General features: G+C 54.0%; 31 protein-coding genes across 31 annotated transcripts; 13 read left to right on the top strand and 18 right to left on the bottom strand.

Annotated features, from left to right (window-relative positions):
• Positions 1-5,438: 5,438 nt before the first annotated feature.
• On the bottom strand, positions 5,439-5,776 carry PHACADRAFT_264265 (uncharacterized protein). Its single transcript, XM_007400979.1, has one exon. The coding sequence runs from the start codon at positions 5,765-5,767 to the stop codon at positions 5,567-5,569; it is 201 nt and encodes a 66-aa protein (XP_007401041.1). The 5' UTR covers positions 5,768-5,776; the 3' UTR covers positions 5,439-5,566.
• Positions 5,777-6,346: 570 nt separating this feature from the next.
• On the bottom strand, positions 6,347-9,088 carry PHACADRAFT_213657 (uncharacterized protein; the record flags this gene model as incomplete). Its single annotated transcript, XM_007400978.1, has 14 exons — positions 6,347-6,662; positions 6,709-6,873; positions 6,937-7,098; positions 7,148-7,325; positions 7,384-7,415; positions 7,469-7,575; positions 7,635-7,880; positions 7,936-7,989; positions 8,045-8,215; positions 8,281-8,304; positions 8,362-8,376; positions 8,438-8,549; positions 8,633-8,917; positions 8,973-9,088. 14 exons carry the CDS (start codon positions 9,086-9,088, stop codon positions 6,479-6,481), a joined length of 1,851 nt encoding a protein of 616 aa, XP_007401040.1. The 3' UTR covers positions 6,347-6,478.
• Positions 9,089-9,860: 772 nt separating this feature from the next.
• Positions 9,861-11,261, bottom strand: PHACADRAFT_264260 (uncharacterized protein). The gene is made up of 5 exons (XM_007400977.1): positions 11,047-11,261; positions 10,421-10,987; positions 10,302-10,366; positions 10,145-10,228; positions 9,861-10,087 (listed from the first exon to the last, which is right to left on the bottom strand). The coding sequence occupies exons 1-2, from the start codon at positions 11,239-11,241 to the stop codon at positions 10,433-10,435; spliced, it is 750 nt and encodes a 249-aa protein (XP_007401039.1). The 5' UTR covers positions 11,242-11,261; the 3' UTR covers positions 9,861-10,087; positions 10,145-10,228; positions 10,302-10,366; positions 10,421-10,432.
• A 1,833-nt stretch (positions 11,262-13,094) lies between these two features.
• Positions 13,095-14,859, bottom strand: PHACADRAFT_264258 (uncharacterized protein). The gene has a single exon (XM_007400976.1). It carries the CDS (start codon positions 14,157-14,159, stop codon positions 13,215-13,217), a length of 945 nt encoding a protein of 314 aa, XP_007401038.1. The 5' UTR covers positions 14,160-14,859; the 3' UTR covers positions 13,095-13,214.
• A 13-nt stretch (positions 14,860-14,872) lies between these two features.
• On the bottom strand, positions 14,873-15,748 carry PHACADRAFT_104579 (uncharacterized protein; the record flags this gene model as incomplete). Its single annotated transcript, XM_007400975.1, has 1 exon — positions 14,873-15,748. One exon carries the CDS (start codon positions 15,746-15,748, stop codon positions 14,873-14,875), a length of 876 nt encoding a protein of 291 aa, XP_007401037.1.
• A 5,055-nt stretch (positions 15,749-20,803) lies between these two features.
• PHACADRAFT_188274 (uncharacterized protein) lies at positions 20,804-22,307 on the top strand. The gene has a single exon (XM_007400974.1). It carries the CDS (start codon positions 21,142-21,144, stop codon positions 22,003-22,005), a length of 864 nt encoding a protein of 287 aa, XP_007401036.1. The 5' UTR covers positions 20,804-21,141; the 3' UTR covers positions 22,006-22,307.
• A 29-nt stretch (positions 22,308-22,336) lies between these two features.
• PHACADRAFT_264255 (uncharacterized protein) lies at positions 22,337-24,150 on the bottom strand. Its single transcript, XM_007400973.1, has one exon. It carries the CDS (start codon positions 23,937-23,939, stop codon positions 22,665-22,667), a length of 1,275 nt encoding a protein of 424 aa, XP_007401035.1. The 5' UTR covers positions 23,940-24,150; the 3' UTR covers positions 22,337-22,664.
• Positions 24,151-37,724: 13,574 nt separating this feature from the next.
• On the top strand, positions 37,725-39,132 carry PHACADRAFT_32747 (uncharacterized protein; the record flags this gene model as incomplete). The annotated part of the gene is made up of 10 exons (XM_007400561.1): positions 37,725-37,768; positions 37,820-37,854; positions 37,906-38,072; positions 38,137-38,138; positions 38,188-38,249; positions 38,290-38,399; positions 38,463-38,566; positions 38,690-38,843; positions 38,896-38,967; positions 39,022-39,132. The coding sequence occupies 10 exons, from the start codon at positions 37,725-37,727 to the stop codon at positions 39,130-39,132; spliced, it is 861 nt and encodes a 286-aa protein (XP_007400623.1).
• A 1,558-nt stretch (positions 39,133-40,690) lies between these two features.
• PHACADRAFT_213651 (uncharacterized protein) lies at positions 40,691-44,804 on the top strand. Its single transcript, XM_007400972.1, has 7 exons — positions 40,691-40,853; positions 40,913-41,062; positions 41,151-41,194; positions 41,244-41,514; positions 43,835-43,923; positions 43,981-44,052; positions 44,101-44,804. The coding sequence occupies exons 1-7, from the start codon at positions 40,809-40,811 to the stop codon at positions 44,246-44,248; spliced, it is 819 nt and encodes a 272-aa protein (XP_007401034.1). The 5' UTR covers positions 40,691-40,808; the 3' UTR covers positions 44,249-44,804.
• Positions 44,805-45,406: 602 nt separating this feature from the next.
• Positions 45,407-45,706, bottom strand: PHACADRAFT_105136 (uncharacterized protein; the record flags this gene model as incomplete). Its single annotated transcript, XM_007400971.1, has 1 exon — positions 45,407-45,706. A coding segment is annotated over one exon (300 nt), but the record flags the coding sequence as incomplete, so codon positions are not given.
• A 471-nt stretch (positions 45,707-46,177) lies between these two features.
• PHACADRAFT_264249 (uncharacterized protein) lies at positions 46,178-47,281 on the bottom strand. Its single transcript, XM_007400970.1, has one exon. It carries the CDS (start codon positions 46,884-46,886, stop codon positions 46,458-46,460), a length of 429 nt encoding a protein of 142 aa, XP_007401032.1. The 5' UTR covers positions 46,887-47,281; the 3' UTR covers positions 46,178-46,457.
• A 7,697-nt stretch (positions 47,282-54,978) lies between these two features.
• PHACADRAFT_200704 (uncharacterized protein) lies at positions 54,979-56,206 on the top strand (the record flags this gene model as incomplete). Its single annotated transcript, XM_007400969.1, has 2 exons — positions 54,979-55,303; positions 56,121-56,206. The coding sequence occupies 2 exons, from the start codon at positions 54,979-54,981 to the stop codon at positions 56,204-56,206; spliced, it is 411 nt and encodes a 136-aa protein (XP_007401031.1).
• Positions 56,207-62,517: 6,311 nt separating this feature from the next.
• PHACADRAFT_104685 (uncharacterized protein) lies at positions 62,518-67,807 on the top strand (the record flags this gene model as incomplete). Its single annotated transcript, XM_007400968.1, has 3 exons — positions 62,518-63,960; positions 64,011-64,247; positions 65,675-67,807. 3 exons carry the CDS (start codon positions 62,518-62,520, stop codon positions 67,805-67,807), a joined length of 3,813 nt encoding a protein of 1,270 aa, XP_007401030.1.
• A 305-nt stretch (positions 67,808-68,112) lies between these two features.
• Positions 68,113-71,184, top strand: PHACADRAFT_264246 (uncharacterized protein). The gene has a single exon (XM_007400967.1). The coding sequence runs from the start codon at positions 69,620-69,622 to the stop codon at positions 71,078-71,080; it is 1,461 nt and encodes a 486-aa protein (XP_007401029.1). The 5' UTR covers positions 68,113-69,619; the 3' UTR covers positions 71,081-71,184.
• A 468-nt stretch (positions 71,185-71,652) lies between these two features.
• PHACADRAFT_153017 (uncharacterized protein) lies at positions 71,653-73,206 on the top strand. Its single transcript, XM_007400966.1, has 2 exons — positions 71,653-72,496; positions 72,550-73,206. The coding sequence occupies exons 1-2, from the start codon at positions 72,308-72,310 to the stop codon at positions 73,102-73,104; spliced, it is 744 nt and encodes a 247-aa protein (XP_007401028.1). The 5' UTR covers positions 71,653-72,307; the 3' UTR covers positions 73,105-73,206.
• A 2,945-nt stretch (positions 73,207-76,151) lies between these two features.
• PHACADRAFT_57225 (uncharacterized protein) lies at positions 76,152-76,763 on the bottom strand (the record flags this gene model as incomplete). The annotated part of the gene is made up of 1 exon (XM_007400965.1): positions 76,152-76,763. A coding segment is annotated over one exon (612 nt), but the record flags the coding sequence as incomplete, so codon positions are not given.
• A 14-nt stretch (positions 76,764-76,777) lies between these two features.
• On the bottom strand, positions 76,778-82,512 carry PHACADRAFT_104936 (uncharacterized protein; the record flags this gene model as incomplete). The annotated part of the gene is made up of 4 exons (XM_007400964.1): positions 76,778-78,079; positions 78,868-80,601; positions 81,959-82,246; positions 82,306-82,512. The coding sequence occupies 4 exons, from the start codon at positions 82,510-82,512 to the stop codon at positions 76,778-76,780; spliced, it is 3,531 nt and encodes a 1,176-aa protein (XP_007401026.1).
• A 66-nt stretch (positions 82,513-82,578) lies between these two features.
• PHACADRAFT_47990 (uncharacterized protein) lies at positions 82,579-83,010 on the bottom strand (the record flags this gene model as incomplete). Its single annotated transcript, XM_007400564.1, has 1 exon — positions 82,579-83,010. A coding segment is annotated over one exon (432 nt), but the record flags the coding sequence as incomplete, so codon positions are not given.
• Positions 83,011-83,304: 294 nt separating this feature from the next.
• PHACADRAFT_104861 (uncharacterized protein) lies at positions 83,305-83,730 on the bottom strand (the record flags this gene model as incomplete). Its single annotated transcript, XM_007400963.1, has 1 exon — positions 83,305-83,730. A coding segment is annotated over one exon (426 nt), but the record flags the coding sequence as incomplete, so codon positions are not given.
• A 3,289-nt stretch (positions 83,731-87,019) lies between these two features.
• Positions 87,020-89,895, top strand: PHACADRAFT_153015 (uncharacterized protein). The gene is made up of 13 exons (XM_007400962.1): positions 87,020-87,915; positions 87,963-87,987; positions 88,041-88,080; positions 88,133-88,339; positions 88,400-88,496; positions 88,556-88,594; positions 88,647-88,718; positions 88,772-88,889; positions 88,951-89,057; positions 89,128-89,266; positions 89,322-89,470; positions 89,532-89,576; positions 89,635-89,895. The coding sequence occupies exons 1-13, from the start codon at positions 87,195-87,197 to the stop codon at positions 89,691-89,693; spliced, it is 1,818 nt and encodes a 605-aa protein (XP_007401024.1). The 5' UTR covers positions 87,020-87,194; the 3' UTR covers positions 89,694-89,895.
• A 1,337-nt stretch (positions 89,896-91,232) lies between these two features.
• On the top strand, positions 91,233-91,868 carry PHACADRAFT_104647 (uncharacterized protein; the record flags this gene model as incomplete). Its single annotated transcript, XM_007400961.1, has 2 exons — positions 91,233-91,407; positions 91,468-91,868. Coding segments are annotated over 2 exons (576 nt in total), but the record flags the coding sequence as incomplete, so codon positions are not given.
• Positions 91,869-92,626: 758 nt separating this feature from the next.
• On the bottom strand, positions 92,627-95,681 carry PHACADRAFT_213646 (uncharacterized protein). The gene is made up of 5 exons (XM_007400960.1): positions 95,178-95,681; positions 94,920-95,119; positions 94,568-94,864; positions 93,955-94,497; positions 92,627-93,897 (listed from the first exon to the last, which is right to left on the bottom strand). Exons 1-5 carry the CDS (start codon positions 95,363-95,365, stop codon positions 92,879-92,881), a joined length of 2,247 nt encoding a protein of 748 aa, XP_007401022.1. The 5' UTR covers positions 95,366-95,681; the 3' UTR covers positions 92,627-92,878.
• Positions 95,682-96,883: 1,202 nt separating this feature from the next.
• On the bottom strand, positions 96,884-99,522 carry PHACADRAFT_153008 (uncharacterized protein; the record flags this gene model as incomplete). The annotated part of the gene is made up of 11 exons (XM_007400959.1): positions 96,884-97,149; positions 97,196-97,360; positions 97,421-97,582; positions 97,632-97,809; positions 97,861-97,898; positions 97,952-98,058; positions 98,107-98,352; positions 98,407-98,460; positions 98,515-98,750; positions 98,819-99,170; positions 99,226-99,522. 11 exons carry the CDS (start codon positions 99,520-99,522, stop codon positions 96,969-96,971), a joined length of 2,016 nt encoding a protein of 671 aa, XP_007401021.1. The 3' UTR covers positions 96,884-96,968.
• A 1,462-nt stretch (positions 99,523-100,984) lies between these two features.
• PHACADRAFT_213644 (uncharacterized protein) lies at positions 100,985-101,763 on the bottom strand (the record flags this gene model as incomplete). Its single annotated transcript, XM_007400958.1, has 2 exons — positions 101,155-101,763; positions 100,985-101,101 (listed from the first exon to the last, which is right to left on the bottom strand). Exons 1-2 carry the CDS (start codon positions 101,584-101,586, stop codon positions 100,985-100,987), a joined length of 549 nt encoding a protein of 182 aa, XP_007401020.1. The 5' UTR covers positions 101,587-101,763.
• Positions 101,764-105,021: 3,258 nt separating this feature from the next.
• Positions 105,022-105,387, top strand: PHACADRAFT_264229 (uncharacterized protein). Its single transcript, XM_007400957.1, has one exon. The coding sequence runs from the start codon at positions 105,085-105,087 to the stop codon at positions 105,376-105,378; it is 294 nt and encodes a 97-aa protein (XP_007401019.1). The 5' UTR covers positions 105,022-105,084; the 3' UTR covers positions 105,379-105,387.
• Positions 105,388-106,216: 829 nt separating this feature from the next.
• Positions 106,217-112,183, top strand: PHACADRAFT_264225 (uncharacterized protein). The gene is made up of 4 exons (XM_007400956.1): positions 106,217-108,795; positions 108,849-109,086; positions 109,140-110,532; positions 110,583-112,183. The coding sequence occupies exons 1-4, from the start codon at positions 106,443-106,445 to the stop codon at positions 112,092-112,094; spliced, it is 5,496 nt and encodes a 1,831-aa protein (XP_007401018.1). The 5' UTR covers positions 106,217-106,442; the 3' UTR covers positions 112,095-112,183.
• A 1,142-nt stretch (positions 112,184-113,325) lies between these two features.
• PHACADRAFT_264220 (uncharacterized protein) lies at positions 113,326-117,070 on the bottom strand. The gene is made up of 4 exons (XM_007400955.1): positions 116,658-117,070; positions 116,353-116,605; positions 114,907-116,299; positions 113,326-114,854 (listed from the first exon to the last, which is right to left on the bottom strand). Exons 3-4 carry the CDS (start codon positions 116,008-116,010, stop codon positions 114,771-114,773), a joined length of 1,188 nt encoding a protein of 395 aa, XP_007401017.1. The 5' UTR covers positions 116,011-116,299; positions 116,353-116,605; positions 116,658-117,070; the 3' UTR covers positions 113,326-114,770.
• A 1,249-nt stretch (positions 117,071-118,319) lies between these two features.
• On the bottom strand, positions 118,320-120,339 carry PHACADRAFT_55862 (uncharacterized protein; the record flags this gene model as incomplete). Its single annotated transcript, XM_007400954.1, has 2 exons — positions 118,320-118,682; positions 120,115-120,339. Coding segments are annotated over 2 exons (588 nt in total), but the record flags the coding sequence as incomplete, so codon positions are not given.
• A 97-nt stretch (positions 120,340-120,436) lies between these two features.
• On the top strand, positions 120,437-121,155 carry PHACADRAFT_200690 (uncharacterized protein; the record flags this gene model as incomplete). Its single annotated transcript, XM_007400953.1, has 2 exons — positions 120,437-120,795; positions 120,945-121,155. The coding sequence occupies 2 exons, from the start codon at positions 120,437-120,439 to the stop codon at positions 121,153-121,155; spliced, it is 570 nt and encodes a 189-aa protein (XP_007401015.1).
• Positions 121,156-122,647: 1,492 nt separating this feature from the next.
• Positions 122,648-126,773, top strand: PHACADRAFT_213640 (uncharacterized protein; the record flags this gene model as incomplete). Its single annotated transcript, XM_007400952.1, has 8 exons — positions 122,648-122,762; positions 123,074-123,096; positions 123,151-123,240; positions 124,026-124,354; positions 124,407-124,582; positions 124,640-124,960; positions 125,165-125,551; positions 125,603-126,773. The coding sequence occupies 8 exons, from the start codon at positions 122,648-122,650 to the stop codon at positions 126,616-126,618; spliced, it is 2,457 nt and encodes an 818-aa protein (XP_007401014.1). The 3' UTR covers positions 126,619-126,773.
• A 776-nt stretch (positions 126,774-127,549) lies between these two features.
• On the bottom strand, positions 127,550-130,181 carry PHACADRAFT_153004 (uncharacterized protein; the record flags this gene model as incomplete). Its single annotated transcript, XM_007400951.1, has 11 exons — positions 127,550-127,808; positions 127,856-127,984; positions 128,080-128,241; positions 128,291-128,468; positions 128,521-128,558; positions 128,612-128,718; positions 128,767-129,012; positions 129,068-129,121; positions 129,175-129,410; positions 129,469-129,820; positions 129,885-130,181. 11 exons carry the CDS (start codon positions 130,179-130,181, stop codon positions 127,625-127,627), a joined length of 1,983 nt encoding a protein of 660 aa, XP_007401013.1. The 3' UTR covers positions 127,550-127,624.
• Between the last annotated feature and the right edge of the window lie 3,672 nt (positions 130,182-133,853).

Genomic DNA, 133,853 nt, shown 5'->3' with positions numbered 1-133,853 from the left:
CGGCGAGTCCTATTTCTATACCACTGCCCACCGCGATTTCATATGTTTGGGGTACTCTGATACCACAAGGGTTCTAGTATATGTTCACACGCGGTGGCGCGGGGCAAGCCCGCAGCTAAGACTATCCGCAGTTCGCCACGATGACGCCCTGTGCGTCACTATGCGCGTGGAAGGGAAGGACATGACATTTCTGAACATCTACAACGACTGCAGAACATTTGCTGCAGTAGATTACTTGCTTGACCGAGCGGACGTGCTGCCTACCATTGCTTTTATGGCGGGGGACTTCAATCTGCGCGACCCGCAGTGGGACTCTGGCCAGCGCCGTCCGGGTGCCGCCTCACGCCATCTTGCCCAACGGGAGCGCCTGCAGGAGCTTGCACAGGAACAGCTTGGTCTCACCCTTGTGAATGACCCAGAGGGGCCTCCAACGTGGCTCACCAGGAAGCTGTCTGAGAGCGACGGCGTCCTGGACCTGGTGTGGGTTGATCCACAGCTGGGAACTGTGGATGGGCTCTGTGTTGACGATCTGGGCCGCGGGGCTAGTGATCACGCAGTGCTGCGATGGACCCTCCCGGTGCAGGGCGAGCCGACTGTTACTGCCAATGTCAAACGCGGCTCGGCTGAAGGGGCGGCGTATGTGAGGCGGTGCCGCTCGCTTGTCAATGCGCTGCCGCTTGAGTACAACTCACGCGACCAGGTCGAGACTATTGGCAACTGGCTCGGACACCGGCTTGATGATGCCTGGGCTGAGTTTGCGACCACGCCCAATGTCACTCGGCGATCCAAATCCTGGTGGAGCGCGGAATGCAGCGCGATCGTTAATGAGGTGCGAACACTGCGGACGATGCGCAAGGAGCTTGTCGTGCAGCGCAAGCGGTGGCAGGCTCGGGTGGTGCATGCTGGGCAGAACTTTGACATGGATTGGCATCGCGAGGTGCTGCAACTCACCAGAGAGGTTGCTGCTGTCACAAGGCGCATCGACGAGGCAAATAAGCGCATGCGGGGGGCTGTGCGGCGTGCAAAGAGGGCCCACTTCAATGGCCTGATTGCCAAGACTGACCCATCGAGGATCTGGGACTTAGTTGGCTGGACCAAGCCCCGCCGAATGCCCACAACCACAGGGCTTGTAGACCAAGCGGGCGTACCGGTCGAAGAGCCAGAGCGACTTGCTGGGGTGTTCCAGGAGCAATTCACGCCTGCGAGCCCCTGCCCGGTGGATCCGTCAATCCTGGATGAGATGCCGCAGCGTGAAGAACGCACCTTTCCCCCGTTCTCCACGTACGAGCTACGTGAGGCCATTCGCGACACCAGCAACTTTTCTGCACCTGGGCCCGATCATGTTAGCTGGTTCTGGCTGAAGCGCATTGTGAAGGACCAGTCCGCGTGTACCTGCACTGAGAATGGCCATGATCACCTTGACACCGAAGTGTGGGTCCTGGCTTTCTATAATGCCTGCATCCAGTACGGGATTCACCCCACCATATTCAAGCGTTCACGCACAGTCGTTCTCCCCAAGCCTAACAAACCTGACTACTCCAAGGCCAAGGCGTACCGCCCAATTGTGCTGCTCAACTGCTTGGGAAAGCTCCTTGAGAAGATGATCGCGTGCAGAATGCAGTTCGACTCACAAAAGTTTGGCATCATGCACCCGTGCCAGTTCGGCGGGGCCATGCAGCACAGTACGCAGGATGCCGGGATCCAGCTGGTTCACAACATTCAGCAGGCCTGGAAGCGGGGCGTGGACTCGACTGCCCTGCTGCTCGATGTCTCGCAGTTCTTCCCATCCATCCACCATGGCATGATGGCTGCGATCCTGCGGAAGCAAGGCTTCCACAGCAGTCTGTGCACGTACTTCGAGGATTATCTCATTGCTCGCCAGACTGAGTTTGTCTTCAATGGTCATCAGTCCGACCCGACAGACTTCTCGATAGGTGTGGGCCAGGGGTCTGCGCTCTCCCCGGTCTTGACAGGCCTCTATGTTTCCCCGGTGCTGCACTTGGTCATGCCCGTTGACACTGTGCTCGAGGGCAATGCTACGGTGGAGTTCTATGTGGACGACGGCCTGATCCACGTTGCAGGGAAGCTTGCCCCGCAGCACGACCGCTACGACGGCCTGATCTACAATAACTGGCTGATCAAGGGCGTCTTCGGGTCGATTGTGACGCACCTTGGGCGGCTGGGCCTGGGGGTCGAGCTTGACAAGCTAGAGCTTATGCACTTTCGGAGGGCACGGGAGCAGGACTGGAGTGAGAGCGAGCTGCTCGGGCCGAAGCTGAGGCTCCACATTGATGGGCAGCTGCACACTGTTCAGCCTAAGCGTATTATGAGGTACCTTGGTTTCTACCTGGATCCGAAGCTCTCCTTTCGGGAGCACGTTCGGCTCTACACCACGAGGGCGTCCAGCACCATCAGCGCATTGCAGATGCTGGGGAACTCGAACCGTGGACTTACCCCGGTGGACAAGCGTCGCCTGTACATCTCGAATGTTCTCCCGATCCTCACATACGGCGCCCAGCTATGGTGGCACCCGGAGTGGAAGGGCAAAGTCTGGATTCAGAAGTCGCTGCAACGCGCGCAGAACCGTGCTGCCCGGTGGATCACTGGCGGCTTCCGCACGACTCCAGCCGGGGCCCTCGAGATGGCCGCCGGGTTGTTCCCTGTGCGACAGCATGTGGACAAACTTGTGAAGAAGGCGTGCCTGCGTGCCCGCACCCTCCATGATGGCCATCCCACGCGGGCGCAGCTCCTCCACCCATCGTGGCGGAAGGGGCCGCAGAACATTCTGGCCCCGATGCCTCTGTGTGGCCAGCCCTCGCGGGATGGGGTCACTCCCATGTCTCACGTCGATCGGCTGGGCCGGGCTTGTACCGAGGAGTTCGCGGTCCTCGACGACGAATGTCGCCCCGGCACCCGTGTTAAAGATGTATTTGACGACCAGGTGACATTTCACATGGATGTCGTGGACGGCGAAGCGGCCCCTGTAAAGGCGAAGGGCGACGAGCTCAAGCGATGGCTTCGCGAGCGGTTCGTCCCCATGGTCGATCGCGTTGAGCGTGACCCGGCGTGTGCGCTAGTCTTCACGGATGGCTCCCAGAAGAGGGGAGAGCACATACCGGGTGGCGTTGCTGCGGGCGCGGGCTGGGTCGTTAAGCACTCGGGTGGCGTCCGGCGGGGGCATTTTGGGTGTGGAAAGGCCACTCCCTACGACGCCGAAATGGCTGCGTTAGCGCGGGGCCTGAACGAGGTCGTACGGGACTTGCCCGGTAGCGTGACTGACATCCACGTATTCGCAGATAACCGGGCGGCGCTCTTGTCCATCCTGGCTGCGGGGCGAGGGCCTGCACAAGGGCTGTCCGTTGCGGCCTGCCAGTCGGTCCGTCCCTGGCTGACTGCGTCGCCCGCGCATCACGTCCATGTGTGGTGGTGCCCTGGTCACAGGGGGGTGTATTGGAATGGTGTGGTCGACAAGGCCGCCGGTCTTGGGGCGGCTGAGCCGTCGGACGAGGTGTCCTTCGCCTATGCGCGGCAGTGCATCACTGCCGATGCCTATAAGGCGTGGCGGGCAGATATGCACCGCCTGCCCTACCGTGGGCGCAACAACTTGATGCAGGTGTCTGACTTCGAGCGCTGTAAGCACACTTCGGCCAACTGGTTCCTGCGGACGGCAGGACGCAGCACCACGTACATGGCGCGGCTGATTCGGTTCGCGAGCGGGCACTTTCCGCACGGTGCGTTCCGCGAACGTTTCAACTTCGAGGGGAACCGGCGGTGCTGGTGCGGGGCGGATGTCGAAACTCGCGACCACATTTGGTTTGACTGCGACTTGTGGATCAAGAAGCACAAGCCCCCGGACGCCGAGATCGAGCGTATGCGTCGGGGCGAGCGCGGTGTCCATGCGGCCTTGGATCTCCTCCCCCCTACGCCGCCAGGCATGAGTCTGCTGGAGCACTTCCTGCAGGACTGGCGAGAGACACCGATCGCTCTCGACGACGTCGCGGAATTCCTGCGCCTCAACCCGATCGTGGGCACCTTCACCTGGCTGGAGCTGGTCGACCAGGCCTTGGGGGATCGGGCGCGCGGCGAGGACGACTCCCTGGCGCTCCTCAAGGTCGACCTGCACACGGTGCGGCGCAAGGCCGCGTATGAGGCATGGTATGCTGACCACCCTAAGGGGGACCTCACCGAGTTTGTTCAGTCGTACGCCCTAGTGGCGACTCACGCCGTGACTGATGCGTTCGAATTTGACGATGCGGGTGTCGCAGCGCTGCAGGCTGAGTTCGGGCTCGCGGCGGCTAAGGCAAAGAATCGTTGACTTCCCGGAGGCGCCAGGCGGGCAGCTTCACGCCGTCTACCTCGTGCTGGCTCGCGTTCTCTCCCACTTTCCCCTCTCTCTTCTTTTCCTGCTCTGTTTATTCGATTGTGTGTGTCTGTCTCCCCTGGTATGTAATTATTAGGTGCTCATGTGCCCCGTTGTACGCACTCTAAACTCGCGGATTTAAAAAAAAAAAAAAAAAAAAAAAAAAAAAAAAAAGAAGCGGAGGAAAATCTGAGTCACGCTCAGGACATGCTCTATGTTGCACCATCGCAGATTGTAAATTGTGATACCGTATTTGTTTCTGCTATTAATTCTGGCACCGTCAAGTATTGTGCTTGTACTACTCGTGTGTGCGTCGACGGAGCGCTGGAGGAAATCCAAATAGGACCAAACATTTAAATAAGGCGACAGACTTTGAGCTGGACCGTAACCAATATCCCCATGCCGGTACACGCATCTGCACTTGAAGCTTTGAAGTTTGACCCTACCTATGCTTCGGTTATCAGAGTCGAGGATGGTCCATTTGTCAAGATGAGGAGTACAGCGAATTCCCGACCACGGCTGTGCGCTCCCGGTCCCAGGTAGTACCAAGCATAAGTACTAAGTGCGAGTAAGCCTACATATGTACGCGCGTCGAGGTGCTCATCTCTCTGCTAGAGCTTTGACGATCACGCATCGCAAAGTGCGTACGCCATGGGCGAGCAGCGCATATCTTCTGGTATGCTCGCATCCGTCCTTGGCCCGGGGATATCTCGACAGTGTCTGTTCGGGGAGGACGGGCCGCGTTTCTCGGCATGCCGTCCTTGGAGTTGTTTGAGGCCATCGCGGTCGAGTTGGAGAAGGCGTGGTTTGACTCAGTGAGTTCTCTCAAGCTTTGCATAAATTTCATGTCCCCAATGGTTTAATTTTCCTAGTGTGATCTACCCCTGAAGGAGTGCTGTGCTTGGGAAGGTGACGATGCGTGCGTGTAGTTCATAGCAGAAGTACGGTCATTAACGCTTCGTAGACTTGTTTGAAGAATTGCTCGCCTCTGTGCCATCGACGCAGGTCTGAAATCGTGCGACCGTGTATCCGAACATGCAATTGTAAGCTGTCGTGTTTATACCATGCGTAGGCTTGGTTTGCTGACGGGTAGTGTTGGACCAGCAAAACAGACGATGGCTTCCACAATGAATGTTTTGCCCACCGCCACTGCATGAGGGCTTCTACCAAACGCGATGGCCATGTCATGTAATTTGGGGTGTTGCTTCACGCTACTAATGCATGCGTTATCCTGAGCGTCTCCCCTAAGCCTACCTGTGGCACCCACTCCACAAGTGGCAGCTGCCACAATCGGGGGGATGTCTCGGGCTTATGATGCTTGACTGCTCTGTCTAGTCTAGCAAGTACAGCACTATTTTCAATACGCGGAAGGCAACAGTCTGCCAACGCTGCGAACTCGCGTCTCATGCATCACGCCGCAACTTCCCTGCTCACTTGCGAGCCGAGTATGGCAGGTGCCGAGGCACTGTACGGTGAGATCGGCCATGACGCTGCCGACGTAGCTCGGGAAACGCGCGATGGTATAGGGCCCGTGCGTGACGAAGAAGTGCCCCTTTTTCCGTGGTGGGCTCTCGCAGAAAGCGTGTCTGCGCTAGAACTAGACTTATCTCCGCCAGGGCCAACTCTCGACCTCTACAGCGATCAGTCTCGGCGGACTCCGTGCTTCCTCGGGCCCTGTTGGAAAGCTGCACAGTCCATGATCAAACGGCTACCCTGCCGATCCGAGGTAAGGGAGTCTTGCCAAGGGTCTGTGAGTATCGCGAACGACGGGGATGATGACACCTGCCAACGATTCAGGGAATCGCTCGCAAAGCTCAGGAGTGTCTCCACGCCGGTATTTTCCCAGCTTTGCTGCGGGGCTGTTCAGGTCAACCTACTAGGAGCCTGAGCCTCGGCCAAGTGCTCGTTTGCAGCTGTTGGCAATCGGCCCAGCTCGAAAGGAGAACAGTCTCTTTCATCTCACATTTCCGCGAGTCTCTGCACGATGCCCAGCACTCCAACAGCACCAGCAGCCTGACCAACTCGAACTGTCATGTTCGAGACATGTTCGCAATTATATATCTTATTCTTCACTAGCTACCCAGAGATCCGCGGACAGTCTACATCGCTTGACTGAAACTAGTGGTTCTGCACATCTTCGTGAATGTCCTCTCCTATGAGAACACTGATGGCAATGGCGAGTCCATGCAGCGTCGGATGCTCGAACACAAAGTTCTGCGATACGTGAAGGGCGAATATATTGGTCTGAGGGTCAGCACGGAGAGCGTTGATAATGCGGGTCCGGAGGAACGTGGCATGCAAGCTGGTGGAATTTCAGCACGATATCCTGTGTGACAGACAGGACTGACCTGTCGAATCCCTGGTCAAACAGCTCTTTAGACGGCGAGATTACATCTCGGCCATTGGATATAACGGAAATGTGTTCTAGGAGCCAGGCTTGTATGTCGGGCACAGTCCACGAGGACGGTGGGCGGATACTTTCAGAGATTCCGCTGTCCTCCAACATCGCATATCTGAATGAGGTGGTTGTGTCAGCCGTGAAGAGTAAGTGCAAGTAAGAAGTTAGGCCCACTCACAAGTTATTTATCTCTTTCTCATAAGTTTTGAGTGCTTGCTTCCGGATAATCGTCCCCTTGGCGGTACGAGGTAAGGGCCTGGCGCGCTCTGTGACAATAATCATTTCCTTGAAGATTCTCGCGAATGCCGGAGCCGTGCGATTCGCCTCCTCAACAATCGGCCTTGAGAGTCTTGAGCGACAATGTTCTGAAGCGTAGCAAAATGGCATACCAAAGCTTGTTCCTGAATTCTGGCAGCGCGTTCACGTCGTTCGGGTTGACAGCATGACCTTTCTTCGGTTCGACGAGAATACCGCATTGGCTCTTGCCCCGACCAAACATGACAACTCCTTGGACCATACGCGACGAACCTATCACCCCTTCCTGAGGGATCGGCACGACTTTCTCTCCTGTTGGAGATCGTCAGAGGAGGTCTACGTGAAGGGATGCAAAATCACTTGCCCAAACCGAGGACGATAACATCGTCCTTGCGACCAATTCTGGGTCACTATGGTAACTATCTCTTCCTCGCGCAACAGCTCAGCAAACTTACATGCGCCACAATCCTTTCTTTGATGGATGCGACTCCCACAAATCGCTTGTCGCGTACCCCTTCGTGTCCTCCAGATTCTCCAGATTAGGGCGATGCGTTGCACATGTCTATCGCGTGTCAACCATCGATGGTCCGGCCACATATTGTTTAATGTCAACCAACTCACCAGATACTGTAGCTCAAAGGTGTTGTTTCCCTCAGGAACCCATCTGCACGTCACGCGGTCGGAGAATGACATCCATTCCCAATCTGCCTTCGTCTTGGCGCCCGAGGCGGGATTGGAAGATTCGTCCATGTCGAAGACCTTCGTATGGGGTCCAAACTCGGTGCCCCCGTAGCATGGGTACAGGTTGACGCCTTCTGCTATGAGCTCGCCGCCAACCTTGGATGACAGCGGCCCTCCGCCGAAGGCCTTCGAATCGACAAGTAAGCGACAAACAGCTGCAAATTCTGCCAGTTGTACTCACGACTATTTTCAAAGTCTTCAGGTATTCGATGTCATCCTTCAATTTCACCCACGCCTGCCCTTACGAACCTTGTCCAAGCCCAAATAGGGATGCTGTTGCCCAAATAAACCAGCGGTTTCCCAGAACGGAAGACGTCTGCTGCATCGCAGACAGTGGCTGTGGCACTATCCTTTGGAAATTCATTCTTCACAATCTTGCTGAAAACTTCAGTCAGCTCACGAAAGAGCTGTAGGCCACCTTCGTGAGGTTGTCGCACGCCTTGTTTGACCACGGAGTACTCCTGGTGGCTGCAGTTAGCAAGGGTACAGGATTGAAATGGTGATTCTGTTAGCAAGCATTACGCACATATCCGTCAATTTTGACACCAGTCTGAGCATTGCCAATAAGATCATTGATCAGGAACAGCATGTAAATGCAACAACTTACCGACACAGCGGTCCTCTTGAAGAGGACGAGAGTAACTTCCTTGGTTCCTCCCCACAGAATGTTATCTGAGCGGTACAATGGGCTCGAGGGCACCATATGCAGTGTAGCCTGCCATCATGAATGCGTCATTCAGGTGCTGGTCGATTTCGTCAGGAAAGCCCATGATGCTAGGCCGCTTGGAGTACTTCCTGAAAATCATCCCTATAGTCATCATGGCAGAGACTACGAGGCCCCTCGGAGACCTTGAGGGCGAGTGCAGCATAGTAAGTACAGTGAGGCTTGCGGAGCCAGCTTCTTCTCGACATGTAGCAATGACTCGCCAACAGCAACTTCATGGACGATGAGACCATTGGTCTTGGAGCCTGAGAGTACACCGTCAAATATAAAATCGCGTCCATCCAGGATTTCACTCCGAGAGTAGCACATAAGCATGGTGTGGGAGGCTTCATCGAATTTGATCATATCTGTGAAGCAGTAGTTGAGGAAGGCCACAAGTGCTTGGTGAGGGTCACGAGGTGCCAGCATGACCACGAAGGAGTCGATTGAGTAGTCTATCCTGGTATAATTGTATGTCAGACAATGATAGTCGAGTACAGATAACCTTATTATACTTTCGAAGCGCTACATTGGCTTTGTCTAGGACAGCATCCCAGAGCTCAGGGCACTGCTCTAAGGCGGCATCCCACTCAATTTCAAGCTGGAGGAGTAGGAATGTAAGCTGATTCATGTACAAGCACAACTGAGAGGCGCACGTATCACTCAGACTCGCCCTCCAAGGGATCTTCAAGCTCGCCTGCCCATGTATTGATCGCCTCGGCAACAATGCCAGTGGAGTCCTTGCAAAGTACCACAATAGGTGCAGTGGTCTGATCATGTGTTGCCATAGAAAGTAGGTTGGAGTGCGTTGCGCAGAAGGCACAAGAAAGAGAGATAAGAGAAGTTGAAGCAACCTGTCGGCCCCTAGAGTCTTAGACGTAATAGGTCAGCCGCCAATCGGAGGCTCCTTCCGACTGCGCGGTACAGTCCGATGTTGCAATAGAAATTGCTGCGTTTAGGCGCTTGCAACGAGGAAGAGGTATTGTGGCCGTCTGAATATTTGGACAGGTCGACGGCTCAATGTTCGAGCTGCGACTGAACGGGGTCGGCCCCTCTTTCAACGCCACGAAGCCGGATGTCACGTGCTATAAAGACGCCCAATTACCACAGGCCGCAACTAGTTTTCGTGCTTGAAGGTCCTACCGAACAAGACTAAAGCTTTTGCTTTTATATCATCTCTTTTCCACGGTATTTATATCGTTGTAGGCGTTCTTTCGCGAGCTTTTGTGGAGATAGACGCGTGCTCGCCCGCCAGCGTGTATAAACGTGCATTATCATGAAGTTTGAAAGACCACTGTGCGTGAGGGCGGATGTCCTAGGCAATCTTACTCTCGTTAGGCATCCGTCGTCGTGCAATTTCGGGCACCGCATATCGTCGTGCACGATTATGCATCCACGGGTTACAAAACTTATCTTGGGTTTATTGACCATGCGGCGACGACGAAGGCTGCGCGCGCGTACTTGCGGCAGCGACGAAACGTGAAGTACATAAAGCACAAAAACGTTCACGAACTCGCACGCCGGCATGCCATCGTGTTCGATCGTATGCCTTTGCGCATTTACGTGCGGTTCCGCGCATGCTCGTGCGCGTCCAGCACTCCTGCCAGCCAGAACGTGAGTAACATCGTTCCTCCTATCCTAATCAATAATCATTTCTTCCTAACTATATTACTATTTCTCCACGCACGTTTCAACTGTCACTTGGAACAATTGCTCAGCTGCTGACGAGGTGCTGCGATAGTAATAGCAGCCTTGCTATAGTACATTGCACCTACTCCCGGGAGCCCCCGGGGGGGGGGGCATAAGCTCTTTCTTCAAGTCTCTGAACCGGAAGCAGCAAGCACCTCAAATTAAGCTGCTTAGTGAGCGGCTCGACTCAGACTTTGGTGCGATCAAAACACGTCACTCTCTGGTATCGATTATTGTGGTACGTTGATAGCTGTCGCATCGAAAACGAACATACCTCTTCAAGTTGCTAATAGATGTACGGAAAGATCCTATACGGTGTCCTCTTCGCCCATCGGTCCCACTGCTCCCCAAACTCTTTCCTCAGCACCTCGTCTTCCTTCCCCACCCGCCCTACTAGCATCGCCGGAATGTACAGCGACCACGTGGACCACACGACGGTGAACACCTTGCTCCACAGCGAGTCCCACCCGACACACTCGTGGAACCAGCCACCCGGGCTGACGTGGACCAGGATCGCACCGGCGGCGATCATTATGTTCCCGAGGTAGCCCGGGTGCCGGACGAACGCGTACGGCCCGCTCGTGACGAGCTCATGGTCCCGCCTGATGGCGAGCCTCCACGTGAAGAACTTGCCAAGCGTGCGGTAGCAGAGGAGGCGTAGTGCGGCGCCAGCGCCCAGGAGCAGGCACCCTGCGAGCCACGTCGGCGTGATGCGTATGTCGTGTGAGTGTTGGTGCGAGTCGCGGACGACATACGGCGCGAGCTGTGCGAGCAGCGTCGACGGGGAGTGCTCCGAGAGGATGACGGCGGACTCGCACAGGAGGTTGACGCAGTAGAGCGTCTTGGGGCGTCCGGCGCGTAAGTGCGTCGTAAAACTCGGATGGATTACTACCAGCTGACCTTGAGAGCGAGCACAGGTTTCCCCCCGATCCACTCCTTGCGGTCGCTGCCCTCGTACTTCTCACGCTCTTCCGCAGTAGGGGGCGGCACCTTGGGCGGTGTCTGGGCGCGCACGACGAGAGTCGTCGAGAGGAGCAGTAATGGTATCTTCAGCAAGTTGTTGCTCGCTCCATGAGGGCCAGGAAACCAGATCATCGCTGTGCAGAGTGATAAGCAAGAGACAGTGTGCGGGAAGAGAAGCCCGACGCTCCTTTATGTAGTGCAGCTATACAGCGTCCTCTCTACTTGCGGGAACTTCACATATTGACTTCTTGACATCCCAGTCGGGTTTAGGCCTAGGACGTCCCGCGGCTTCACGGCACCATTGCCTGCCGCGGCGGCGCGACAAACGGCCTGGGTGGGACCTAGAAATCCAGCTGAGGCATTCCTATCTCATGGCCCATGTTCACGTGCATATTGGCGTCACTGGAAAACAAACAACTCAAATTCTTATCGCCTCCATGTCCGGCCTCAGATACGTCTCGCTCACCTGTCTGTGTCAGTTGCGGCTTTCTCTCTGTGCCGAGGCGGCGCATCAGCCATACTGTCTCGACCGAAAGAGGCCTTGCTGTCTTCGAATACCATCAGCCCCGTGATACTCTAGAAACCATGGCTCCACGAAGAAGTTCCGAAGCAGCAAGTTCCCAGGCGACGCGCTCTCAACAGCGCCCTCGGGAGCCCTGGCCCTCAGGATCTGCCTATTATAATCTGCACTCAGTTCAACGCCAGAGTCAGCCGTCCGTCCTACAATCACTTCTAACATCCCACGTACAGGCACCAAATCGTCGAACAAGCAGCTCTTACGGTCTCCCCTGCGAGGACCAGCACCGTGGAAGGCTTCCGAAGCAAGGCCCGGTCCGCCGTATCACATGCGTGCAGCGTCAAAAATGATCACACATCCCCAATCCGCACACACATCAACAAGAATGTCCAGCAGCTCATCAATTATGGCTACAACAGATGGCGTTTCTACAATGAGGGGGCGGGTGGGGGGTGAGTGGGTGAGGGGGAGACGTCGGGGGGCGGTGGGTTGGGGGATCGTAAGTAGCGTGGGGGCGTTACAGTAGTAGCAAGAAGAAAACAGACACACAAAACAGAGTTCCGGCGCGTCCGTTCCAATTAGCAACGCACCCGGGCCCGTCCGCGGCCCGGGTGCGAGAAAGCGTATGATACACGCGTCTGCGTGCGCGTGCCTGTACACGTACGTGTACACATGTAGAGGGCCAGGGCCGCGAGGCCGCGGGCGGAGGCACTGGGGCACGGCAGAGACAGCGGCGATGGGAGCCTCAGCGGACAATGGCGGAGACGGCGTTTGCGGTGCGAGATGGCGGCAGGCTGTGGGTATTGCGGGTGTGCAAAAGACGATGAGATGAGAGAGGAGAACCGAGAGTGGGAGACCATTCATGTACAGTGGGCCAAAAATAATGATATGCGTGAGATGCGAAAACGAGATGCGCCGTGGGAACCCGAGGAGAGACGAGAGTGAGAGGAGAGACAGCGAGGAAAGCAGATAGGACGGGAGCGTGCGTGAGATCGTCGTGCGTGATGAGAGGTCGTGGAGGGGAGATGGCGTCAGCTTTCGTCCATGCGCACGTCGCGGTCGTCCTTGCGGATGTCGACGATCATCGCCTGGTTGCAGCTGCCATCGACTGGGCCGAAGCCGTCGTGGCTAAAGGAAAGTGTCCGCCGTTTCATGCCAGCGGTGAACATGAACGACGGAGACGCTTCGATGGTGCATGTTGGTGCCGCCGTGGGGAGGCTCTTGGGACCAATTTTGTGGACCGGCGGCGGTGCCGAGAAAACCGGTGATTTGGCTGTCGCAGCGATGGAGCTTATCGCTGCGGGTAGAGCCGTGGAGGGCGGATCGAGCTCGAGGTGAACGACGTCGCCGCCCTCGCTCTGTGCACGTGCATACAGCTTCTCACGGACGTCTTCGTCAGCTGTAAGGTTCGCAAGGGTTAGGAGAGCCTCCGCGAGCTATCGGGCGAATCAGCCTGTGACCTAAGGCGCGCTCTGATCGATAACTTACGAGAGGGGACAGATCCTCCTGGTCTGGATCCGATCTAGTCGTGGCGGAGCCTTTAGCGCGCTCGAGGAATGCGACCGCTGCAACAAACACATTGTGCACATCAACACGGCCGTAACGTCATACGTAAAAGGAGATGCATACCAGTAGCAAGACCTTCTCGAGCTTCCTCGGCTTCGGCGGTTTGGAGCACCGATGTGTCGCCGCGCTCGAGGGCATTCTCCATCTCCTCTGCACGTGCCTCGCCGACTACCAGCCAGCAGCGACCACGGGCGGCGTTCACAGCCATCCGCCACTCGCCAATGTCCGCCTCCATCTTCATTTGATTGAAAACAGAGTCGGCCTGGGATGCCCAATACTCGCGCTGGGACGATTGACTCAGGCGCTCGGCGACACCTAGTAGCTCAGAGGCGATGGTGAACAGCTCCTTTGGCCGCGAGAAAATCTGTGTGGATAGACTTGACGACACCGAGGATGGTGAGGTGTACCTGCGCGAATGGAAGGCGTGCGAGAAGCCCGTGCCTTCGAGGTAAGGGAGCTCCAGCTGGAGCGCGGAGGGGTTGTGCGTCGCCGGGTACTGGCGGTGCGGCATGTGGAAGATCCCGCGCGAGAACTGGTCCATAGCAAGCACCATGACATCGTGTGCACTGGCAGAGTACAAGCTCATCCGTCGCGTCACTGGTGGTCGTACAGCGGCGATAGCATGGAAAGGGGAGTTTGGCGGCCAGCGGGGCTCAACTGCGGAGAAGGGCCCAGGCAGCGGCTGGTACAGCAGATAGCCGTTCCTGAGGTCGGCCTGCGTAGGCATAGGAGGGGTCTTTTCTGACCGTAGACTATGCTCGAGCTTTTCGTCCGCGAGGCAAACAAGAGTCCGACCCCACGATACACACATGCGCCAGTCATCTGGTACAGACGTGCCGTGTGCGAGGACGCTGGGCAGATTCTCGCCGGTCTCAAAGATGTCGAGAGCGGCTAGCCAGTACGTCGATGCTGTTGATGGCTCATCGGGGAGCGCGAGACTCGCGTCGTGCGCGAGGATTGTGCCCATGTAGAACAGAGCAGTGCCGAAGAGCGCATGAAACGCAGTTGGAGGGTCCACTGCGCGAGATGGTATCTGAGATCGGTTGTGATGTGGCCGGTGACCTCGGAGACACGAGTTGAGTGTTTCGGGCGCCCAGTCTCGCCGTAAGCGTTCATCGGTCGGTGTGAGGATGTCGGGGGAACGAGGATTACTTGTTGGTGGTTCCCGTCCGGAGTAGACGATCGACGGGTCGGGATGCGCGACGAGAAAGCGATGGCATTCTCGGATGACCGCGCGCAGGAGCGGGAGAGCGTCTGCGATATCGTCTGCTGTAGGAACGATGGAATGTCAACGAGATGCGTCTCACGGAGAGTTGCCAAAAGGAAGCGTATATGTCAAATCAAGGGAGGGCTGTTCTCGAATCTGTCCGTGACGCGGCACGACAACCGCCCACAATACAAATTCGCATTGCCGCGCCGGAAGCCGCCAAGACCAGTGCGAGAACTGCAGCAGCGACACCTGCATCACGAGCGTGTTCACAAGTGCATGCGGGCATGGAAGAGCCTGCATGCACTTCGAACCACAAGTCCTGGACGCAAAAACGAAGGGGGGAAACAGGGAGAGCACCCCACGAGAAGGTTAACATGTTGGCAGGTTGCCCAGACGCATGCCGAGACCGGCCCAGCCGGCATCTCGACAGTGCCAGACGACACTCGACCACCACCGGTGATTAAGGGCAGCTACCGGGGGATTACGCAGTCTGCCTGTCTGCGGATGTTGGGAACGCCTCGCGCGCGACTTCCGCCGACTGCTCGCTGAGGCAAGCTGCAGACACCGTCGGCGGAGCGAAGCGCTTCGAGGCCGTTGACCTCACGAAGGTGTCGCAATTGCTGGGATGAGAATGCCGAGGAACGTACAGAAAGCGAGCTGACGCGGCAGCTCGCACTGCGTACACCCCAGGTCGCACCCCCCGCGCTCCTGCACGAGCAGCGGAGGCAGATTTTCCCAAAAACGGTTCCCGAACAATGATAGGATTGCAGTGATAAAACCGAAGCGCAGCACAAGGGAGAGCAATCAAGCGAAAGCGTACCTTCGTACGATTCAGATGCGCGCGCAAACAGCTCCTTCAGGTTCACCCAATCCTCGAGATCGCTGCCGCTGGGCTGCTTGCCCTTGGCCTTGCTGTTGATGCTGGCGTACTTGTTGTCCTTGTCCTGCATGCGGGGAAAGACAGAGCAGAAGGGGTGCGACGAGAGGCAGCTCAGAGATTGTGTCGGAAAGAGAGATGCATGATAGCAGAGATCAGGGGTGAGAGCGCGAGAAGACGGGCTGAGTTGGCAGAGGGTCTCAGAGTCGCTGAGCGCGCCGGAGAGCCGCCTGCGCTTGCTGCTGGAGGACGAGCTGCGGACGTCGTCGTCGTCGTCGTCAAAAGCAGTCTCGACGCTGCTCCTGCTCGAGGACGAAGCAAAGTCGCTCGAGACGTCGCTGAGGGCATCGTGAGAACGAGTTCCCGATTTGGTGCTGTCGGTGTCTCGGCAGCGGGCGCGCCAGAGTCCGCGTGGTCGTTTGGTGGGCAGCGGCGGGGACTGCGTGCGCGGGGGCAGAGGCAGAGGCATAGGCATCGGGGGCACGGGGAACAGGGCACAGGACGTGCTCGCTGTCGTGCGTGGCGGCGGGGAGTGTGCAAAAGCTGGGCACGGGTGGGCCCCGCACTGGTTTTATTCCCTGCATCGACTGGACGCTGGGCAAAGGAAGCCTAGCTTTGCGCGTGCCGGCATCCAAGCCGAGCGCGATCCAGACTCCAGGAGACTTGGGAGAGACCCTTGCATCAGCTATCCCCGTCGCGGTCCAATCGCACGGCGCCTCCAGCCCCGCGATAATTGGGAACCGACAGCTTCAAACACCGCCCCCATCGACCAGTCCAGATTCGTCGCCCCCTCTTTACCCACGACGCATCATTACCCCCTCCCACTGCACCCTCGAAGCTATTCCACTCCGTTTCGATTTTCTCTCGGCTGCCAAACGCCTTGCTGGCACTCTCCCAGCACAGCTGCTCGCCTCAAAGGGCAGAATATCCCAAATGAAGGAGCGTGTCCAGGTCGGAGCGACGACCTCCTCCTCCGGTCCCTCGCTTTGCTGCGCCACGCTGATCTCGATTCCTGGTCTGGACCGGAGAATTCCAGCCAATCCCCTCTCGATTTAGTACCGCGTCCAGACTCCCGATAGACTTCCCCTGATCGCAACGCGATAAGCGCTTTGGGACCCCGAACGTCTCTCGTCACGTAGTCCCGCAACTCTACCATTTCGTCGACGATTGCCACCGACCTCAAAGGTATGTGATCCTCGATGTCGTCTGTGCTAGACTGACCAACCTTGGCTATGCCATGTACGCTCAAGGTGCAGCAGTCCTGCGATTTTTCTCAGCCTCGAAACCAGACGATCGCCCGCCCTGGATTTACTCCCGCCCTGTCGTCACAGACGTGTAAATCGACTGCATTTATAATCCCTGCCGCTCGCCTTGACAAATCCCCTCGATGTAGAATGCCGTTATGAAACCTGTAGTGCTCTTCAGCTGGCGTTTTATTATGCGAAAACGATCCACATCCCTTTTCGAGGCCGTATCCCGAGCCGTCCGACGATCTGGTCAGGCGGGCGCACTCGATGTCGTCAAGGCCGCATGCCATCTTGCGCATTTGGGACCCAAACCTCGCGGTGCGTCTGCTACACCACCATTCTTGTCTTGCTCAGCCGCTCATCGGCGTCCGGCTCACTTCGGGTACAGGCCCCTGCACCAGTTACGGGCGCTGCCTTGATGCGCTCTGCATCGCCTGCGGCCCACAGTGCCGTCTTAGGAATATCAACATCACGCTCTGGGCTGGCCGTAGACCGTATCGCTGCGCGCAAGCACCGTCAGATCTCGCCTCGGAACACCAGTACAGGTAGCGATCAGTCTTATTTCTCATTGAGCGGCGCGACAAACCGAACAGTGCCCAGCCAGAGCTGGACCGTTCACACCAGTAATCCACGCGTTTTGGCCGCCTATCGATGCAAGAATGTCAGGTAAACCGCATGGTCCGTCTTACACGTAATGGGGCAGGACCGAGATCTGACTGTCCAGGTTTGTCCAGCATGGCACCTCCGGTGTCGCCTATGGTTGCCTCTTGGCGACACGCTCCCATATCCGAAACTAGGGACGCGTTTCTCCGTTGTCTATCGTGCCGCGGCAGACACGACGTCGGTAAGTTACGTCGACGCTTGTCCGAACCGGCTCGGTTCGGGCACTATTTGCGGTCTCTTTCTGGTCTCACCGCGCCAGCTCGACTGGGACGCTCCAGACCAGAATTGTAACAGAGTTTTGCGTCATATGGCTGCAGCACACGCAAGGCACTGACAAGACCATGGGCTGGAACGTCGCGTCTCTTGTTCTCTGCGGCCAGTGCCAGGGGTCTCGCGCGACCCAGCGCTCTGAGCCAAGACGTACAGCACGCTGCGCTGCCAGCTGATTGGCCACAGAACAATGGCCTGCTCCCAACCTGTCTCCGGCTGTGCAGGCTCCCAAGCTAGCCTGACGCTCTCTGCGTCCCACGAAGACGCGCTCGTGCGGCGCTGCTCAGCTGGACGGCCCCTAAGTCTGCCGACGACGGCTCGCTCGCAGGCGAGCTGTAATCCCCCAAAGTAAGTGCGTGCGAGCATGGCGTCCGTCAGCCGTCACGCGTCTGAGATCACGACGCCTGATGCCCAATGCGCGCGCCATGCGGCCCCTGCTGGAGCGGTGCGAAAGGTAACCAGGGTTCGAAGATGGCACGTCGGTGTGGGGGCAGCAGGCCAGCTCAGGTCGCGCGTGCGTATGTCTCATTTTTTTTTCCCATTCGCGCCGCGCGAACGCTGACAGGGCCCGCGGCGAGCGCGGTGCCCCGGCCTAAACCGTGTATGGGCTGTTCGTACGCTCGTCCAGACCCTGAAGGCCTGATTCCCCGCGCTGAGCGTGACCCTCCTGTGTTCCTCCCTTCAGCTTCCGGCGGCTGTCGCGCCGCGCGCGTGCCCAGCGTTGGTCCATGGGCCGTACCAACTGGGAGCCCTGCGACCGCGGCGTCCGGCACGTGTCGGAGAGGCCGCAGGCACGGCGCGGAGATATCGTGCGAGCTCGCCAGGCGACGATCTTCCGTGTCCAGCAAGACGTCACTGGCGGCCGCCCCGTTCTCATTGGCCGCAAAAGTCTGTTTGGAGGTGCGATGCGGGCTCTGACAGGCCGATCGGTTCATGTTCGCAGAAAAAGCAGAAGAGGGGCGTGCGCCAGTAAGCGGCGCGCGTGGGCACGACAGGCACCCATCTATCACCCAGCAGTGGCCACGCAGCAGCCGTGCACCCCATCGAAGCTGCTTGCTGTTCGCGCTGCGTGTCCGGGAACGAGCGGACTTAGGCTTCGGTATGACGTTGCGCACCGCCGCTCTATCGACCGTAGAAGACTGCCCCCTGGCTGTCGACGTAATGTTCGACTCTTATCTCTGTGTTTATTATGTCGATGAACCTATAGAAGGCGCAGAAAACTCGGCCTGGTGGAGCAGTGACGCTGCCACTTCCCCCAATCCTTGCCACACTCATGGCTCGCTAACACGCGCCAGCCGGTCTCTCTCTGAAGCTGAGAAAACCTCGTCTCAGGTACTCTCGAACCTTCGAAACCTCTCGACGAAGTCTCTGCTCCTTGCTCTGCCAGCTGTCGGGGCTGCGCACTTTCCCCCATCCCAGAGAAGCTCGACAGTCCCAAGCCGATCTCAGGTCCTCACCGCCTGCGCGCATAGATAGGCTGTTTTATCTCTCGCACGTGTATACTCGAGCTTGATCTTGTGATCGATTTAAATCTGCATTTGTGTTCATTACAGAGCGAGCCAAGATCATCAATGTGAGCCACAGCTCTCTGTTCGAGCACGAACCTACGACACTTACGGCAGCACTCCGTTGTGGCGTTGCGCGCGGGACTTTTGATGCGTCCGTAGGCGCATCAATTCGTCTCGGAGAAAGCCGCGCGCGACTATGCTTTAAGTTTTGGGGCAGTGCAGCCTTTGTCGCTGCGCCTCTCCATGTGAGCCATTAATCGAAATCCTTTATTCCAATGGCATCTTTCAGTTGCAGTCATCCTCTTTGAAGGCGTGGATCACAGTGGCCACGGTCATCCCCGGGCGGCTTCGGGTGTATAACCCCGATTCTAGGCAGCGGCAGTCCTCAGGCCTCAGGCTTGAAGCTGCGACTCGCATCCGCGAAATACTAGGTCAGTCGTCGCGGCGTCGATTTCGTCGATTTCGCCACGCTTCTGCCGGTCAACCCCCGCCAGTCGGTCTTGAGAGTACTTCCGGACGAGCCCGTGCTCATGATCTTTTGCTACTGCTACCACTTCGACTGCGGCTCGTTCCGCACGAGTCGGTCTGCCCCCTCTATGTCTGCCATCGCTGGTACTCGGTTTGTGTGCGTTACCACATGCTCTGGCAGGCTATGTCCTCTTCTCTGGGAAAAGACTGCTCATGCAACGTTAACTATCGCCCATGAAACCTGCCTCTTCGCGATTTCATTCCCTGCATAAGCTGCGCGTCTCATGGTACACCTGGGTTCTCGTTCGCAGTCAGATGGGCCTCAAGCCTGCCCTCTTGGTGTTCATAATGATTGTTGCTTGCCGACGGCGATAATGCCTCTATGCTACTCAGCGACTACTTCTCGTACGACCCGCCCCGCATCGCGAACATGCACATTGTAGATGATAGTTACTACGTTGGCGGGATGTCCGTCGCCGCCGACTTGGAGAAGCTCTGTCAAGAAACGGCTCCTGAGGCATGCGAACGCGAGGGTTGGACCGTCGATCTCATGGGCCTCTTGGCCGCTTTCCGCAACTTGTCGCGCCTGGCGTACTTTAGCGCGCCAGACCTTGCTCCCTGCTATCTCGACCAACGTTAGTCTGGCCAATGCAGAGAGAAACTGGCCTGTCGTCGCCGCTCTCCCTCAGTGTGTACGGCTCGGCCCTCGCGTACACCTGGTCTTCCGATCTCCTTGTGGTTCCGTAAATGCTTGTGGTGCACCTGACTGCGATATTGAGGAGCAATAAGACGTAGACATTACAGATGAAATGGTTCGTAACCCTGGCGCGCTCAGCATTGAGCTTCCGCCTAGCTGCTCGGATGCGAAGGAGTGAAAGGGCATACTGCCAAACTCCCGAGAGATTCGTACTGATCCTTTTGTTGAATGATATTAGAATCTCTGTTGTAGTTGGCGATATGCCACGTAGTAGCGTGTAGACCTCTCCCTCTGCGTTATCCGCGTATCCCCGGGGGGTTGATGCGCTAATTGATGCGCCTTAAGCTTAAGGGCGCATCAAACTCAAAGCTTCGACGCTCATAGCCAAAGCTCGACGCCAAAACGCCACCACTTCTGAAGTCAATCCTCACTGTTCCACATCGCAAAATCAGACGTCTGCTGTACCCCGCTTTCTGAACCTCCCTGCCTTTGTCATTGCTCATACGAGAGCTGTCAGTCTATATGCCAAGCAGCGTACTAGGAAAAACGCTCCCGTGGATCCTAGGATCCCTTTACTTGCACAAGACTTGGTGTGCCGGGCTTGGCTGAGCGTTTTCCACCGTAGGTCTGTTTTGCACACAACAGATTTCTGCGCAACCTTTTCTCCCGAACACCTCACGGAATAGTTGAACAGGTACTAGGTTGTGATCCGTGGCCTCAGATGTATGAATGTCCATGTCCAGAAAACGGTGATGATGGCACACGAAATCCGTAGGAACCACATAGCCTCTTTGAAGCATTGTAAGCCTTGCAAGCCGGACCGCCGACTGACACGGTAATAGTGCGATGTATGAAACGGTGTCGCAATGAACAATACGCATAGTCCTACGGTTTTCGACTGTTTGCCGCCTTGTACAATGCACGAACCCCATCTGAGTCTGAGCTTATAGTCCCTTGGCGTAAGGCAAGATTTTTCGGCATCGGGCACCCACTTTGTCCTTCCTATAAGATGTCGACCTATCTCCCGGCATCTACCCCGACCTCCACTTCCACCTTGTCTGGGATTGTGCGCTGCGTGGATGCCTTCGGCATTTCCGCAGAGACAACAGAACCACTCTCTGGTGCCCTTTTCTCCGTTGAGGGGAGTACCTCTTCCATGAAAGCAGCTATCATAGCCGCGGTTATTGGCGCAGGGACCTCTGCTCTCCTTGTCGTACTATTGGTACTCGTGGTGGTCTTGCTGCGACGAACGAAGGCAAAGAAGGTCGCACTCGGTAAGCAGAACGACATATCATACGCGTATCTCTCTGATAATTCGTTAGATGTGGAGAAGGGCGCGACACAAGACGATAAGGATGACAGCGTCATAGACATATCTGCGCACTCATCTCCCGTCGAGCCCGAGGAAAGCGGCACCCGCTGGCTCCACGCTCTTCCAAGTCCACGCACCTCCGTTCGCCACTCCCAACCACCGCCCTACCGGTCGCGACAAGGCTCTGCGGCCACAACGAACGGACACACCACCGTCACACCGTCCCCTCTCACGCACACGGACGTGCCGCCCGCCGAACTCACGCGCCGTCCGTCCCAAATGGGTATTGACGTACGGTTCCACCGGCCCTTCAATGTCCGCTCACATGTACCTCCCTCAAAGGTCTCTCTGTCGCCTCTGGAGGTCGCGGTCACGCCGGAGCCAGCGGACCGTCTGCCAGACGACACCCCCGACCCGCGCTCGCCGCTCGACCCCTCGCTCCTCGACCCCTCGCTCGAATTCACAGAGCTCTGGCTTGGGTACGAGCAGGATATCGCGGACCACAGCAGAGGGCACAGAAGCTATTCGTCGACCGCAGTCACGTCGTATTTTTCGCATTGAGTGCGGCACCTGACGGAAGGGCCCGCTGGTTCGGCGTCCTCACGCTGCTTGCCCCGCCGCGCACTGGCTGTCCTGTCTCCAGACAGTGCGTCCATCCACGCATATACCCTGGGCTGCTCGCGCCATGCGCAATGGACTGTTATGCCGAAACGTCAAGCACGTGCAGCCTACGATCAGTTCTAGAGGAACTTTGGCGGTAGGACACGATTTACTATGGTGCCATGGCGGCTAGATTAGTCAACGTGTAAGAATGCGTCGAGCAACAGAGATGTGTGCTACTTGATTTCGGGAACTTGCCTGCGTCCGCTCAAACTTACTTGGTCTACTCTTCTAAGATCCGTTATAAGCATGCGGCGCACCCACAGGACGGAACGTAGGTGAAATAACGGATTCAGCTACTAGGTACCAAGGAAGGGTCCAAGACAGGGCCAGGTACATACAGTATGTACGATATGATTGTATGATACAAAATTAGAGTAATACAAAGTGTACGTGTCATAACAAACCCCGAATAAGAATGTGGATCAAGAGATTGCATAGTTCAATAATATGAGAATGGTCGGATGTGTCGAGTTTCTGAATTGAGATACGGACGATGAGGTAGCGAAGTCAAGAAAATGCTGGTTGCGGAATGCGGTAACAGGTAGGAATGTGCAGGACTACATCTCCATGCTGAGCCTGTACTCGCATAAGTTGTGCAAAAATTCGCGCGAGAGTGAGTCCGCAGTGACACCGTACGCAGGCTGGGTAACCATGACGCCATAGTCGTCGTCTTCCCCGTCGCTATCGCACCCGAAAAACTCGTCTTCTTCCTCGGGGATGAAGAACTTGGCAGGCTTTGGCGGGCTGAACGCCGCCCAGAACGCCTTTTCGTCGACAGGACTCGGCAAGGGGCTGGTTGAGGGCAGGAGAGGATCTTCTTTGACACGAGCGAGGAGTACCTTCCAGCGTGCGACCCAGTCGATTTCCCATGAGCGGTCGCACGAAGCAGTCTCGTGTTTGCCGCCGCAATCAGTGCCGTCGCATCCGTACTGCTGGCAGCTCGTCTGCTCGTCTGCAACAAACGTCGACTCGCAGCTATTCTCAGAGCTGATAGTGTTGAGGGAGATGTCGACGAACGAGCTGCTGTCGTCGGTAGATAGGGCCTCGTCTGATGCGGACAGTGAGTTCGCAGTCGGCGAGTGGTTCGCGCGCTGGAGCATGTCGTGGAGGAATAGGATTTTGTTGATGCTGTTGAGCGTGAGATTGCAGAAGGCGCGGTCAAGGACTGCGGAACGCGCGTCGCGGAGAGTTGTCAGGTCCCCCGTGCGCGGATAGATGGGCGCGTTAACGTTCGGTGACGAAGTGGGAGGTGCTCTGGCGCTATGGGCCAAACGAAGTCCTGGCCGCGATAGTCGGGAAACGAGGGCAGCGCGAAGTCCGTCTCGGGAGCGTGGCAGTTCTAGGATACCGCCGTAGGGGCTGGCCTCAGCGAGCGCTAGCTGAGCCTCGAGCTTTGCGTACTCGCCCTGTCGCGCACTCCAGAAGCCCTTGAGATGCGACAGCGCGCTGCGCGAGAGGCCGTGGTCTGCAGGCGTTAATAGAGTGTACGAAGCGGAAGTCGCGATGGGGGTAGCAACATGGTAGTAAGAATCCACCTCGGCAGGTTCGTGGACTACTGGGAGCTGCATGGGGATATTGGAGAGCGAAATGGTCCTGGAGGGAAGAGCAGGCTTGTGGCCTGGGGTAGAGGCATCCGACGGCTCAAAGTCGTCGAAAGAGTCGCTGCCTTCGCTGCTGGTGGATGAAGAGGGAACAAGGAGCGCACCGGCAAACTCCCACTTTTCATCGTCGTCTTCGCCTGATGCGCTCTCGAGCCCAAAGTCACTTGATTTGCACATCAGCGGTCGCGTGAACCCCATGCGGCTGGGCGACCGCTCAAGTTCTTCCGTCATGATTATGTCCGTACTCATGGCGCGGGTCCGCAGCGTCCAGGGCAACGATTGTCGTAGCAGGGTGTGAACGAATGGAGCATAAAAAGAGCGTGAGGTCCAAGTTAAGAAGGAATGGAAAGGTCAAAGGCGTCCAGCCTTGTCGACGTCGGGCTCAGGAGCAAAGGCAAAGGTCAGAAACAACATCCAAAGCAAACAACCAGCGGCATTGGGCGTCTATAGTATGATCCGGGCTCCGGGGGTCCCGCGATGCATGCATTCATAACTGGGATTTCCGTCGGCGAGGCCGCCGGGGTCCTCATCCTCCGAGATCCTGCCTTTACCGCCACCTGGCTGACAGGTATCGTTTTTCTAGACCTGAATGAAGTCGTGTCGCTCAAAAGGTTGTGTGTCAGGGGTTTGTCAGACCAACACTGGATTGAGCATCACCCCTGCGCCACAATGCGTGGCCGCTCCTTGATATCCAGCTGCCAGACATTGATGCGACACAGCTCGGAGGGTAAGAGACAACTGCACGCTGTGGCTGCGCAGGCCCCGCGACCTGAACAGACTTTGGGACCGGCTCAATCCTGTGTACGCAGTTTTATGAGACCTCTTGCTGTCATGGAAGTTTCGTATTTTGCCGATTTTTGCCCCGGATCTACGCGAAAACGGTCTTTCTCTTCCCGAGCACTCTTTAATTTCAATGCGTCATCGCGGAAGTACTACTTTGACTCGCTCAGCATATTAAGTTACCTGTGAGTGCGGTGGACACTCTCCGGTCCTCTGCCAGTGCTAACCATGCTTCAGATTGATCGCAGACTAGATATCACCTTACTAATGCTCGACTAGGAAGTGCAAGTTATCCGATGCAGGAAGCGTAAGGTGTCGGTCATATTGTCTGTTGGCAGTCGTTCCAGTCTCCTATGCTGTGCGATGAATGTATTGCTGATGCGTACGGGCTCTAGTCCCCAGATTCGCAAGTGTAAGTTCCCGAACCATTCGCCAGGCCCACTTTGCTAACAAGGCTCTATGCCAGCCGTCGGTGCAGAAATTTCCCACTCGGCAAGTCTTTGGTACTGATTCTGCCCCGATTAAAGACCTTTGGTCAGTTACGAGCGCCGGGGAGACTACATATCATCGCATCGCTGAGCGCCATGCTGCTCAGAGACGACGCGCCTCATTTTGTGTACGTAGCTCTTTGTCCTTCTAATAAAATGGAGACCTTTGCCGCGCAGCGTGTTCGTCATCCTTTCTCAGTCCATATTTGTGTGTGCCACCCACCACATGCTCCTCGCTCTATCGTACTGAACGTTAACTTAGCATGACATCTATCCTCGCATTTCGTTTTCTGAACCTACGTCGGTCAGGCAAAGGTCCGACGACGGCACGTGTGCTCCAATGCGGTTTAAGTGCAGGCTAAGATAGCGTTCGCGCGATCACCGAGGTATTTGGCGAGCCTGCACGTCCACTACCCAAATACACGTGCGTCTTCTGGAAGCGCTATGCTGCGAAGTCTACTACAAGCATGTTCGAAACGGTAGGCAAGTGGAAAACTCTTCTGCGAATGTAGAGTATCTGAATGAGCTTATGCACAGTCCTTGTTTTTCTACAGGTTCGTTGGTGGGCAGTGAAGTGTAGTGTTGTGCGTCGACCAGCGAAAAATCTTGTCCATCTACACCCTCTTCATACTCCAGCTGGCGTGTTCCCATGCCGTAGACCCCCTCCAGCTGCCCATGTCCGGCATCTCGCGCAGATCGGACGGGCCTCTGACAGAGCCGACAGAGCCACCGTCCTCCGAGGATCCACTCTACTCATGACTCATCAAAGTCTGACCGTTCGTTGGTGTATGTGTCCTTCTGCGCTGGTCACGTTTCTCACATATCATGCCAGGGATTGGTCGGCACGTATGTCGTATCTTGGCGGAGACCGATATCGCAACCCATGCCGAATCATTCCCAGATATCCTACTGCCAGGCACTGATATCCCTGCAGGGCACGATGCCCGCCGCGCCACGGCCGGAAGATAGGCGACCGCTTGTCATCCAATTGCAAGCCGCCCTCCTAAAATGCGTTCGTATAGCTTTGTTCTGGTTGAGCTGGGCGAAACTTGGTATTGACTCACTCTCGCGTTATGGTCTGCTAAGACTTCCGACTGTCATGAAATCGCTGTTCATACCATGAAGCCGTACTCGATGAACCGAATTGCTTCCAAAAAGATTGTCTTCTATAAGGGCATCGTCGCAGATGCTGGAGCCTTGTGCATCCAAGATGACGAACTGTGACTTCGTACCACTCACCAAAACCCATGAAACGTGAGTTCTCCGACACGATATCTGTCTGAGCTTTCCTTACACTTCCTCAGACTCTTTGCCAATAATTTGAACGTCGTTATGAGCGGTATATGCTTTTCCATATCGCATTTTTTGCACCGTTTAACTTAGGCCAACATCAGCACTTGCGCTATACGAACACTCGATCACATTCGATGAGGAAATCAAAGTCATCTGGCAAAGGAAAAAGAATCTAACCACAGTGCTGTTTCTCTGCAACCGCTACAACGTTCTGTGCAGTGCGGTGATGTTCCTATTGATGTCCATGCACGTAACTCAGAACTCCGCGGTATGTTTCTCCGTCATCGATAACGGCCACACTGACAGTAGTGAGTCATAACAGACGTGAATGAATTATATTATCATGTCCGACAAAGCTGTGTCATATCTGCAATATGTTCTTTGTCTTGAAAAACTTCATCGACGTCTCAATAATTCTTGCATACTGCTTGACAGCAGGTGTGTTTGGGATTCTAGCTGACCGCCAACAGTTCCAAAGAATATTTTTATAGTGTTCACCGCGCTTTGAATATACGTGCTTTGGGATAGAAGCACAAAATTGTTCTTTCCCATATTGATGCTTGCTCTTGCGCCTGCTGTAACTTCTGTGGTACGTTCCATCATATTCACTCATTCAGTACCATATACACTTGGCAACATGTTGGCATTGTAGATATGTTTCGCTGTGGCCAGTTCGGGTCCAAATGTAGTACTTCAATTGGACGAATCGTTTCGGTGCATTATAGGGCTCGCGATGGTCCCCGAACGTCACCTGCAGTAAGTCCAGCTTTTTCCTGATACTTCAAGATTCTGGCTAATGAGTTTGTAGACGCAAGTCTCGTTTTTTGCCACTTTCTTCGTCTTTACTCAATGACGCCTTGGTTTTATGCAGTTGTCTGGGCGGGACAGTTTCCGAGTCTACTCGCAGACGCTTTAGTCTTAATCCTTACGTGGAAAAAGACTTTTGGCCAATTCCAAAACGCAAGAAAGTTACATATCAGGACGCTGAGCTCCCTAATACTGCGAGACGGGACACTTTATTTTGTGTGCATGGCCGCTCGTCCCTTCTAGCCGTAGTTGAACTAAGAGCTCCTACAGCGTGCTTGCGGTTCTGAATATTGGCCAGCTGATCGTCGCGCGGTCCTTGTGCCTCTCTGATTTCATATGCATGTACGCCACTGACAGCACCTCGTGTCCTATGTCCTACTCCTCACACTAAAGTAGCCTATCGTCCCTGCTTGTATCTCGTTTCCTCTTGAATCTGCGTCAGGCAGACGAGGGTTTGGCGGCAGAGGGAACAGCAGAACAACCGTCGAGCCTACGCTCCTTCGACATTGTGGGTCGCGAAGGCAATATTGGGGAGCCTCTGATGCTATGCAATGACGAGGATGTCTGGGAACATGACACTGACTTTCGTGCAGTGTTCAATCATGGCGATGCGCGGTACAGCGGCTACGAACATGATCGAGATAATGTTGTGGCTATTCAGGAGGTTCGAGCTTCATTCATGTCATGGCCGCGTAATTCATGACGCTAGAAATTTTGTCTCTGGTCACTTGCCGTGGTTCAGTTAGTACAATATGATTGCAAACGAGGATCTCGACACTTACCATTCTGCAGAGATCTGAGGAGGCAGTTCTTGGTGGATAGATGTAAATACTGCATATGTCTCACATGGTTATCTCGTAGAAATGCGATGTGGGATAATAAGTTAAGCTAAATATCAGTACAATCCTTGCTACGGACGCTCAGCATCTTACCCCAATTAAACGAGGTGTCCGTGCTGAGCGCTAAGCGCCGAGGACGAGGAGCGTTCAACACGGCCTTCCGCTTTAGGAGGATACACTTGTGTTACATAATCTAGCGCCCCCGGATCTCCCGGTCGCTCGTTCTCTAACGACCACTTCTACGCGACTCACATGTATCGCATACCGCGTCCGTATTTTCTCACAGAATATGTCTAAGCGCGTAATATAGCCAAGTTACCTTTTGGTACCTCAGGAGTTCTGTCCCCCTTTCAGCTCATGTCTGCGTATGCTACCCGCCACATGCTCCTCACTCCACTGCGCTGGCGCCAACTCGGCCTGTCAGACGTCTATCCTTGTGTATTGCTTTCTCCAGGACCTACGTCAGGTATGCGAGCACCCGTTGACAGAATGGACGGTACGAGGATTATCAAGCATGACGCTGCCGAATGTTTATAGCGGGCCTCAAGGGTGTCATGAATATTACATATTCCAGATGGTTCTCCCGGATTCCACAGTATTCTTTTACTTTCTATACACCTCCGTATATTTGTAGGATAATCTAGGCATTGAGTCTGACATGTATATAAGGAGCTCGTACTGCTCAATAACAAGCCAGACTCGAGCTGGTCTTTCCTCACCTATTCTCCTCTCGTCTGTCTCCTCAGCTTTGTCGTAGCCCAGTCCAGTTGGATTGTAGGTTGCTGACATTAGCTCGAGTCTCCACCAACTGCCCTACGATGATCCTCATCACTCCCACTCCAACCATCACCCATCTCCACACGACGATCCACCCAATACACACATTCGACTCTCACCCTAACTCCTAACCCTACCAAATTCTATCGCATCAAGACCCGGACCCCTGGAACCCTTTTCCGTGCACTTGCACAATTTTTACCACATCACATCCCCGAAGTCACCTCTGTAATCACTAGCCCTTAGGCGGCTGGACAGAGCTCCATCTTATTAGAATTGTACCCTGCCCTACCATAGGCGGCGTTACATGCTTTGCAGCAGGCAAGCGGATATTCCTGAGTACGACGTGGCAACTGGTTGCGGCCAGGCGTCGGAAAAGCGATAGCAGTTAGATCGACGATCCCTTTCCGGGCGTCGGACCGAAGAGACATAATCGCTCTTTGGGCTGCTATAGTATCTCTAAATCTGTATTACAATTAGCATTTTGGTTCTTATTCACAAATTCCCATCTCTGGCAAATTCTACCCCTGATCTGGTCATTACAACACAATTAGTCCCAGGGTTTGCTGCAAACAGCTTCACGGACTCGATAGCACATGCTCGCGCTCTCTTGCAATTGCAGAGGATATCTACATCAGTTACTAGAAGAGAGGTTCATCTATAGACGCGATGATTGCACACGGTACTGTGTGCAACAGCCGTGTCCGCATTCCCCACAAAATAGTACTCGCTGTCCACAGTGTCAAGAAGGACTACGTGGAGAACTAGTAACCAGAGTAACCACAGGAGCACCGTCGGAATCCCTTGCAGTCCCCGAACCCATCCCATCTAGCTCAGAACCCCGAGGTAGACGAGACACTCTCAAATCAGTCACTGACCATCTCCGGTCAATCACCCTTGGAGAATCTGAAGCACCACCAGAGGGCCCACCAAACCCCGTGGAAGAAGCGGTAGAAGATTCTGAAGCCTCGAACCCACCTTCCTGACATTCTCCCACCCCACCTTCATCTCCATCCAATCCCAGCGCGATGGCCAAGAATCAGGACAGTGCCGCGTTCCTAAATGGAAGCGCGATGAAACCCGACGCCTTTGATGGCACAAAATCCAAGTACATTGCTTGGAAGACGCAGATGAAATTGTATGTAGTCACGCAAAGGAAGCAACTACCAGAACAATTTGACAGGGTTCTCATAATCTTGTCTTACATGAAAGGAGGACATGCGGGCGAATACGTCGCCACATTCATGAAGAAATATGACACTGATGAAAATGCCGTGATACAGACCACGAAGACACTGTGGGAAGACCTAGATAGGCACTTCCTAATTGACGAGCAGGCCGAAGCATATGATCAGCTCCAAGCAATGCAGATGGGAATGCTATCGGCACAAGAGTGTTTCTCAAAGTTCGAGTTATGTGCCTTCCAGGCAAATATTCACGACTTCGAAGCACACTTCCAAGAACTTAAGTTGCTTCTAGAAAAAGCACTCCGGGCCAATATCATCCGGCTTTTGTACAACTCCTCAGAAGAACTCCCAACCACCTACGCGCTCTACAAGTTGCAGGTCGCGCGCATCGACCTTAACCAGCAACAATACCGCTGAAGGAACCCACAGTTCTAACAACAAGGACAGTTCCAGCCGAGACAGCAGTAGGCACAGAACGCACCGCGAGCGCAAACTAATGCATCTGTGCTAGCAGCTGCTGCAGCGCCAGTTCAGACACGGCGCAACAGAACCGGTGTCACCTTCAGAGGCAGGAGACAACCGATGGAGTTATATCAGGCGCGGCGCCAGGGTCTCTGTTTCCGATGTGGTCAACAAGGCCACATATCACGAAATTGCCCTAATCAGCAACAAGCTCAACAAGTATGAGCCGCAGAAACCCCGATAGTTCCCACCACCAATACATTCATGCCACTCGCATCATTCAACAAAGCTCCTGCCGCGACGGCAGAACCATTTGACTGGAAGACGGCAATTTGCAAAGAAATTCGCGCGGCCATGAAGGGTTTTGCAAACGGTCAGCCGGGCGCATAGCCGAGTTGACTGAATGTAACTTTACGAACTATCTGTGTTCTTGGTTTGGAGTAGCTATGTATATATCAGAAAAAGGGGCGTCCGCAGAGCGGCGCGGAGAGGCTCAACCCTCTTGCTTAATTCCTCCGAATAAAAATTATCTTCTACCTTGAATCAGACTGAACCTACGCAGTGGCAGTGCCACACTCCATGGATAGCGGCATGGATCCGCCAATGGATAATCAGCCAAGACAAAGCAGCGCTTAGATTGCTGACTGAATGGGTACACTCAAAGAAGAGTGTTGATGCCTCAGAAGCCTGCATGAATCAAATCAGGCAAATGAAAGAAGAAGAAGCGATTGACTTCCTGAACAAACTACGGAAACAACCTCGCTACGTTCGAGGGAGAAAAAGGACACAGATGGACGTCCTCATGATTGTTACAACGTTAGACAATCAGCAACGCTTGTCCGTCAAAGCGTTACTTGACACAGGATGTACAGGATCATCCATTGATGCGCAGTTTGTCCGCGATAACAACATCGTTACAAAGAAACTGCCATCACTGATCCCAGTCTATAATGCTGATGGAACGCACAATGCCGGCGGCGCAATCACAGATTTCGTGGAATTAAGGGTTGAAATTCAGGATCATGTGGAAAGACTTCCATTTGCCATTACCAACCTGGGAAAGACACCCATATTCCTCGGGTATGAATGGCTTCAGATCCACAATCCTTCTATCGATTGGCAGGAACAAGTTATTAAGTTTAATGGTTGCCCGATGTCATGCACCATAACTATAAGTATAGGAAAACTAAAGGAATAATAGGTATTCAAATCAAAAAGAAACTGCTTACTCAGAGCTGCAAAGTAAGCATAAACGCTTAAGCTTACTAAAAGTGAATCAATGACTAATAATATGACTCAGCTTCTTAGTAATCTAGAAACTATGCTTAGTAAAGGTCTATGCTCAACAGCTATGAATTACCAAAATATAGTAATACTCTAACAAACATTAGTAATAGCTTACCAATACATTAGTAATAGCTTACCAATACATTAGTAATAGCTTACCAATACATTAGTAATAGCTTACCAATACATTGGTAAAACAGACAGAAGGCTGACTAATACAGACAAAATGCTTATTAATAAAAGTAGAAGTAGCTTAGTAATTACAGTAGAATAGAAGAGCCAGTTTTGCTATTGGCTAAGGAACAACAGGCTGAAAGGTATAAATAGGAGAGGTTCTCTGAGAGCAAAAAAACACAAACACACCAACCCACCAAGCACCACACACACTCTCAAGGATTTAGCTAGCAGCAAACCTGCAGTTAATCCCCTGAGCTCTTTAGCTCTCAGAGAATAAACTCCTTTCTTTAAAGCCTAGGAAATTCCTTAAGCACAGTAGAGCCTCTGACTTTCAAATAACCTGAAGGGAAATGCCCTTGGTATAGTGCACGAGTTCACTATTTGACTAACCCTAGACTGCGAGAGCTAGTGGCGTCATTATTTGAGACTGTGGTATGTCTCCTGTAAAGCTTACAGTAATTAGACTAGCAGTAAAGAGATTAATTCTATTCTTGATCTTCAACTCTAAATTGGAAGCTTCAGACTGCTTCAAGTTATACAAATCCTCTAAGGACATTAAATTGTCCTTACTAGCCAAAGCTTACTAAGTTAACCAAGACATTAACTTGTCTTTGTTACCCTCTTATCCTACTTATCTAAAAACCCTATGCTACTAACCCAAGTAGCTAGTCCTTAAGCTACTAACCAAACCTTTTTACAGCCCATCTTCTAAGATTCCTTAAAAAAGTCCCTTGTAACAGGCAAGTGAGGCGTTAGAGTACTTAAGCAGATTAGTAGGTGGTCTTTAAATTAGTCCCCCACGAACACCAGGATAGCTTGGTTGAAAGGCTAACCCAGTGAACCCTGGAAAGAAAAGATTGGGAAAACCAAATCTAAGTATTCCATGCTATACCCTTTTTGCTTTTAGTTTAGAACAGACCAAACTCCATTCTCTTTTATTAAAAAGTAGCCTTCTAGGATTTCTCCTAGAATCTTCTTTATACCAAACCTCATTTTTATTTTTTACTTACTTTTCTTATCCTAACCTTTTCTTTACAACACCGATTGCCTGCCAATACACCGCAGGAATGATAGATATTGAAGACGAGGAAGAACCCAGCAATCCGGAGGCTCGCCTTAAAGAGAGAGATAGAATCTTCGTTTTAGACTACGAGACATACTTCGCTACAGGAGCGGCGCGTATACGCACCACGGCCACAGACCTAGCAATAAAAGAAAGTCTGAAACACAAGGCTAAAACATTTGAGAATACAGTCCCAAGTCATTACCACGACTACTCAGATGTGTTCAGCAAAGAAGATTTTGATTCCCTGCCACAAAGGAGACCATGGGACCACACTATTGAACTAACGCCAGGTTCGCAACCAATCAGCTGCAAAGTTTATCCCATATCGGTTAGCAAACAGAAGGAACTTGACAAATTCATAGAAGAGAACCTAAGAACTGGACGAATTTGGCCTTCTAAATCCCCTTGGGCTTCACCTTTCTTCTTCGTCAAAAAGAAGGATGGACGTCTCTGGCCTGTACAAGATTATCAAAAGCTAAATGAGCTGACAATCAAGAACCGGTATCCACTTCCCCTGATACAGGAACTAGTCGATAAGCTAAAACAAGCACGGTACTTCACCAAGTTGGACGTCTGGTGGGGGTATAATAACATCCGCATCAAAGAAGGCGATGAAGAAAAAGCCGCCTTTCTTACGAATTGAGAACTATTCAAACCGCTAGTTATGTTCTTTGGTCTCACGAACTTCCCTGCTACGTTCCAAACCATGATGAACGACATATTCCGAGATCTCATTAGTCAAGGACACGTAGTAGTCTACCTGGACGATATCATGATCTTCACCCAAGATCTGAAAGAACACCGTCGAATCATGCGACAAGTTTTACAGATCCTGAGGGAACACAAACTCTACCTAAAACCAGAGAAGTGTGAGTTCGAGAAGACAGAAGTCGAATACCTGGGGATGATAGTAGGAAAGGGCGTTGTTCGCATGGACCCAGTCAAAATAGAAGGAGTCGTCAATTGGCCTCGGCCCGAGTGCAAACGAGACATTCAAGCATTTCTCGGCTTCACCAACTTCTACCAAAGATTTATCCGAGATTACGGCAAAATAGCAAAGCCGCTTAGTCTATTGACAGGCAACGATACTTTTGAATGGACCGTCGAACAAGAAGTGGCATTTACGAGCCTAAAAGACGCACTCTGTTCTGCACCAGTACTGGCTATACCCAATGATGATGATCTCTACCGCATAGAATGTGACGCTTCGGACTTTGCCGTAAAAGCAGAATTAGCCCAGAAGCAAGATGGAAAATGGAAGCCTGTCGCTTACCTATCCAAAGCCATGACAGCAGCTGAAAGGAACTACGAGATTTACAATAAGGAACTTCTCGCAATCATGACTAGTCTTAACAAGTGGCGCCAGTACCTCATGGGCACCCAGCATCCATTTGAAATATGGACGGATCACAAGAACCTAGAATACTTCCGGAAGCCACAGAAGCTTAATCGCCGACAAGCCCGATGGATAACCGAACTTGCTGAATATCACTACTCGCTACATCATAAGCCCGGAAAGTCTAATGGCAAGGCAGACGGATTATCCTGTCAAAAGCGACACAATGCAGGGAAAGAGGACAATTCAGATATTGTACTATTAAAACCAGAACATTTCCGTGCCCTGATTTGTAGCACAGTATTTAGTTTAGAAGGAATCGACCAGAACTGGATTGCAGAAATTAAAAAATACAAAAAGAACCAAGATTTGTTAGTCACTATAGCATTACAGAACAAGGACAAGGACTGGAACGAAGATAGTACTGGACTCGTGACATGGAAGAATTGTATCTACATACTGGTAAATAGGAAACTCCGGGAACAGATCATTGTTCACCACCATAATACCCCGTTGGCCGGACATCCTAGCCAATACAAAACACACGAAATGGTCACGCGTAATTACTGGTGGCCCAGAATTTGAGAAGACATCCGGAAGTACGTGGCTGGGTGCGAAAAGTGTCAAAAGACCAAGGTTCACACAACACGACCCATGGGATTGCTCTTCCCCAACAAAATTCCTACACGACCATGGGAAGTAATTTCCATAGACAAAATAGGAGTATTACCGGAATCCTTTGAATACAACACCATTCTCGTTGTTGTCTGCATGTACTCGAAACAGATAATTGCGATCTCAAGTAACATCGAACTCAATGCAGAAGGATGGGGGAAAGCGCTTTGCAATCATGTGGTTGCACATCATGGATTACCCCGAAAGATTATCGGCAACAGAGGCACCGAGTTTAAGAATAAATTCATTTCTGAACTATACCGATCACTTGGAATCGAAGCCAATCCCTCAACCGCCTATCACCCTCAGACAGATGGGCAAGCAGAACGCATCAATCGAGAGATAGAACAATATCTCCGATTATTCATCAATTACCAACAAGCGGATTGAGCCGAATGGCTGCCACTCGCAGCATTCTCATACAATAACAAAGTCCATTCGTCGACCGGATATACCCCTTTCTTTGTCAACAAAGGGTATCACCCTAATGAAGAAACCCAACCGGTGCGAGAAGGACTAAGTGAGAACGTACAACAATTCGTCGATCGAATGAGTCGAGTACGTGAGGATACCAGTGCAGCCATCGGACTAGCGCAAGAATCCATGAAGCGTTTCTATGATAGGAAAAGGAAGAACGAACCAGAGTACAAGGTCGGGGATAAAGTTTGGCTGGAAGGAGTCAATATTCGAACCGATAGACCAATGAAGAAGCTCGATGATAAACGATACGGGCCGTTCAAAGTCAAACGAAAAGTCGGCATTTTGGCCTATGAGTTAGAGCTTCTCTGTCAATGGAAACAGCACCCCGTCTTCAATGAAAGTCTTCTAAGTCCATTCAGAGAACCCACATATCCCTCTCAACGACACGAACCGGCAGTCCCTGACCTCGTAAATGGCGAGGAAGAATGGGAAGTCAAAGAAATTCTTGACTCACGTCGTGATCAAAACGGAAATCTGGAATATCAAGTTCTCTGGAAGAACAGCCCCCACGGCGATCACCATTCTTGGGAATCATGGGCGAACCTGACCAATTGTCAGGAACTCCTTCAGGAATTCCATGCGAGACGTCCCGACAAACCCGCGCCAATGACGATTAGAATTCCCCCCTTGTTGACACAATCCGTACACATGCTCAAGAGAGATACCACTCTTCTGGTACAACGGATGGGTGGAATTCTCCCGAAACAAGGGTCGGAAGAAGCTGCTGGACTCGATCTCTACTCGGCTGAAAGTGCTAAGATACCGGCACGAGACCGTAAAATTATCAGTACCGGCATAGCAATGCGTGCCCCTCATGGAACCTATGCACGAATTGCGCCACGAAGCGGGTTAGCAGTCAAAGGGATTGATATTGGTGCCGGGGTCGTAGACCGAGACTACACAGGAGAAGTACGCATGGTAATGATCAATACTACCAATCAACCATTTCAAGTACACACTGGCGATTGGATCACTCAAGTCATTCTGGAACGTATTGCGTCATGCGATATCGAGGAGGTTTCAAATCTATCCAAAACTCAGCGAGGAGGAGGAGGTTTTGGTTCTACTGGTAAATAATCGTGAGGACACGATTCTAGACGGGGGGGGGAGGTAATGTCATGAATATTACATATTCCGGATGGTTCTCCCAGATTCCACAGTATTCTTTTACTTTCTATACACCTCCGTATTTTTGTAGGATAATCTAGACATTGAGTCTGACATGTATATAAGGAGCTCATACTGCTCAATAACAAGCCAGACTCGAGCTGGTCTTTCCTCACCTATTCTCCTCTTGTCTGTCTCCTCAGCTTTGTCGTAGCCCAGTCCAGTTGGATTGTAGGTTGCTGACAAAGGGCAAAGGGCAAAGCACAGAGGCCTTAATGCTCAGAGATGGCAAGAGTGGTACGCAGGACAATGATAATGCTTAGGCTCCTTCATACCAAATTGGTGTATGGTTCACCGACACACAAGAAGTGGTAGAAGTGGCAGATACCCAGAAGGTAGACATTTTTTCGTTCTATGGGAAGTATGATTTTGACAGTGCGGATCCCAGGCTCCTCGTGCACCTTGGAGCGGCAGTTTGAGAGTGGACTAAGATGCTATTCGTGCAGCTGTCAAGGGATTTGGTGAGCCTGCATGTCCAAAACCTAATACACGTGCGGCTTCCTGTAGCGCCAAACTGCAAATGCAATCACGTTTGAAATACCCGACAGTCCATGAACGTCGAGTCTCTGAAGGAGCCTATGGACATGTTTGTTTTACAACTTTGTTTGCGGGTGGAATGTTGCGTGATGGTCACTGAACGAGCACACCCCTTTTTTTCTCTAGCTCATGCATTCGCACGCTGTAGACCCTTTCCAGGAGTCCATGTCCAGCATCTTGTGCTGATTGGACGTGCAGGCGATGTGGCGTTCATCAGCGCCTCACCGTTCGTTGGTGGGTGTGTCCTCCTGGATTGGCAGAAGCTTTTTTTTTTTTACGTGTCATGTTAGACTTTTGCCGACACATGTCGCTGAGACCCAGATCGCAATCTTCGATCATTTCCGGATATCCTATCTACAGGCACTTGTGTTCTTGTGGAAGAGGGTGCGATGCCCGGGGCATCATCCCTTGGAGGATAGACGACTACTCTTCGCTTAATCGCAAGCCGCTTCTCCTAACGCGTGCTCGCATAGCTTTACTGCGGTCAGCCTGCGGTTTGATAGTGTTGGCTCACTCTTGTTCTGTGCTTTACTAGGATTTCCAATTGCCATGAAACCACAGTTCTCCGCACAACACCGTAATCTATGGACTAAATTATTCTCAAAAAGACTGTATTCATAAAGGTTTCATCGCAGATGCCGATAGCTACGCACCCAAGATGACAACCTGTGACTTCGTACCCCTTGCTGGAAACCGTGAAACGTGAGTCCCCTGGCATGCTATCTTGTTGAGCTTTTCCTCAGTCTGCTTCAGACAATTTGTTAACAATTTTAACGTCCTTCTGAGCGGTATACACCTTTTCTTGCTGTGCCTTTTGCATGTCTGACTGGGGCTATTAGCGCTTGCGCTATACGAACACTCGATCACGTTTGGCGAGGAAGTTAGGGTCATCTGGCAAAGGAAACAGACCCTGACTACTGTGCTGTTTCTCTGCAACCGCTACAATGTCCTGTTCAGTGCGACTATATTGCTATCGATGTGCATGCGCGTGACTGGGAACTCTCTGGTACGTCTCTCCACCATCGAAGATGAACAAAAACAGTCGCACTGAAAGTAATGGGCTGTAATAGACGTGAGTGGCATCATCTCATAATATTCAAGCTACGTCATATCAGCATTAGGTTCTATGTTTTAAAGAACCTTCTCGAGGTCTCCACAGTCATTGCATACTGCTTGACAGCAGGTGTTTTTGAGATCCCAGTTGATTGCTAACATTTCTTGAGACTCTGCCATAGCATTCACCGCGCTCCGAGTATATGCGCTTTGGGACAGGAGTATGAAACTATTCTATCTCATATTGGTGCTTTCTCTTGCGCCCACGATAGCTTCCTTGGTACGTTCTATAATGCCCAATGACTTATCTCCGTGCACACTTAGCAACGTTGTGACATTGTAGATATGTTTTGTGGTCGCTCGTTCAGAGCCAAGAGTAGCGCTCCAGTTGGATGGATCGTTTAAGTGCACGCTAGGGCTTGCGATGGTCCCCGAACTTCACCTGCAGTAAGTCTAGTCCTCCCTTAATGACTCATGTTTCAAGGCTCAAGCTGATAGACTCATAGGCGCAAGTTTTTCTTCCGCTACATTCTTCATAATTTCTTTCAATGACGCTTTGGCTTGCTGCAGTTGTCTGGGCTGGGCAGTTTCCGAGTCTAGTGGCCGATGCTTTGGTATTGGTCCTTACATGGAAGAAGACCTTTGGCCAGTTCCAAAATGCAAGAAAGTTACATATAAAGACATTGAGCTCTCTACTCCTGCGAGATGGGACACTGTACTTTTTGTGCGTGACTATTTCTTTTATTCGGTCTTAGCTAAGCTGAGAGCTCCTATAGCGTGCTTGCGGTCTTGAACATCGGTCAGCTGATCGTCGCGCGGGCACTGTGCCTCTCGGATCTCATATACATGTACGTAACTTGCAGCATATTCTACTCTATGTACTATTCCTAACATTAAGCTAGCCTGTCGTCCCTGCTTGTATCTCGTTTCCTCTTGAATCTGCGTCAGATGGACGAGCACCCGGCGACAGTGCGGACTGCAGGACAACTGTCGAGCGTACGATTCCTCGATAGTGTAGATCGTAGAGGGAACATTGGAGAGCCTCTGATGCTCTTCGACGGCGACGATATCCGAGAATAATATCGCACCAATCTTCGTGCAGCGTTCAGCCAAGGTGACGGGTAGTGCGGTTATGTGGCACGAGAGCCGGATGATGTTGCAGCTTTTCAGAAAGTCCGAGGTCGCGTGGTTATCTTGTACAATGACGATATGTGATCTGAAGGTACTGGGTCAGCTGTAGTCAGCGGTATAAATGCCAGCATCTTACTCCGATCAAACGATGTAAGCGTTCAGCACCTTCCGCCTTAGGTAGATGCACCTTGTTACGTAATGGTCGTCCTCCTATTTCCCAACGATAACATCTACACGACCCAGACATGCACATCTGCTGCGTGGTGTGCTTGGAAGCTTCCGAAGAGTGCGTCCAAGTGCGTAGTGTAGTCTCTCTGACTGGAACTGTTCTGGTGGGCGCTGACAGAGCTGTGGGAACAACTATCTTTCAGGAGTTTGTGTGCGGAGTCAGCCTGTCGACTAGCTTCGAAATTTCGAGGCAAAAACAGTGGGTATTTACACTTCACGCCGCACCATACGCACTTCCCACCATTGGCACACCTAAATCTCGCTGCCCGTGGCGTGGAACCATCGCTTTTATGAAGTACACAATGCATCAGACCACTCATGAACCGATCATAGTAATCCATCTAGTAACGTTTCCATCATTCCATCCGCTCTGAAGCTTTGATCGGCTCCTTTTTATGTCTGCTATCTATGCGAGCTGTTGAAGAACTTCTTTTCAGCTCACTTTCCGCCCAAGTATCCTCCCTCCTACCGCCTTTATAAAGTCGCTATCTTTACGAACGGCACACACAGCATGACGGCCTGCAACTTTGTTCGTGTTGCTAAAGTCCGTGACATGTGAGCCCCGTATGCTATGTCTCTTGAAATTCTCCTTACCTCTATCTAGATTATTCTCCAACTACATCGATTTTGCCGTATGCGGTATGTTTGATCGTATCTCCATGCACTTGGCATGTCTGGCTTATGCCGCCCTCAGCTCTCGTGCTCTACGAGCATTTGATCACCTTCAACACGGAAATAAAGGTTGTCTGGCGAAGAGAACGTACTCAGCAACCGCTACAACCTTCTAATCAGCGTGTTAATTACATTGCTGGTGCATATGCGTCTGAGTGTCGCGGTGCGTATGCGTCTTAACTTTACTAAGAATCGGTGCACCTGACAACAAATAACTGCAACAGGTGTAGGTTGTATTTTGCTTATCGAATACAACACGTCACGTTGAGCTCATCTTAGGCTCACCATTCTGCAAGGCTTGCTCGATGTGTCAATAATCCTGTCGTATTGCATGACAGCCGGTATGATTGAGACCCACGCTGGCTGCGAGCGGTCTTGCTCAAAGTTGATACTGCAGCTTTTGTTGCATTCCGTGTATATGCGCTTTGGGACAAGAACAGCAAGCTGTTCCTTCCGATCTTTGCACTTGCTATCATGCCTGCGATAACCTCTGTGGTATGTTGCTTCCGCATTCATTACGCCTGTAACCCTGTGTTAACTCTCCTAGATATGCTCCATCATCTCCCGTACAAACCCGCACCCAGCCACGGCGCGGGATGGGCCATTGCAGTGCCAACTTGAGCTGTCTATGACGCCCGAGGTTCATATGCAGTAAGTCATGTCTTCTCTGGAATACTCTGGCTGTGATACAGAATTGGCAGACGTAGGTACCCCAGCTGCCGCCGAAACACTTTTTGCTGACCAAGAACACGCGACAGTTAGCTGGGCAGCGAGAATACCGACTATCGTCAGCGACTCGGTGGTCCTGGCCCTTACTTGGATGAAGATTTTTTACCAGTTCCGAGCCGCGAGGATGCTACACATCAGGTCAATAAGCACCCCATTTCTCAGAGATGGGGCGCTCTACTTCACGTGCGTAGATCATGCCAATCCGAATATCGGCTGTAGCCTCGTAAACTGAGTGGCGAGTAGTGTGCTTGTCATCCTGAACGTCAGCTAGATTGTCGTCGCGAGATCCCTGTGTCTCTCGCAGTTCATATATGCGTACGTCGCCCGCTACACACATTGTGCCCTTACCCTAACGCCAGCCTAGCTTGACGTCGATTCTGTTATCGCGCTTCTTCTTGAACCTACGCTACTGGTTGGACGACAGCCATCCGACAACGGGGAAGATGTTGGACGACATGTCGAGCTTGCGCTTTCAGGAAGCCACCAACCTCGAGAGCGAACTCGGGAGCCCTTTGATGCGCGCCGACGGGGACTGCGATGGAACAAACGACGCTAACACTCGCGTAGCCTGTGTTCAGGATGACGGATGGCTCGATGATGGGCAACGACCAGAAGGCGTCTGTAATATCTGGGAGGTACGAACCTCGCGCTAGATTCAACCCTGAACGCAGCTCTAATGTGAGAGATCCTAGGTTCCTCGAGGTGAGGCTTCCGGTGTTGTGTAATCATTGTGGAGTACGACATGCCAATTGCACGCTTCCATCGCGTGAATCATCCGCATGGGATCTCGGCACTTTTGACATGTCCTCCGACTTTGATCGGAGACACTGCTGCCAGCACGAGCCTGACATCACGAATGTAAGCATGTGGAAGGCATTCGGCACAAAAACTGTCTTCGGGTGCCGCCATGAACATGTTCGTCCAGATAACGCCGATGATAGTAGGGCCAATCGGGTCACGGGTGCACGACGTGATACGCAAAAATTTGAATCTACGTGGAAGACCGGACGATATCAAGGCACAGACAGGCAGCACGGTGGAGAATCTACGACACTCAGCACACCGAAGAGCTCTGTAGGAAATGAAACGATGCGTCAGCAGGAAACAAGGTCAAAATGAAGCAGACATGCCGCGTTCCTCGAGTCACGTTGCGCCACGAATAGGTCCTGTGTAACATAATAAATGACGTAAGGTTTTCAATAAGTATATGCGCAAATTGCTGTTTATTGCGCTTGCTGCAGGCGAAATTCGTCACCAGACTTTGATCCCGGAAGAGGTGGCACCATCACTCCTGCATATAGGTATTTAACGTAAAGGGAGGAGAGCTGTCCAGACCTCCCGGAACTCGAGCTGACTCGGCATCCCTGTAACCCAGATGGAAATGATTCCGGCAATACGCTATGTGACTATCGGGAAATCTCCGAGCCCATGCCGTCCAGCTGGCTCCACTCGTTATCAGCCCTAGATGGACGTCGTGTCCGGTGCGCCACGCCGACCAGACAAGCCGTCGGTAAGGCAAATAGTGGAGCTTTCACCTTATTCGTGGACAATCTGCCAAGACCGCTATGCTCATGCCTTTGTTGAGGGATATACTTTGGTTAACATTACTATGCCACAGCTTGCGATAGGTTACCGATATCCCGTTGCCGAGAGATAACAGCGTTACAATACAAGGCATGTTGTTTTTGGAGCCATTCTATTACTAGAGTATCCAGCCCACTTTCGGCCGACCAGAGGCCGTTCTCTTGACATTATACTCTCCAAGCTGTACTTCTCCCAATATGATTTAAGCTTGGCATCGATTCACTCTTACGCCCGCGGACGTCCAAGAATTCCAGCCATGGTAAAGTCAATATCCTCACCCCGGGTACAATCGGGTATAATGAACCAGAAGAAATGCCTTAATAAAGGCCTCGTCGCGGAAGTCATATGCATAGCAACATGACGGCCTGCCACTTCGTAGCCGTCTCTCTTATTCGTGACATGTGAGTGCAGCAGCCTCTCTAGTCACAAATCCTACTGATCTTGTTTTAGATTGATTGCCAACTACTGCGAATTTGCCATGTGCAGTGAATGCCTTTCTTCATGCTTAAGTATTACTGCGCGTCTGACTTTGTCTACTTCAAGCTCTTGCGCTATATGAGCACTTAATCACCTTTGACAAGGAAATCAAGGTCATCTGGCGGAGGAAGTGTACCCTACCCACAGTGTTATTCCTCTGCAACCGCTACAATCTCCTTTTCAGTGTTCTGGTTACACTGTCAACGCATGTGCCCTCGGAGAAAATGGTGCGTCCCATCGCCATTTAAGATGGGGCTCACATACTTAATAGCATTAAATTGTAACAGACGTGGGTGTTGTGGTGGCGGCCAGACTCAAATTGTGCTTATTATATCTTAGGTTCACCGTTCTGGAATATTTGCTTGATGGCTCTGTGAGCGTACTGTACTGCTTGACAGCTGGTATGTTTTTTTTTTGCCCTTAAAATCTGCAAGCGACGCACATCTATAATTGCATTCCGTAGTATTCATCGCACTCCGAACGTACGTATTCTGCGGCAGAAGTATCAAGCTCTGCCTTCCCATCCTCGTGCTTTCCATCGTGCCTGCGGTGACCTCTGTGGTATGTTTCTTCCCCATCTCTTACGTTCGCAGCTAATGTTTTATCATGTCAGCTGTGCTCTGCAATTTCCCGCATGGGCCCGGGCGGAACCGCTGAGCGCGGTGGTCCATCACCATGCTACCTGGAGCTGTTTATGACACCAGAGTCTCATTTGAAGTAGGTGCTGTCCGTAATTTCCGTGCTCAGGCTTTGATACAAGTTTGACAGGCGTAAGTCCTTCGCGTATCGTAGAAGACACCGTTGGTTGATCAAAGGCGCGCGGTAGTCACTTGGGCATCAAGACTTCCGGCTATCGTTAGTGACTCTATAGTCTTGATCCTTACGTGGATAAAGACCTTTGACCACATTCGAGCTGCGAGGAAGCTGTCCATCAAGACGCCGCTTAGCACTCTGTTCCTTAGAGACGGAACACTCTATTTCATGTGCGCAGTCATCCCTGTCCGTCGAATGCAGCCTGGCTGAGCTTGGATGCCGCGTAGTGTGCTCATCGTCCTCAATATCGGCCAGGTGGTCGTCGCGCCATCACTATGTGTCTCGCAGCTCATATACACGTACGTCGCCCCATACATCTCTTGCGGCCTGCCCTCATGTCGGCCTAGTCTGTCGTCAATCCTCATGTCCCGCTTCTTTCTGAACCTGCGGCAGACTGGCGAACACCCAGCAACGGAGCGGACGGCGGACGGCCCGTCGACCATAAGGTTCCTGGAGCTTGATAGTTTCGAAGGCGAACTTGGCCATCCCCAGTGATCATCGACGAAGATGGAATGCAGGTCATGGTCAAGGTGGTACAAGGTAGAGCAACAGTGGAGTATTAGAAGATGTCCGGATATTCCGGAGGCGCGAGTCCTAGCTAAGCCAAAGCAAAACTCTGACGCTCGACGGGCCAGGTTCTTTACAGAGTGGCTTCTACTTTGGCTGAAATATCGTAGACAAGCCGCGGAACGCCATGAACCTGAATTGGTATTGCACGGACAGAATAAACGTATCGTATGGAAATACACCTGGCTCTGCACTCCGGGGGGGGGGGGGGACGCCATGCTGAACAAGCCGGCGCCCATCGCCAACAGGAGCCAGTCATTGAATCGGAACTATGTGAAGATAATCGTCTCAAAGGCGGCGGACAGGCGGACAAGCGCCAGATTGAGCGGGAGCACGCTGTACACAATGGGGCTATACACCGGCGAGCCTTTGGGATCTGCCGGAGGTGCCGACGAGGGATTTAGGGAAGCCAGCGGCCAAGTTACCACTGACACCGCTGTCGGGCTTCTTCGAAGCGTGAGACCTAAACAATATACAATCCTGTCAGCAAACCATGCCGAGGAGCTGTCGAACGAGGCGGCAAAGCTAACCCGTGGTGAAGTAGTCCTGCCACTTGTGTGATCTCCTCAAGCGTCGTCAGGCTTGTCTCTCCCAGGAGTAACATGGCCAGGAAGCCCGTTGCCGTTGCCAGCACAAAGATTCGAGGCCTGGCGTTCGCAGAGCTCATATCAGGAATCGCAGAATATTCTGACAAGAATAGACTTACGTTTTCGCGATAGTCAAGTGTCCGGTTCAAGAACTGGCTCATCATTGCGCCTAATAGGCCGGACGCGTCGAGAGTACCGCGTCAAGAACGGCCCCACTAACCAAATGCCTTGGCGACGATTGCTCGCCTAATCTCGTCCGTCATTGCCTTGACCACTTGGCTACGGGCATGTTGAATGCGTTCATCAGAGTGAACGGGACAGCGAAATCATCTTGTATCTTGAATACTAAACGGGACGCAAGGAGCGAATGGCCGCCTGCGTCGAAGAAGATCGAAGCTCGGCGGATTGGCGTGCGACCGAACAGCTTCTATGATCCTACAGAGGCGTTCCTCGACCTCATCCGTCTTCGTCCGCGTTATCATTCAGCGTAGTATCGGTGTCAGTGGCAGCACAGACTCGAAGCTGGGAGCGATCCACTTTGCCGTTGGGCGTGAGAGAAAGGGTTAGAATTCAGCATACAAGGTGGGGGGTCATGAACGATAGAAGGATTTCGCGCAGCGCCGTGACGAGGTGGTATGAGACTCTGAGGGTGAATTGGCGCGGCAGCGACAGCACTAGCCAAGTCGGCTCGGTGAATGGCTGGAAGTTCCAGTCGCTGCCCGCGGATCTTGGCTCGACCCGCGTTCATCCTCCCGATGAAATACAACTGTCCATCTGGGCTCCATCTCACAGTGTCGCCCTATTGATGAAGAATTAGACGTGGAAGGGAAGAATATGCGGAAGCGACGTACTGTGTGGCAATACCAAGACACCCTGATCGAGTTCGCCGGAAGCCTTGGCAGTCTCCTTTGGCCTTCTCAGATACCCTGGACTGACACTGACACCGCCAACGATCAGCTCGTCCATGGATTACCTAAAAGCGACGACGACGGAGGACGTCAGCGAAGGTGGAAGTGGGCCGAGCGGGACACTGAATCCTTTCAGGTATTTTGCCGAGCTCCGGAATAGAATCTCCTCGACGACTATGTCAGGACACAAATGGAGGTCCTCAATAATATCCACGAAATTATTGCAGAAGGCATCGCCAGTATTTGACCGAAAAAGGAATTTGTCATAGATGAGTTCGCAACGAGGCCCGTTGAAAATGTTGTAGCGGAGCTCGAGGTCGAGTCGTCGACCAGCAAGCTGATAGAACGGATTAATTATAGGCATGAAGTGTAGCGGCGGAATGACGAACTCTAGCTCCCTTGCCATTGGAATTTCAGTTCCGCTCAAGTGGTGGAAAATTGCGACGTGAGTGACAGAGGACGACGACTTCTGTCGTCTCTGTACGGCGGTGGATACATAGATCCGGCGGAGAACTCGGACGCTTTCTTGATCAAGGCTGGTACGTCGTCAAGAACATCCGCCAGTACAGTATGGCGTTGAACGGCAAGGCGATCAGGAATGATATCCAGCGATTGGCTAGTCCCAAGCCCTGAAAACAGAAGTTAGCCCGTGATGTGTGCGAAAAAAACGGAGCCGAATGCATCGATCGTGGTGTCCTCTTGACAAGTGTAGCGATGGTCGAACAAGTGAGTGCAGTGAGGTACAACGCGAGAAGTCCCCCACCCTTGACGAGACCCGAAGCGCATCGCAGACGGTTGGTGGCAGGACGAAGGAATGCAACTCTCGTTGCAGAGACGAGACGCGCCGTCCGGACATCTTGGGAAGTCGAGAGGGAAATGGCAGGAGACGTAATCTCGCAAGTACACCGCCACATCAGATGGAGTGAATTGGCGAAGCGACGAAGATCGCGGCAGGTCTACAGAGTAGACGTTGTCGGCAACTTGGTCCAAAACCTTGTGTATCCGGTCCGACAGGTCGACAAGCGTCTCTTCCTTGTGAAAGTGAGTGCTGTACCCAAACTCGCCAAGCATGTGGCTGTTGTTCTCCGTGAAGAAATGGATTTTCAAGTCGAGCCTCGTCACGTCGATATCAGCTCGTGAGGCGGAAGCCCGGATGTTCCCTATGGCGAACGGCGCAATCCCCGAGAGGCATCATCTCTACTGTCGGAATGGGAACCCGCCTGCGGCAGTCCGAATCGCCGCGGCTCGTCCTTTTCGCGTGCGGTGACCATTGCCATCGGAGGTGTAGGAGCCAGGGTCAACGTTGAAGAACAACACGGCGACTCGCTCTCGACGCGTCGAAGTAAAAAGTAAAATCTTGAGCGGGCGAAATGGAACGAATGCAAAGATGGAGCAAAAGCCAGGTGAAAGGCATTGGGAAACGGATGGTGCGTTGAATACCTGGTGGTGGTCGCACTGCGCAAAATGGCAAGTTATGCCGAAGCGTAACCTCGGCGTAGTCTGAGATAACGCCCAGATTCCGCGCCTGTTATGATTAGATTACGCTAACAGCAAAATCTTGTAGGCTATGCTCAGATTCCACTCAGACTACGCTGGCGAGCGTTCATGTAGAGCTGAACTCTCTTGTTCTCCTTAAATATATTTCTGGATAAGTCCTCCATTCGTCAGTAATCGTTCGTGCCCAACATAAATACCGACAATGCTCTCTGCGTGCGCCTAATCGCTTAATCCCACGCCCTCATTATCCTACCTTTCCTTTCTCTAAGTGCCCGCTGCACTGGGTGGTAAGCGCGCTTTTTTCCGGCGTAAAATTGGCCAAAAACTGATTGAACAAGGCCCCAACATTCTCCGGTTTTCACTTGAAAAAAACCGAAGGCAAAACTCATTTTTCCGCCAGTTTGACTGTGTTTTAGACCATTTTGGCTGGTTTTGCACCAGTTTCTCCTCAGTTTGCATCGGCGTAGAATCGAGGAATAACGGGGCCTTGTTTAGCTGCTTTTGCCTGAGTTTTCTCAAGAAAAAAACTGCGCTTACCACCCTGTGAGCTGTTGCTTGAAGGACGCATCGGAATCTGGAGCGCCAGAGATGACACAAATAAGACCAAGTATTCAAGCAAGGCGACACGACGAGACTCTGGACCGGACCTCATGCCACTGCACACGTCGACACTCGCTCCCGCCTAAGCTGCGTTAATAGGAGCCAAACACGACGCGTTTTTCGAGATTAGTAGCGTGGCAGACTCCCGGGCACGGTCATGCAGCACACTAAGCGCGAGCAAGCGTTGCTTCCGAACGTGTAAACGACGATGGTAGCCTTTGTAAGCTTCTAGAACGGTATATCTATCACGTCAGTACGTGTCTACATGTATACACGCGTCAAGACGCTCATCTCTTTGCTAGAGCCCTGGTGATTTAGTGACGCAAGTCGAACGCGACGCGCGACGAGCAGCACATCTCTTCTAGCATACTCGCATTCGTCCATAGCTCAAGAGTGACTCGATAGTGCCGGTGCGGGAAGATCGTGCTTTATGATGGACTAAATTGCTGTGCTTGTGAGGGTGGCGGTGCGTGCGTGTAGTTTCTACTAGAAGTATGGTCGCTAACGTCTCATAGACTTGTTCGAGGAATCGCTCGCCTCGAGGCCATCGACGCAGGTCTGCAATCATGCAACTGTACTTCTAGACATGCAATCGTAAGCTGTTGTCTCCATGTCGTGTGCACGCTTAGTTGGCTGACAAGTAGTGTTGGACCGGCAAAACAGACGATGGACACCACAAGGACTGTTTTGCTCGCCGACTTCTCATGATATCTTTGACCAAACACGGTGATCTTACCATGGGAATTTGCTGTGTTGCTACGTGCTACTAATGCATGTGCTACTCTGTATGCGCTTCTCCTGTACTGTACTTGTCCGACCTAGTACAGTAGGCCGGGGGTGTAACCTACGATGCCCATTTCACAATAGCTGTTTTTGTGTCGTGCGCAAAGCGGCCGCCACTATCTAGAGGATGTATCGGGCTTGTGACGCGTGACTGGCCTACTTGGTCGGACAGGTACAACACCAAAAGGACCTGTGCGATCGCGAACCATGGTAACAAAATTGCGAAAACGCCTTTGAGAGCGCCCTAGGAGACTCTCTGAGGCTGTCCAGGAACCTAAAATTACTATATCGGATCGCCGAGGTCCCTTGACAGTGCCGCTCTTGATAAACGGAAGACAGCAGTCCGCCAAGGGTCCTCCGCGCATGCACTCCAAACTCGCGTCTCATGCATCTTCCCTGCTCACCCGCGAGCCGAGCATGGCAAGAATCGAAAGTGTTCGCGCCGCCACGGGCCCGTGACAACCTTGCCAGCATGTCCCAGCAGGTGTACTTATGATGCCGGCCGCTAGGGTGGCTCTGCCAATGGGCCAGCTCTCGCCTTCTGTACGGCGAAGCGATCAGTCTCGGCAGACTCCATGCTTCCTCGAACACCGTTGAGAAGCTGCACAGCCCATCATCAGACGGCTATCCTTCTGACTCAAGGCGAGGGAGTCTGCCAAGGGTCCGTGAGGATCGCGAACCACGGGGCAGGCGACATCCGCCAATGATTCAGGGAATCGCTTACAAAGCCTGGTAGTGTTTCCAAGCCGCTGTCTTCCCAGCCTTTCACGTCGACGATTCCCAAGCCCTCCGCATGGCACATATCCCGGAACACAAGTTGAGATGATCTGAAGAGGAAGCCGACTTCTGCGCAGAGATTCGAGTTACTTTCGAGGATTAAATTGACCAGTCTTGCTATTGGGCTCTTCAGGTCAGGCTGTGAAGTGGTATAGGAACAAGAGACAACCCGAGCCTCAGCTGCCATCAGACGCCACCAAGTTCAATGTATATCATGTGCTTCTAGACGCCCAATTGTTTTTCGCGTATTTCAAGATCGCAGCCTTCAAATGTTCGTATCCAGTTAATATAGCAATCAGCCCGGCTAAAAAGGAGTATATACTCTCTCATCTCACATTGACATTAGTTTCTGAAGCGGGAACTATACACGCCTTAATTAAGTCACTCTACAGTACGCACACGACGCCGAGAATCGCAGGGCCGATCATGTACAAGCTGCGGATCGCCATGAGCATGAGCCAATACTGAGATGCATTATCCAGGCGGGGAAATTCCGTGCTATGGGGCCTGCACGAGTCCCAGCGCTCCAACAACCGGCCTGATCAGCCCTGAACTGTCATAGTCGACATGTATTCAATAGTGTCACGTTCAGCTTTTGAATAGATCGTGCAGCGTCTGGTGCTCGAGCACAAAGTTCTGCGATACATGAAGGGCGAATATCTTGGTCTGAAGATTGGTACGGAGAGTGTTGATAATGCGTCAGAGCAAGTCTACATAAAGGTATCGAGATTGGTCACCTAAACTGAGGACAATAACGTCGTCCTTGCGACAGATTCTGGCCCGGTATGATAAGTATATTTTTATCGCGCAGCAGCTCAGCGTACCTACATGCTCCACGTCCACAGTTATTTCCTCGAAGAATGTGTTTCCAACAGATCGTGTGTCGCACACCTACTCCGAGTCGTGTCCTCCATGTTCTCCACATTATGGCGGTGCGTTGCACACATCTGTCGTGTGTCAGTCATTGATGGCCAAACTATGCGTTGTCGACTCACCAGATACTGCAGCTCAAATGTGCCGTTTCACTCAGGAACGCATCTGCACCTCACACGGTCCTGCTCCTCCGAATTTTGTTTTTTCTTGACTGTGTAGTCTTGTATGCCCATTATCATAATTTCACATATGCTGAGGAAACACAGACCCTACAGGATATGTCAGTTTGTAGCATGTTAAAAACTACGCCCGCAAAGGTCGAAATGTTTCACGGCATATAATTGGTGTCGAGCAAAGGTGGTAAGCGCGGTTTTTTTTCTCAAGAAACCCCGGACAAAGCGGTTAAATAAGGCCTAATTTTTTCTCGAGGCAAATCAGGAAGAAAACTGTGCAAAACTGGCCAATAACAGTCCAAAATGTAGTAAAATAGGTGGAAAGCTGAGATTTGCTTTCGATTCTCTCAAGTGAAAAGCGGAGAAACGCAGGTCCTTGTTGAATCAGTTTTTGACCGATCTTGAGAGGGAAAAAATTACACTTACCATCCAGTGCCGGTGAAAAGAGGGGCCGTCACAATATTGCTTACGGTCGCCGGATAGACATCTTCTCTGCAAAGGTAGAGTAGAAGAAGCCACGATAGGCAGCCGGGACCATTCTTATGCACCCTGCATTCACACCGCAGGTGGAACAGTTGTAGCGTGGGAGGAGGGTCCGTGCCTGACCGCGTGCATTGTTGGGCACGACTGCCTGTGGTATGCTAACCAGCCGATTTGGAGGCCCAGGTCTCACGCCTGCTTTATCCAAGCTTGCTAAACTGAATTTGAGCTGTCAACTTAAGCCCATATTTTCGCTCAGAGTTACAGAAGGCTATGTCTTTGGAGCTATGGCTGTAAGTGGAACTCGAATTCGTACAACGCCACAGATTGCCATAGCTATCAGAGTTCGCAATGGTATACATGGCTGATTGAGAGGCTTTGGCCACGTCAGGTGGAGGCTTCTGTAAGCTATCCGTTGATGTGTTGCGCCTCGGCGTTTGGAAGAAAAGGCACACACGAGCGTTGCATGTGTGGAGCATATCAGACTGGCGTTGAGGAATCAGCTTCAAAAATCCAGTCGAGCCAGACGAGTGAAGATAAAAGACGATGGCATCTATCGAGAAAGGCTTATTGCTGCCGGGGTAAAATTCACACAGATCTGTGGGGCTTCCTCTGTGTAAGGTTGGGAAGATCTCCTCGAGCTCGGGAAGGAAGCCGACCCGGAGCGCGTGCTTCTCGCTCTCGAGCTCGGATTAGACATCGATGAATGCATCCTGGCCTGACCGACAATTCAGCGGCAGGACGTGCACTTGAGCATGTTGGCTATCGCCGGTGCGGAGTCCCTGGGAGACATGGGGAACGGCTAGACATGATGCTCAGCATTTCTAGCCACGAGAATTAAGTTGAGGTCAAACACACTAGTATGCCTGCTCGCATCATTCCTGCTAACAAGGCAAGGTACAACACGGTGTTGCAGCTGGTGAAAATTGTGGCCTCAGATTGTGGGCGACTCCGTCGGCGGCATGAGCAAACTCTACAAACGAGACGGCCCCAACTGGTACGCCAGGTACAGCAGACAGGAGGGCCCACGGCCGTTCAGGATTGTGCTGGGCATGAAAGTCGATGAATCCCGGTAGGATGGGGATTGAACCGTTGAGTGGGGGCCGAGCAGGTTTAGAGCACATTTCTGTGTGGGCAGGTCGATACGTCCGGCATAATATTCGTCATTCAGAGCAGCATTTAACTGACGAAGTGATTGCCGGTAAATGATGAGTAATGACCATTTAACACGGGTGAATTCAGGTCAGCACAAATTTTAATCAATAGACCACTTGCATAAAAAGTAAGAAACCATGCTCATATGGCCTGCCCCGCTAAGGCTACCACTACCTATGCAGCTCACTCGAAGAATTGGGGTGCCGCTGGTCGGGGATTGGGATAACTCTCCAGGCTCGTCCTCGCGCCTGTCTCCTGCGAAACCCTGAGGCGCGAGACGCTCCTGGCTTCCATAGAGCGCCGCGACCGGACATGGCCGGCGAGCTTCTGGTCCTGAGAAAGAGAGACCCATCGTCTGGCGAGTCCAATATGTCCGCTCCGCCGGCATTTTGGCATCTCACAAGAATAGCACGTGATGAATCTAGATTTCTCCGATGTCACTCCGGGGTGATGTTGCGCCGTCGCGCCGCATCTGCTCCAGCTTTTCGCTTTGTGCAAGGCTATGTCATATGTTTTGACATACAGACTTTACATTCGAAAGAAGACGAGAAGGCCATTGATGGTGAGTTGGAACGCTACAACTGCATACTGCCTCGTCTGGCAGTGGGACATCAGGTGAGCTCTGTCGTACGCTGAGAAGTATGTTACAACTATTCTCCGACTGACATTTTGATGATGGTACCAGTAAGAGGATAATGCGAGCATGCTGCAACAGCTGAACCTGTCTCCCACCCTAATAGAGATCTTGTATATCCTCAAGTATAGCAAGCGCTAAGATCACCTGGGCTTCATAAGTAGTTGGCTGGCTCCTAACGCCATGCTCGCGTCGTTTGACGTTACTCAGGTACAGATTGATCATTGCAAGGGGCATCACCATTGCGAACTTCAACCATGGATTACGGCATTCAACTTAAGAGTGGCTTGCCAATCATGCAAAATCGTAACCCATGTGCATGATCTCGCGCCAGATTTCCATCGACGGCTGAGACGAGGCGGTTGTCGAACACCGTCTCGACCTTTGTCGTGGTCATAGCGGGTGCGGAGATTCCAATCATCCACAGATCAACGAGCACAGACGAGGAGACCGCGGGGATCGCGGTCGTCGATATGAGCAGCAAGGCCACTGACCCCCATGGCGTGCAATGTGCCGGGGTTCTCAGGCGGCTCGGCGGGGCTGGCAAAGGCAGACAGCGAAGGTAGGGTGGGGACTGGATTGGATTGGATTTGAAAGGGGATCGGTCATGGTGGGGCAGTGCGCTCGGAGGCCATCGTACGTTGACACTTCCGACGACCCAGAAGAGGCCCGACTGGCTTGCAAATTGCCACACACCCTGGGGCTGCCTAATTTTTGGTTTGGTGTCTTGGAGGGTAAGGTTAGAAATGTTTCCGACCATTCTGACATGCTTCATCACGGCGACTTGGTCATCTGCTACCGCAACCTTCAAGGCCTTAGTCATGTCTCAAGTCAATTGGATACGCCTTATAGCAGCAATACTGGCCATTGGCAAGGTTAGAGTTGTGTGGTAAGTGGCTCGGAACATTTGGCGAAGAGATGCCCGAGGTCTACAGAAATACTCACATGAAAGATCCGTGGCCTCTAGTTCACGAGACAATAGAGAAAAATAGGCCATACAGAACGTGTCAGTCTTGGTACATGTGAGACTGTGCCTATAGGGCTGACATCCATTGTAAGTCTGCATATTGAGCACCGAGAAGGACTTAGGAGGCATCCTCACATCGCTTACGCAGATATTCTCTATGGAAATAGAACAGAAGAAACCGCGATACAGTCTCAAGCGCTTACGAGACCATTCTTACTATGCACTTCCCTGCAGCCACGCTGTGGACGGGAAAGTGGCATGGAAGGAGTGTGCCCTCGGTTTTGTACGTTTTGCTGAAAGATTACGGCTGCTGTCCATGCCTGACAGCACGCATTATTGAACATGAATGCTTGTAATATGCAAAACATAAATTTGGCGGCCCAATTCTCACGCTCGCTTTATGGAAACTTGAACTCACCAAACCGAATTCGATCTGCCGACTTCGGCTCAAAATACCTCTCAGAATTACAGAAGGCCATGTGTCTTGGAGCTACGGCTTCATATGAGTAAGTTAGTTTGGCACACGGGTCGCCATGAGGTATATGGCTGATTGAGAAATTTGTTCGCGTTAGGAATAGGCCTTTTAGGTAAGGTATTAGGCTGTCGCCTGGCTAGGATCCCCACAACGTGTGAGCAAGATTTCTACAATACTGTAGTCGTATGACCAGTCCACTGAGTCACGCATCATATTAATCCGGACGGCTGCTCTTCGAGAGCGGTGGTCACGTCGGTACAAGGGGTGCCACCAGTTTAACTCTTCTTTCTGATAAAACCAATATTTACAAAAAAGACGAGAAACCATATGCGTGCCTTCCAGAGCGCTACTAGTATACACGAATAAGGGCAAATGCAGACACTTGTCGCTGATTGCCTGGTCCTGCAGTAAGGCCGATTATAAGGCTAATAAGAAGAATATATCGCCGAGTGGAACCTGACATTTTTTTCCAGCCACCGACACGCTTTGGGCTTCTAATCTTTCCCCAACCAGATGTTACACTTTCGATGGAAGCTGCTAACTCATGGATGCATGGATTTTTGTAGTATGATGTGCGGCTGAAGGTAAAGATTGTTGCGCTGAACTGAGGTTCCAGGACAGTACAAAGGACGGCACCCAATGCACTTGTACCTAAGCTTAGATACTGGCACAAATCCACTCAGACTCAGAGCCTTCTAAGCTATCCTATACGACTCCTCTCGACATCGTTCTTGCGCATCTCTAAGACAATGGGAGACACTATCAATTCTACCACTTTGCCCGATGTCGCCTCCGAAGCTCTCCGTGACTGCGTGCCCATAGAGTTTTCTGCCGACAGCCTTGTCGCCCACGCAGACTTCATCACTGACTCGGTCACATCCACGACCATCATCGGTGGTTTGTATACAGAACTAGTCACCTTTGCTGAGCAAGCCTCTGCTTCTCTCCACGAGGTTGTGCTCGCTGCCATTCGCATCTTGCATCTGCGCTACTCTGCCCCAGTCCTGTCAGCAACTAACAATCCAACTGGACTGAGCTATGACAATGCTGAGGAGACAGACGAGAGGAGTGTGAGTGAGGAAAGACCAGCTCGAGTCTGGCTTGTTATTGAGCAGTATGAGCTCCTTATATACATGTCAGACTGAATATCTAGAATATCCTACGAATATACGGAGGTGTATAGAAAGTGAAAGAATACCATGGAATCTGGGAGAACCATCTGGAATGTGTAATATTCATAACATTACCCCCCCGTCTAGAATCGTGTCCTCACGATTATTTACCAGTCGACCCAAAGCCTCCTGATCCTCATTGAGTCTCTGTTAAACTTGACACCTCCTCGATATCGCATGACGCAATGCGTTCCAAAATAACTTGTGCGATTCAATCTCCGGCGCGTACCTGAAAGGGTTGATTGGTGGAATTAATCAACACCACGTGCACTTCTCCGGTGTAATCCCGGTCTACGACTCCAGCACCAACATCTATTCCTTTGACTGCTAATCTGCTCCGTGGTGCAATTCGCGCATAGGTTCCATGAGGGGCATGCATCGCTATGCTGGTGCCAACAATCTTGTGATTTTGTGCTGGTACCTTAACGCTTTCAGCCAAATAAAAATCAAACCCAGCAGATTCTTCAGATCCTTGCTTTGGGAGAATCCCACCCATCCGTTGTACCAAAAGAGTGGTATCACGCGTGAGCATGTGGACGGGTCGTGTTAATAGAGGGGGGATTCGAATCGTCATAGGCGCGGGTTTGTCGGGACGTCTGGCATGGAATTCCTGAAGAAGTTCCTGAAAATTAGTCAGGTTCGCTCGTGATTCCCAGAAACGGCGATCGCCGTGGGGGCTGTTCTTCCAGAGCACCTGATACTCTAAGTTTCCATTTCAGTCACGACAGGAGTCAAGAATTTCTTCGACTTCCCATTCTTCCTCGCCATTTACAAGGTCAGGGACTACCGATTTACGTCGCTGTGAGGGATACGTGGGTTCTTGGAAGGGACTGAGAAGGCTTTCATTGAAAACAGGGTGTTGTTTCCATTGGCGTGGGAGTTCCAATTCATAGGCGGAAACGCCGACTTTGCGTTTGACCTTGAAAGGTCCATACCGCTTATCGTCGAGCTTTTTCATCGGCCTATCGGTTCGGATGTTTATCCCTTCTAGCCAGGCCTTATCTCCAGCTTTGTATTCTGGCCCGCTCTTTCTCTTTCAGTCGTAGAAGCGCTTCATGGATTTTTGCGCTAGACTGATAGCCGCGCTAGTATCTTCACGTACTCGATCTATTCTTTCGACAAATTGTTGGACGTTTTCACTTAGTCCTTCTCGTACTGGTTGGGTTCCTTCATAAGGGTGGTACCCTTTATTGACGAAGAATGGAGTATACCCGGTGAATGAATGGACTTTATTGTTGTACAAAAAGGCCGCGAGTGGCAACCATTCGGCCCAATCTGCTTGTCGGTAGTTAATGAATAATCGGAGATATTGTTCTATTTCCCGATTGATATGTTCCATTTGTCCATCCGTCTGAGAGTGATATGCGGTGGAAGGGTTGGCTTCGATTCCAAGCGATCAGTATAGTTTGGAGGTGAACTTGTTCTTGAATTCAGTGCCCCTATCACTGATGATCTTTCGGGGTAGTCCGTGGTGTGCCACCACATGGTCGCAAAATGCTTTTCCCCATCCTTCTGCATTGAGTTCAATGTTACTCGGTATCGTGATTATCTGCTTGGAGTACATGCAGACGACTACAAGAATAGCATTGTATCCAAAGGACTCCGGTAATACTCCTATCTTATCTACAGAGATTATTTCCCAGGGTCGCGTAGGGATTTCATTGGAGAAGAGAAGTCTGGTAGGTCGTGTTGTGTGAACCTTGGTCTTCTGGCATTTTTTGCATCCAGCCACATACTTTCGGATGTCTTCTCGAATTCTAGGCCACCAGTAGTTACGCGTGACCATTTCGTGTGTTTTGTATTGACCGGGATGTCCTGCCAATGGGGTATCATGGTGATGAACAATGATCTGTTCATGGAGTTTCCTATTTATCGGTACGTAGATACGGTTCTTCCACATCACGAGTCCTGTGCTATCTTCGTTCCAATCTTTGTCCTTGTTCTGTAAGGCTACGGTAACTAGCGAGTCTCGGTTCTTTTTGTATTTTTTAATCTCTGCGATCCAGTCCTGGTCGATTCCTTCTAAACTAAATACAGTACTATGGATTAGGGCATGGAAATGTTCTGGTTTTAATAGCACGATATCTGAATTGTCCTCTTTCCCTGCATTGTGTCTTTTCTGTCGAAACAGTCCATCGGCCTTGCCATTCGTCTTTCCAGGTTTATGATGTAGCAAGTAGTGATACTCAGCTAATTTGGTTACCCATCGAGCTTGTCGTCGATTGAGTTTTTGTGGCTTCCGGAAGTATTCTAAGTTCTTGTGGTCTGTCCATATTTCAAATGGATGCCGGGCGCCCATGAAATACTGGCGCCACTCGTTAAGACTAGTCATGATTGCGAGAAGTTCCTTATCATAAATCTTGTAATTTCTTTCGGCTGCTGTCATGGCTTTGGATAGATAAGCGACGGGCTTCCATTTGCCATCTTGCTTCTGGGCTAATTCAGCTCCTATGGCAAAGTCCGATGCGTCACATTCTACGCGATAGGGGCCGTCGTCATTGGATATGGCCAATACTGGTGCGGAGCAGAGTGTGTTTTTTAGGCTCGTGAACGCCACTTCTTGTTCGATGGTCCATTCGAAGGTAGCATTTCCTGTTAATGAACTGAGTGGCTTTGCTATCTTGCTGTAATCTTGGATAAATCTTTGGTAGAAGTTGGTGAAGCCGAGGAATGCTTGGATATCTCGTTTGCACTCGGGTCGAGGCCAATTGACGACTCCTTCTATTTTGACTGAATCCATGTGGACTACGTCCTTTCCCACTATTATGCCCAGGTATTCGACTTCTGTCTTCTCGAACTCGCACTTTTCCGGTTTTAGGTAAAGTTTGTGTTCTCTTAAGATTTGTAGAACTTGCCGTGTGATCTGACGGTGTTCTTTCAGATCTTGAGTGAAGATCATGATATCGTCCAAGTAAACTACTACGTGTCCTTGACTAATGAGGTCTCAAAATATATCGTTCATCATGGTTTGGAACATAGCTGGAGAGTTTGTGAGACCGAAAAACATGACTAGTGGTTCGAACAGTCCTCGATTGGTGAGAAAGGCAGCTTTTCCTTCATCACTTTCTTTGATGCGGATATTGTTATACCCCCATCGAACGTCTAATTTCGTAAAGTACTGTGCCTGCTTCAACTTGTCTACTAGTTCCTGTATCAAGGGAAGCGGGTAGCGATTCTTAATCGTCAGCTCGTTCAGCTTTCGATAATCTTGCACGGGTCGAAGACGTCTGTCTTTCTTTTTGACGAAGAAGAAGGGAGAAGCCCACAGGGACTTTGAAGGTCGGATTCTTCCGGTTCTGAGGTTCTCTTCTATGAACTTGTCAAGTTCTTTTTGTTCGTTCATCGAGATTGGGTAAACCTTGCAGCTGATTGGTTGCGCGCCTGGTGTGAGTTTGATTGCATGGTCCCATGGTCTTCTTTGAGGTAGAGAATCAAAGTCTTCTTTGCTAAACACATCGGAGTAATCGTGATAGTGACTTGGGACAGTGTTTTCAAATGTCTTAGTCTCGTGTTTCAGACTCTCCTTGATGGCTAGATCAGTGGCTGTGGTGCGAATGTGCGCTGCTCCCGTAGCAAAGTAGGTTTCGTGGTCAAGAATAAAGATTCTATCCCCTTCTTCTAGGCGAGCCTCCAGATCGCTGGGCTCGTCCTGATCGGCATCAATATCAATTAATCGGGCAGCGTATTTGCAGGTAACCGGGCACTGATCAAACTGAATGACGTGTTCTTGCCAATCAATGGATGGATTATGAATCTGCAACCACTTATATCCAAGGAAGATTGGAGTCTTCCCTAGATTGGTAACTGCAAACGGGAGTCGTTCTACATGGTCCTGAATCTCTACCCTTAATTCAACAAAGTCGGTGATAGCGCCGCCAGCGTTGTGCGTGCCGTCTGCATTATAGACAGGGATCGGTGATGGCAGTTTCTTTGTAGCGATGTTGTTATCGCGGACAAACTGTGCATCAATGGAAGATTCAGTACAACCTGTGTCTAGTAGCGCTTTGACTGATAAGCGTTGCTGCGTGTCGAGGGTGGTGATGATCATGGGGACGTCCATCTGTGTCCCCTTCCTTCCTCGGATAAATTGAGGTTGCTTTCGTAATTCATTCAAGAAGTCTATAGCTTCTTCTTCTTTCATTTGCCTGATTTGGTTCACACAGGCTTCGGAGGCGTGAACACTCTTCTTTGAGTGTACCCATTCAGTCAACAATCTAAGCACTGCAGCTTCTTTGCTGACTATCCATTGGCGGATCCATGCCGCCGTCCAGGGTGTGTGGCGCTGCCACTGTGTAGGTTCAGTCTGATGTTCTGGTGTAGGTAATAATTTTTTATCCAGGGGAATTAAGCAAGAGGGTTGAATCTCTCCGCGCCGTTCTACGGATGCCCCTTTCTTCTGTATATATATGGGAACCCCAAACCAAGAACACAGATAGTTCGTGAAATTCTCTTTAGTCAACTCGGCTACATACCCGGCTGACCGCTTGCAAAACCCTTCATGGCCACGCGAATTTCTTCGCAAATTGCCGTTTTTCAGTCAAATGGTTCTGCTGTCGCGGCAGGAGCTTCATTGAGTGATGCAAGCGGTGTGAATGTATTGGTAGTGGAAACTGCCGGGGTTTCCACAGCTCGTACTTGTTGAGCTTGTTGCCAATTAGGGCAATTGCACGAAAGATGTCCTTTTTCCCCACATTGGAAGCAAAGGCCCAAGCGTCGTGCCTGGTCTAGCTCCGTTGGTTGGCCTCTGCCACCGAATGTAACGCCTGTTCCGTCGCGCCGTGTCTGAACTGGCACCGTAGCAGCTGCTGGCGTGGGTGCACTAGTTTGTGCTCGCGGTGTGTTCTGCGCCTGCTGCTGCCTTGGTTGAAACTGTCCCTGTCTTTGGGACTGTGGGTTTCTTCGGCGGTACTGTTGCTGGTTAAGGTCGATACGCACGACCCGTAACTTGTAGAGCGCGTAGGTGGTTGGAAGTTCCTCCGAGGAGTTGTACAAAAGCCGAATGATGTCAGCCCGGAGTGCTTTTTCTAGAAGCGACTTGAGTTCCTGGAAGTGCGCTTCAAAATCGTGAATGTTCGCCTGGAAAGCGCACAACTCGAACTTCGAGAAAAACTCCTGCGCCAATAGCGTCCCCATCTGCATTGCTTGCAGTGGGTCGTAGGCTTTGGCCTGCTCGTCGATCAGGAAATGCTTATCCAAATCCGTCCACAGTTCATTCATCGTCTGGATCACCGTGTTTTTGTCGGTGTCGTATTTTTTCATGTATGTGGCGACGTATTTGCCAGCATGGCCTCCTTTCATGTAGGACAAGATTATTAAGACCCTGTCAAATTGCTCGGGTAGCCGCTTCCTTTGCGTGACTACGTAGAGTTTCATTTGTGTCTTTCAAGCGATATACTTGGACTTCGTGCCATCGAAGGCATCAGGCTTCATCGCGCTTCCATTTATGAGCGCGGCATTGTCTTGGTTCTCGGCCATCGCACCGGGATCAGATGGGGATGAAGGTGGGGTGGGAGAACGTCGGGAAGGTGGGTCCGCGGCTTCAGAATCTTCTAAGGCTTCTTCCACAAAGTCTGGTGGACCTTCTGGTGGTACTTCGGTTTCTCCGAGAGCGATTGAACGGAGGTGTTCAGTGACTGAATCGAGTGTGTCGCATCTTCCTCTGGGTTCTGAGCTAGACACTATAGATTCGGGGTTGGCGAGGGACTCGCTAGGTTCTCCAGTGTTTACTCTGGTTACTAGTTCTTCGCGTAGTCCTTCTTCACACCGTGGGCAGCGAGTACTATTGTGTGGGGAGTGTGGGCACGGTTGTTGTACGCAATATTGTACGGAATCTCCGCGCTTATAGATAGTTCTATCTCCTAGTACTCGATGTTGATATCCTCGACAGTCACAAGAGAGCGTTGTCATGAGCTATCAGGTCCGTGAAGCTGATTGCAGCAAACCCTGGGACTAATTGTGTTGTAACGACCAGATCAGGGGTAGAATTTGCCAGAGATGGGAATTTCCGAATAAGAACCGAAACGCTAATTGTAATACAGTTCTAGACATACTGTAGCAGCCTAAAGAGCAATTGTGTCTCTTCGGTCCGACACCTTCAATGGGATCGTCGATCTAACTGCTACCGCTTTTCCGACGCCCGGTCGCAACTGATTGCCACATCGTACTCAGGAATATCCGCTTGCGCTGCGCAAAGCGTTTAACACCACCTATGGTAGGGCAGCGTACGATTCTAATTGGATGGAGCTCTGTCTAGCTGCCTAAGGGCTAGTGATTACAGAGGTGACTTCGGGGGTATGGTATGGTAAAAGTTTGTGCAAATGCACGGAGAAGGGTTCCAGGGGTCCGGGTCTTGATGTGATAGAGTTCGATAGGGTTAGGAGTTAGGGTGAGAGTCGGATGTGCGTATGGGGTGGATCGTCGTGTGGAGATGGATGATGGTTGGTGTGGAATTGACGAGAATTGTCGTAGGGCAGTTGGTGGAGACTTGAGCTAATGTCAGCAACTAACAATCTAACTGGACTGAGCTACGACAACGCTGAGGAGACAGACGAGAGGAGTGTGAGTGAGGAAAGACCAGCTCGAGTCTGGCTTGTTATTGAGCAGTATGAGCTCCTTATATACATGTCAGACTGAATATCTAGAATATCCTACGAATATACAGAGGTGTATAGAAAGTGAAGGAATACCATGGAATCTGGGAGAACCATCCGGAATGTGTAATATTCATGACAAGTCCACGCCGCTATCGGTAGGAGTCTTTGTTGCCTTTGCTCTGCGGTACACCGAACTGAACGAGGTTCTCAGGTGTCGACGCCTGTGGGAAGGCCGAAGGGCCTCTAGCTGTCTGCCTGCAGGTCGAGGACGGAGACAAGTTTGCAGACGTCATCTGTGCCACACATGAGCTTGTTTCGACCCTAGAGCGTCACACACTTCCGTTCGAGTCTGTTCTGCCGCAGCTCGCCACAAACAGGAACAACCCCCGCGGCGTCGCTCTCCCTGTACTCGTGTACCTCGGTGATGTCCCTGTCGGTGGCACAGCAGACGGGTAAGTTCTTTAGGTTACACCTGCTTCAACAATAACGTCACTGAGTGATCGTCGACATTAGTTTATTCGCCATGGTCTGGAGCGCCTGTCCCTCCGCGGACAATCTGCGCTTGAACATAAGCTTTGACCCGACTCGCTTCGAACCAGACACTATCCAAGCCATCCTCGACAATACTGTTGACGTGCTCGCAGCTATAGTCTCTACCCCCGACCACACAGTAGACAACATTCCGTTCTCTCATGCACTCGACCAGCTCGTCGCGGCCGGCATTCCTGTCGACCCCGTACCAATCTCCTCAGAGCCTCGTCCTACGCTCATCCAGGCCTTCTCAGACGCCGTTGTCGCCCATCATGACCTCCCAGCGCTCATTGACGGAGACCTCACCTTGACATACCATGAAGTCGATATCCTCTCTTCCATTCTCTCTCGGAGGATCCTAGAGGCCACGAAGCAGCAAGAAACACATGCTTTTGTGTCTTTCTGTATCCCCTCGGGAGCCACTGCCATCTTGACCATCCTTGCTATCGTGAAGAGCGGCGCTGCATACGTGCCTCTCGATATACGCTTCCCCGCAGAACGCCTTGAGTCGCTGGTTGAAGACTCTGGCGCATCTCTCGTTATTACCACCTCAGCATCGCCTTCGTTCGGTTTCGATCGCGAGCGTGTGGCACATCTGGACGTCACCAGCTTCCTTGATGACCGAAAGTCGCTCGTTGCTTCATCTGTCCACGAGGAGCGCGACGGATCTGTTTCGCCCGCCTCGCCCGCGGAGTCCTCAAACGATGCCGCCTACGTGCTTTACACCAGTGGCAGCACCGGCAAGCCGAAAGGCGTTGTCATCAAGCAGTCGTCCGTCGTAGCCTTCGCCACCAATCGCGACATCTTCACATGGGGCCCGGGATACCGTATCGCCCAGATCAACAATCTGGCCTGGGACGCGAGCGTGGCCGATATCTGGTGCACGCTCCTGCTGGGCGCGACACTCGTGTGTTTCGACCGCGTCGACGTGCTCAACGCGCCTGCTCTCGCGCGACGTTTTCAGACTGCGCGCATCGATGGCTACCTGCTGCCCACATCGCTTTTCCGCCAGTTCGCCGCCGTCTGCCCTGACGCCTTCCACAGGCTCACGGAGATCGTGACCGGCGGCGAGGCACTCGACTATGCGAGCGTCTGCCGAGCGCGGGCGGCAGCCCCGAGCGCCGTGATCCGGAATGCGTATGGCCCGACCGAGGCGTGCGTGATGGCAACGATCTTCAACGTTTTCCCTGGCGACGACGATGTACCGCATACCGGGCCCGTGCACATTGGTCGCCCGCTCGAGACTAGCCAAGTGCTCGTCGTCGACCGCTACAGGCGGCTCGTGCCGCCGGGCGTCATTGGCGAGCTGATCATCGGTGGCGAGGGCATCGCCGAGGGGTATCTCAACCGTCCTGCAGAGACCGCGGACGCGTTCGTCGAGCTGCACATTGACGATCTGCCTGGGAACACAAGGTTCTACCGCACGGTGAGCAGTGTCTGCTTCAAATTCGGCAAGTGAGCTGACTTATCCTCGGGCGTTTGTAGGGTGATGCTGTGCGCTGGTGTGATGAGCGATTGCAGTTCGTGGGCAGGATGGATGTTGGGCAAATCAAGATATCTGGACAGAGGCTCGAGCTCGGCGAAGTCGAGGCAAATATCCTGCGCACCGGACTCGTCGCCGACGCCGGCGTCAGCTACCACAAGCCGACCGATGCTGGCGACTCCGGCCTTGTCGCATATGTTATCCTCGGCTACGAGCAGACGCTCGAGGTTGACGATCATGTTAGTACCCAGGATACACCTGCAGCAGCGTCAAAAGGCGATTCTGCGATTGTGGACACATGGAGGGATGTGTATGATGATATGTACGCTGCGTATGATCTGTGAGTTCCCTTCATCTCATGAGCATGTCCATCTTCGTTAATCTTTGCTCGAACACAGGGCAAAAGCACGCGCAGACTTTTCAGGTTGGGACAGCATGATCACTGGAGGGCCCATCCCGAAGCTCGAGATGACCGGTTAGTCGACCACTTTCTTGGTATTTCGAGCACCCAAGGGACCTGACAAAATTCGCTTCTTCGTCAGCGTGGCTCCACGACACCCTCCGGCCGTTCCATCAGCAGCGCCCACGGTCCGCCTTCGAGGTTGGCTGTGGCATCGGCATCTTTGTCCACCAGATCCTTCCCTCCGTCGACCGCATGTGGGCCATTGAACCCTCAGCAGAGGCTACGAAGCGTTTGGAGGATGAGTTGAAGGCACTCGGGCTGGGCGACAAGACATCGATCTGGCATGCCGCCGCCGATGAGATCTCCGAACTTCCTGCGTTTGATGCGGACTTTGCATTCATGAACTCTGTCGTCCAGTACTTCCCGTCGGAGGCATACCTGCACCAGGCCATCGAAGATATTGTCGGCAAGTGCGCTCCTGGAGGCCGTATCCTCATTGGAGATGTGCGAAGTCTTCCCTTCGGCAGTCTGCTGGCTCTCGACATCGCGGCCCACCGGTGGCAGGACGAGCTCGAATCGCGAACGCTCCAGGATTTGCGGGACGAGATTCTCGATCGCGAGAAGTATCGGTCTGAGCTGTTGGTTGACCCCTCGTTCTTCACCAGTCTTCGCCTCACTATCCCTACCGTGGCACATGTCGAGATTATCCCGAAGGCGATCGAGTACTGCAACGAGCTCAGTCAGTTTCGCTACCAAGTCATCGTTCACGTCAACCAAAAGCTACCCTTGATCGTTCCTCCTGCCTGGCATGACTACGAAGCGCTACGCTGGAAGGATTCAGACCTCGAGGACGCAGTGCGCGACTTCGCCGCCGGCAACGAGAACGTTCTGGCAGTGGAACACATTCCGAATCGATTCCTGTCTTGGGAGCTCGTGGCAGCGACGGCCGTCTTCTCATCTTCGTCAGATCGCTTTGCTGACCTCGCCTCGGTACTTCCACCACGCATAGAGGCCGCAGCCGCGCAAGGCTGGTCTGCATGGGGCCTGGAGCGTCTCGCGGAGCAGTGCGGGGTGACAGTCAAGCTGAGCGTCGCGCGTCAGAAAGAAACGACGACTCTGGATGCGGTGTTCGTCAAGGGATTCCTCGATGGCGCCAACGGTGGCACCTGTGTCGCATTCAAGACTGTCGACTATGATGATGCATCTATCTCTTCGTTTGCTACTTCGAGACTACAAGAGCTAGTGTTCAGGACGCACGTGGAGAACAGCCTTCGCGAACGTCTGAGGGCGGCGCTGCCGTCCTACATGGTCCCCGACCGACTCTTGTCCGTGGATGCTCTTCCGCTCCTGACGAGTGGGAAGCTGGATCGGCGCCAACTGGCAGCGATGGCAGCGAAGGACGCTAGCCGTGATGTTCACAGAGCCGCCGAGGAAGACCAGGATATTTTGCCCGCGAACGACATGGAAGCCCGGCTATGTGCAATCTTCGGCCGCCTGCTATCGAGTCGAGCAGTTTCACCCCTAGCGAATTTCTTTCAAATCGGAGGGCACTCCTTGCTTGCGACGCGACTGAAGTCTGCGCTCGAATCGGAGTTCCACGTCGTTATCCCGCTCAGGACAATATTTGCCCGCTCCACCCCTAGACAGCTTGCAGCTAGCATCCGCGAGGGTCTCACCTCCGCGCCACCTGACCAGCACGCCAGTTTCCCGACGAAGACCATCCTCTCCCATTCCGGTCCTTCCGACCCATCTGACGAACTTTCCATGGATATGACGATACCATTTGACGGGACGCATTACCCATTGTCTTTTGCCCAACAACGACTCTGGTTCCTCTCGAAACTCGCATACTACGGATCGCAGAACATTTGTTATAACACTCCCTACGTCTTGAGGCTGGAAGGATCTCTGAATATCGACGCTCTCGAGCGCACCGTCCAGGAGGTCGTCTCTCGTCACGAAATTCTCCGCACCATTTTTGTCGAGGTGAACTATGCGCCGGCTACTCGAGTGGTCGATTTCTGTCCTCGTCTTGAGGTCGTATCCGTGGACCCTGATACTGACGAACAATCCCTGCGCACACTCATCGGAGAGTATGTCAGGCGTCCGTTCTCCCTCGACCGCGAGCCATCGGTCCGTGCAACCTTGTTCCGACTCTCACGGGACCACTTTCATCTGCTCCTATGCATGCACCATATCATAGTTGACGGCTTTTCTTTTGACGTCATTCGTCAGGAGCTAGCGGAGATCTACGTCGCTTTCCAAGCCGGTAAAGACCACGAGGTCCCTCCGCTGCCCAATCAGTACAAGGAATTCGCGCAATGGCAGCGGTCGGAAGACTTCGAGCGTATGGTGCAGCCTCAGCTCGAGTATTGGACGAAGCAGCTCAAAGGCAACCAGGCGGCGGGACTGCCGACGGACTTCCCACGGCCTCAACATCTCAGCTATGAGGGGAAGGCATACATCGCTCAATTTCCCCAGGAGCTGTTCACTCGACTGGGGCAAATATGCAAGCAGGAGCGCGTGACGATGTTCATGCTCCTGTCGGCCGCCTTCCGCATGGTTCAGTTCCAGCTCACCGGTCAGACAGACGCCTCCTTCGCCTTCCCCATCGCCAATCGCAATCGAGCCGAGACCGAGAGGCTCGTCGGGTTCTTCGTCAACACGCAAATTCTCCGGCTGAAAGTGCGTCCTGGGATGACGTTTCTGGAGCTGATTCAACAAGTGCGAGACCTGTCGATGGCGGCGTTCGAATATCAGGACCTGCCCTTCGAGCGGATCGTCTCGATTCTCAACCCGACTCGTGACCTCAATCGCAACCCGTTGGCGCAGATTATCCTCGCTTACCAGACTGTGAAGACTGCACCGTTCAACATAGGAGACGTCCGTGCTTCCAACCCGCGAATTAATATGGATCTGACGAGGTTTGATATGGAAGTCCATTTCTTCCCCGGGAGTGACGGCCAGCTGGCCGGCCAGTTTGTGTACAGCACCGACTTATTCAAGGAGGAGACCGTCATCGACTTGACGGAACGGTTACAAAAGGTTCTGGAGCAGGTCGTTGACAACGTACACTTTGCCATCAGTCCACCGCGATCCTCTTCGACGCTTCGCCAGCCGACTCCATCTGACGTGGCAGCGTACTTGCACGACTATGTCCCCTGCGAATTCCCTCTCGACATGCCCAGATGTTCGGGCAGTGTGTCTCCGCAGCGAGGGACGCACTCCTTCATCTTGCCGCCAACTATCTGCGATGTACTTCGGGCCTCGTCGCTGGGCGAGGAGGAGCTTCCTGCGCTGTACCTCACTGCACTCTCTGTGCTCAACCATCGGTACACCCGCCAAGGGGATATCACTATCGGTGCGTTCCCTTGTGTTTCTGCGTACGGAAGATGAGCTGACCTCCACGCTCAGGGCTTGCGACGAACAAGTCGCTGGATATCGTTCCCGCTCGGCTTGCCGTTTATCGTGATGCTGCACTTTCAGCTGTTCGTGACAATGCACAGACCTCGGTCAAGAAGGCATCCGAGTTCTCGGCCGTGTCTATCAAGGATGTATCCACCGCTGTACGGAGACGACAGAAGTCGTCGGCTTCTGCCATTCATGTCGTGCTTTCCCGCAAGTCAAGCAGATCTGATGTTGCGCCGCCGAGGGAGCTAGAGTTCGTACTCTTGTTACCATACTGCGTGTCCGTTAATTAACCTGCTCTATCAGTTTGCTGGTCGACCTTGAGCTCCGTTACAGCGACCCAAATGAGCCTTGTTGCCAGCTCATCTACGACCAGTCCCTCTTCCGTCCCAATACCATCGAAGCGTTCTGCGACAGCTTCGTGGACGTTCTCGAGAACTGCCTTCTCCGTCCTGACCTGGTGGTCGAGGAGATTCCATTTCAGCACTCCGTGAAACACCTGAAACGGTTTGGCGTCCCACTCGCCCCGCCTCCACCTCCACCGACATCCCCCCTCGTCGATGCTCTCAAGAAGTCTGTGGACGCACACCCCGACATGTTGGCCTTACAGGAGAGAGAATTCTTGCTGACGTATAAGCAGCTGAACACGGCCTCGTCCTTGCTGGCACGGAAGATCGTACAGGCATTGGGAGACGCGTGCGAGTTCGTCGCAATGTGTATCCCTCCGTCAACTCTCGCTGTCGTATCTATCTTCGCCATCGTCAAAGCCGGAGCTGCATATGTGCCCTTGGACGTCCGCTACCCTCCAGAGCGTCTCGAGATGCTCTTGCGCGAGAGTGGTGCAGGACTGCTTATCACGACTTCGCAGTCGCCAGAGTTCGCCGGCGACGCGGAGGGTATCACCCACCTCGACATCTCCAATTTCCTTGCTGAGATCGACCTCGCCTCCCCCGCCGACTTCGTCTGCGCTCCTCGCACGGATGCCGCCTACGTCATGTACACATCTGGCAGCACTGGTGTGCCGAAGGGAGTGGTCGTCATGCAGTCCGCGGTGGTCGCACTGGTCTCGAACACGGACGTCTTCCCATTCCAAGCTGGCGACAGGATCGGGATGATCAACAACCTCGCATGGGACGCCAGTATCATCGATATCTGGTGCACGCTCCTTTCCGGCGCCACTGTCGTCTGCTTCAACCAGTACGACATCCTGGACCTTGTCGTTCTTGCAGGGCAATTCCAGCTCTTTGATGTCACAGGCTGCTTCATGTCTGTTGCACTGTTCAGTCAAGCCCTCGACCTCGCACCCCAGCTTTTCCGCAAGCTCCGCATTCTGCAGGTCGGCGGAGAGGCCTCTTACTATGAGAATCTACAAAGAGTGAAATCAGTCAATCCGCTGATCCGTATTCTTAACGGTTACGGCCCGACGGAGACTTGTGTCTTCGCCGCCACGTTCTGGGCTGACGCTCCCAACATGCCCACGTCTGGACCAGTTCCCATTGGCCGACCGATGTCAACCGCTCAGGGTCTCGTTGTCGATACACAGGGTCGTCTAGTGCCCCCGGGCGTGGTCGGAGAGCTGATCATCAGTGGTGCTGGTGTCGGCCCAGGGTACCTGAGGAGGCCGAAGGAGACGGCCGAGGCCTTTGTTGAGCTTGGGTTTGACGAACTCGACCAAGGTGTCACTCGGTATTACCGTACGGTATGTCGCTTCCGTATACCCTTCCCTTGCGCGTTTAATAATTCGTACAGGGTGATGCTACGAGATGGGGCTCGGATGGACTGTTGCATCTTATCGGGAGGATGAATACCGGCCAGATCAAGATTCGTGGACAGCGACTGGAGCTCTCGGAGATCGAGGTGGCCATTCGCCAAAATGGCTTGGCCAACGACGCTGCGGTCGTATATCTCAAGTCTCATAAAGGCAAGGACGATCTGCTTATTGCGTACGCTGTTGCTGCTGCGCCAACATCGGCCTCGCAGCCCCACTCCCTCTCACTACGGCTCCTCGAGACGCTGCGCAAGACTCTTCCATCGTATATGATCCCTCACCTCGTGCGCTGGATTCCGACCCTCCCTCTGACGCCTAATGGTAAACTGGACCGCTCCCAGCTCCGAGCGCGTGCGGCTGCCGACGCCGATAGCATGTTGAATGTTGACGCAGAGGAGGACGATTCGGGCGAGCCCGAGGACGAGGTCGAGGAGCGCCTCTGTAGGATCATAGAGGTCCTCCTTGGTCGTACATCTATTCGTCGATCTTCGAACTTCTTCGACGCAGGTGGCCATTCGCTCCTCGCCTCCCGTTTGGTCTTCCGGATACAAGAAGCTTTCGATGTTCCGTTTGCTCTAATGGACGTGTTCCACACACCCGTAGTCAAGGCAATGGCGGGCAAGATCAGGCAAGCGATCGCTGCCAAGCCAGTTGATCAGACATCGATGACAGCTTCGACGACTGCCTCGGCGTACCAGGAGTTCCACATACCCCAAGTGCTCGTCTTTTTTGAGGAACCTCACAAGCCGTTCTTATTCTGTGTCCCCATGGTCACTGGTCTCGGTCATATGTTTGCCGCGCTGTCTCGCTCCACCGACATGTTCAACGTCGTGGCCCTCAACGACCCTGGGTATGTCGCACTCGATGACTTCTCCCAAGACCAGGTGTCAACAGGTCACGCCAGCACTCTGCGCGATTCAGACATGCACACTGTCGAGAACCAAGCAAAGTACTACTACGCGCGCATCGTCGAAGAGCTGGGCCGCATAGGCAACGCCACGCCCGGTATCGCGCCGTTCAACATCCTAGGTTTTTCCTACGGCGGGCACGTCGCGGTCGAGGTGGCGCGCCTCGCTCAGCGCGAGGGCTGGAATGTCAATCTCTTCGTGCTTGACTCGTCGGCGCATCCTGTGGATGACGCCGCGCTGACGCAGGCGAAGATCGATGAGACCGTGCTCACGGTTCTTCCGATGGCAATGGGTGCCATTGGGTTGCAGTTGGGAGACATGGGTGGGCAAGGCGTGCGCCTGGAGCACGATATCGAAGCCTGCGCCCTCGCTAACTTCCGCGCTCTCTACGTGCATGCGATGCCGCGGTACGAGGGGCACGTCACGCTGTTCCGCACGGAGTCGAACACGGACCACGGACTAGTTCCGCTCGTTAGCTCGTTGGACGAGGTCGTCTTGCACGGTAATCACTACCGCTTGCTCGAAGAAGAATCTGGGAATTTGTCTGTGATTGGTGCCAAAGTTTCTGCTGTCATCAGCGCATAGATCTCGTCGTTTTTGCTCAGCTTTTGTACATCTTGCAATTGTCATGTCACATCGTTCTTCGTATAATTCAACATCGAGGTCATCCTCGTCGAGACCCAGTTAGTTAATCCTGGGAGAGACCGGAGGAACGTGGGAGAGTGAACGATGAAATATATGGCCCGGCGGCTCAGCACCCGTCTGCCGGCATTGAGGAGCACGACTTTGTTCTCTTTTGTTCCTTGATTCGAAGTGCTACCAACGTAGGGTATTAATGTACAGACCCCCTTAGTTGGGTTTCACAAGAAACCGGCATGGGACGAGCCTACGGGATGGGAGCCGATCTATTTCAAGTTATAAGACATGTTTCATGGCCAATCTGCGTCATCAGCAGAAAAGCCGTCCACCCCTACAGCCACCGTGAACTAGCTCGAATCCATCCCACTAGTCCAAAGCAATTCTCAGATTATTTCGCCAGCTTATTTCTCAGGTGCCGGCTGAGCGCTGAGCGCTGAACAGTGGCACAGCGTGATGGGAGATAACCAATATTCCGCGTGCATTCTCAAGGCTACCTGCCAGATTGAGAGGCTTTCATGCGACTTCGAGTGCGCTAGCTGCTGAGGCCAGGGAGCTGGCACCCCTCCTCCCGTGCACATCGACATTGTGGCGTTAGCCAAATGAAGGGAACGTCCAACCCTTCCTTGCCATAGCTCTTTCTTTGCTCGCCTGGTTGGCCGAGGATGCAGTCACGGAAACCGCGGCGCTGCTCACTGGGGATGGGCGAAGAGGCTCCTACAATGCGAAGACCCTCACATTCGGTCTCCTTCTGACCACTGCGCCGGAACGAGGTAATGTTACCCGCTGTAGTGCTTGTTAGCCCACGTACTGGTGACTCAGATGTATAGCTGTACTGTGCTCGTCAGTTTGCTGACTGCCCGCTGATCTGCTCTTAACCCTACACGCGTGTTCAGATTGTTCGAACCCTAGGCTGTCTCAGTCTACCCCTAGCCAAGCCATCATGCCATCACGCTGTGCCGCAGTTCGGCCGGCGCCATGCTGGCGAAATAATCTGAGAATTGCTTAGGGCTACTATCCGGGCGATTTGGGCAAAGTTTTGGAGGGCTTGTACGGCCATCTGATACAAATGTCGGGGATCCCTGTTTCCACAAGTAGATGTGTAACCATACTACATAAAGGAACGTTGGACTTCTCCTCTAACGCACCGCCTCTTGCTCACCCCCCTACAGAGCGATGATTTGGTTTCCTGGCCCACATGGAGCGAGCAACAACATGCTGAAAATACCGCTATTGCTCATCTCGACATCTCTTGTAGTGTACGCTCAGACACCGCCCAAGGGGCCGCCCCCGACTGCGGAGGAGCATGAGAGGTATGGAGGCAGCGACTGGGTCGGGGAGAGTTCTGTGCCACTTGGTATTAAGGTCAGCCGGTAACACATGTGGGTACCACGACGTACTTATGCGGACACCATTAGGCGGGCTACTGTATCAATGCCCTATGCGAGTCCGCCGTCATCCTCTCGGAACACTTCCCCTCAACGCTGGTCGCACAGCGCGCGCCGTATGTCATCCGCGACTCGCGCCAGCTCTCACACAACATACGCATCACACCGGCGTGGCTCGCAGGGTGTCTACTCCTGGGCGCTGGCGGCGCACTACGCCTCCTCTGCTACCGCACGCTTGGCAAGTTCTTCACGTGGAGGCTCGCCGTCAGGCGGGACCATGAGCTCGTTACGAGCGGGCCGTACGCGTTCGTCCGGCACCCGAGCTACCTCGGGAATGTGTTGATCAGCGTCGGTGCGATCCTGGTCTACGTCAGCCCGGGCGGCTGGTTCCATGAGTGTATCGGATGGGACTCGCTGTGGAGCAAGGTGTTCACCGTCGTGTGGTCGGCAGTATCGCTTTCCATTCCGACGATGCTAGTACAGCGGGTGGAGAAGGAAGACGAGGTGCTGAGGAAGGAGTTTGGGGAGCAGTGGGACAGATGGGCGGAGAGGACACCGTATAAGATCTTTCCATACATCTACTAATAACTTGAAGCCGTATGCTCGTGTTCGATGCGACAGCTACCAACGTATCACGATAATCGATACCAGAGAACGACGCGTTTTGATCGCACCAGAGTCTGAGTCGAGGGGCTAAGCAGCTCAAAGGAGGTGCCTGCTGCGCACACTATGACGATCTACTCACAGATGTTCAAAAGCTGGTCTGCGACCTATCGTGTCCAGCACAGAAAGCCGCAGAGACCCAAGGGACATGTCTCCACTACCAGTGTTTGATTAGGAATTCGCCTGCGGCAGCCTAAATTCCCGCAACTCGTCATTTGATGTGCGGTGACTGCTGACGTCGGAGGCCATCCCTTGCAGGAGTCAAAGACATGGCTCCCCAGAGTCGATGCTCGCCGACATGCGTCTTCAGGTGCCGCCAAGGGACATCGAGTCAGCACTATGAACAACACGGCGGCTCGCTCTCGACGCGTCGACGCAGTAGCATCCTGTTATCAGCTCAGGCTGTTGATGAAGGCACGGCCTCGGCTCTGAAAGCTTGCGCGGGCAAAACGCGACGAATGCAAAGACGAGAAACACTGTGGTGATCGAGAACGTGCGGGCTTTGCGTCAACTCGGAGCGCCAGATGAAACATAAATAAGACTAAATATCTTACCAAGGCGGGCCAGACTCTGAACAAGAGTAATGCAAATTAAGATTTAAGATGCTTGACATACGACCAGGTGCCGTCGGCCCCGTTGTCATCGATGTTCTCTGGCATCACAGTCTCGAGCAAGAACGTCATGGCGCCAGGTGGAGCAGATCGACCCGCCGGTGAACCGATTTGCCAGAGCAGGAATCCGAGAAGTTCGCTTCAGGAGCCAAGTAGGCGACGAACAGGATAGAAACAGCGGAGAGTAGCTTTGTGAAGGTATGCATGGCCGCTGTGGGGAGGTTAATGTGGAGAGACTACTGTGTATAGAAAGCCCAGAGCACTGGAAGACTCCGAGGACATTGCCCGTGTTTTGGACTCTAGAGATGTGCTTTAAGCATGCTACAGCCCACTAATATTTGCTAACTTTGATATCGAACCCGCGAGGATACGTTCATTCGGCCCATTGTTGCATTGCGCTAATGGAGGGACAGAGACGGGCGGGCGCAGCCACGCAGGGATACAACGGCGAGGGGACTGCATTCTGCGATGTACGCCACAACACCCTGGTACCCTATCCGCGGACCCAGTCACCGACTAGTCAAATAACATGGATTTTCTGAGGATATCCTGGCAAATTTATAGACTCACGGCGTCATATTCAAGTTCCTGACTCGAATACACCGTCACGGATACGCGTACCTAGGCACAACGAGCTCCTGCGGAGACGACGACGAGAGCACCTTGCGTGACGATACGCCCTAACATGCACGGTGCACTCCCATCATCCATGGGTAAAGAAAGCTATCCATGAAGGAGCACCACCTGCTGGAGATCGCATAGGAGATGTGCTTCCCATACGGCGTGTGCCGGCAGTGCCGGAGCGCTGGAGAGAACACAAATAGGACCAAATATTCATACGAGACTCCGAACTATGCCAATGCATACTTCCACAGTCGACCGTGCCTACGCTGTGTTTGCCAGGGTCAAGCTTAAGATGACCCATTTGTCAAGATGAAAAGTGTGGTGGACGATCTTCAGGGCGCGGCTGCGTGCCCCCGGCTCCGGATAGCTCACTAAGTGCGGACAAGTGTTGCGTCCGAGCGTGCAAACGACTGGCGGTCTTCGCCAGCTTCTAAGATGCTATGCATTGCTATGTGAAGGCGTGTCTACAGGTGTATACGTGTCGAGATGTCCATTTGTTTTTGCTAGAGTTTGGCGATTTTACGGCGCAAGTCAAGCGCGACACGGGCGAGCAACGCATATCTTCTGGCTTGCCCGCATTCGTCCATAGTCCAGGAATGTCTCAATAGCGTCAGTGCCAAAGACGAGCTGCAATCCTCACCATGTCGTCATCGGAGATGTTCGAGGTCGTCATGGTCAGGCTGGAGAAGGCGCGACTTGACTTAGTGAGTTCCCGTAAACTTTGCGTTACGCTTCTTGTCCGCGGGCATGTCCCAGCCGACGCATGAAGACAAAATCGATGTTGAATTATTATGCAGCAAGATGTACAAAAATGAGTGGAGACGACGAAGCCTATGCGTTAAGGACTACGGAAACTTTGGCACCAATCACGGACAAATTCTCAGATCCTTCTTCGAGTAGACGGAAGTGATCCCCGCGCAACATGACCTCGTCCAACGAGCCAACCAACGGGGCGAACCCGTGGTTTTCATTCGACTCCGCGCGGAACAGCGTGACGTGCCCCTCGAACCGTGGCATCGCATGCGCGTAGAGCGCACGGAAGTTGGCGAGGACGCGGGTCTCAATGTCTTGCTTCAGGCGCACGCCATGCTCGCCCATGTCGCCGAACGGCAGCCCGATGACACTCATCACCGTCGGAAGGATGATGAGCGAGGCCTCGTCCACCTTCGCCTGCGTCTGCTCGATCTCGCGCGCGGGGTGCGCCCACGAGTCGACCACGAAGAGGTTGACGATCCAGCCGGCGCCCTGCGCGAGGCACGCCACCTCGAACGCGACATGCCCGCCGTAGGAGTAGCCTAGGATGTTGAACGGCGCGCTGCCAGGCGTGGCACTGCCGACACGGCCCAGCTCCTCGACGATCCGTGCGTAGTAATACTTGGCCTGGTCCTCGACGGTTTGCATGACAGAAGCGCGAAGATCGTTGGCGTAGCCTGTCGACGGTCGGTCCTTGGGTAAGTTGTCGAGAGCGAGATATCCAGGATCGTTGAGAGCGACGATGTTGAATAGTTCGGTAGAGCGCGAGAGGGCGGAGAATGTGAAGCTGAGACCGGTGACCATGGGAATGCAGAACAAGAATGGCCTGTGAGGTTCCTCAGAGAAAACGAGCACCGGGGGTATCTCGAACTTGGCCGATGCTGGGGTAGTCGTTGTTGTCGTTATCGACGGCTGAGGAGACGTTTTGTCAGAAATCAGTTTCCTGATCTTCTCTGCCATTTTCTGGGGCGTGGGCATGTTGAAGACATCCATCAGAGCGAACGGAATAGCGAAAGCTTCTTGTATCCGGAACGCCAAACGGGAGGCAAGGAGTGAATGACCGCCCGCGTCGAAGAAGTTCGAGGTCCGGCGGATTGGTGCACGATGGAGAAGAGCCTCTATGATCCTACAGAGGCGTTCCTCGACCTCATCCTCGGGTTCGTCAGAAGCATTCTCCTCTTCTGTGATGTTGTTGAGCATGCTGTCGGCATCAACAGCGGCGCGGGCTCGGAGCTGGGGACGATCCACCTTGCCGTTGGGCGAGAGAGGAAGGGTCAGGATCCAGCACACGAGGTGGGGGATCATGAACGATGGAAGGACTTCGCGCAGCGTCTCGAGTAGCCGCGATGAGAGAGCGAGGGACTCCGTAGGCGATACTGGCGTGGTGGCGACAGCATATGCGACAAGCAAATCGCTCTTGTCCTTGTTAGATTTGAGATGAACGACCGCAGCGTCGTTGGCCAAGCCGGATCGGAGAATGGCTGCCTCGATCTCTGAGAGCTCCAGACGCTGCCCGCGGATCTTGATTTGTCCAGCGTTCATCCTCCCAGCGAAATGTAGCTGTCCGCCTGGGCCCCATCTCACAGCATCTCCCTGTAGACGAAGAATTAGGCGAGCGTAAGAAGAGCGTGGAAACAATGGCGTACCGTACGGTAATACCGAGTAACACCCTGATTGAGTTCGTCGAATCCGAACTCGACGAAGGCCTCGGCAGTCTCTTTGGGCCTCTTCAGGTACCCTGGACCGACGCCAGCACCGCCAATGATCAGCTCACCGATGACACCGGGTGGCACCAGGCGGCCGTTTGTGTCGACGACGAGAACTTGAACAGTTGACATCGGTCGGCCTATGGGCACCGGTCCAGATATGGGCATGTTGGGAACATCAATCCAGAACCCGGTGGCGAAAACACAAGTCTCCGTCGTGCCGTAGGCACTGAAGAGGCGGATGGACGGGTTGACAGATTTCACCCTTTGCAAATCCTCGTAGTAGAAGGCTTCTCCGCCAACTTGGAAAAGGCGAAGACTGCTGAAAAGCTGGGGTGCAAGATCGAGAGCTTGGCGGAAGAGCGCGACAGACATGAAGCAGCCGGTGATACTCCAAAGCTGGAACTGCTCGGCCAAAGCGACCAGGTCCAGGACGTCGTACCGATTGAAACAGACGACTGTAGCACCTGTTAAGAGCGTGCACCAGATGTCAATGATGCTAGCGTCCCATGCGAGGTTGTTGATCATCGCAATCTTGTCGCCAGCCTGGAACGGGTAAACGTTCGTGTCCGAGACGAGTGCAATCACCGAGGACTGCATGACGACCACCCCCTTCGGCACACCCGTGCTCCCAGATGTGTACATGACGTAGGCGGCATCCGAGCGAGGGGCGCAGTCGAAGTCGACGGGAGAGGTGAGATCGATGTCCGTAAGGAAGTCGGAGACGTCGAGACGAGTGACACCTTCAGCGTTGTTGGCGAACTCCGGCGAGTCTGAGGTCGTGATCAGCAGTCGCGCACCGCTCTCACGCAAGAGCATCTCAAGTCGTTCAGGAGGGTATCGAACGTCCAAGGGAACGTATGCGGCTCCAGACTTGACGATGGCGAGGATGGATATGACAGCGAGCGCTGACGGGGGGACACACACTGCTACAAATTCGCACGCGTCTCTTGAAGCCTGCACGATCTTCTGTGCCAGCAAGGACGAGGCCGTGTTCAGCTGCCTATACGACAGCAGAACTTCTCTGTCCTGTAGGGCAAGCAAGTCGGGGTGCGCGTTCACAGACTTCTTGAGAGCGTCAACGAGGGAAGATGACGGTGGAGGTGGGGGCGGGGCAAGTGGGACACCAAATCGTTCCAGGTGTTTCGCCGAGTGCTGGAACGGAATCTCCTCGACCACCAGGTCAGGACGGAGAAGGAGGTTCTCGAGAATGTCCACGAGGTTGTCGCAGAATGCTTCAATGGTGCCGAACCGGAAGAGGGATTGGTCGTAGATTAGCTCGCAATCAGGCTTCTTGAGATCGCCGTAGCGGAGCTCAAGATCGACTAATAAGCTAAAAGAACAGAGTTAGTCGATAAGCATGAGTCATAGTGACTGAATGACGAACTCTAGCTCCTTTGACATCGAGATGTTGGTACTACTTGAGCCATGAGAAAGCGCGACGTGAATGACCGACGATGACGAGGACTTCTGTTGTCTCTGCATGGCAGCGGATACATCCTTGATAGACACGCCGGAGAACCTGCATGCTCTCTTCACCGAGGTCCGCGCATCGTCAAGAACAGCCGAGAGTGCGGCATCGCGGTGAACGGCAAGCCGAGCCGGAACGATATCCACCGACTCGCTCGTCACAAGCCCTGAGCACGGAGGTCAGCTTATTATCGGCACGCCAAGATATAAATGAATGCACCGATTGTGATGTCTTCTTGACGAGTGTATCGGTGGTTGAGCACAGAGAGTGCAGTGAAGTGCAGCGCGAGAAGCTCCTTCTCGCCCATTGACGAGGCCTGAAGCGCATCGCAGGCGCTTGGCGGCAGAACGAAAGAATGCGTCTCTCGTCGCGGGGACGCACTGTCCGGGCATCTGGGCAAGTCGGGAGGGAATTCGCAGGGGACATAATCGCGCAAGTACGCTGTCACGTCAGATGGAGTAGGTTGGCGAAGCCTCGAAGACTGCGATGGATCGATAGAGAAGTGTACGTCCTCGACGACTTGGTATAGAACCTCGTTGATCCGATCCGTCAGATCGACAATGGTCTCTTCCTTGAACAAATCGGTGCTGTATACAAACTCGGCGTGCAGGGTGTCGTCCTTAGGGAAGAAATGGATTTCCATGTCGAACCTCGTCAGCTTCATATCGACCCGCGCAACAGAAGCATGTATGTCCCCCACGGTAAACGGAGCAGTCTTCACAGTCTGGTACGCGAGGACGATGTGTGCCAGTGGGTTACGAGTGAGCTCACGATTTGGATTGTGAATCGAGACGATCCGCTCGAAGGGCATGTCCTGATATTCGAACGCCGCCAACGATAGATTGCGCGCTTGCTGAAGGAGCTCCAGGAACGTCATGGAGGGACGTGCTTTCAGTCGGAGGATCTGCGTGTTGACGAAGAAACCGATAAGCCTCTCTGTCTCGGGTCGATTGCGATTGGCTATCGGGAAGGCGAAGGAGGCGTCTGTTTGGCTCGTGAGCTGGAACTGGACAACGCGGAAGACGGCCGAGAGGAGCATGAACATCGTCACACGTTCCTTTTTGCAGATTTGTTCCAGCCCGGTGAGCAGCTCTGCGGAGAAGTGAGCGTAATACGTCTTCCCCTCGTGGCTAAGGTGCTGGGGCCGTGGGAAATCCATCGGCAGTTCTGCGGGCTGACTGCCTCTGAGCTGCTTCGTCCAGTACTCGGCCTGAGGCTTCAGCAGATGCTCAAAGTCTTCCGATCGTTGCCATTGTGCGAACTCCTTGTACTGGATACCCAGCGGGGCAAGAGGATGGTCTTTACCGGCCTCGAAGGCGGCGTAGATCTCGGACAGCTCATGATGAAGAACGTCAAGGGAGAAACCATCGACCACGATGTGATGCATGCACACAAGCAGGTAGAAGGACTCCTCCGAGAGCTTAAACAAAGTTGCGCGAAGCGAGGGTTCGGTGTCGAGCGAGAAGGGGCGCCTGGCATCATCCCTCATCAACGCCTTGATGGTCTGCTCGTCGGTATCCGCGGCCAGGGACACGATCTCGAGACGGGGACAAAAGTCGACCACATGAGTAGCTGGCACGTGGTCAACCTCGACGAAGATGGTGCGAAGAACCTCGTGGCGAGAGACGATTTCTTGTATGGTACGCTCGAGGGCATTGACGTTGAGACGGCCTTCCAGCTTGAGGGTGTAAGGACTATTGTAGCAAATGTCCTGCGAACCGAAATAGGCCAGCTGCGAGAGGAACCAGAGTCGGTCTTGAGCAAAAGATAGGGGGTAGTACGTTCCGTCAGATGGCGCCGCGATTCGCATGGAGAGCTTGTGCGCTGAGCCGGACGCGACGAGTTCTCGGATACTGGCCGCGAGTCCCCTGGGGCTGGAGTGGGCGAAGATCGTCCTCAGTGGGATAGCGACGAGGAACTGTGATTCGAGCGAGGACTTGAGGCGCGTCGCAAGCAACGAGTGGCCTCCGATGTTGAAGAAGCTCGCGAGAGGCGAAACTGCTTGGAGTGACAGGAGGTCGCCGAAGATCTTGCACAGTTGAGCTTCCATCTCGTCCGCAGGCGCAACATCTTGTGCGTTCCCAGCAGCCCTACGAACACCACGGCTGGCATCCTTCTCTGCCATAGCCGCCAGCTGCCGGCGATCAAGTTTCCCGCTGGTCTGGAGCGGAAGATGGAGGACCGAGAAGACCAGGTCAGGGACCATGTAGGACGGCAGCGCGGCCCTCAGTCGTTCGAGGACATCGTCCTCCAGCTGCATTCTGAAGACCAGCTCTTGCAGCTTAGAAGCGGCAAACGGAGAGACGAGCGCGTCGTCATACTCGATGGTCTTGAACGCAACAGGGGTACAGGTGTCGAGGGGTCCCTTGACGAAGACCGCATCAAGACTCGTCGTCTCCTTCTGGCGGGCGACGCTCAGTTTGACCGTCACTCCGTACTGCTCTGCGAGTTGCTCCAGGTCCCATGCAGACCAGCCTCTCGCGGCTGCGGCCCCCATATATGGAGGAAGTACCGACGCAAGATTGGAGAAGCGGTCTGGCGAAGAGGAGAAGATGACAGTCGCCGCTGCGAGCTCCCAAGACAGGAACCGATTCGGGATGCATTCCACCGCCAAAATGTTCTCGTCGCCGGCGACAAAGTCCCGCAGGGCATCTTCGAGGTCCGAGTCCTTCCATCGCAGCGCTCCGTAGTCGTGCCAGGTAGATGGAACAATCATGGGCAGCTCCTGGTTGACGTGGAGGATGACTTGGTACCGGAACTGGCTGAGCTCGTTGCAGTACTCGATCGCCTTCGGCACAATCTCGACATGCGCTATGGCGGGGATGGTACGGCGGAGGCTCGTGAAGAACGAAGGGTCAACCAGCAGCTCCGACCGATACTTTGCGCGGCCGAGGATCTCGTCACGAAGATCCTGGAGCGTCCGTGATCCAAGCTCGTTCCGCCAGCGGTGGATGGCAATGTCAAGATCCAGCAGACTGCCAAAGGGAAGGCTGCGCACGTCTCCGATGAGAACACGAGCCCCAGGGGCACACTTGCTGACGATGTCGACGATGGCCTGGTGCAGGTAGGCTTCTGACGGGAAGTACTGGACGACGGAGTTCACGAGCACGAAGTCCGCCTCGAAGGCGGGCAGCCCGGAGATCTGATCGGCAGTGGCATGCCAGACCGAGGTCTTCTCGTCCAACTTGAGACCTTTCAGCTCGTCCTCGAGACGCTTGACAGCATCTGCTGAGGGCTCGATAGCCCACATGCGGTCGACAGAGGGAAGGATCTGGTGGAGGAAGATGCCGATGCCACAGCCGACTTCGAAGGCAGTCCGTGGGCGTTGCTGGTGGAACGGCCGAAGGGTGTCATCGAGCCATGCTGGTAGGTAAGCGAGTTTCGTCAGATTCCTCAGATGCTCAAAGTGCTGTGCCAAAAGGAGCCGACTGACCGGTCATCTCAAGCTTGGGGATGGGTTCTTCGGTGATCATGCTGTCCCATCCTGAAAAATCTGCGCGTGCTTTCGCTCTGAGTTCGAACTAGGATTAGCGAAGAAGATATGCTTAAGAGGTGGAGAAAGCTCACAGATCATACGCGGCATACATGCCGTCATACACATCTCTCCATACCTCCACAATCTCAGAAGCGTCGTTTGACGCTGCAGCCGCTGTATCATGATCTCTGACTTGATCTTCGGGCTTCTGCTCATCCTTGAAAACGATATATGCGATCAGGCTAGGGTTGTTGCCATCGGTCGGTTTGTGATAGCTGACGCCGGCAGCGGTGACAAGCTCAGTGCGGAGAATGGCCGCCTCAATCTCGCCCAGCTCCAGCCTCTGCCCACGTATCTTGATCTGCCCGGCATTCATCCTGCCCGTGAACTGCAGCTGTCCGTCGCACCAGCGCACGGCATCGCCCTGCAAATATGCGAGTATAAGTCAGCCCATGCAACGAATTCACAAAAGTTGCTGCGCACCGTGCGATAGAATCTCGTGTTCCCGGAGAGGCCATCGAAGTGCAGCTCGACGAACGCGCCCGCAGTCTCGGCGGGACGGTTGAGGTAACCCTTGGCAACGCCCTCGCCGCCGACGACCAGCTCGCCGATGACGCCCGGCGGCACGAGACGCCCATAGCGATCAATGACGAGCGTCTGACATGTCTTGAGGGGACGGCCGATGGGCATGGGCCCCGCGACCGGCACGTCGTCGTCGCCGGGCAGAACATCGAAAGTCGACGCCATGACGCACGCCTCGGTCGGACCGTACGCGTTCGTGAACGCGACGTGCGGGGCCGCCGCGCGCGCCTGGCGAAGCGTCGCGTAGTCGAGCGCCTCGCCGCCGGTCAAGATCTGCATGAGCTCGCAGAAGACGTCCGGGCATGTGGCCGCGAACTGGCGGAAGAGCGGGGTGGGCACGAGACAGCCGTCGATGTGCGCCGCACGGAAGCGCCGCGCGAGTGCTGGCGGGTCGAGCACGTCGAAGCGGTCGAAGCACACGAGTGTCGCGCCGAGCAGGAACGAGGCCCACACGTCGATGACGCTCGCGTCCCAGGCGAGATTGTTGACCTGCGCGACGCGGTGTCCTGGGCCCCACTTGAAAACGTCGGTATTGGTGGCGAAGGCTACGACGGAGGACTGCTTGATGAGGACGCCCTTCGGCTTGCCAGTGCTGCCACTCGTGTAGAGCACGTAGGCGATGTCATTTGAAGATTCCGCTGGCGAGACAGATCCGTCGCGGTCCTCGGGGACAGACGCGGCAACGAGAGACTTCCAGCCATCGAGGACGTTGGTGACGTCCAGGTGTGCGATGCGCTCACGATCGAAGCCGAACGAAGGCGATGCTGAGGTAGTGATGACCAGAGATGCGCCAGAGTCTTGAATCAACGACTCGAGACGTTCTGCGGGGAAGCGTACATCAAGGGGCACATATGCCGCGCCGCTCTTGACGATAGCGAGGATGGTCAGGATGGCGATGGCTCCAGGAGGGATACACAAAGATACGAAAGCATGCATTTCTTGTTGCTTCGTGGCCTCTAAGATCCGCCGGGAGAGGTCAGAGGTCAGGATGTCGACTTCGCGGTATGTGAGAGTGAGATTTCCATCAATGAGTGCCGGGAGGTCATGATGAGCGGCTACCACGTCTGAGAAGGCCTGGGTGAGCGTGGGGCGTGGCTGTGGGGGGACTGGCGCCGGGTCCACAGGAATGTTTGCCGCGACGAGTTGGTCAAGAGCATGAGAGAACGAAATGTTGTCGACTGTGTGGTCGGGGGTGGTGACGATAGCCGTAAGCACGTCAATGAGGTTGTCGAGGAGGGCTCGGATGGTGCACGGTCTAAAGCGAGTCGAGTCAAAGCTCACGTCCACCCGCACACTGTTTGCAGTAGAACAGGCGTTCCAGACCATGGCGAACAGGCTGCCGACGATTGGTTAGTGATATTGACGTCGGTATATTCTGCGGAGCTCACCTGTCTGCGGTACCGATGACGGGAGCATCGCTGAGATGCACGAGTACAGGAAGGACAGCACCGCGAAGGCTGTTCCTGTTGGCGATAAGCTGGGGTAGAGCAGACTCGAACGGCTGCGCGTGGAGCTTTAGGGACGACACAAGCTGATGGGTAGTGCGAACGACGTCCGCAAACCTGTCTTCGTCTTCAACCTGCAGGCACATGGCCAGAGGCTCTCCGAGACCGTCACAGGTGCTGACACCTAAGAACTTGTTCAACTAGACGAACGGCAGATTGTAAGCTATACAAACTCGTACCGATGGCGGCGCGGACTACGCCAGAGCAGCGGAGATGCAGGATGCGAATGGCCGCGAGCAGAATCTCGTGCAAAGAAGCGGAGACTTGGTCGCCGAAGGCGACTAGCTGGGCATGCAGAACGGAGGCGATGGTCGTGGATTCGACCGCGCCGGTGAGGAAGTTCGCATGGGAAAGGTGGTTGTCGGCAGAAAACTCGACGGGCACGCAACCGTCAAGAGCTCCGAAGGCAGTATCAGGCTGAACACCAAGAACGGGCTTTCCGGGTCGATCTCCCATGGTCGTAGGGAAGCGCGAGTGCGACGTCGAGAGAGAACCTGGTAGGTAGGATAGTTCAAGTCTGGGGATCTCAGTGGCGCGTAGTTTGGCACTAGGGCACCCGAGCTAAGGTAAGAGTACACTAAGCACGATCCTTATGTACTGTCCTGGAGCCCCAACCATCATCCAAAGCTGCCTACTGGGTATTTGCGGCGGCAGGGATGGAATAGCAGCCGTCGGTGTCGAGGAGCGCTGCCAGTGGCTCGGGAATCAAAGGCATCCGAAGTAACAGAAGCCACATGCATGAACCCTGAACAGTTGGAATTATTGCGAGTACCGACGTCAGCAGGCTGTAGCGAATACAAGACCGTGACAGCGGGACGAGTCAATGTGCGAAAATGATACTCACTGACGCTCGTACCCTTGTCGGACTGCACGTGAGCAGGGTCCGTAACGCGTCTGTCGATCTTCCACAACGGCGCCGTTGACATGCTGGACATGTCGGGCATGCTTGTACGGGAAATATATTCTGCGAATCTCTGCAAACCCATACAAAGACGCACTCACTTTAGGGCTTTATGTAAACTAACGAGCCGCTGTCGTGCACGTTTCCACAGCACAATGCAATGCAGTACCCCATGTGCTGTCATCTTCCATTAGAGGCGTTCAGAGTGCTAGACTCTGAGGCAAATCCTGATGCGATTTCGCCAGCTTGCTTATGCGATTTCAGAGCTTAGACCGTACACCAAATTCCTGCTTAATATCGCGAACACCTAACGCGCTCCCCGCAGAGATTCCGACCGTATCCTAGCATTGCACGTGCTGGATTGACCGCCCCCAGGCTTACGATTTTTTCAATCTCTTTTACGAGAATTGAATGCTGAAGGTGAGTCAAGGTGTGTGCACGTTCGTGCCGCACGCATAGCTTTTGTCTGTTTCCCCACGCTTTAGAGTATGTAATAATTACACTCGCATGTACTAACTACTCCTTACTCGTTTGTGTTAAAATAAATTGGGGAGTCGGCGCGTGGGGCGTGTAATGCACCTATTCCCGTCGTTGTACGCCCCCACGCCCCGGTTCGCCAAGTCATTTCAACAGCGGCATGCTCCCACAATGCTATATTCCCTTGTAGTGTTACTGTGCCGATTTTTTTTAACTGCCATGACCTTGTATAACCCCAGCAGGACAGTGGCGGTGGCATTGATGACAGGTGACCTCTGGCAGTCACCGCAAAGCCGCAGCAACCGACACAAGTTAACCGACCTCTGAGGGTGTGCCGTAGGCTCCAATTTGTTGAGTTCCGTCCGTAGCATGCCCGTAAGAAAGCGGCGAGCTGGGGTCCCTGCACCCTCATGACTGCCGCTCAGTGAAGGATCAATTACGTGTCAAAAATTTCATCATAATGCATGCGACGTCCAATCGTACCATTCTCAACTTCCTCAGCTCCACAGTACGCTCGTGGCTTACTGCTGGCCCGGGCCAATTATCGATGGAAGGCGCTTGTGTTTGTGGCCTCGTTGAGATTTCCCTCTTCGGCTTACTACCCAGCAGCTTCCAAAGTGTGGCAAGGCTCCGTGACAGCTTCTGATAGACCTCTAAACCTGCTCTTAGAATGTGACAGGAGCTCCCACGCAAAAGATCTAGATGTAGATAGAGCGTGTGGCGCATTGAGCAATGATTTCCTCGGAGCTAATGGACGTCCAGCTCACAGACGTTTCCGGAGCTAGCTTGTGCGGACGACAGCGTTGGTCGTTGTGGCGTTGGCGTGGTGTTGGTGTGCCGATGGCGCTGCTGACTGCTACTCCGTTCCTCAAGCGTCGCCTGCGGTGGGATTTCTAAGGGAGGCCAAAGCTCCGGGAAGCGACTAAGCCGCTGGACTAAATTAGCGCTTCATCAAAAGATGGTTGGAGTATAGTTTATGAGTCGTCGATCGCTCATGCAGAAATGCAAGCGAGAATCGGAAGACTTGCACACAATAGACTTCAGGAATAAACCTATTCCGCATCTCCTCAATGTCAGCAGTGTCGGCCAATTGGTGGTTTGAGCGTTTTGCAATAAGCTTGACGGTAGGCGGGAAGGGGGAGAGCAGAAGCCTTGGACATGTGAGCGCGTTCGACCTCTCTTCATTTCTCTTCCCCGCCTAAGTGCTGCCAGCTCACCGTCATGGATGAGGCCACAAAGCCGTGCATGTCTGTTCACTTCTAATCTCTCCGTCCTTAGCCGACTGGCGCAAATGATTGGCGCGCGTCATCGGCAGCTCGGCAAGCGGCGGGCGGGTGGCCCCTTCAACCCTAAGCGCTAAGCGAGGGCTTCGAGAGCCTCTCCGGTATCTTGTCGGCCATGCCGCGCGTCATGACAAGACTGATCAAGTATGTGCGCCAACCTGCCCGGCGTTACGTGAACAGAGTTATGCACGCTACACCCAATCACAAACGAGCGAGAGCTCCCCGGGATCGCGAGCAAATTTTGGTAAACTTCCGTCTTCTCTTCCTCCGCTCTCCTCTCTTGGTTCCTCGCCGCCTGTCACTGGACCCTTGGCACGCATGGCGTGTTGGAAATGCCTTGGAGCCTCGCTGCAGTCTTGGAAAGGCGTTACCCTTTGTGGCGATAGGCAATACTTGTCGCAGCTGGAAGGTAAAGGTCCTGTATAGTGGCAGAGATCCTTGTAATGATTAATCACTGCTAGCATGGGGCACGCCAGAATAGCTGGGGGCGAGGCCAACCCTTTCCCCGCCAGAATTGAATTGAACCGAGAGTTGAGCAGCCCCAAGGCCCATGTTTGACTCCAGTCACTCGCGCCCCTTATAAGGCGACGGGAGTCAAGGTGGTTCTCGACCGCATTGCTCACCATGTCCGACGCCTTTCCCGCTCCTGCTCCACCTTCGCTTCCCACTTTTGCCAACCTCGGGGCCTCGCCGCCCAAGGATCCTGACGTGCGAGCCATTGGCACCGACTGGCTCACCGGCTTTGCCACTGCCGTCGACAGCCGCGAAGTCCACCGCCTCGTCTCCTCGTTCCTGCTCGCGGACCCGTGGTGGCGCGACGTCTTCGCGCTCACCTGGGATCTCCGCACCTTTTATGGCCGCGCCAAGGTCGAGACGTTCCTCAACGACCGTCTCGCCGAGGCCGGTTTCGGCAACGTCGCCTTCGCCGACGCCATCTACCAGCCCGCCGGGGTCGACCTCGCGTGGATCCTCGTTCACTTCACGTTCGAGACCACGGTTGCCCTCGGCAAGGGTGTCGCACGCCTCGTGTACTGCCCAGACGACTCGTGGCGCGCCGTCACGGTGTCGACGCACCTCGACGCGCTCAAGGGCCATCCGGAGCTGACGAGCGCGGACCGCGACCCTCGAATCAACCAGGGCGACTGGGCCGAGCGGAGGAGGAAGGAACTCGAATTTGCGGACAAGGACCCTGAGGTGCTGGTCATTGGCGGAGGCCAGGCAGGTCTTCAAACCGCAGCTCGGCTCAAACACCACAAGGTCAGTCATCTGATCATCGAGAAGAACGCCCGCATCGGGGACAACTGGAGGGCGCGCTACGATTCCTTGACTCTTCATGACCCCATATGTGCGTATTATTGTCTATACTCTTCCATCTACACTCATTTCGGGCAGGGAGCAACCATATGGCGTACCTCCCGTGAGTTGAGATTAATGGTGGAGCTCGTGCTCATATCTCATCCGTACACCCAGGTTTCCCGTTTCTTGGCCCGTCTTTCCCTCAGCCAAAAAGGTAAAGCACTCTCTTAGAAGCTTGTTATTCAGCTCACGTGCTTTCGCAACAGTTGGCAGATTGGCTAGAGTTCTACGCCGAAGCGCTAGAGCTCAACGTCTGGTTCTCCTCGGAGGCCATCAGCGCAGTCCGCAACGAAAACACCAACAAGTGGGATGTCGTCGTTCGTCGTGCGGATGGCCTGGAGCGGACGATGCATGTTGACCACATCGTGCTCGCGCACGGGTTCTTGTTCAAGAAGACGGTTTTCCCCGGCCAGGTGCGCACATCTATTATATACATGACATCATCGCTTGCTTACCAGAGGGTCTGTGAACAGGATGACTTCAAGGGGCAGCTCTTGCACTCAAGTGAGTTCAAGACGGCGAAAGGCCTCGAGGGCAAGAAGGTGATCATCGTCGGCGCTTGTTCTTCGGGTTTGTTCCACATTCCTGAGCGCTCTTCCAAGCTCTTAATCTCAATACCCCTGGTGCAGGGCACGACATCGCTTCCGACTGCGCAGACGAAGGTGTTGGTAAGTCGGCAGGACAGCTAATTTGGGGCGCCGTCGGCTGAGAGCCTCGCAGACGTGACCATTATACAGCGCAGCTCGACATGCGTCATGTCCCTCGAGAAAGGTGTTCTCACCACTCTGTCCCGTGAGTTCCATGCCTGCTCCTTGGCGCTCCGGCTGACTTGAGACGGTACTCAGGGGCGGTATGGGAAAAGGGAACGCTCGAGGAGGTGGACAACCACTGGGTATCGACTCCCTTTCACTTCACGAAACCCCTCACGCAGCGCGTGATGGCGTATATTCGGGGCCTGGACAAGTGTGTACCCCTCCGCCATCTTTTCTCTGACGCGTCAGAGCCTCTAAATCCCGCTTGCTAGAGAGCTGCTCGACGGCCTCGACAAGGTTGGGTACAGACTGAACAACGGCCCGGACGACACCGGCGTGGCCTACTCTTTCGCCGAGCGTGGCGGCGGATACTACATCGGTACGTCCTTCGCCTCTCGCGATTTTCGTTTTATTCCTGCGCCTGAGACGGAGAAACACGCACGCCGCAGACACCGGTGCCGGCCAGAAGATCATCGACGGGAAGATCAAGGTCAAGTCCGGGTCTGAGGTGGCCAGGATCACCGAGACAAGCGTCGTCTTCGAGGACGGCAGCGAGCTCCCTGCGGACGTCGTCGTCGTCGCTACCGGGTACGCGCACGCCTTCAGGGGCCCTTGCATGCTTGATTGATGTCCTCGTGCGCAGGTTCGACGACGCCCGCGCGCCGATCCGCAAACTCGTCGGAGAGGACGTCGGGGCGCGAATCCCGCCGATCTGGGGGTTGAACGAGGAGCGCGAGCCCAGAGCAGTCTGGCGCGAGATCGAGGGCCTGCCGAACATGTGGATCATGATGGGTAGGTCGCTCTTCTGTCAGAGCGCGTTATCTTGATGCCGAGATATTGATGCACCTTGCAGGCAACATTTTCCTGAGTCGCTATTTCTCCAAGAGTGTAGCGTTGCGTAAGCGGCAGTTCTCTTCGAGGCTTCGATCTGTGTTGCTCATGGTTGTGGTTTGTAGAGATCAAAGCGAAGCAGGAAGGGCTCTATGGCACGCGCTATGCGGCACTTGCGTCGTGATGATATCATCCAGCCGAGATCTAGCACGACAGACTCTCTATCTCTCAGATATGAGTATATGCTTATGTCATCTACGAATAACTTGCAAGTTCTGGTGGCAGAGAAAGACAGGCACACCCAGATTTCAAGTGACACAGCGCATGCCGAGGATCAACGACCATGGTAGATGCCTTACTACCCACAGTGTATGAGGCAAATGGCTTATGCTTTTCTTCATGCGGCGGCCGTGAGGGGAGAAACAACAACGGCTGGTCAGACAGTATTTGTCCGGTTTTTCCGATGACGCTCAGACCCCATGACCAGCAATTAATATATTGGCCGGCCCTGATTCTCCCAAACAGTAAGTTAGCATAACACCGAGGACTAAGCTGCAAGCAGCAAAGCATGGGGAACCCTAGTAAATCTAAAACAAACATACGAGTCGCGTAGGAGAAGCTGGAGAACATTACCCAGCGTGCTGTACTGTTACGACCAAATAGGATGACACGCGTCACAGAAACCTCATGCGGTAAATCGCTCCTGTCACACGTTACAAGGGGATTTGCCTGAGCAAAATATGAGCTCAAAACTTCACATGCCTCACACCTCACTGTGCAGGCTCACTGACAGGCTATAAAAATGCCACGCAGGCTATCAGTCACCCGGATACCGCCCAAATATTGCAGGTCGCCCCATACTGGTTTGGTCGTCCCATTCGTGTCACAGTCACAAGGCCATCCGGTTTGGTCGTAACGGCACGTATTCGGCCGACTATTCGCCGCAAGATGTCGCGCCTTATGACGAGGCGACGAAACGGCCCAGCCGGTTTCACCGGAAACCCGGTGTGAGACGAGCCAGGACGAGCCTGGGCACCGCGTGTGACGCCGTGATCGCTGCTCTCGAGAAGGGTGAGAGCAGCAATCGGGAGCTGCCTCGATTGGACGACGGTATTGGGCGGAATTTAGCACGATCCCGTCTGAAACGTCGCTTCAGGAACCGCACCTTTTCAGGCCACGTCTGAACACCGCCATCAAAGTCAGTCAAACCTAAACCAAACCTTCGAAAACCCTGATGTGCGACATTTTGAATCGTAACGGCCGCAATCGTGATGAGACCCTCCCCGCCTCGCGAAACTCTTTGCATGATGAAGCACCCAAGGATCGTCATGGCGCGCAGCTGCAGGTGTTTGCTGCACAGGCCTCCGACGTATATAAGCTCGCCCGACCGCCATAGCCAAACCACAGATTCCTCACCTCACTTGATTCGATATATATAGCCTCATAGCTCTTTCTACCCTACATCCTTCATACTGCCATGTTCTTCATTACCTCCTTTATCTTGGCTCTCGCTGCCACCACTGCTGTCTCGATGCCGGCCCCCAAGGAACGTCGCGATGTCCGCATGACCCGTCGCGATGTCCGCATGGCCCGTCGTTCCGCCGGCGGCGCGCCAATTATCACCACCACCACGGCCGGCGCCCAGTTAAATGCGTCTACGGTAAGTCTTCTCTTATGTCTGTGTGTTGCATGTGCTGACAAACTTGATTCCGCATAGGTGCCCTTCACGAACGTCACGGGGTCGTTCGCGATTCCGACGTTTGCTGTGCCTGCGGGCGACGATCCGAGTGACCGCTACATCGCATCCCTCTTAGTCGACCTTGGTTCCGTCAACTGCGAGAACGGCATCTTCGCTGGTATTAACATGGAGATTAAGAATGGTTCACAGTTTATCAATGGTCAGTCCGCGCTCCTTGCGCTCCTGCTCGCATGCTGACAAATCATCTATATTCTCGCAGCCTTTTGGACGAGTTTCCCTAATGGTAGCGATCACTTCTTCCCCAACGTTAGCTTCGCGCAGGGCGACAACATAACGGTTTCCATTTCCATGACGAATGCGACGTCGAGCACGGCGGTCATAACCAACGAGAGCACAGACGAGAGCTCCACCGTGGCCATTGAGACCGGCCCTATTTGCTCGCAGGCGGAAGTAGCATGGGCGCTAGATGCCGAATTGAACGATTCCAATGACATCATCCCTTTCGTCGACTTTGGCACGGTCAACATCACTGCATCTGCCGAGACCTCGTCAGGCCCTATCGACATCTCTAACGCAACCATTATAACCACAGTCCAGAACGGCACTACTGTTGCTTCCGCCTCGCTCGAGGGCGAGATCGTCACTATTGCCCTCGTCTAATGTGGCACAAGGGATGTAGGTTTTGTGGGTCTCGGAAAGTGAAAAGGAGATGGTATACGATTTATTTGGACGTCTCGCATGCTAGAAGGACACATATTTATTTGATATTACTCGTATGACTTAATTATATACCCTGCGTGTAGCTAGAAGGAACCGGTGTTTATCCAACACTACTTGCATCGTTGTATCGGTCCAAGAAACTGCATTGTTACTTAGCGAGTACTAGTGGGCACTCCGACGCCGCCACCATCACATCTGAAAAGAAGGCATGCATCATCAGCGGGACGGCTGGCTACGAGTCTGGCTAGGTGTTTCGTGGTCTTGCGACCGGCGGCAACAATAGGGCGACAACTCCCCCATGCCTTCTGCAACTTATTTGGAACGTATTCTTCGCCTCGCGGTAGATCTCAATGGTGCTCCGAGCAGCATAGACACTGACCGGTGAGGAGAGCGTTTAGAGCCAAGACCATGAAGGCGCCCGTACCGAGGATCATTGCAACAGGCGTCCACTCCATGTCGGCGAGGTCTCTTGCAATTGATATACTTCACGAATTTTTTGTTTACGAATTGCCAGCCTACCAAACTCGTCCGATCTGCCAATGTTGTAGATCTGCTGAGCCTTACAGCTTACGGCCTTGTTCACCACCCATATCCAGTTTCGGGGACCAACGCGCTGATGGCGGGACCCTGAACACTATCAGACGCCCAAATGCATCTCACAGTAGTACGTAACTAATCGGTCGAAGGCTGTGACACTGTTCATCTATAGATGCCCCAAACTGCACCAGATTTTCCGCGCGTATATTTTGTTACGTATACGCTTTACTAGTAGACGAGTATTGGATGCGTAGCGCATTCACGGCGCCCTTTGCCAGCGCCGTATGCTTAACGACTAGTACAATACACTTGTCTACGGTTTTTCCATGGCACACAACAATACATCCGAACCTTCCGCTACTACACTGCCCATGAAGACGACAAAGAAAGTCCAAGTCCGAAGAGTACTAGTATCAAGTCCTCTGCGTCCCATCTGCCTTGAGCGGCCTGACGAGATGCGCGACGACGCCCTGCATCTTGCCGTCCCGGATGGCCTCGTAGATGACGGAGATATCGCCGCCAACCGTGCCACCCTCGATGTCCGGGCCCATCGCGAACCCGTGCAGGTTCTCCGCGCCGTGCATCCGTATCCTGAGCGTGACCCGCACGAACTCGTACACCACACGCGTCCCGCGGCCGAGGTGCCTGCTCGCCGGTGCCGCGCCGCGCGCACCCTCGAGGTACTGCACGCGCAGAGTCGTCAGCGTCTCCGCAGCGCGGCGCGCGAGTTCTGCGCGGAAGCCGGCGATGTGCACGAGTTCGGCGACGAAGGCGGCGTCTGCGGAGAGGAAGTCGACCAGCGGCGTCGTGGTCGACGCAGCGACGCAGTGCATGCGCGCCGTGCAGGCCGCGGTGCTGGGCGTGCTGAGAGCGCGGAAAATGGAGCGCTCGAGGATCGGCACGAGAACGCCCGCGTGCCTGGCCACAGACGGGAAGTGCTGCGGCACAAGCTCACGAACGATGGTCGATAACGAGCATTGAAGGTCGTTGTGCATCGAACGAAGGTCGAGGGCCTGGCACAGCGCCAACAGGTAGCTCGCTGTCAACAGCGAGAGCACGTCAAGCGCGGTGATCGTGTACCGGGCCGAGATCAGCGCAAGCGAGTTGACTGCCTGGTTGTGCATCTCGGCAGATTGGATGTGCGTTGACGCCGGGTTGGCGAGGAAGCCAAGCTCACTGACGTAGGCAGCAGCGTGGATATCGATACCCTTGGCGAAGTAGTTGTGCGACGGGTCCGTCGAGGCCAGGTTGGGCGGCAGCCCGCGGTTCATCGCCGGGTTGATGAGTTCCGTGCACTGTGCGAACAGCAGCTTGCCGATATGGTAAATAGCTAGTCGAGTCTTCTCCATCGCACTGGTGACAGCCATGGCCTGGAAATTCCCACCGTGGTGCACAGTGCCAGTTTCGCCGTCGACCAGAGGGTTGTCCGTAGCTGCGGGTGGCATTCAGCGAGTTTCAGCATAAAAAAAAAGGCCGAAAAGGAACTCACTCGAATTGCACTCCAGCGTGACCGCATCCAGCGCACTGAGGATATCCTCAATTTGCGGGCCAATGAACTGCGCCGAAGTACGAAGCGGGTAGCGGTCCTGACGAAGCTCGCCCTCATCCTCGGCAATGTGGACCTCGTCCTCACGCTTCAGTGCCATCTGCGAGTCCTCGAGGAGTGCCCTGATGTTTCGTGCGACCTCAATCTGGCCAGCGTGCGGACGGGCGATATCATGGATGAAATGATCGAAGGATGCGATGGTGCCGGTCATGGCTTCGGTTCCCATCGCTGTGCAGATCTGCGCGAGCAGCGACAGGTGGACGACCTCATTGAGGGCAAGCGCACCAACGGACGCAGAGAACGCAGTGCCGTTCAAGATACCGAGGTGCTCCTTGGACGAGAGGGAGATCGGAACAACGCCGTGGTTGTCCAGCGCAACGCTCGAGGGAACAATGCGGCGCGCCCCGAGGGATGCAGGGCCGTCATAGACGTGAATCGCCGGATTGCCGATCAGGGTTCCAGCGATGTACGATAGGGGAGACAAATCTGAAACCAGGAGATTGGGTTATCTGCGGACGCCCATGCCTCGGTAGCGCGGACAGGACTGTGTACTGACCTCCGGAAGCCGAAACGCTGCCACGCAGAGGGACTAGCGGCGTAATGTTCTCCCGCAGAAGCTCACCCAGCTTCTCGATGAGCTCCCAGCGGACACCAGAGTGACCGCGGATGAGCGAGTTCATTCGGATAACGATAGCACCGCGGACCCAAGCCTCTGGCATGCTGGTCGTAGCCAGGGGGTCGCCCAGGGGAAGAACCTGGAGCGGAGCCTCTGTTTGCGATGGCAGTACACCGGCCTGTTGGTGTTGGAGAAGCGCATGACCGAGCAGAAGAGGATCGTTTGTGCGGGTGTCGGCTGTGCACACGGTTCCAGATGAGCTGAATACAGGCGAGATGGACGAAGAACCCACCGCTGCCACCGAAGCCTGTGTTGACTCCGTATACGCTGCGCTGAGCGTTGACTTTCCCCACAATCACGCGTCTGCTCTGCAGAACACGCTCACGTGTCTCGGGCTTGTCGTCGAGAGCCACGGCAGCTCCATAGCGAGCAGCGGCTGCCACTGCGGGGATGCTGAGGGCGTGGCCGTCAATAGTCACTGGCTTGCCCTCCCTATGTGTGTATCAGTTCATAGTAAGCACTGGAGCTTGAAGGAAATGGCGGCAGGCACCTGTAGGCTTGGAGTTCGTCGTACGCATCGACGAAGCGGTCCAAGAGACATGGCTTCCTATCTGTTGAAGAAAAGGCATGCCCATTGGATACAACCGAGGAGGTCGAGGGGTACGTAGTAGGGCCCTTGCTGCCGTGGGCGTAGCCATTGCCGTTGGGGGTAGGGTAGCAGTCAACGCGGGAAGACATGGCAGGGGAGATTGGGGCAGGTTAGGAAGGGAAGGCGACGATGTAAGGGCCTGGGGCGCTTCGGGCTGCATTTTGTGACTTTCCGCTGTGATCTGGAGGGGAAGTGGGTTGACGTGGGTTCTAGAGAAATGAGTGCAGGGCTAGGCTACGGTGCAGGCTGCAGAACTGGGGTGGCCGGTATGTGAGGTACGGCCGCTGACATTTCGTAGACTGGTCTGAAGAATCGCTCGCCTCGAGGTCATCGACGCAGGTCTGCAATCGTTCGACTATGCTTCTAGAATGCAATTGTAAGCTGTTCTTCATGCTATGTGTCGGCTGAGTTTGCTGACAGATATTGTTAGACAAGCAAGGCCTGTCAGGTTGGCGCTGTACGCGCTTCTCTTGCACTGTGCTTGCCTGACAAGTAGGCCCGAGGTGTGACTTGATTTTGTGCTGCGCGCAGAGCGCTGTCATGATCCGGGCGTGTGACGCGTAACCGGCCTCCTCGGACAAATCCTGCACCGCTTATAATGAATGGAAGGCAGCAGTTTGCCGAGAACCCTTACGTGCGCTCCGAACTTGACTTACTCATTTGGAGGCGGCTCTGCCAGTGGACCAGCTCTCGGCCTCTGCACTACAGAGCGATCAGGGTGTCGGCAGCGTCCGCGCTTTTTCGAAGCTTGGAAATTACCGTACAGTCCGTCATCAGACGGTTACCCTGCTGACCCAAAGCGAGGGAGTCTGCCAAGGGTCCGTGAGTATCGAACCACGGAAATATGACGACAACTGTCAACGATCGTTCGCAAGGCACAGAGGGTCCTCACACCATCGTTTTCCCAGCCCCGCACATCGTTGGTTCCCGAGCTACTTGCATACTGTAAATGGTTATTCTAGCGGCGGATCAGGCGAAAAGCGAAAAGGACTGCCATCAAATGCCACTAAGTCGGAAAGTGTAAAGCTTTTGCGAACCAGCTGGCTGGGGAAGGGTTGAAAGCTTAGAGCGCTTTAGGCAAAGATGCATCAAGGAGCCATCTTCGCTCGGTAAGCACTTACGTGAAGCACGCGTCCTCCACGAAAAGTGTAGTGATTGGACCTAGCGAGTCCACTGCTCGGCAGACGGCACTGAAACTTTCAAAAGCGTTTTTTGTTCGAGAAAATTTGACCAAGAGTAGTCAAACAAAGCCGTTCTTTTTCCCGGTGGCATGTGGAGACAAGCCGAAGTGGTCTCCGGCGCGGTGCTGGTCAAATAGTACCGACATGAGATAACTTCATCCACGGAAAAATGCAAAGTTTTGTCTCTTATTTCCCCGGTAAGAACTAGAGAAACACAAGCCCTTATCAACCAGTTGTTCACCGATTTTTTTGTGTTCAGTAGAAGGAGATTAAGTAAACAGTTAACAGTATCCAGTCATTCGGATGTGTCTCAACTTGAAGCATGTACTCACGGGCATCTAGTCGAGCATTATTCATAGAGCGGCGACTAGCATTATCATGCAGCTAGCCTAAGCATCAGTCACCGGCAGCCTGAACAATTCGAACTGTCATAGTCGAGATGTATTCAGCGGTGTTACATGCAACCCTTGACTAGTTACTCAGGGCGATCTACATCGCTTGATTGAAATCATCAGTTCCTCACATCTTCGCGAACGTCCTCTCCTACGAGAACACCGATGGCGATGGCGAGGTCGTGCAGCGTCGGGTGCTCGAATACAAAGGTCTGCGATACATGCAGAGCGAATATCCTGGTCTGAGGGTCAGCGCGGAGGGCGTTTATAATGCGAGTCCGGAGGAACGTCGCATTCAAGCTAGCAGAATCTCAGTATGATATACTGTGCGAAAGCCAGGACTCACCTGTCGAATCCCTGCCCAAATAAATCTCTAGACGGCGAGATTACATCTGAGCGATTGGCCAGAGCAGAAGCGTGTTCTTGAAGCCAGGCTTGTATGTCGGGCACACTCCATGAGGACGGTGGACGGATGCTTTCAGCATTTCCGCTGTCCTCTAAAATCGCATATCTGTATGAGGTGGTTGTGTCAGCCATGAGTAGGTGCGAGCACAAAGTTCAGCCTGCTCACAAGCTATCTATCTCCTTCTCGTAAGCTTTCAGCGCTTGCTTCCGGACAACCGTTCCCTTGGCGGTGCGAGGCAAGGGTCTGGCGCGATCTGTGACAATGATCATCTCCTTGAAGATCCTCGCGAATGCCGGGGCTGTACGATTTGCTTCTTCAACGACAGGCCTGGAGGATATTGAGTGCATTCTTTTTGAAACGTGGCGAAACAGCGTACCAAAGCTTGTTCCTGAATTTCAGCAACGCGTTCACGTCGTTCAAGCTGATAGCATGACCTTTTCTAGGCTCTACGAGAACACCACACTGGCTCTTGCCGCGACCAAACATAACAGCTCCTTGGACTATACGCGATGAGCTGATCACTCCTTCTTGTGGAATCGGAACGACTTTCTCTCCTGTCGGGTATGGTCAGAGGAAGTTCCGTAAAAGCATTAAAAATTGCTCACCCAAACTGAGAACGATAACATCGTCCTTGCGACCAATTCTAGGGCACCATAGTAAGTATGTAATCCTTGCGAAACGGCTCAGCAAATTTACATGCGCCACAATCCCTCCTTTGAAGGATGCGGTTTCCACAGGTCGTTTGTCGCGTATCCCCTCGTGTCCTCTAGGTTCTCCACATTAGGGCGGTGCGTTGCACACGTCTGTCGTGTGTCAGATATCGGTAACCCGGCCGCACAATGCCAACTCACTAGTAACTGCAGCTCGAATGTACTGTCCCCCTCAGAAACCCATCTACACGTCACCCGGTCGGAGAACGACAGCCACTCCCAGTCTGCTCTTGTCTTGCCGTTTGGGGCAGGATTGGAGGACTCGTCCATGTCGAAGACCCTTGTGTGTGGTCCGAACTCAGTGCCTCCGTACCAGGGGTACAGGTTGACGCCTTCCACTATGAGCTCGTCGCCGACTTTAGATGGCAGCGGCCCGCCACCAAAAACCTGCAAAACGACGAGTAAGCGATAAGAAGCTATAAATTCCCTATTTGAACTTACAACTATTTTCAAAGTCTTCAGGTATTCGACATCGCCCTTCAATCTCGCCCACGCCTGTATGATGAGGTTAGGCACCTCAAGATGCCTTTGACGCAAGCCAGAGCTGACCTCGACGAATGCAGGAACCGTCAAAATTCCCGTACATTTGGCAGCCATGGCCGCTTCAATGGTGTTGCGCGGGGTAGGAACCACAGGTGACGCAGGCGCTCTGGGAGCGAACAGACATACCGAAAGCCCGCTCACCAGAGGGTAGTACAATTGTACGCATATGCCCATAAGGTGAAACGTGGGTAGTGCCATCCCTCCCCAAATAACCTCACGATTCATGGAATCAGTAATAATCGCTAATACGAATAGAATATCAGCACGATATCCTTCTATCAGTCAAGATCGGCCAAGAAAGGTCACTTACAAGCGTTGCACGTATGAAGTATATCGGACTGGCGCTGAGGAATTGGCTTTGGAAAGCCTGTCGAACCAGACGAGTGAAGATAAAAGACGACATCGTCCATCGAGAAAAGCTTGTTGCTGCTAGGGTAAGGTTCGCACAGATCTGCGGAGCTTCCTCCGCGCAAAGTTGGGAAGATCTCCTCGAGCTCGGGAAGGAAGTCAATTTGGAGCGTATGCTCCTCGTTCTCGAGCTCGGATTGGACATCGGCGAGTAGGGAGTGCATACTGGCCTGACCGACAATCCGGCGGCAGGATGTGCGCTTGAGCATGTCGACTATCGCCGGTGCCGAGTTCCTGGGAGACATAGGGAACGGCTAGACATGATGATCAGCATATCTAGCCACGAGAATTAAGTCGAGTCAGACATACTACTATGCCTGCTCTCATCGTTCCTGCTAACATGGCGAGGTACAGCACAGTGTCGCAGCTGATGAGAATCGCGATAACCTCATTGTCGGGGCCTGACCTGTTTGGCCTGAGCCTGTGGGCGACTCTGTTGGTGGCACGAGCAAACTCCGCGAACGAAATGGCCTCGACCGGTAGGCCAGGTCCAGCAGAAAGGAGGGCCCACGGCTGTTCAGGGTTGTGCTGGGCATGAAAGTCGATGAACCCCGGAAGGATGGGGATTGAACCGTCGAGTGGGGGTCGAGCAGGGTTAGAGCACATTTCTGCGTGGGCAGATCGATACGTCCGGCATAATATCCGCCATTCAGAGCACTATTTAACGAAATGATTGCCGGTAAATGATGTCGATGAGTATTGGCCACTAGACACAGGTAAATTCAGGTCAGCGCAAATCAATAGACATTTACATAAAAATGTGAGAAACCACGATCATGTGGCCTGCCCCGCTACTGCTACCTATGCAACTCACTCAAAAAATTGGGGTGCCGCTGGTCGGGGATTGGGATAACCCTCCAGGCTCGTCCCCACGCCTGTCTCCTGCGAAACCCTGTGGCGAGACGCTCCTGGCTTCCATAAAGCGCCGCGACCGGACATGGCCGGCGAGCTTCTCAGGGTCCCAAGAACCAGACACTCATTGTCTGTCTAATATTGCCGCGGAGAGGCGTCTGGTGAGTTACGCCCCACTAGGCTCCACTCCACCAGCATTTCGCGAGAACAGCACGTGATGGACCCCGATTTCTCCGATGTCGCCCCAGGGTGATGATGTCCGCGGTCATCCGAGTCGGTCATCTTTCATGTTGTCACGCCGCATCTGCTGCAGCTTTTCGCTTTGTACAACGCTATGCAATATACTTTACATACAGACCTTACACTCGAAAAGAAGGCGAGAAGGCCGTTGATAGTAGTGAGTTGGAACGCTACGGGCGCATGCGGTCTCGTCCAGCGGGACATCAGGTGATCAGGTGTGGTACGCTGAGAAGTACGTTACAGATACAAATATTCTCCCACTGGCATCTTGATGCTGGTACCAGTAGCAGGATAACCCGAGCGCGCTGCAGCGGCTGAACCTGTCTCCCACCCTAATAGGAATCTTGTATATCCTCAAGTACAGCACGCGCTAAGACCGCCTGAGCTTCATGGGCAATTGGCTGGCTCCTAACGCCATGCTCGCATCGTTTGACGTTACTCAGGTACAGATGAATCATTTTATGGTGAAAGGTAAGATCGATGAGACCTTGTGCCTTCTTAAGGAAGTTTAGCAGGTACTTGAAGCGGAATCAGACCTTCATGACATGTAAGAATCCCTGCACTCACTGCGAGCCATCTTACGATACATGTCCTTGCGACCCTAGCCGTGATTGGAGCGCATGCGCTGGCTTCTGACTCTGGAGCCATCCAAGTCCACTTGCGGCAGCGCCAATCTCCGCGAACCGTGGCTATGCCCCATGGGAACCGAGAAGCACGCAGTTTTCAACAGAAACGGCACACGCGGTCATTTCCTGTAAGGGGCATCACCGTTGCGAACCTCGACCATGGATGACGGCATTCAACTTAAGAGTGGCCTACCAATCACGCAAAACCATGACCCACGTCCCTGATCTTGCGCCAGATTCATATTTTCATCGAGGATCCAGATCTGCGAGAGCCTTGCGTCGCGCATCGCCCAACTTGAGCACGGGCACATGAATCAAGCTCGCAAGAACCATTCAGACATACACGTATCTCAGTCCCAGGCTCGAACTCGCCGTCGATGATGACCCTTAAGTCCGTTGAGGAGTATCAACACCGTGACGGCGCGCCAGGAACTACCGGTGAAGGACGCGAGGTGCATGATATTGTTCTAGTGCCGGCGGCGCACGGGGGCTTTTGAATGAGAAGTGGACAAAGATTCACGCGAGGTCCGTACCGAGAGCCTGGTAGAGAGCCGCTCCCGAATCCGGCAGAGACAAGGCGGCCACCGAAGACCGTCTCGACCTTTGTCATAGCCGTAGCGGGTGCGTAGATCCCAGGTGTACATGGCTTGACGAGCACGGACGAGGAGATCGTGGTATTGCGCTTGTCGATACGAGTAGCAAAGCCGCTGGCCCCCATCGCGTGCAATGCGTCGAGGTTCTCGGGCGGCTCGGTGGGATTGGCAAAGGCAGACAGCGAAAGTGGGGTAGGGGCCGGATTGGCTTCGAAAGGGGTCGAGCATGGGGGAGCGGCGCGCTTGGGGAGCATCGTACGTTGACATTTCCGCCAACCCACAAGAGGCTCGAATGACCACGCACCCTGGGGCTGCTCATTTGCTAGTTCGGTGTCTTGGAGGGTAAGATTCCCGACCATTCTGACATGCTTCACCACGGCGACTTGGTCATCTGCTGCCGCAACATTCAAGACCTGTCATGTCCCAAGCCGATCGGATATGCCTTATAGCAGCAATTTTGGCCATTGGAAAGGTGAGAGTTGCGTGGTAAGTGGCTCGGAACATTTGGCGAGGAGATGCCCGAGGTCTACAGAAAGGCTCACATGAAAGATCCGTGGCCTCTAGCTCGCGAGGCAATAGGGAAAACTAGGCCATACAGAAGGTGTCAGTCTTGGCACGTGCGAGACTGTGCCTATAGGGTTGCTGTACGATCGATGCCCACCGTAAGTCTGCATATGGAGCACCAGGCAGGAAGTAATCTCACGTCGCTTACGCAGACATCTTCTCTGCAGATGTAGAACAGAAGAAACCGCGATACAGTCCCGGGCGCTTACAAGACTATTTTTGTGCCCTCCCCTGCAGCTACGCTATGGACGAAAAAGTAGTATGGAAGGGGCATGCCCGAGGTTTTGTACGTCTTGCTGAAAAATTTCAGCTGCTGTTCGCGCCTGACAGCGCGCACTATTGAGCATAAATGCTTGTAATATGCAAAACAACAAATTTGGCGGCCCGGTTCCCACGCTCGCTTTATGGCAATTCGCCATACCGAATTCGATCTGCCAACTTCAGCTCAGAACACCTCTCAGATTTACAGAAGGCCATATGTCTTTGGGGCTACAGCTTCATATGAGTAAGTTAATCCAGCACTCGGGTTGACATGAGGTACACGGCTGATTGAGAGGTTTGCCCGCGTCAGGAATAGGCTTTGTAGGTAAGGTAGGCTGTCGCCTGGCTAGGATCCCTACAACGTGCGAGCAAGATTCCTACGATGCTGTAGTCCGCTGCGTCACGCGTCACATCAATCCGTCCGGCCGCTCTTCGAAAGCGGCGATCACGTTGGGGGGGTGCCGCTAGTTTAATGCTAAAACCACGAGTAGGGGCAAATACAGACGCCTGTCGCTCATTGCCCGGTCCAACGGTAAAGCCGATTATAAAGCCAACAAGAACAATATATCGCCGAGCGGACCCTGACATTTCTTTCCAACCACTGATAGTCCACTGACACGCTTTGGGCTTCTAATCTTTCCCCAACAAGATTTTGGGCTGTCAATGGAAGCTGCCAACCTATGGATGCATGCTTTTTGTAGTACGATGTGCGGCTGAAGTTAGAGATTACTGCGCTGGACTGGGGTTCCAGCACAGTACATAAGGACGGTGCCTAGTGCACTCATACCTGAGCTCAGAGACTGGCACAGATTAGTTCAGAACCTTCTGAGCTATCCTATACGACTCCTCTCGACAGCTTTCTCGCGCATTCCAAAGACAATGGGAGACAATCTCGCCCCTGCCAATCAGCTCGACGTCGCCTCTGAAGCTTTCCGTGGCTGCGTGCCCGTAGAGTTTCCTGCCGACAATCACCTCGCCCACACGGACTTCATTCCCGCCTCCATCGCATCCACGACCATCGCCGGCGGCTTGTATACCAAACTGGTCGCCTTCGGCGAGCAAGCACCTGCTTCTCTGCACGAAATTCTGCTTGCCGCCGTTCGTATCCTCCATCTCCGCCACTCCGGCGTAGTCCGCGCTGCCATCGGTACGAGTTCCTCTTGCTCGCAGTTTGCGGTGCGTCGAACTGAGTGATACTCCAGGTATCGATGCCTGTGGGAAGGCCGCAGGACCTCTGGCTATCTGCCTGCAGGTCGAAGACGGAGACAAGTTTGCGGACGTTATCCGCGCTACGCATGAGCTCGTGTCGTCACTAGAGCGCCACACGCTTCCATTCGAGTCTATTCTGCCGCAGCTCGCCACCAACAGGGACAGCTTCCGGGGCGTTGTACTCCCGGTGCTCGTGCGCCTCGGCGATAACCTCGTTGGTGACACAGCAGACGGGTAAGTTCATGAGTTTATACTGACGCTTACATGACTCAATGGCTATCGCCGGTAGCTCATTCGCCATGGTCTGGAGCGTCTGTCCCACTGCGGACCATCTGCGCGTGGACATAAACTTTGACTCTACTCGCTTTGGGCCAGATACCGTCCAAGCCTTCCTCGACAACTTTGTTGACGTGCTCACGGCCATCGTCACTACCCCCGACAGCACAGTAGACGACATTCTGTTCTCCCATGCTCTCGACCAGCTCGTCGAGGCTGGCATTCCCGTGGACCCCGCACCAACTCCCTCACAGCCTCGTCCCACGCTCACCCAGGCCTTCTCAGACGCCGTCGTCACTCATCATGACCTCCCAGCGCTCATTGACGGAGACCTCACCTTGACATACCGCGAAGTCGACATCCTCTCTTCAGTTCTCTCCAGGCGGATCTTAGAGGCCACGAAGCAGCAAGAAATCCATGCCTTTGTGTCTTTCTGCATTCCTCCGGGGGCCATCGCCATTCTCACCGTCCTCGCTATCGTGAAGAGTGGTGCTGCATACGTGCCCCTCGATGTACACTTCCCTGCAGAACGCCTTGGGTCGCTTGTTCAAGACTGTGATGCATCTCTTGTCATCACCACCTCAGCGTCGCCTTCGTTTAATTTCAACCGCGAGCGTATCGCACACCTGGACGTCACTAGCTTCCTTGACGACTGGAAGTCGCTTGTTGCTGCGTCTGTCCACGAGGACCGCGACGGGTCTGTTTCGCCAGCAGAGTCTTCCAACGACGTCGCCTACGTGCTCTACACCAGCGGCAGCACCGGAAAGCCCAAGGGCGTAATCGTCAAGCAGTCGTCCGTTGTATCCTTCGCCACCAACCGCGATATCTTCACGTGGGGCCCAGGACACCGTATCGCGCAGATCAACAATCTGGCCTGGGACGCGAGCGTGGCCGATGTCTGGTGCTCGCTCCTGCTTGGCGCGACGCTTGTATGCTTCGACCGCATTGACGTGCTAAACGCGCCTGCTCTGGCGCGGCGCTTCCAGGCTGCGTACATCGACGGCTTCCTGCTGCCCACGTCGCTCTTCCGCCAGTTCGCGGCCGCCTGCCCCGATGTTTTCCACCGGCTCACGGAGATCGTGACCGGCGGAGAGGCGCTCGACTATGCGAGCGTCTGCCAAGCGCGGGCGGCAGCTCCGAGCGCGGTGATCCGGAATGCGTATGGCCCGACCGAGGCGTGTGTGATGGCAACGATCTTCAACGTTTTCCCTGGCGACGACGATGTACCACATACCGGGCCCTTGCCCATTGGTCGCCCACTCAAAACGAGCCAAGTGCTTGTGGTAGACCGCCATAGGCGACTTGTACCGCCGGGCGTCGTCGGCGAGCTGATCATCGGCGGCGAAGGCATCGCCGAGGGGTATCTCAACCGTCCTGCGGAGACTGCGGACGCGTTCGTCGAGCTGCGCGTTGATGGGCTACCCGGGAACACGAAGTTCTACTGCACGGTGAGTAGCGGCTTTTCCTGACTTTGGATGTGAACTGACGGGGATTTTTAGGGCGATGCTGTGCGATGGGTCGACGGACAGCTGCAGTTCGTGGGCAGGATGGATGTTGGACAAATCAAGATTTCTGGACAGAGGCTCGAACTCGGCGAGATTGAGGCCACCATTCTGCGTACCGGACTCGTCGCCGACGCCGGCGTCAGCTGCCACAAGCCGACCGATACTGGCGACCTGAGCCTCGTCGCATATGTTGTCCTCGACCACGAGCGGGCACCCGAGGTTGATGATCATGTTCAGGGCCAGGATGCACCGATCGCAGCGTCAAACGACGAACATGCAATTGTAGACACATGGAGGGATGTGTATGACGATATGTATGCCGCATATGATCTGTGAGTGTTTTTAATCCCATAGACGTATCTTTCATGCTGATTTTTGCTCGAACACAGGGCAAAGGCACGCGCGGATTTCTCAGGTTGGGATAGCATGATCACCGGAGGGCCCATCCCGCAGGTCGAGATGATTGGTAAGTCAACCTTTTCTCATCACGGTTCAAGAATCTGAGGGACCTGACGAACCTCCTGCGTTGATCAGCATGGCTCCATGACACCCTGCGACCCTTCCATCAGCAGCGCCCACGGACCGCCTTCGAGATCGGCTGCGGCATCGGCATCTTCGTTCACCAAATCCTTCCCTCTGTCGACCGCATGTGGGCCATTGAACCCTCGGCAGAGGCGGCCAAGCGTTTGGAGGATGAGCTGAAGGGACTCGGGCTGGGTGACAAGACGTCGATCTGGCATGCCGCGGCCGACGAGATCTCCAAGCTCCCTGCATTCGAGGCGGACTTCGCGTTCATGAACTCTGTTGTTCAGTACTTCCCGTCGGAAGCATACCTGCGCCAGTCTATCATCGATATTGTTGGCAAGTGCTCCCTCGGAGGCCGAATTCTCATCGGAGATGTGCGAAGCCATCCGTTCGGCACTCTGCTGGCTCTCGACATTGCGGCCTACCGCTGGCAGGACGAGCTCGGGTCGAAGACTCTCCAGGATCTGCGCGACGACATTCTCGATCGCGAGAAGTACCGGTCGGAGCTGTTGGTTGACCCCTCGTTCTTCACCAGCCTTCGCCACACCATTCCCGCCGTGACACACGTCGAGATCATCCCGAAGGCGATCGAGTACTGCAACGAGCTCAGCCAGTTCCGTTACCAAGTCATCATTCACGTCAACCAGAAGCTACCCTTGATTGCTCCCCCTGCCTGGCACGACTACGAAGCATTACGATGGAAGGGTTCGGACCTCGAGGACGCAGTGCGCGACTTTGCCGCCGGCAATGAGAACGTTCTAGCAGTGGAGCATATTCCGAATCGATTCCTGTCTTGGGAGCTCGTGGCAGCGACAGCGGTCTTCTCATCTTCGTCAGATCGGTTCGCCGACCTCGCCTCGGTACTTCCTCCACGCATGGATGCCGCAGCTGCGCAAGGCTGGTCTGCATGGGACCTGGAGCAACTCGCGGGGCAGTGTGGGGTGGCAGTCAAACTCAGCGTTGCGCGTCAGAAGGAGACGACGACTCTGGACGCGGTCTTCATCAAGGGATCCCTCGACGGTGCCGACAGTGGCACCTGTATTGCATTCAAGACCGTCGAGTATGACGATGGGTCTGTCTCTCCGTTTGCTACATCGAGGCTGCAAGAGCTGGTTTTCAGGACGCATCTGGAGAACAACCTTCTTGAACGCCTGAGGGAGGTGCTGCCGTCGTACATGGTCCCCGACCAACTCTTGTCTGTGGATGCTCTTCCGCTCCAGACGAGTGGGAAGCTGGATCGGCGACAACTGGCAGCGATGGCAGCGAAAGACGGCAGCCGCGATGCTCATAGAGCCGCCGAGGACGATCAGAATATTTTGCCCGCGGACGAAGTGGAAGTTCGACTGTGTGCGATCTTCGGCCGCCTGCTGTCGGTTCGAGCAGTTTCACCCCTGGCGAATTTCTTCCAAATTGGAGGACACTCGCTGCTTGCGACTCGACTCAAGTCTGCGCTCGAATCGGAGTTCCACGTCGCTGTTCCACTCAGGACGATCTTTGCCCGTTCCACCCCTAGAAAGCTTGCGGCTAGTATCCGCGAGGGCCTCACTTTTGCGCCATTCGACCAGCACATCGGTCTCCCAATGAAGCCTATCCTCTCCCATTCTCACCCTTCCGACCCGTCTGACGAGCTCTCCTTAGACATGACGACACCATTTGACGGGACGCATTACCAGTTATCTTTCGCCCAACAGCGACTCTGGTTCCTCTCGAAACTCGCATATTACGGATCACAGAACATCTGCTATAATACTCCCTACATCCTGGAACTAAAAGGCCCTCTGAACATCGTCGCTCTCGAGCGCACTATCCAGGAGATCGTCTCTCGTCATGAAATTCTCCGCACCATTTTCGTCGAGGTGAACTATGCACCGGCTACTCAGGTCGTCGATTTCTGTCCCCGTCTCGAGGTCATACCCGTGGACCCCGATACCGACGAACGAACCATGCGCGCACTCATGGGAGACTGTATCCGTCGCCCATTCGCTCTCGATCGCGAGCCATCGGTCCGCACAACCCTGTTCCAACTCTCTGAGAACCACTTCCACCTGCTCCTATGCATGCACCACATCATCGTCGACGGCTTTTCGTTCGACGTCATTCGCCAGGAGCTGGCGGAGATCTACGTCGCCTTCTCGGCCGGTAAGGACCACGAGGTCCCTCCACTGCACATTCAGTACAAGGAATTCGCGCAGTGGCAACGGTCGGAAGACTTCGAGCGTATGGTGCAGCCTCAGCTCGAGTATTGGACGAAACACCTCAAAGGCAACCAGGCGGCGGAACTGCCAACGGACTTCCCACGACCCCAACATCTCAGCTACGAGGGGAAAGCATACATTGCTGAATTTCCCTCGGAGCTTTTCACTCGGTTGGGACAGGTATGCAGGCAGGAGCGCGTGACGATGTTCATGCTCCTGTCGGCCGCCTTCCGCATGGTTCAGTTCCAGCTCACCGGTCAGACAGACGCCTCCTTCGCCTTCCCCATCGCCAATCGCAATCGAGCCGAGACCGAGAGGCTCGTCGGGTTCTTCGTCAACACGCAAATTCTCCGGCTGAAAGTGCGTCCTGGGATGACGTTTCTGGAGCTGATTCAACAAGTGCGAGACCTGTCGATGGCGGCGTTCGAATATCAGGACCTGCCCTTCGAGCGGATCGTCTCGATTCTCAACCCGACTCGTGACCTCAATCGCAACCCGTTGGCGCAGATTATCCTCGCTTACCAGACTGTGAAGACTGCGCCATTCAATATAGGAGACGTCCATGCTTCCAATCCGCGAATTAATATGGATACGACGAGGTTCGACATGGAGATCCATTTCTTCCCCAAGGGCGACGGCCTGGCTGGCCAGTTTGTGTACTGCACCGATTTATTCAAGGAGGAGACCATCGTTGACTTGACGGAGCGGTTGCAAAAGGTTTTGGAACAGGCCGTCGACAATGTACGCTTCGCTATCAATCCGCCGCGATCCTCTTCGACGCTTCGCCAGCCGACTCCATCTGACGTAGCTGCGTACCTGCGCGACTATGTCCCTTGCGAGTTCCCTCTCGACATGCCCAGGTGTTCGGACAGTGCATCTCCACAGCGAGGGACGCATTCCTTCGTCTTGCCACCAACCGTCCGTGATACGCTTCGGGCCTCGTCGATAGGCGGGGAGGAGCTTCTCACGCTGTACCTCACTGCACTCTCCGTGCTGAACCACCGGTACACTCGCCAAGAGGATATCACGATCGGTGCGTTCTCTTATTTTTTTTCGTGCGGGAGATGAGCTAACCTTCCTGCTCAGGGCTTGCGACGAGCAAGTCACTGGATATCACTCCCGCTCGGCTTACCGTTTATCGCGATGCTGCACTCTCAGCTGCTCGCGACAATGCGCAGACTTCGGTAGAGAAGGCATCCGAGTTCTCTGCTGTATCTATCAAGGATTTATCCACCGCTGTACGGAGACGACAGAAGTCGTTGACGTCCGCCATTCACGTCGTGCTCTCCCACAAGTCAAGCAATGCACCTTCAAGGGAGCTAGGGTTCGTTATTTCTTCACTATACTGTATGCCTCTCGATTGATTTGTTCTATCAGCTTGCTAGTCGACCTTGAGCTCCGCTATGGAGAGGTCAACGAGCCTGATTACCAACTCATCTACGACCAGTCTCTCTTCCGGCTCAGTACTATCGAAGTGTTCTGCGAGAACTTTGTGGACATTCTCGAGACCATTCTTCTTCGTCCTGACACGGTCGTCGAGGAGATTCCATTCCAGAACTCGGCGAAGCACTTGAAACGATTTGGTGTCCCACTCGCCCCGCCTCCGCCTCCGCCGATATGCCCCCTCGTTGATGCTCTCAAGAAGTCTGTGGATGCGTACCCCGACATGCTGGCCCTACAGGAGAGAGAATTCTTGCTGACATATAGCCAACTGAACACGGCCACGTCCTTGCTGGCACAGAAGATCGTACAGATATCAGGAGACGCGTGCGAGTTCGTCGCAATGTGCATCCCCCCGTCGGCCCTCGCTGTCATATCCATCCTCGCCATCGTCAAAGCCGGAGCCGCATACGTGCCCTTGGACGTTCGCTACCCTCCAGAGCGTCTCGAGATGCTCTTGCGCGAGAGTGGTGCAGGCCTATTGATCACGACCTCGCAGTCGCCAGAGTTCGCCGGCGACGCGGAGGGTATCACCCACCTCGACATCTCCAATTTCCTTGCTGAGATCGACCTCGCCTCCCCCGCCGACTTCGTCTGCGCTCCTCGCACGGATGCCGCCTACGTCATGTACACATCTGGCAGCACTGGTGTGCCGAAGGGAGTGGTCGTCATGCAGTCTGCGGTGGTCGCACTGGTCTCGAACACGGATGTCTTCCCGTTCCAGGCTGGCGACAGGATCGGGATGATCAACAACCTCGCGTGGGACGCCAGTATCATCGACATCTGGTGCACACTACTTACCGGCGCTACGGTCGTCTGCTTCAATCGATATGACGTTCTTGACCTGGCCGTTCTTGCGGGGCATTTCCAGTTGTTTAGCATCACAGGCTGCTTCATGTCCGTTGCACTATTCCGCCAAGCCCTCGACCTCGCACCCCAGCTATTCCGCAAGCTCCGCATTCTGCAGGTCGGCGGAGAGGCGTCCTACTACGAGAACTTCCAAAGAGTGAAATCTGTTAACCCGTCGATCCGCATTCTCAACGCCTACGGCCCCACGGAGACTTGTGTCTTCGCCGCCACGTTCTGGACTGACGTTCCCAACATGCCCACGTCTGGACCTGTTCCCATTGGCTTACCAATGTCAACCGCTCAGGGTCTCGTTGTCGATACACAGGGTCGTCTAGTGCCCCCGGGCGTGGTCGGTGAGCTGGTGATTGGCGGTGCTGGTGTCGGTCCGGGGTATCTGAGGCGGCCGAAGGAGTCAGCCGAGGCCTTCGTCGAGCTTGGGTTCGACGAACTCAACCAAGGTGTGGCTCGGTATTACCGCACGGTATGTCGCCTCCGCTTGTCCATCCCTTACGTGTCTCATTCTTCGTGCAGGGTGACGCTATGAGATGGGGCCCGGATGGACAGTTGCATTTCGTCGGGAGGATGAATGCTGGCCAGATCAAGATCCGCGGACAGCGACTGGAGCTCTCGGAGATCGAAGTGGCCATTCGCCAAACCGACTTGGCCAACGATGCCGTCGTCGTCCATCTCAAGTCCCACAAAGGCAAGGACGATCTGCTCATTGCGTACACTGTCGCTGCCGCGCCGACTTCGGCCTCGCAATCTCATTCCCTCTCACCACGGCTCCTCGAGTCGCTGCGCAAGAGTCTTCCATCGTATATGATTCCCCATCTCGTGCGCTGGATCCCGACTCTTCCTCTGACGCCTAACGGCAAGGTGGACCGCCATCAGCTCCGAGCCCGTGCTGCGACCGACGCCGATAGCATGCTGAAAGACGACGCAGAGGAAGACGGATCAGACGAGCCTGAAGATGAGGTCGAGAAACGGCTCTGTAGGATCATGGAAGCTCTTCTCGGTCGCACGTCTATTCGTCGGTCCACGAACTTCTTCGATGCGGGCGGCCATTCGCTCCTTGCCTCCCGTTTGGTCTTCCGGATACAAGAAGCTTTCGACATCTCATTCGCTCTAATGGACGTGTTCCACACGCCCGTAGTCAAGGCAATGGCGGGCAAGATCAGACAGGCGATCGCCGCTAGGCCAGCTGATCAAATATCGACGACACCTCCGACGCTTGCCCCGGTATACGAGGAGTTCCACGTACCCCCTGTGCTCGTCTTCTCTGAGGAGCCTCGCAAGCCATTCTTGTTCTGCGTTCCCATGGCCACTGGTCTCGGCCACACGTTCGCTGCGCTGTCTCGCTCCACCGACCTGTTCAACGTCATAGCTCTCAACGACCCTGGGTATGTCGCACTAGACGACTTCCCCCAAGACCAGGTGTCGACAGGTCACGCCAACACCTTGCGCAATCCGGGCATGCACACCGTCGAGAACCACGCCAAGTACTACTACGCGCGTATTGTCGAGGAGCTGGCCCGCATCGGTACTACCAAGTCCGGCGCCGCGCCGTTCAACATCTTGGGCTACTCCTACGGTGGACACGTCGCAGTCGAGGTGGCGCGCCTCGCGCAGGACGAGGGCTGGACCGTCAACCTGTTCGTGCTCGACACGTCGGTGCACCCGGTGCATGAGGCCAAGCTATCGCAGACGCAGATCGAAGAGGCCGCGCATGTTGTCCTACCGACTGTGATGAGCGTCGTGGAGCTGCCGTTCGGCAACATGGGAGAGCAAGGAGCACGTCTGAAGCACGACATCGAGGTCCGCACCCTCACCAACATCCATACGCTCCATGCGCATGTGATGCCGCGGTACGAGGGGCATGTCACGTTGTTCCGCACAGAGTCGAATTCTGGCCACGGCTTCGTCCCGCTCGTTGGCTCGTTGGACGAGGTTCTCCTGCACGGGAACCACTACCACCTACTCGAAGAAGAATCTGGGAATCTGTCCGTGATTAGTGCTAAAGTTTCTGCAGTCCTCAATGCGTAGGTCTCGTCGTCTCTGGTCAGTTGTAACTGTTGTATATCTTGCTGTATTGCACCGTTTCCGCTGTATAAATAACATCGAGTTCATCTTCGCCGAAATGCGGACAGTTGGTCTATTCATGACTCAAACCCCAGAACGCAGAGCCTACCGTCAGCTGGCACACGCCCCTACGAATGCCTTCATTGCAGCGACTGCGCGCTACGGATTGTTGGCGTTGTAAAGTACAGTCAGTACAGAATGCGTCATAGGTCTGCTAGGATGTTCACAGAGTGAGCACCCCAGTCATCGAAAGGTGCGCCCAACTGAGCAGTGGTGGTGCCTTGGCATTCATGTGCGACCTTACAGCAGCACTGGTGTGTCCCGCCTCGTAACTGTCTCTCCACGATAGCGCGTGGTACCTCGGCAGTAACGATCTACTGGCACTCGACAACGTTTTGCTAAAGCAAAGCTCGAAGATCCTTCAGTAGTAAGAGCTTCGATACACTCAGAATCGGTCCAAGAGAGAGAGAGAGGGCGGAGGGACGGAGCTGATTAAGGAACTAGGGTCATGGCCGCCCCATGCGTCTTGTCAGTCTCGAAGCTGGTAAAGTACTTTTTGTATCCTCCTACTACACAGCGCTACTCAGCAAATTCTTTGAGGACCCGGCTTTCGGCCTTGTTGGTGATAGAGATTAGGACGTCGGCACTCGGCAGCGAGGCGTTGTCGTTGCGGGCTCCCCACGAAGGAGTAAAAGACGAATGGGATGCCGGAAGGGGAGGCCTTAGGGCGTAACTTTGCCTGTAGCTTGGCGGGTCGTCGCTGGAGTTGTCGCTTCGCATGAGTTCGTACTGCAGCACGCATCTTATCTAGGAGGCCCACGAGCCAACGAGTCGACCAGCCGCTTAACCTTCCCCGCTTTCCATCTCAACCTCTACACGGAGGAACGACGGTACTGCCTTCTCAGAAAATTATGAGGCCAAAGGCGAGCCTAATTTCCGGTATGAAGGTTACGACGTCGCTCACAGAGTCACAGCTCAGTGTCAAGTTCAATCAGCGCTGGATAGTCTCGACGAAATCATTCTGAGACGGCACCTTTGACAGCTGTAGTATACTTTCTTCCGTCTTCTGAACGGAGCTCAGAGAGCCTGACACAGAAGAAGCCAAGACATATCTCAACCGGCCGCTCGAGAACCATCGCCTTGCGTTCTAGAGCATGAGTCATAAATATCTGCATCCGGGTGAGGATGAACACGAGCATCATATTGGACAATACAGCTGATAGTATACTAAAACTGAGCAAAGTCGACTAAGCCTACCCGACGATGGCTGCAGAAACCTTGGCACTGATCACGGACAAATTCCCAGATTCTTGCTCGAGTAGGCGGAAGAAGTATCTCGTCCAACGAGTCAACAATCGGGGTGAAGCCGTAATTTGCGTTCGACTCCGTGTGGGACAGTATAACGTGCCCCTCGTACCGTGGCATCGCATGCGAGTAGAGCGCACAGAAGTTCGCGAGGGTGCGGGCCTCGATGTCCTGCTTCAGCGGCACGCCCTGCTTGCCCATTTCTCCGAATGGCAATCCAACGGCACTCATCGCCATCGGGAGTATCGCAATTGTTTCGTTTCAAACATGGAGAGCGCCAACGAGTCGACCACGAAGAGGTTGACGTCCCAGCCCTCGTCCTGCGCGAGGCGCGCCACCTCTACCACGACGCGTCCCCCGAAAGAGTAGCCCAGGATGTTGAACGGCGCGTTACCAGGCTTGGCGCTGCCGACACGGCCTAGCTCCTCAACGATCCGTGCGTAATAGTACTTGGCCTGGTTCTCGATAGTATGCATGTCTGGATTGTGCAGGGTGCTGGCGTGACTCGTCGACGGCTGGTCTTGGGGCAAGCTATCGAAGGAGAAGTACCCAGGGTCATTAAGAGCGATGACGTTGAACACGTTGGTGGAGAGTGAGAGCGCGGCGAACATGTGGCCGAGACCGGTGATCGTGGGGACACAGAACAGGAACGGCTTGTGAGGTTCCTCAGAAAATATGAGCACCGATGGTACGTGGAACTTGTCAGATACCGGAGCAACCATCGGAGTTTTCGCTGATGGCTGGTCGGACGCTTTCGCAGTAATCGCTTCCCTGATCTTGCCCGCCATTGCCTTGACTATAGGCATGTTGAAGATATCCACCAGAGTGAACGGGATATCGAAGGCTTCGTGTATCCGGAATACCAGATGGGAGGCAATGAGCGAGTGGCCGCCCGCGTCGAAGAAGTTCGAAGATCGACGGATGGGTATGCGACCGAGAAGAGCTTCCATGATCTTACCAGAGGCGCTGCTCGACTTCATCCTCGGGCTCGCTCGAATCATCTTCTCCCGGGATGTCATTCAGCATGCTGTCGGCGTCAACGATGACACGGACTCGGAGCTGGCGGCGATCCAACTTGCCATTAGGCGTCAGAGGAAGAGCTGGGACCCAGCACACGAGATGAGGGATCATGAACGACGGGAGGATTTCGCGCAGCATCTCGAGTAGCGCTGATGAGAGTGTGTGAGATTCCGAGAGGGACATTGGCGCAGTAGCAATAGTGTAGGCAACGAGCAGATCGTCTCCATTCCTCTCGGATTTGATATGAACGACCGCGGCGTCGTTTGCTAAGTTGGTTCGGCGAATGGCCGCCTCAATCTCCGCAAGTTCCAATCGTTACCCACGGATCTTGATCTGACCAGCGTTCATCCTCTCGACGAAATGCAATTGGCCGTCCGGGCCTAGTCTCACAGCGTCGCCCTGTAGATGAGTAATTAGACGTGTATGGGAATGGAATGGAGGAACAACGTACTGTGCGGTAATACCGAGCGATACCCTGGTCGAGTTCGTCGAATTCAAGCTCAACGAAGGCCTCAGCAGTCTCCTTCGGCCTCCTCAGGTACCCTGGACCGACACCAGCACCACCAATGATCAGTTCACCGACTACGCTCGGCGGAACTAGCCGGCTCGTCGTGTCGACAACGAGGGCCTGAACGGTTGACGTTGGTCGTCCAATGGACACAGATCCAGATAAAGGCATGTTGGGAACATCAACCCAGAACCCGGTGGCAAAGACACAGGTCTCCGTCGGGCCATAAGCGCAGAAGAGTTGGATTAACGGATTGACAGATTTCACCCTCTGTAAATCCTCGTAGTAGAAGGCTTCTCCGCCGACCTGCAGAATGCGGAGCTTGCGGAATAGCTGGGGCGCGAGATCAAGGGCTTGGCGGAAGAGCGCAATGGACATGAAACAGCCCGTGACGTCAAACAACTGGAACTGCTCGGCAAGAACGACCAGGTCCAGGACATCGTACCGATTGAAGCAGACGACCGTGGCGCCGGTAAGTAGCGTGCACCATATGTCGATGATACTGGCGTCCCACGCGAGGTTGTTGATCATCCCAATCCTATCGTCAGGCTGGAACGGGAAGACGTCCGTGTTCGATACTAGTGCAACCACCGAAGACTGTAAGGCAGGCACCCCCTTCGGCACACCAGTGGTCCCAGACGTGTACACGACGTAGGCGGTATCCGTCCGAGGAGTGCAGGCGAAGTCGATGGGAGAGATGAGATCGGTCTCGGTCAGGAAGTCGGAGATGTCGAGGTGAGTGACACCTTCCACGTCGCCGGCGAACTCTGGCGACTGTGAGGTCGTGATCAACAGTCGTGCACCACTCTCGCGCAGGAGCATTTCTAGTCGTTCAGAAGGGTATCGGACGTCCAAGGGAACGTATGCGGCTCCGGCCTTGACAATGGCGAGGATGGACACGACAGCGAGAGCCGAAGGGGGGATGCACGTTGCTATAAGCTCGCCTACGCCTTCCGATATCTCCGTGATATTCTGTGCCAGCAAGGACGAGGCAGTGTTCAGTTGCTTGTTCGACGGCACGACCTCTCTCTCCTGCATGGCCGGCATGTCGGGGTGTGCGTCCACAGACTTCTTGAGAGCGTTGATGAGAAGGGACGACGTTGGAGATGGAGGCGGGGCGAGTGGGGCACCAATGCGTTTCAGGTGTTTCGCCGAGTTCTGGAACGGGATATCCTCGACTGCCAGGTCAGGGTGCAAGAGCAGGTTTTCGAAGACGTCCACAAAATTGTCGCAGAACAATTCGATGGTACCTGGCCGGAAGAGGGATTGGTCGTAGATGAGCTGGCAATGAGACCCGTTGGTATCGCTGTAGCGAAGCTCGAGGTCCACTGGCAGGCTGACAGAACGGGTTAATGCATAGACATGGATTGTGGCGACAGATTGACGAACCCTAGCTCTCCCGACAATGACCTATCAGCCCCAATCGAGTTGCGGGAAAGCGCGACATGGATTACAGACGGCGCCGACGCCGACTTCCGTCGCTTTTGTAAAGCGGTCGACACATCCTTGATAGATACACCAGAGAACTCAGACACTCTCTGGATCGAGGTCCGCGCATCGTCGAGAACAGCTGAGAGCACAGCATCACCATGAACTGCAAGACGAGAAGGAACGATGTCCAGCGATTCGCTTGTCGCGAGCCCTGAACACACAACTCAGCTATCTTTCATGCGCAAAGACAGAAGTGAACGCACCTATCGTGATGTCCTCTTGTCAAGTATACCGGTGGTTGAGCACAGAGAGTGTGGTAAGGCACAGCGCGAGAAGTTCCTCCTCGCCTTTCGACGAGTTCTGAAGCGCGTCGCAGACGATTGGCGGCAAGGTGAAGGAATGCGTCTCTCGTCGCGCGGCCGTATTGTCCGAAAGCCTGGGGAAGTCAAGAGGAAACTCGCAGGGGACATAGTCATGCAAGTACGCTGCCACGTCTGATGGAGTGGGTGGGCGAAGTCTTGAAGACTGCAGTGGATCGATAGCGAAGCGTACATCGTCGACAACTTGGCTCAGAACCGCGTGTATCCTGTCCTTTAGGTCGACAATGGTTTCTTCCTTGAACAAGTCAGTGCTATACACGAACTCGCAAAGCAGCTGGCCGTCGCCTTCGGGGAAGAAATGAAGTTCCAAATCAAGCCTCGTTGTGTCTACAATGGCTCGTGAGATGCAAGCATGAACACTCCCCACGGGAAATGGCGCAGTCTTCAGTCTGGTACGCGAGGACGAGTTGCACCAGCGGGTTGCGACTGAGATCGCGAGTCGGGTTATGGATCGAGACGATCCGCTCGAAGGGTAGGTCCTGGTGCTCGAACGCCTCTATCGATATATCTCGCACTTGATGGAGCAGTTTCAGGAACGTCATCCCAGGACGCATTTTCAGCCGGAGAACCTGCGTGTTAACGAAGAACCCGATGAGCTTCTCGGCCTCGAGTCGATTGCGATTGGCCATCGGGGGGGGGGGCGAAGGAGGCGTCTGCTTGGCCGGTAAGCTGGAACTGGACGATGCGGAAGGCGGCCGACAAGAGCATGAACATCGTCATACGCTCTCGCCTGCATATCTGTCCCAGTCGAGTGAACAGCTCTGGAGGAAAACGAGCGACGTATGTCTTCCCCTCTTGGCTGAGATGCTGAGGTCGGAGAAAGTCCGTCGGCAGTTCTGCGGGTTGATTTCCTTCGAGCTGCTTCGTCCAGTACTCGATCTGAGGTTGCAGTAGATGCTCGAAATCTTCCGATTGTTGCCATTGCGCAAACTCTTTGTACTGGGTGCTTAGCGGGGGGAGGTCGTGGCCTTTGCCGATCTCGAAGGCACCGTAGATCTCAGCCAGCTCGTGGCGAATAACATCGAAGGAGAAACCGTCGACCAAGATGTGGTGCATCGACGGAAGCAGGTAGAAGCGGTCCTGTGAGAGCTGGAACAGAGTTGCACGGAAAGGTGGTTCGAGATCAAGTGAGAACGGGAGCTGGGCGTACTTTCCGACGAGTAATTGCATAGACCGTTCGTCGATCTCGGGATCCACGGGCACCACTTCGAGACGAGGGGCAAAAGTTGACGACCTGAGTAGCTGGCGCACAGTTAACCTCGACGAAAACACTGCAGAGAACCTCGTGACGAGACGTGATCTCTTGGATAGTACGCTCGAGAGTGTCGATGTTCAGAGGTCCTTCTAACTTCAGGACGTAGGGGGTGTTGTAGCAAATGTTCTGTGAACCGAAAGATGCGAGTTGTGAAGGGAACAAGAGTCGCTGCTGGGCGAAAGACAGGGGGTAATGCGCTCCGCCAGATGGTGCCAAAACCTCCTCGTCAGCTTGGGGGAGTGCGAGAATTTCGCGCATGCTAGCCGCAAGCTTTCTAGGAGTGGATGGGAAAAGATGGTCTTGAGCGGTACAGCAACGCGAAACTCAGATTCTAGCACAGCCTTGAGTCGCGTTGCGAGTAACGAGTGTCCCCAGATGCTGAAAAAGTTCGCGAGGGGTGGGGCCGCCCCAATGGATAAGAGGTCGCAAAAGATGCCGCACAGTCGAGCTTTCATGTCGTCTGTGGGTAAGATATCCTGGACGTCTTCAGTGATTCCACGCATACAACGCCTCGCGTCTTTCTCTGCCATCGCTGACAGTTGACGCCGATCCAGCTTCCCGCTTGTCTGGAGCGGAAGAGCGTTCACAGAGAAGATCCGGTCGGGAACCATGTAGGACGGCAACAGCGCCCTTAGACGTTCGAGAAGGCCATTCTCCAGATGCGTCCTGAACACCAGCTCCTGAAGCCTGGAAGTGGCGAATGGAGAGAGAGATGCGCCGTCATAATCGACGGTCTTGAACGCAAAGTAGGCACCAGCGTCGAGCGGTCCCTTGACGAACACCGCATCCAGAGTCGTCGTCTCCTTCTGGCGCGCGACGTTGAGTTTGACCGTCAGCCCGTACTGCTCTGCGAGACGCTCTAGGTCACATGCAGACCAGCCTCGCCCAGTAGCGGTGTCACTGCGCGGAGGGAGCACTGAGGCGAGATCGGCAAAGCGATCTGATGAAGATGAGAAGACGGCTGTCGCTGCCACGAGCTCCCAAGACAGGAATCGATTTGGAATGTGCTCCACCGCAAGAACGTTCTCGCCGCCAGCGGCGAAGTCCCGCACTGCGTCCTCGAGGTCCGAATTCTTCCACCGCAGCGCTTCGTAGTCGTGCCAGGCAGGAGGGTCGATTAAGGATAGATCCTGATTGACGTGGAGAATGACTTGGTAACGGAACTGACTGAGCTCGTTGCAGTATTCGATCGCCTTCGGGATGATCTCGACATGTGCCACCGCCGGAATAGTGCGACAAAGGCTCGTAAAGAATGAAGGGTCGACCAGCAGCTCCGACCGAGACTTCTCGCTATCGAGAATCTCGTTCCGCAGATCCTGGAGTGTCTTCGACTCGAGCTCATCCTGCCAGGTGTGGGTCGTGATGTCGAGCGCCAGCAGACTGCCGAATGGAAGGCTTCGCACATCTCCAATCAGGATACGACCTCCAGGCGTGCACTTGCCAACGATGTCGACGATGGACTGGTGCAGGTATGCCTCCGACGGGAAGTACTGAATGACAGAGTTCATGAGCGCAAAGTCTGCCTCGAATGCAGGAAGCTTGGAGATCTCGTCGGCCGCGGCGTGCCAGATCGACGTCTTATCGCCCAACCCGAGTCCCTTCAGCTCATTCTCCAGACGCTTGGCCGCCTCTGCCGAAGGCTCGATGGCCCACACGTGATCGACAGAGGAAATAATCTCGCCAACGAAGATGCCGATACCGCAGCCGATCTCGAAGGCGGTCCGTGGGCGCTGTTGATGAAAGGGTCGGAGAGTATCGTGGAGCCATGCTAATCAACGTTTGGAGTTTTGTTAGGACCCTTAGATACTTGAACTGTGATGAGAAAAGGCCGACTAACCGATCACCTCAACCTGCGGAATGGGCCCTCCAGTGATCATACTGTCCCAACCTGAGAACTCTGCGCGTGCTTTTGCTCTGTATTCAAGCAAAAATCAGTAACGAAAGACGTGCTTACGAGATGAAGAGAACTTACAGGTGATATGCAGCATACATGTCGTCATACACGTCCCTCCATGTGTCCACAATCGCAGATTCATCGTTTAACGCCGCAGCTGGTGTATCCTAGTTGCTCATGTGATCCTGAACCTCGGGCGACTGCTCGTGGTCGAGAACAACGTATGCGACAAGGCTCGGGTCGCCACTATCGGTCGGCTTGTGGTAGCTCACGCCGGCGTCGGCGACGAGCCCGGTGCGAAGGACGGTCGCCTCAACCTCTCCCAGCTCGAGTCTCTGCCCACGGATCTTGGTTTGCCCGGTATCCATCCTGCCCACGAATCGCAGCTGTCCATCGCACCAACGTACAGCATCGCCCTGCAAGTGCCCGAGTGCAAGTCAGCTCGCGTCCCAGATATGTGAGAAGCTGGTACTCGCCGTGCGATAGAACCTCGTCTTCTCCGGCAGGCCATCAATGCGTAACTCGACAAACGCGCGCGCCGTCTCGGCGGGACAGCTGAGATACCCTTCTGCGACGCCTTCGCCAGCCGATGAGCAACTCGCCGATGACGCCCGGCGGCACGAGCCGCCCGTGGGGGCCGACGACGAGCACCTGGCTTGTCTTGAGGGGGCGACCGATAGGCACGGGCCCGGCGTGCGGCACGTCATTGTCGTCGGGGAGAACGTCGAAGCTTCGGTTGGGCCGTACACGTTCCGGAATGCGGCGCCCGGAGGCGGTCGCGCGCGCTTGGCAGACGCTCGCGTAATCGAGCGCCTCGCCGCCGATCACGACCTGCGCGAGCCCGTGGAAGACGCCCGGGCAAACAGTGGCAAGTTGCACGAGAGAAATTTGGAACTTTTTTGTCACAGAAAATATGCAAAAACAGCTTGAAAAAATAAGTAAGGAAAGGTCGTATGTTTTCTCTCGGTATCCGGCAGCCCGGCAACTTGGCAATCCGGCAGCCGAGTTGATTGTCCGCCAGGCCATTTACTAAAGCGCCCGGGGACGGCGGCACCCAGACGATATTCGGCTCGGCTGCCAGATTGCCGAGTTGCCGGACTGCCGGATACCGAGCGGAAAATATGACGCTCCTGCTGGGCGCGACGCTAGTGTGCGTCGACCGTTTCGACGTGCTCGACCCGCCGGAGCTCACGCGGCTCTTCTTAGCGACCACTACTGCGTCATCACAGTAATATGCCCGGGACTGACAACTACACCAAATTCCACTGAATATGGGGTGTACTCACTGGCACCCACTGGTATCCAGTGAAGTCCAGTGCTAGTCTCCAGTGGCTGCTGCTGTTGGCTGGTGGGTATCAGTGAGTAACAGTGGGCGGCAGTGAGACACACCGGATCCCACTGGGCTTCGCAGGTTGCCACCGGCTACCGGCACACATCACCAGCAATTTGCATCAAACATTGCTTGAAGCCACTGGCTTATCAAGTACCAATATAGATACAAATATTTTTCTGTAATAAGCTCAATACATGCTTAGCCACCGGCATCTGTATAGATGCCTATTCTCCTCTGAACTGTGCACTATCCCAGAACTCAGCTCTCACTGAAGTGTCTCTACGCGGTACACTGTCTGAGTGCAAAAGGTGTGTAAAATTGATTGCCGGATGTGTCCCCAAGTGGAAGCAGCTGCAAGTAATTCTTTGAAGCATATTAAACTACACAGACCTGGTTAGAGGCTCCTGAGATTTTTTATAAACTTTCTATAAGCTCAGGAATGAGCTATCAGGCAGTGGGGGCAGGCTGCCAGCAGTCACATTAATATTTCAACAGCTATGAACCTTGTTGTTGTGATTCTCAGGTAAATGTATATTTTCTGAGTGAGAATATGTGTAATATAAGCCATCTATGCACAAAGCATGAGACCAAACCTGCCAGATACTAGTCTTAAAACAATTTGTTCATGAGAGTTAGCCCAACCTGGAAAGCAAGTCACACACCATGGCCCAATGTCACACACTTTTGCCCAAAGACCAGTGAAAAATGCCAAAAATTATTATTCAATGACATACTAACAATAAACAGCATATGCTGATGGATAGTGGCCACTGCCTGCCAGTGGATGTCACCAGTGTTTGGTGGTGTCTGCCACCTGCCATGTGAATCGACCGGACCAAATACCAGTGGCAGCCAGCATAACATGCTGAACACTGGTATATCCCAACATACCCCACTACTTGCCACTGATACACAGCAATATTCACCAGTTGCTGCTGTATTCCGATGGGTTCCAGTGGACAACGAACGGTGGTGTTCACAAGCGCTCACAGTGACGCACCCGTATATGGCAAGGACCGCCGGCGAACACCAATGGCCACCGGCGAACACCGGTGGTTACCGCTGGAAGTTGGCGAACGCCGAAGTTGCAAGTCACGGGCTTATAACTCCGTCATCACCACGACACTCTTCTGCCAACACGAGAGAAATTTGGAACTTTTTTATCGCAAAAAATATGCAAAAACAGCTTGAAAAAATAAGTAAGAAAATGTGCACCACACGTCGATGACGCTCGGATCCCAGAGAACGGAAGAGAGGATGTCGACTTCGCGGTATGTCAAGATGAGGTCTCCATCGATGAGTGCCGGGTGATTACGGTGGGCGACGACTGCGTCTGAAAAGGCTTGGGTGAGCGTGAGACGAGGCTCTGAGGGAACTGGCGCGGGGTCGACATGAATGCCGGCCGCGACGAGCTGGCCGAGAGCATGGGAGAATGGGATATTGTCGACTGTGCGGTTGAGGTCAGTGACGACGACCGTGAGCACGTCGACAAGGTTGTCGAGGAAGGTTTGAATAGTATCCGGTCCAAGCGAGTATACGTAGAGTCAAAGCTCTTCGGTCTGGTGGTATCCCGACACGGATTCAAGGTTGCTTCATGGCACTGATCACCGATCATCGTTTGCATCATTCTTTATCCTTTTTCCGTTTGCTTGTCTTTCCGTATTTGGACTTATCTGGGTCGGCAAGATATATTTTACCTGAGCTACAGTATGTGGTGTGTACTTAGCGTAGTCGACTCCAATTCACCCTGCTCCCCTCGCCTGAAACCACGTTCGCTGTTCCAATACAGCGGCGCCGCTGATGTGCCGGAAATGCAGAGCGGAGGACGTCTGTCGCGAGCGTAAGCGTTATAGCTGGTTCAAGAACGATAGATACCCCCTCAACAAATTTTCAGACCTCCGAGTTCGAAAACTTCGCAGGCACCAGAGCGAGCAAAGGAGACGCGTCCGCCGCGTTTGGTAAATCCACCGTGGTAGCACCTAAGGTAACGGCGGGATGAAATTAACAAACGCCTGCTCGCTCTAGCGCCTGTGGAGTTTTCGGACTCCAGGTTCTGAAAGTTCGCCGGGGGTGTCTATCGCCCTTGGAACAGCTGCAACATTTTGGAAGTGCTTGTATCGCTGGAGCTCGGGTCGTATCTTGTTCCTACGCCACTACACATAGGTGCGCCGGCTGAGACACGCTCGCGGACAAGGTCGCCACGGGTATGTGGGGGGCGTGATCACTTACGTTTCCTGCCATGCTAAGCTCGCAAGTGAATAGGGAAGGTGCGTCATGATGCATGAGACGCGAGTTCAGAGCGCACACGAGGACCCTTGGCTGCCTGTATTAGCTGCCTTTCATTTATCGAGAGCGGTGACTCGTCCGGCCAAATGATAGGCTAGTCACGCGTCACAAACCGACACATCCCTCGAATTGTGGCAGCCTCTGCATGCAGCACAAAAGCGGCCATTTTAAAATGGGTATCGCAGGTTACACTCCGGGCTTACTTGGTCAGGCAAGTATCATATAGAAGAAGTGCGTACAGTGCGGAGCTATATAGCAGATTATGCTGATCCTACAATACCCATCAGCAAACTCAGCCGACACATAGCATGGAGGCAGCAGCTTACAATTGCATATGTAGGAACACGGTCATACCATTGCAGACTTGCGTCGACTCTACGAAAAAGTCTATGGAGCCTTCACTACCATCGCATACCGGCCACCCCATTTCGGTGGCCCACCGACAAGACACGCAGCATAGTGCTTCTACACTCACTTCCATAGAACTTACGCCAGCCCCACACCCCCTTCCAGATCACAAGCCGAAAGTCACAAAATGCGGTCGAACTCGCCCCAGATCTTTGCATCTCCTTGCCAGAGGGCCCTACCGCTCCTCGCTTGCCCCAGTCTCCCGCACGTCAACAGCACTATTATGTCTCCCCACATCGACTTCTGCCCTACGTCCGACGGCATGCTCACAACGGCAGAAACTCTGCCATATACCCCCCGAACGACTCCGTTGCATCCAATGGACATGCCTCTTCTTCAACAGATAGGAAGCCTGGCCTTTCGGACCGCCTCGTCGATGCGTACGACGAACTCCAAGCCTACAGGTTCGTGCCGCCACTTTATTCTAACACTTAATATGGACTGACACAAACATAGGGAAGGCAATCCAGTGATTGTCGACGGTCATACCCTCAGCATTGCCGCAGTAGCAGCCGCTGCTCGTTATGGAGCTGCCGTGGCTCTCGGCGACAGGCCTGAGACACGCGAGCGTGTCGCGCGGAGCAGACGCGTGATCGTGGACAAGGTCAACGCTCAGCGCAAGCGTATACGGAGTCAGCACAGGTGTCGGTGGCAGCGGTGAGTTCTTCGTCCAACTCGCTTTCATTCAGCTCATCTGAAAACCGTCTACACAGCCGATACTCGTTCGAACAACCCTCTCCTGCTCGGCCAAGCCCTCCTCCAGCACCAGCAAGCCGGTGCACTGCTATCGCAAACAGAGGCTCCGCTCCAGGTGCTTCCCCTGGGCGATCCCCTCGCTATGACCAGTATGCCAGAGGCTCGGGTCCGCGGTGCTATCGTTATCCGAATGAACTCGCTCATATGCGGTCACTCTGGCATCCGCTGGGAGTTGATCGAGAAGTTGGGCGAACTTTTGCGAGAGAGCATCACACCTCTCGTTCCTCTTCGTGGCAGCATCTCAGCTTCCGGAGGTCAGTCTTGCGCTGCCGAAGCACAAGCGGATGATGCTGACCCAATCGCCTTGTTTACATCTTTCCCCTTTATCGTATGTTGCTGGAACTCTGACCGGCAATCCGACGATTCGTGTCTATGATGGCCCTGCATCCTTCGGGGCGCGCCGCATTGTTCCCTCGAACGTTGCGCTGGCGTTGTTCCGATCTCCCTCTCGTCCAAAGAGCACCTCGGTATTTTGAATGGCACTGCGTTCTCTACGTCCATCGGTGCGCTTGCACTTAATGAGGTCGTACACCTGTCGCTGCTCGCGCAGGTCTGTACAACGATGAGCACCGAGTCCATGACTGGCGCCGTCGCATTCTTTAATTCTTTCATCCATGTCGCTGCCCGCCCACACCCTGGCCAGATCGAAGTCGCACGCAACATTAGGATACTCCTTGGGGACTCTCAGATGGCACTGAAGTATCAGAACGAGGCCCACATTACTGAGGATGAAGGCGAGCTTCGTCAGGACCGATACCCGCTTCGTACTTCGGCGCAGTTCCTTGGCCCGCAAATCGAGGATATCCTGTCTGCACTCAATGCGGCTACGGTGGAGTGCAGCTCGAGTAGGTCTTCTTGCCGTGTATTCCCTGACGCTCGCTAAACTTAGGCCGCAGCTACCGACAACCCTCTGGTCGATGGCGAAACTGGAGCTGTGCACCACGGTGGGAATTTCCGGGCCATGGCTGTCACCAGTGCGATGGAGAAGACTCGGCTGGCTATTTACCATATTGGAAAGTTGCTGTTCTCACAGTGCACGGAGCTCATCAACCCGGCAATGAACCGCAGACTGCCACCCAACTTGGCCTCGACCGATCCGTCACACAACTACTTTACCAAGGGTGTCGACATTCACACCGCCGCCTACGTCAGTGAACTCGGCTACCTGGCGACCCCGGCGTCGACGCACATCCAGTCTGCGGAGATGCACAATCAGGCAGTCAACTCGCTTGCGCTGATCTCGGCTCGGTACACGATCACTGCGATTGACGTGCTCTCGCTGCTGACAGCGAGCTACCTGCTTGTGCTGTGCCAGGCCCTTGACCTGCGCTCGATGCATCACGACCTTCAGTTCTCGTTGTCAGCCATCGTGCGCGAGCTTGTGCCGAAGAATTTCCCGTCTGTGGCCAGGCATGCGGACGTTCTCATGGCGATCCTCGAGCGCGTCGTCTTCCGCGCTCTCGACACTACGAGCACTGCGGACTGCAAGGCGCGCATGTACTGCGTCGCTGCGTCGACAACGACGTCGCTGGTCGACTTCCTCTCCGCGGACCTCACCTTTGGCGCCAACCTCGGGCATATCACTGGCTTCCGTGCGGAGTTCGCGGAGCGCGCTGCGGGGACGCTGATGGCGCTGCGTATGCAGTACCTCGAGGGTGCGCGCAGCTCCGCACCCGCAAGCAGGCACCTCGGCAAGACACGAGCGGTGTACGAGTTCGTGCGGGTCACGCTTGGAGTGCGCGTGCACGGCGCGGAGAACCTACGTGGCTTCGAGATGGGCCCTGGCGTCGAGGATGGCACGGTCGGTGGCTACATCTCGGTCATCTACGAGGCCATCCGGGACGGCAAGATGCAAGGTGTCATCATACAGCTCGTCAGGCCGCCCAAGGCGGGTGAGGCGCCGAGGGCCTGATATTCTTGGGACTTAGACTTATTTCTTCTTCTTGGATAATGTAGATATAGAAAGTGTAGTGTATGGCAGCAATACCATGCCTGAGATCATGAACTTGAAGAAGGGCCTGCCTCGCGCGCGCTCCGAACTCGCGTCTCATAATGCATCTTCCCTGTTCACTTGCGAGTTGCTCACATGCCCGTGAAGAACTAACTCACGAATGTGTCCCGTGATACCTGCTGCGGGAGCCGAGGCAGCTCAGGGCGACGCCAATCATAGGGCTTCCCACGTAGCTCTGGGAGCACGCGACGGCGTAGGGTCCGTGGGTGGCGAGCACTCACCCCTTCTCTACGGTCAGCTCCCGCGGAAACTGTTTCCACGCTAGAGCTTGGCTCATCGGGGGTGGCTCGGCCAGTGGGCTAGCAACTCTCTCGGCAGACTCCATGCTTCCTCGAACCCTGTTGGAAAGCTGTACAGTCCATCATCAGACGGCTATCCTGAGGCGAGCCACAGGGCAGACCACACAGACCACATCATCATCATCTGCGGGCAATTCAGCGAGTCTCTTGCCAGCTCCAAGGGCGTCTCCACGCCATTATTTTCTCAGCCCTTCGCATTGGCGATTCTCAAGCCCTTGCATCGATGATTATCCGGGCGCATACCCTGGAAAGCAAGCTGAGGTGACCTGAGATAAAAATTGACGTACTTCGGTGCAAAGATCACCGGGTTCCGAGGCTTAGAATGACTAGCATTGCTACTAGGCTCTTCTGGTCAGTCCGTGAAGTCGTACAGGAACAATAGACGACTTGGTTCACCTTTCGGATGTGTCCCAAGCATGTGCTCGCGGGCATCTAGTCGAGCAATGTTTTAAGAAATAGCAACAAGCATCACTATACAGACAGCCTAATCGGTCATCGCCGATCTGCAGCCTGATTCACCCGAGCGTTCGTGGTCGAGATGTGTTCCGACCATGTTATATTCAATCTTTGACTAGGTACTCAGGACGATCTACGTTGCTTGACTAAACCTATGAATTCTTCACCTCTTCCTGAATGTCCCCTTCTACGAGGATGCTGATGGCGATGGCGAGGTCGTGGAGCGTCGGGTGCTCGAACACAAAGTTCTGCGATACGTGCAGGGCGAATATATTAGTCTGAGGGTCGGTACGGAGGGCGTTGATAATCCGGGTCCGGAGGAATGTGGCATGCAAGCTGGTTGAATCTCAGTATGATACCCTGTGTGGAAAGATAGGACTCACCTGTCGAACCCCTGGTCAAACAGCGCTTGAGACGGTGAGATTACATCTCGGCGATTGACAAGAACAGAAGCGTGTTCTTGGAGCCAGGTCTGTATGTCTGGAACAGTCCACGAGGACGGTGAGCGGATGCTTTCAGAGTTTTCGCCGTTATCAAAAACCGCATATCCAGGTGAGGTGGCTGTGTCAGCCACAAGTAGGTCCGAGCACAATGTCTGACCGCTCACAAGCTATTGATCTCATTCTCGTAAGCTTTCAGCGCTTGCTTCCGGATAACCGTCCCCTTGGCGGTACGAGGTAAGGGCCTGCCGCGCTCTGTGACAATAATCATCTCCTTGAAAATCTTCGCGAATGCTGGAGCCGTGCGATTCGCTTCTTCAACAACAGGCCTGGAGGATATTGAGCGATGATATTCTCAAGCGTAGCGAAACAGCATACCAAAGCTTGTTTCTGAATTCCGGTAACGCGTTCACGCCATTCCTACTGACAGCATGACCTTTCTTCGGTTCGACGAGAATACCACACTGGCTCTTGCCCCGACCAAACATGACAGCTCCTTGGACCATACGCGACGAGCCTATTAGTCCTTCTTGCGGGATCGGCACGACTTTCTCTCCTGTCGGGGATTGTCAGAGGAAGTCTACTTGAAAATACAGGAAGATGCTCACCCAGACCGAGGACAATAACATCATCCTTGCGACCAATTCTGGGCCACTGTGGTAAGTATCTCTTCCTCGCACAACAACTCATCAAACTTACATGCGCCATAAATTCTTCTTCGATGGATGCGGTTTCCATAGGTCGTTTGTCGCGTACCCCCTCGTGTCCTCCAGATTCTCCACATTAGGGCGGTGCGTCACACATGTCTGTCGTGTGTCAGCCACCGATGGTCCGGTCATGTAACATCAGCTCACCAGAAACTGCAGCTCAAATGTCCCGTCCCCCTCAGGGACCCATCTGCACGTCACACGGTCAGAGAACGACAGCCATTCCCAGTCCGCTCTCGTCTTAGCGTCTGAGGCGGGATTGGAAGAATCACCCTTGTCGAAGATTTTCGTGTGCGGTCCGAATTCGGTGCCTCCGTACCAAGGGTACAAATTGACGCCTTCCGCTGTGAGCTCGTCGCCGGTCTTGGATGGCAACGGCCCTCCACCGAAAACCTTGAGATCGACAAGTAAGCGATGAATAGCTACAAATCTCATTATTTATACTTACGACTATCTTCATTGTCTTCAGGTATTCGACGTCGTCCTTCAATCTCGCCCACGCCTGCACGATGGAGTTCGAGTCTCAGGTTGTCTCTGATGCGAACCAGAACTCACCTCGACGAACGCAGGGATCGTCAAGATTCCCGTACAGCCGGCGGCCATGGCCGCTTCAATGGTGTTGCGCGGGGTAGGAACCACAGGTGACGCAGGCGCTCTGGGAGCGAACAGACATACCGGAAGCCCGCTCACCAGAGGGTAGTACAACTGTACGCATATGCCCATAAGGTGAAACGTGGGTAGTGCCATCCCTCCCCAAATAACCGCACGGCTCATGGAGTCAGTAATAATCGCTATTACGAATAGAAGATAAGCACGGTATCCTTCTATCGGGCAAGCAAGGCTACGCACGAGCGTGGCATGTATGGAGGATATCGGCCTGGCGTTGAGGAATCGGCTTTGGAAAGCCAGTCGAACCAGATGAGTGAAGATAAAAGAAGTTGTCGTCCATCGAGAAAGGCCTGTTACTAGGAGGGTAGGGTTCGCACAGATCTGTGGAGCTTGCTCCGCGTAAGGCTGGGAAGATCTCCTCAAGCTCGGGAAGGGAGTCGATTTGGAGCGTGTAATTCTCGTTCTCGAGCTCAAATTGAACATCGGGGAGCATAGAATGCATACTGGGCTGGCACACAATCCTGTGGCATGACGTGCGCTTGAGCATGTCGACTATCGCCGGCGCAGGGTTTCTGGGAGACATGGGGAACGGCTAAAGATGATTTGGTGGTCATCAACAGTTCTGGTCATAAGAGATGAGTTGAGGTAGGACACACCACGATGCCTGCTCTCATCATTCCTGCCAACAAGGCGAGATACAGTGTCGCGTCGCAATTCACGAAAATCGCAACGACCTCATTGTCGGGACCTGATCTGTTCGGCCTCAGCTTATGTGCGACTCTGTCGGCGGCACGAGAAAACTCCGCGAACGAAATGGCCTCGACTGGTAGGCCAGGTCCAGCAGAAAGGAGGGCCCACGGCCGTTCAGGATTGTTCTGGGCATGAAAGTCGATGAATCCCGGAAGGACGGGGATTGAACCGTCGAGTGGGGGTCGAGCAGGGTTAGAGGACATTTCGGCACAGGTAGGTCGGTGTATCCATGCCCGCTATCTGGAGCAGTATTTAATTGGCGGGGAGATCCCCCAGCGAATGACGGTAATGACCATTTGACACGAATGATGACTTAGACCAATTCTGGTCAAAATAAGTATACGAGGCGCGCGACACTCTTGCCGACGGCTTGGACGAGAAGTGGACTAGGATCCTCGGTCGCCTGACAGACGGCGCTGACGAAGGCAGGGCCGACGAAACCGGTCGAGGCGAGGCGGTCGTCGAGGAACGTCTCGGTGTTGGGCAGCTCTGCGTCGAGGATGGTAAAGGGAGCCGGATTAGTGTTCAGAAAGGAATGGGGCGTGGTAGGACAGCGCGATTGAGGGCCGCCGGCCATCTTTGACACTTCCGCGGTCCACAAGAGGTTCGAATAGCCACCAAAACTGGGCTGCTCAATTCGGTTCGGTTTGCGTCTTGGAGAGTAAGGGATGGCGATGTTCCCAACCGTTCTGACATGCCTCGCCACGGCGATTTGGTTGCGGTGAGGGTTCCCTGCTGCCACAAACTTTAAGCTCAAGGGTAGCCACGTTCCAAGTCGGTCGGACATGCCCCACCGCAGCAAATATAATGTCGCAAATTTCTGTTTACCCTCACGAGGGAGATGCCCCAAGATTGCATCAAAACTGCATCAAAATTGTCTGGTGACAATCGTGAAGGCCTCATCAAGCGAATTTCGTGTCGTGGTAGACATCACGATGCCTTCACGAGGCTTGAGAGAAAAGATCGCTATTGATGCATCGTGATTTTGGGAAGGTAAGCTGAACCCAGCGAGATTGACAGTCCAAAGGGGGCTTACCTAATGTTTGGCCGCGCGTGCGAAGAAATTTGCGACAATTCTTGGTCACCGGCAAGCTTAGAGTGGGTGACAGCAGTGTTGTGCCGGTCAGCAAGACTGGTCAATGACCGAGTCAGACATGACCGTGATTGGCCGGTTTCTGAGTCCCACTCCAAGTGTCCAATTATATCTATATCGTAGAATGCCATCAGATACCGCCGCCCACGGGGTCTGCCTCCCAGACGCTTGATGCGACCGCCCATCTATATTCATTAACATTGAATATTGACCGGTCATGACCAGCTGTCAGTTAATGACCGTGACCGAGATGACTCGGCCATTGACTACCCAACACTGCTAGGTGACGTACAACTTCTAAAACGCGTGTCAGTGACATCCGCCGTGTCCTGCGACATTTTGTACGTCGCTCCGGTACAGCCAGGCTCAGGGTTCGAATCTGTACCAGCGTTGGGCAGTCAATGACCGAGTCATCCCAGTCACGGTCATTCACTGACAGCTGGTCACTGATGGGTCAATGACTGGGCGGTTTCGTGATCCCACGCAAGCGAAATGCCGGGGTCGAGCGCTTGGGGGGACAGACCCCAATGGAATGGCAGGGCCTGATGGCGCCCTGCGATATGGTTGGCTGCCAAGGTGGGACCCGGAAAACCGGCCAGTCACGGTCATGTCTGACTCGGTCATTGACCAGTCATTGACCAGAGTGACCAGTCACTGACCAGTCACTGACTGGCACAACGCTGCAGAATCTGTACCATACCAGTTTTCGGTTCGAGGCTTGACTGTCGTATCTGATCTGCGAGGTGCGTGAGTCATCCGGTAGGCTCGCAGGTGTCATACGGTTACGTCTAAACGAGCGTCCGAGTGAGAGGACCCAGAGAACGCAGAACGCCGTGCGTCGAGTGCGATGCACGTCGCGCACCGTATCCTCTGTACACACTCTTCACTATGATCAACATTGTATACGACAGCAGTACCAGTAAGCAGTCAATAGGACTTAATACCACTGTGGAACCAGAGGCCTGATGGCTGTCAAGCGGACTTGTTGCATTTTCAAACTACTATGCGCAGAAAGGAACTCATCTCTTTGCTGGGAGAAACAAGTATGGTGGAGTATCCAATCGATGACGACTACTTTACTTGCCGTTCATTACATGCCCTCGCGTAGATTGGAGATTGGCCGCCACTTGAGAAGCCAATAATACAACAAGATACAGCTGAGACTTACAAAGTGGGGGGAAGACGCACGTTTTTGACAGCTAAGTATGCCTTGGCTCCCCGCATGGACGACGCCGCCCTCTCATGATGACGACTGTCGCGTACCTAGACGTCTCTACGCGACACAGCGCAGAGTTGATGCTGTCATCTGGCTTGGCCTCTGATGACGCCTGTCCTGGTGTCCCTCTGACGGGGCTTGTTGTGGATGCTGCCAGTGCGGTCGGCTGGACGCATCTTCGCCTGCTTTTGACGTCGTGGTCCTATATGGAGCGGTGTGGCAGAGGTCGAAGCTATATAGTCCTTCGTTTCGGGCTAAGAGGGTCAGAGCAGAGCATGAGACATCCGTCCGCACGACGCGAAAGAGGAGAGAGGAAAGTGCACGAGTAGTCGAGAACCTGGAGGGAGAGAGGCTCTGAGCATCATCGATGGGCTTGGCGGCAGCGGAGGGCTTGACGGAAGTGGTGGCTGTGGAAGGAGCAGCCTGTAAGGCCGCGCCTATAAGACGGCGTGGAAACCCTAACACCCGGACTCTATCTACATGAATAACGACTTGCGCTTTCGTGCCCCGTAGTTCAACTCGTATACGAACTCCTAGATTATGAAAGGATTAAATTACCCTCCTTCCATCAGCGGCTGAAATCGAGATGTCCAGTGGTCGATTTCGCTGACGGAAATTATGAGCCTGAGGGATAGTATCCACGAAAACAGCTACTAGAACATTATACTCTAATTTCTAGAGATATACGACGCCTGTTTCGCACAGGGTATCTTTCTACGAGTAGAAACGGTGACACTCGTGCCCAAAATTGAGGCGGAAGTTAAGACTCTGCCGTTCTGCTGTTCCGCGCAAGGTCGAACATTTTTGCGTTCCGAAATGCCGGCACTGCCGTCGCCAGTTCTAGCAAAGGCACCGGTAACCGTGACTGTGTGAAATCAGGGAGGAGGGCCCGGGGCAAGCAAGCCGTCCAACCCCTGCCCAAGGCCTTCGAAGATCCACTCCGCGTCTTGCTCGCAGAGCGCGTTGCTCGACGTGATGTCCTACGTGGCCGTCTGGTCTTTGCTGTTTTTCATCATGACAGCCGTGCCCGACGTCGTGCTTGTCGCAGTCACGGTGAGAGTGACGCTGTTGCCGGGGAGGAAGCTAATGCCCTAGAAGTCGTACGCGTAGTCGGGTACTGTTCGTACCAGCCTGCGCGAGAAATTTAGCGCGTGGAGATGTTAGAGCAAGGCAGACGCATCGCAGTAGGACACCGAGGAACCGGAGATGGTAAAATCGAGGCTAGTCTGCAGGATAGCACCATCGCAGGTGCCGCTGTCGATGGCAGCCCAAGTATCCGCATAACCTAAACAACACGAGGGACGGAACGCGACGTACCAGCGAACACCCTTGCGCCCAAAGGCCCTGTGGTCGAAGCAAACAGCAGACGGCTTGTGTTAACGGACGTGCAGGAGCACTCCAAGATGGTGACCGTGGAAGCGGAGATCTGCATCTGCGGCTTCCATGCAGGCAGCAATGGTGCGAGCTTGCGGGAGTGGTCGCGCTGAGGCTGAGGGCCTGCAATTCGATGTAGGAGGCGAAGGACGTAGCGATGTTCACGCCGGTCTGTGCTGAGCACCGGAGACG

Source organism: Phanerochaete carnosa, assembly GCF_000300595.1.
Source record: "Phanerochaete carnosa HHB-10118-sp unplaced genomic scaffold PHACAscaffold_11, whole genome shotgun sequence".
Classification (NCBI taxonomy): domain Eukaryota; kingdom Fungi; phylum Basidiomycota; class Agaricomycetes; order Polyporales; family Phanerochaetaceae; genus Phanerochaete; species Phanerochaete carnosa.
This window is presented reverse-complemented; position numbering and strand designations above follow the sequence as displayed.

Bases quoted from the DNA above. Each gene is read 5' to 3' on its own strand.
- PHACADRAFT_153015 (XM_007400962.1), top strand. From the start codon at position 87,195: ATGTCCGACGCCTTTCCCGCTCCTGCTCCACCTTCGCTTCCCACTTTT. The intron at 87,916-87,962 runs GTGCGTATTATT...CATTTCGGGCAG, and splicing joins GACTCTTCATGACCCCATAT to GGAGCAACCATATGGCGTAC. The intron at 88,890-88,950 runs GTGTGTACCCCT...CCCGCTTGCTAG, and splicing joins TATATTCGGGGCCTGGACAA to AGAGCTGCTCGACGGCCTCG.
- PHACADRAFT_264225 (XM_007400956.1), top strand. From the start codon at position 106,443: ATGGATGCCGCAGCTGCGCAAGGCTGGTCTGCATGGGACCTGGAGCAA. The intron at 108,796-108,848 runs GTGCGTTCTCTT...CTTCCTGCTCAG, and splicing joins CCAAGAGGATATCACGATCG to GGCTTGCGACGAGCAAGTCA. The intron at 109,087-109,139 runs GTTCGTTATTTC...TTGTTCTATCAG, and splicing joins GCACCTTCAAGGGAGCTAGG to CTTGCTAGTCGACCTTGAGC.
- PHACADRAFT_264255 (XM_007400973.1), bottom strand. From the start codon at position 23,939: ATGACGGAAGAACTTGAGCGGTCGCCCAGCCGCATGGGGTTCACGCGA.
- PHACADRAFT_264220 (XM_007400955.1), bottom strand. From the start codon at position 116,010: ATGCCGGCCATGCAGGAGAGAGAGGTCGTGCCGTCGAACAAGCAACTG. The intron at 114,855-114,906 runs GTACGTTGTTCC...ACTCATCTACAG, and splicing joins TCGCTCGGTATTACCGCACA to GGCGACGCTGTGAGACTAGG.
- PHACADRAFT_264260 (XM_007400977.1), bottom strand. From the start codon at position 11,241: ATGATCTGGTTTCCTGGCCCTCATGGAGCGAGCAACAACTTGCTGAAG. The intron at 10,988-11,046 runs GTCAGCTGGTAG...GGACGCCCCAAG, and splicing joins AACCTGTGCTCGCTCTCAAG to ACGCTCTACTGCGTCAACCT.
- PHACADRAFT_153017 (XM_007400966.1), top strand. From the start codon at position 72,308: ATGATTTGGTTTCCTGGCCCACATGGAGCGAGCAACAACATGCTGAAA. The intron at 72,497-72,549 runs GTCAGCCGGTAA...GGACACCATTAG, and splicing joins CTGTGCCACTTGGTATTAAG to GCGGGCTACTGTATCAATGC.
- PHACADRAFT_264258 (XM_007400976.1), bottom strand. From the start codon at position 14,159: ATGGGCACAATCCTCGCGCACGACGCGAGTCTCGCGCTCCCCGATGAG.
- PHACADRAFT_213651 (XM_007400972.1), top strand. From the start codon at position 40,809: ATGTCTTCTCTGGAATACTCTGGCTGTGATACAGAATTGGCAGAC. The intron at 41,195-41,243 runs GTACGTCGCCCG...ACGCCAGCCTAG, and splicing joins CTCTCGCAGTTCATATATGC to CTTGACGTCGATTCTGTTAT. The intron at 41,515-43,834 runs GTACGAACCTCG...ACGTGGATAAAG, and splicing joins GCGTCTGTAATATCTGGGAG to ACCTTTGACCACATTCGAGC.
- PHACADRAFT_213646 (XM_007400960.1), bottom strand. From the start codon at position 95,365: ATGTCTTCCCGCGTTGACTGCTACCCTACCCCCAACGGCAATGGCTAC. The intron at 95,120-95,177 runs GTGCCTGCCGCC...ATACACACATAG, and splicing joins GACGAACTCCAAGCCTACAG to GGAGGGCAAGCCAGTGACTA. The intron at 94,865-94,919 runs GTGGGTTCTTCG...CCGTGTGCACAG, and splicing joins CACAGGCTTCGGTGGCAGCG to CCGACACCCGCACAAACGAT.
- PHACADRAFT_264229 (XM_007400957.1), top strand. From the start codon at position 105,085: ATGGATGTTGGACAAATCAAGATTTCTGGACAGAGGCTCGAACTCGGC.
- PHACADRAFT_264246 (XM_007400967.1), top strand. From the start codon at position 69,620: ATGAATACCGGCCAGATCAAGATTCGTGGACAGCGACTGGAGCTCTCG.
- PHACADRAFT_264249 (XM_007400970.1), bottom strand. From the start codon at position 46,886: ATGCTTGGCGAGTTTGGGTACAGCACTCACTTTCACAAGGAAGAGACG.
- PHACADRAFT_264265 (XM_007400979.1), bottom strand. From the start codon at position 5,767: ATGAGACGCGAGTTCGCAGCGTTGGCAGACTGTTGCCTTCCGCGTATT.
- PHACADRAFT_188274 (XM_007400974.1), top strand. From the start codon at position 21,142: ATGTCGACCTATCTCCCGGCATCTACCCCGACCTCCACTTCCACCTTG.